The 128,761-nt window shown below is 42.8% G+C and overlaps 1 protein-coding gene and 1 non-coding gene across 2 annotated transcripts; one reads left to right on the forward strand and one right to left on the reverse strand.

Moving 5' to 3' along the window:
* Positions 1-11,573: 11,573 nt before the first annotated feature.
* Positions 11,574-85,006, forward strand: LOC126094882 (lipase 3-like). Its single transcript, XM_049909519.1, has 10 exons — positions 11,574-11,687; positions 11,766-11,864; positions 18,550-18,657; positions 32,087-32,282; positions 37,804-37,918; positions 44,037-44,283; positions 49,310-49,468; positions 63,738-63,822; positions 75,634-75,776; positions 84,659-85,006. Exons 1-10 carry the CDS (start codon positions 11,574-11,576, stop codon positions 84,809-84,811), a joined length of 1,419 nt encoding a protein of 472 aa, XP_049765476.1. The 3' UTR covers positions 84,812-85,006.
* A 17,205-nt stretch (positions 85,007-102,211) lies between these two features.
* On the reverse strand, positions 102,212-102,405 carry LOC126096053 (U2 spliceosomal RNA). The gene has a single exon (XR_007522013.1). It is a non-coding gene; the product is annotated as a U2 spliceosomal RNA (small nuclear RNA).
* Between the last annotated feature and the right edge of the window lie 26,356 nt (positions 102,406-128,761).

The following is a 128,761-nucleotide window of genomic DNA, read 5'->3' on the forward strand; positions in this document are numbered from 1 at the left end:
TAAATTTACCCACTTACTTCAAGACTCTTATGCTAATTACCTAGTCTGTTCCAGCATGTCACAGAGACGCAGCCACAGACGTGGTGTCTAGCACAGAAACAAGCAGGACGTAGTAACCTTATAGTGAACATAGCGGACGTCTACTTCAACAGCGTTGAGGTTACGTGGACTACACAGATGAGAGCTTGTACCATATTACATGGAAACTTAAGTTAAGTGGCTCTTTCTTTATGAATAAAGAACCCACCTATTAGAATAAGATTTTCACTCTGCAGCGGAGTGTGCGCTGATATGAAACTCAGACTCGAACTCGGGACCTTTGCCTTTTGCGGGCAAGTGCTCTACCATCTGAACTACCCAGTCACGACTCACGCCCAGTCCTCACAGCTTTATTTCTGCCAGTACCTCGTCTCCTACTTTCCAAACTTTACAGAAGCTCTCCTGCTCTCCTCTCTTGGTTCGCAGGAGAGCTTCTGTAAAGTTTGGAAAGTAGGAGTACTGGCAGAAGTAAAGCTGTAAGGACGGGGCGATGAGTCGTGCTTGGATAGTTCAGATGGTAGAGCACTTGCCCGCGATAGGAAAAGGTCCTGAGTTCGAGTCTCAGTCCGGCACACAATTTTAATCTGCCAGGAAGTTTCAATCCAGTTATTAATTGCGTGCAGTTTGTGTTATAGAACGAGTACACCAGTCACCAACCAACATCCTCTCCTTGCTTCCCATGGTGCAGCTCTACAGGGACAACGAAACGACATGAAAGCGGCTAAAGAGAATGCAACAAAGATCGTTACTCATTGCCCCTCATAGAAGATTTTTAGATGAACTACTTGATTCCTGCGTGCTTTGCACACTAGACCTCAAGAATGCTTTTCTTTCATGTTTATGTTGAAGATGAAAGCCAAAAATATACCTCGTTTAGCTCCCTTGTGACTACTCAGGGTAGTTTCAGAATTTAGGAAAGTTCTGTCTGGGTTATCAAATTCACCTTCAGTGTTCCAGCGTTTACTAAAGAGTGTTTTTTTGGATTTGGCTCGAGAGAACGTTATATTTATTACATGAACAATATTAAAATACCAACAAAGAGTGATGTTCAGCGGCTTGGTTTAGTGTTAGAAACAGCAGCAGAATATGGCTTGAAAATTAATTTTTTTAAATGCCATTTCTTGAAGATAACTGTTGAGTTTCTTGGTTATGCCATACGCTGTGAACAAGATAAGACAATGGCCATTCAAAACTTTCCAGAGCTAAATTTGACTGATGAGATGAAAAGATGAAAACAGTGATCTCTAAGTGTGCAAAATATTTAATTGTTAATAAAAAATCGGGAAGTAGGGAAACTTTGCTTTGTCCATTACTCAAAGAAAGCGAGCAGTTTTATACTTATCATAATGGATCACATTGGTCCACTTTGATCAACACACAAAGGATACAACCACATTCTAAGTATCACTGATGCATTTACCAAGTTTAACTGGATATATCCTGTGAAGATCACAGAGTCAACAGAAGCAGTTGTTGAGATGGCATTATAGAAAACTAATTTTGGAAACCTGGTCCAAGTAATTACTGGTAGAGGAACTTGCTTTACTTCTCACGAATTCAAGGAGTACTGCACTAAAGAAGGAATCGAAGACATTTTAATATCGGCACTACTCCCTAGAGGAGCGGTCAAGAGCTAAAATCAATGCTAAGCTTGGTTTTCCTAGCCCTAATGAAAGGTACAAGGTGGTACCAACATTTCAACGTGCTGTGAATTCAACATTCAAGAAAAGTATTGGGAAAACACTATTTGAACTCTTGGTAGGAGTTCAGATGCACATGCAGACTGAACTTCACGTCACTAAATTATTAGAAGAAGAAATTATTAATTCGTTTGAAGAAAGGTGCTGTAACTTGAAGGCAGAAGCTAGGCTACAGATCAGCAAGGTGCAAGAAGAAAACCGTGCTAGCTTGAATCAACGTTGGAAAAAACCTCCACGTACAAAGTTGGGGACCTGGTGGCAATAAAGCGAACACAAAATGGACGTACAGTAAAGCTGATGGTCATTTTTGACAGTTCAGTACTAAAGTTCTAACTAGGATATTAATAAAGATTATTTTCTGTCTCTCTCTCTTTCTCTCTCGCTCACTCGCTCTCTTTTGAACCACCCGCAAATATTGAGGAAATAAAGAGTGCTATTGATGTGCGGTATTCGCAGAATGGATTGTTAGTCAGGGCCTCGTATTGTTAAGCAATGCAAAGATCGTAATAATTCTTAGGAAATGTATTTTTGCCCAAATATGTACTTTTAAATGGAACAATTCCTGTTGACATTAACAACCTAACAGTAGGGTAAATTAGAGTGTCAGTGGTGTATGTTGAAGGAATCTAGTGCGAGTAGCTGATGATATATCGTACTGTGCAAAGTTTCTACAGCGACACTTGTTTGTGCCATTCAACCTGTGTAATTGCTAGATACGATGCTTTTATGTTTGCTTACAGTGTGCTGTGTGTTTCTTGAGTGCATTATGACTTGCTAGTCAGTGAGTAACAGTCCAGGAAGCAGGTCGCGAGTAGGCTAGGGTATTTACTACTGCAGGAAAAGCAGACACGCTCATGGTGTATGGAGAGTGTAGGAAGAATGCAGTCGGTTCTCATGCGGATAGATATCCCAACAGAATTATTTATCAAACTCCTCAGCTAGTTACGTGAAAGAGGTTGTGTAACACCAAGATACAGTAGCAGGAGGAAACAAGTGACTACAATAGGGGGGGGGAGGGCAAATTAAAGTTCTTGTTGATCCGTACGGTAGCTCCAACGCAGTCGCATGAGGAAGTGACATGACACAGACAAGTGTCCTATGCATATCCCATTAACATAGGTTCCATACCTGACACATCTCTCTCTATCAAGAGCTGCCTGGAAACTTCTGTACATTGGCATTACGACAGGATATTCGAGATGTATCACACATCTTCCGGTTTATTGATGAAGCCACATTTACCAATCATGCTCATGCCCAGAAACATGCACTATCGGTCTGTTGACAATCCCTGTTGGCTTCGTCAGGAGCGCACATGGAGTGTAAAAGTGTGGTGTGGGATACTGAACCATCAGCTCATAGGCTCGTTTTTCATAGACGGAGCAATGAACGCGCACAAGTTTCGTAGTCTCCTAACAGACCAACTTCCAAGGTTGCCAGAAGAAGTTCCTCTGAAGTCTAGGAGGAATCTATGGTACCAACATGATGGCTGTCCAGCTCATAGTGCACGAAATACTACAGAATGCCTTTACGAATTGTTTTCAAAACGTTGACTTGGACGCAAAGGACTTGTACTTTGGTCAGCCCATTCCCTGTATTTGACGACTGTCGACCGTTTTAAGTGGGGAAAGCTGAAAGATGCTGTCTACAAGGACATGCCAACAACACTCGATGATATTCAGTGACGTGTTGCTGCATCATGCTCATATATCTCCACTGAAATTCTAGGATGTGTGCAGCAGTCGTTCCATACCAGACCAGAAACGTGTATTGCTGCCGTTGGTAATTTTGAACATAAGCTGTGATACATTAAATTTATTAATATAGACAACCATCAGCTGTAAAATGGAATGGCGATAGTGAAAATTAGTGTGACCGGGATCGAATCCGGGTTTCCCGCTTATTGTCAGTGGGGTCGCCTTACTCTTAGGCTTTCCGTCGACGACTCACAGCCAGAACCAAACTTCCATTTGTCGTCAACCATGTGAAGATCCGTTGTCTCGTTAGAAGTCAGAATCGAAATAACTACAGTATATACTTGTGTCGTTATTTCGTGTGTGCTACGATGTGTCGGTGTGGGAACTTTTCAAAATACGATACCTCGTAAACGATTCGCACTAGTCTCCTGTAACAAACATTGCTGATACTCTGAGTTACCCTATGTTTAGTTTGTTAAGTCAGTAGATATTCTTCCATTTAAAAAGTGTATGTTAGCACAAAAATTAGCTTTCTAAGTACTATTACAATCTATTGGTCGGCTAATAATACGAGACCCTATCAACCTATTCTGTGAAAACTGCACTTCAATAGCATTTCTCATTTCTGCAATATTTGCAGTGCAAGTTTTAGGCGAATGGATTGTAAAATGAATACGCAACTGACTTCATTCTCTATATGTTTCCATATAATGTATGAGTTCCATAATTGTGTAGAAAGTTCTTGTTAATAAATTTGTACAGATTACACGCCCACACTGGTTTACACAGTCCCAATACGTACATAAATACAAATGCCATTGATAGTACATGCTTCAATTATAGTTCCCTCTGGATGCAACCCGGTTATTACATAATTACTTACAGACTGGGTCACAACAGGTCGTTTGGTCCATGAAATGGAGTATGAAGTACACCAATAAGTCTTGTGGGGAATGACAGCCACACACTACTCATAACTACAGATAGCACCAGGCTTTTCCTAAAATACTATTAAATATCTTAGTCACAAATTAACTAGATTGGACTGTGGTTCTGCTGTAAGGAACTTAGACCTAGATACCTCCTTTACAGTACACTCCTTAGTACAAGGGGTGTCGGTAATGTCACTTTCACTACTGATCTGTTTCACTTTTAAACCCTGTCAGTAGTTACCAGGGTATGGTTCGGTTTTCAGTAATTCTACAGCTTTTAGCACCCATTTCTATAAAATATCTTTTTTTATGGGTTTAAAATTATCATTTTTCGTTCTTACAATGTTCTAGAGGAGAGAATTCGGGGTTTTAACTTTGCTTTTTATCTCCGCCGTAACGGTATTGATATAGTTTTCGACATCTTCTCTGATGCATTACGGCGGAATCTCTGTAAAGAACGGAAAATTTTAAACTTCTGCAAAGGAGTGTCCATTAAATGCAAACATTCCACCAATTTTATACTCCACAAATGGTTGTTCTGTGTTAGGTGCACAACGGTAGGTCTGCCACGTTCAGGTAGAATATAAGAATTCGTTTCAAGCCGGTCCAAGCCAGAGTGAAGGTTTATAAAAGAAACGTTTGTGTACCTTTTAGGGTAGTAAATGTTCTCGATTCCATTCATTTTGGCCAGCATTCCAAGACATGACTAATTTCCATTGTTGTTTACTGTAAATACTGACAGTTTACATTCACCAGTTGTAGCCAGATTTATCCATACACTGTGTTTATAGCAACATTTGAATCCTGCCTGCACCCACGCTGAGTCCTGTTCGTTGGCGACGAAGGGTGGAATTTGCACGCTAGTACCGAAAATGAACGTCCATTGGGTGGTGACAGGTGACCTTGTCTGGTAAATAACTTTTCTGCTCCGTCAGACAGATGGCCATTGGTACGATGGCGTGAAAATTCTGAATCCAGACACCCTGCTACAGTCGTGGGAGCTTTCTGATGCATCTATTCTTGGGGATCATGCGCACGCAGACATGTAGTTTGTTTTTCCTTGGCACGATGGCATCTACCACCAGGGCTATACAACGTGTCACGCAGCTCGCAGTATCCGTGCGTTGTTCGAAGAGCGTCAGGATGAGTTAACCGTACTCCCCTGGTCAAAAAATTCCCTGGATTTAAACCCAACTTAGAGGTTCTGGGACCAATTCGATCAGTCTGTTCACGTCGCAGATCCCCAGTCGAGGAACCTAGCACAGGTAAACATGGCACTGGAGTCGATGTGGATCCACATCCGTGTCGGTACCCTCCAGAATCTCACTGACTCTCTTCCTGCACGTCTCGCGGTGTTCCATGCTGCAAAAGGTGGTTATTTATTTATTTATTCTTCCTGCCGCAGTTAACACCCATTTAGCCAGCTAAATAAGAGACATGTAGTGCAACCCATAAATTGATGGCATAACTGCATACAGTACACAGTTATAACAACATTAACGATTAACATTGTTGTAGTGGCACAAATGTCACTAAAGTTACACGTATACCTTTAATAGAGGTGTTGAACATGCTGTGATCAATTTTACACAGCACCACACGAAAATACATTAAAGGTAAAAATAGGAGTACTAGTAACAAACTGTTTAGAGCATAAATTAAAGCAATTATTCATATAAAATTCACACTGAGCCGTGCTGCGGCTAGCATTGGTGCGGTTTGTAGATTTCCGCCCTCTGTTACAGGCCAGACGGTATCGTTTAGTTGGCATATTTGCGGTTGTGTCTTCTTCTCGTGTTGACTGGCGCCACTCGGTTTCGTTAAGACTGTGGCATCAGTAGCGGTTATTGATATGTAGTAACTGTTGCCCTATCTTTGGGGCGACGTCGTTCTTTTTCTGGGTTGCGTGAGTGTGCGAGTTCGGTTGGGGACTGAGGAGGAGCCAGGTCCGCGCAGTGCTAGGACACGCCGGGACCGCTGGCGGCGCGCATGGACTGTCGGATGGAAGGGCTGTGGGGACGAAGGTGCACGACCTCGTCGTAAACCGGACCCTGCAGGCTTTAAGAAGAGTGCATTTCAATTCAATTGAGAATCCTCCACCATTGTGACATGTCTCGATTCTCCAGTGACTTGGATTTGTGTTGCCGAGGCGAAGAGCAGCGAGTGGAGTGCTTGGGGAAAGCGGATCTGATTAGCTTTCCTCCACTTCTTATTAATATTTACCGCGTTTAGCTTGTTACAATTTGTCAAGTTCAACCAGCAGTATTTTTCCTGCCTGCTGGCCGCTAACGTCCCAGTTACCTGCCCTGGGGGTCAGTGTATGTAACAGCAGTGTACGTTTCCTCGCCTTGCCGTTGCTGTCCGGTAAGGCGTGTAGTTTTGACAGCTTTCTTGATTGTAGACCGGGATTCTTCTACTCTGGTGGTAGTGATTTCTTTCTCGCTCCGGGCGCACTGAAAACACTATTAGTTACACAGTTGCTTATTCCTTCGTTAATAATGTGTGGTATTTTTATTTATTGTTGAGTCTGGAATTACTGTTTTAAAAATAAATGTGTGTAACTGTATAAGGCAACCAACAGTAGCTGATTACGGCCCCGTCCACAATCGTAACCGAGTCCTGCCTTCCCTTGACTATCAGGTCTCACACACAGTACCCAGCGCTGAGTTATTGTTGTACATGCCAACAGAAAGTGATTGTTATCACCTTCTGTAGTGTTATTACAGTCACAGTATTCTGGGGGCAAAGTGCAGTCCGCCAGTTCCGGCTTCAGCGTGTTGTTCCATTCTTGCATTTGGTCTATTGGACGTCAACAGCTTCAGCAAGATTATTATTAGTTATTCGTTAGACTTTCACTAGTCTGAGTTACCATCTTGTGAAATGAATGTAACTCTTGGCTGCCTATCTCATTGCTCGCGAAAGTGTTTGATGCCGGACCTTCTCAGAGCTCAATTCCTGGAGCACCATCTGTGGCTGGTCCTTGTATTTCATTATTGTATTATTTATTACCATACCTTGTAATGCCTACATTAAAGGTTATGTATGTCTAGTTACCAGTTCCGGTCGCCTTCTGGAATAAATCTACCAGTGTAAGGGTTGCATTTAAAGGTTACCATCATCTTATTTCACCCGTTTGGTGGCCAGTTGCTTGTTTCTTATAATTAACCTTTGCTTGTATTTGCTGTTTTACAGCAGGTTTCTAAATTTTTTTATATAATTGGCATTCCTGGTGTGTAAGGCCTTCGAATGTGATTGTGGTCATTTTCCTTGAAAAAAATATTTCGATATTTGTATTTTAGCAGTAAGACTTATAACCTCATTTACTGCCATTCCTGGCGTCTGATACCTTCTGCTGTGTTTATGGCCACTTACTTTTTAATATTTCAATACCTGTAACTTGTAATTGCAGCGAGTTCTTAAACATTCTTAATTTATTCCCATTCTTGTCGTGTAAGGCCGTCAGCCGTGATCACAGTGGATTGTTTTTCTTTTTTTAACATTGTTTGTATTTTATGGTGATTTGCTAAATTGTAAGGCACTGAAAACACTATTATATACACAGTTGCTTATTCCTTCGTTAATAATGTGTGGTATTTTTATTTATTGTTGAGTCTGGAATTACTGTTTTAAAAATAAATATGTGTAACTGTATAAGGCAACCAACAGTAGCTGATTACGGCCCCGTCCACAATCGTAACCGAGTCCTGCCTTCCCTTGACTATCAGGTCTCACACACAGTACCCAGCGCTGGGTTATTGTTGTACATGCCAACAGAAAGTGATTGTTATCACCTTCTGTAGTGTTATTACAGTCACAGAACGTGGTTGGAGAAATTCCACTGGGGTGAAGGCGCACCAGAAAGCTTCTGCGATTGAATCTTATATTATAGACAGTAAATATCAGTCACCTGGGTAATCAAATATCATGAAACCAAAGTCTACATGGGACAGGCTGAATGCTTGCTTAATATCTTCCCCTGGGTCGTTCAGATACGTTACAGTCCTCTTGCCACTGTTGAAAGGGCTACTGTATGGCCAGATGGAACAACTCAGAGGGCGAAAGTTTGAGGTCGGTAAAAGTTGCGGAGCTGGTGGATTCCTTAACAAGAATAAAGACCTCTTCGTTATGAATTATGCCGCAGTGGATGCTTTTCCAAGTGACTGCGAAGATAAGATTGCTGATTTTAGAATTCCACTTTTTATGGATTAGAGATTGTAAAACGGACAAAGAATCAGAAACAATGAGGGCCTTAGAATCATTAAGGGGCCTGACACATTTTAAGGCTTCTAGTATGGCTAAAGCTTCCGCAGAAACAATCCAAGTTCCCTTCGGCAGTTGAGGCATGTCTGAGATACGTCTTTGTGGACAGAGAAAACCACATACCACATTGCTTGTCTCTCCTAATTTGGAGTCATCAGTATCCAGGGTATCCGGAAATTCCCCTTACAGAGTGAGTACATAGTATTTAGAATAAGAATTAATGTCCGGAAACGCACTCTTTACGTGGTAAAGTCGTCTGTAAACATATATGCTAGGTGGATATGCAGCAGAATAGTCAGAGGGCAGGGGTGGTTACGTCGGATTGGCTATGCCATATGACGTCTATCCTGCCTTTCTGACCTGGTTAGAGTCTAATTCACGTGTGTGTGAATGGTTGAGCACATGTTTGCACAATACACCGACATGATCCTTGCGAATGTGAGCAAATGGAATACCACGGACTAACACAAGAACGCCTAAATGCATGTCATACCTTCCCACCGTGAAACAGACGCAGTTCCGAGGGAAGAAACGAGAACAGAAGCCGAGAGCAGAGTCGTGTAGGCTAGGAGGCCCTGCGATAAGGGACGAACACCCACATCGCTGGACGGTCACCAAGAGCAGCCCACAGCCCATGTTAAAAGATAAAGCCCTCCAGATGAACAGTATAGATCTTACGATAACACTAAAAGGGCCACACCAGCTTCAAGTTTTAGCGTGAGACTATACGCGTCTCTGTTACGTTGCAAACATTAAAAACATTGTCCCACCACGAAAAGTATAACGTTTCTCATTGGGTAGACAGAATTTTTGTAGGCGGAGCTTAAGGTTAACATTGAGACCCTGATTGGTCAGTTGAAAACACAGCCAGATACCTTTTGCTTAAACCCACGTTGTAGTAAAGAGAAGTTAGAGAGAGTTGCTACCGAGACGGCGTGGTGTGTGGAGCTGCGCCGCCCGCTGCCCATGACGGTGACTAACCACCGACAAGGTAATGAACACACGCATAGCCGAATAAGAGCACGTAAGGCTTCACTCAGAACTGCAGAAGTCTCATCTGTTACATCCCCTTTTTGCGTAATACTAGTGTCGATCGTCAATTAAAGCTCATGGTATACACATTTGCTACCTGAAGTTAAAATCTGAAACGCGATGATTTTTCTGTTATATAATTATTGAGAAGCCACATCAGCCACTGTAATTTACGACAAGTTAAATAAGTAATTAAAGATAATTAAGGGTCACTTTAGACCATCTGTGATAGTTTTCTCTTTTATGAAACTTGATTTAAACCTAGATTATAGATGTGATATGGCATAGCTCATCCTTCGATCCATTATAGAACTTGGAAACCCATTCAGGGAATATTCGTTCACATTTTTGTTGAACGCAGTTGGTTTTTATCATCCTGTATTAAAATATTTCCTTTTCTCAACAGTGCAATTTATAAACAATGTTTTGTGAGTAGAATAAAAATTCCAGTGGTAAACTTAACTGCTTTTTCGACTTTATTTTACCAGCTAACTAAAAATAGGAAAGCCTTGAATCCCTTCCACTAAATGTAGTTAGTATTAAGATTCTTTTACAAGGAGTGCAGTGGAGCTGACGCTGAAATCATTAAGTATTTGATTATATCATCGCTAGTCTCACTGAATTCTTCTGAACTCTACATGTCATGTGTGGTCTGGCGTCTCCTTACCAGCAATAGGTCCCAGGTTCAAACTAGACAATTCCCTAAAATACACGCTCAGAGCGTCGTTGCGCGAAACAGGTACGGAGACACGACTCAGAACAAATAGACACCACGAGGAATGTTAGACAGTTGCCTTGGTCGAGATCGTTCTCCACAAAATCCGACTGCACCGGATACCGTTTTCACCATAATTATGCAACGGCTTCGAGAACGGGAATCTTCACCGTCAGCAGGCGTGACTGTGGTGCTCCAAGGAGACGTTGCGTAACCCGGTTGGAAGAGATCGTGCTGCATAAAGTTGAAGAGAACCCGTCAATAACTACACGAGCGATTTATTTGGCTGTTAATGAGTGGAACTGTGAAACAAGTAGTGTGCTGGGTCCGCCTAAACAATTACTTGAAAAAATGGTCGGGTTGCCAACACATTTGGAAATATTTGTAGCACGGAAACGGTACGTTTTCGGACATGGGTTCCAATTCAAAATATCATGTACTCTCTCCCCTCTACCAGTTCTAGAAGTCTGTAACGGGAATGTCCCAATACCAAATGTTCAAATGTGTGTGAAATCTTATGGGACTTAACTGCTAAGGTCATCTGTCCCTAAGCTTACACAGTACTTAACCTAAAGTATCCTAAGGACAAACACACACACCCATGCCCGAGGGAGGACTCGAACCTCGGCCGGGACCAGCCGCTCAGTCCATGACTGCAGCGCCATAGACGCTCGGCTAATCCCGCGCGGCTGTCCCAACACCCATCGAAAGTACAAAAAGTTCGACCGTTTGTAGTATTCAAGGCAAATTATATCACGACAGATGAGCGGATTTTCCATCGGTAACTTGCCGCCTAAATGTGTACACAATTCATGGGAGAGAACAACGACTGAGAGGGAACTCGTTATTCAGGCTTTTGACAGGGGCTCACATTATTTTGTCACTGGACAGCGTATCTTACAATGTCCCTTGGAACTAGATTACCCAACATGACGCAGTGAAAACGAGAACAATAAAAGCACTCATCAGGTTGATATAATTAACCAACATACAGATGAGCGCCAAAGGTCTCCTCACTTTTCGATAATATTTTTTTCTGGTGAACATGGATTACTGGAGGGATTGCGACGCACGTCCCGCAGTGATACCGGTGCTCGAATGGCGGTGAGTGATGACCGCCGAGATAAGAGCGGCCGCCTTTAAAGAGCGCGGGCCGGCTGTGCGGGCGGCGGCTCTTCCCGCGTGACCCGCCGTCGCCATGGTGCGCATCCTGGTGCTCGTCGCCGCCCTGGCGTCGCTCGCCGCCGTCCAGGGGGCGGTGCCCCACCGCAGCCCAGCCGCGGCGGCTCAGCGGCACGTCGACCTGGACACGGTAGGCAGGCAACTCTCTGGCTGGTCCACCCGCACTCACCTCTGGGCCTGCCTCAACTGATCCAGCCTTTTACTGTAGCTTTTGCAGAGTCTCCGAGCGAAACTAGAGGCCGAACAGAGGGCGGTCTCGGATCGCAGCCCTCTTCCAGATTTCCACAAGCACATCGATGTGGACGCGGTAAGTACTAATCCGTTAGTCGGTACAAAAATCGCCGGCCGGGGTGGCCGAGCGGTTCTAGACGCTACAGTCTGGAACCGCGCGACCGCTACGGTGCGAATCCTGCCTCGGGCATGGGTGTGTGTGATGTCCTTCGGTTAGTTAGCTTTAAGTAGTTCTGAGTTCTAGGAGACTGGTGACCTCAGATGTTAAGTCCCATAGTGCTCAGAGCCGTTTGAACCGAAACTCCAACGATATTTGTTATTAAAATTTGCTTTGTACCTCGAGAAGAATTAGGACCACCTTTCCTCGAGAAGAGTGGGCGGACCTCAATGGCATAATATGTATAGAACAACCGCGTGCACAGACCTCCATGCGTCTAGGCATGAGCATCTATCTCAAACGAATGCCATGTCGAGCACTCTGCATCTTGCGGTAGCTTACCAGTAACTGACGTAGCAAATGACCAGGAGTCAGTAAACAAGGAAAAAGCACCAAATTTTTACGTGTATGTGCTGATGAAAACTTGAGCTGGAAGAAGTATATTACTGGGCTTTTCAAACAGCTAGTTTTGCTCTTCGTGTTACTGCTAGTCCTGGAAATCAACGAATCAGCCTCGTAACATATTTCGATATTTCCGCTCACTAGAGAAACGTCCGGTGGCATCCACGTCAGATTTAGTGGTAAGATGGTTCAGTGGATAACTCGTCGAAAACTGAACACGGATGAAGCAAGTAAACGGGAAGAAGGTTTACTAAACTGTGAAAAAGAAAGAAAAATTGAAACAGTGAACTGTCTAGTCTCAAGAAGTGCAACATCGAGCAAATGTTAATAGCTACGGCGGCGTGGTTATGTGGTCACGGTGCTGGAATAGGAGCAGGTAGATCCCCGCTCAAATCTCCCTCATGCCCCGCATTTTTTACTTCTCATAATCATGAACAAACTCGTTGGTTGTAGGGCATTGCCACCCCAAGGAAGTTGTATTCAAATTTGTATTCGTGTCGTGGTGTAGCGTCCGTTTGCAACAGCGAGGTGTAAGGAAGGGACCGCCAGACGTAACTAGCTCCTATTTGTTCCACGCAAGTACCTCATGTTATGCCTCTTCCGTTCCGTTTGAAGTAATGACTCTTGACAGCCTTTTTTTGTAACATAGTTCACATCCGATTATTTGTCGTCTCCGTTTCTTTGAGAAGTCTATGCGGCATCTCGCCTTCTGTCACTATTCATCATATTTACTTGCGACGGTAATATATTCGTAGCTCATGGCTCGCAATATATTACCAATATATAATATGACAACTGCCAAGATTACAGAAGGAGAAGAGACACATCAATGACTGGATGGAAAATTCAAAAATTCGTGAAAAAGGAAGAACGGAGCAGGAGGAAGATTTGGATACGGATGGTGTGCTTTGTAGGCTAAAACCGTTATCATACAACCACAACGCTATGAATCTCACATTCCGATCAATGTTTCACATCTTGAGCTTAGACCGTTCATTGCTTATGTTTTGCTTCTTCTTTCAGAGTTCTGTACACCTTCTTCCTGTTTTGACGCTGGATCTGTGTCCAGTTTTAGACGGGCTATCCAATATGCCATTTTACCACTAAATCTGAGGGGCTACGATGGGGAGTTTCCCTTGCCACTAACTTTTATGGCATAATTTTCTGGAGTGACGTATCACTTAGAAACAAAGTACTTACTGCACAAAAGAGCGCAGTAACAACAATTATTATTGATCGCTTTCCCAGTGACATGAAATGGCTGAAAGGTAGCAACATATGCCTTAAATCAATATTAAACTCATTTCTTCGGGAAAACTCTTTCTATCCCATAGACGAATTTGTATACAGAAACCGGTAGTCTATAAAAAATTAAAAAGTGTAGTAGTTGCATGTGTAGGCCTGAAAAATAAATTTTTTATTATTTATCCTGTAAACTGACTCGTTCCGGATCATTTTCCTAAAAAAGTCTTCAAAAGATGTATGGAACGTGTAACTAATATAAACAGTCGCCAAAATATGATGCTCAGATCAACAAGTAGAGTGGACGTCGTGGCCAAAATCATCAAACGCTGGCAAAGCAATCGAGACAGAGCAAGATAAATTAGATGATCTGTTATATGACTTCTTCCAGATCAATCCACGGGAAAACTTTATTGACTCGTACGGTGATGTGCTATCCGGAATATTTCAATCCCACCAGCAATCATAAAAGATCTGCTTCGTAAAATTAAAAACGATCTAGGTCTTCGAAAATAAAGTATATATATCCCCATTTTGTACCAGTGTAGCATGTTATATGTAGAAAAGCTCATTAGACAGACTTCAAGAACTGCAAGGAACATTACAACATGCATGAAACATCCATGCAACTAACTTGTAGTCGAAATGAAATACCGCACTAGCCTTAACGTGGTGTAGGTTCACATAGTAAAAAAAATTCCATAGAATTAAGACTTTTAGAAAATTTTATAAGCAGATGTTGAGGTTTCAATTGAACAGGGCATCCTATTTGGAACTCAACTGATCTGCATCTCACTGGCAACCTCGCTCTGACAGGGACAAACAATATCTAGGCACGAGGGCAGAGAAATAAATTTACATGTTGACCCTTAGTGCTGTTGTAAGTAACATCTTCCATTTAATAGTAATGATTTATTTACATCACTTACAAGCGTTGTGAGCCACAATTACAATTAAAAAGACGTTGTCTCACATCTTGTTTTGGTAGTAGGGCATCGCCACCCCAAGGAGTTTCGTCAGGCGACGAAACAAAACACGTAATGTAATGTAAAACGTGAACTATCCGTCTGAAGATGAAGCTATCGGTTCGAAACCGGTAACGGCGATATTTAAATAAATAAATAGCATTGTAAAAAGAGGCTGGTTGCTGTAATCTGTGTAAGAGACAACATATATTTTACTCACAGTCACGGGCTCAATAAGACAGTTTTTGACAAAACATAAATAAATTTCGCTACATTAAAGAGCGAGGCGAGTAACGCGAGAAGAACTCAGCTTCAACTGCGACCACTACGCCACGATCACCTCATACTCTGCTTGAAGTCCAGGCAGTGGACACATATAAGAGCACGGACAGCGGCCCTTGAATGAGATAATTTGTTCGGTAATATGGTACCGTCTCCTCGGATGAAAACATGAAAACATAATTACCCAAAAGGGAAAAAAGACCTAGGAGACTAGAAGAACGTTACAAGTAAGGAAGAAAAAGGATAGTAAGATGGATGATCAATAACTGGGAGTCATACGCTATGGTTTGAGGGGAACAGGCCCATACAGGCACACGAGTGAGGAAAGTACAGCAGACTGGTTGGTGAGTAACTTGGGTTAGGTCGTGAACATAAGGAACTAGGAAGAAAAGAGTGTTGCAGCTAGGTATTACTCACATGGTCGGTTTGTCTAATTTATCAGGTGACAAATATTGTCAGTGCAGCCACCAACCCTATTCCGGCAACAGATGCCATCGTGTAACGATAGTGGGAAATGGGTTGAGGTCATCGCAGAAGGTGGAGTATCTTGGCTAAACAAAGAAAATACAGGTGTCACTTCACTAGATTAAGAGCGTAAGTGATTATAAAGTTCTGCGATTTTGTAAACAATAAAGGACAAAGATCACTTGACGAATTTCCCTTGTAGTGAACCCTGTTTTAAATAAATTTAGGAAAAGAAAATGTCGAGAGACAATAACTGCCTCTTTATTCTACTTCTAATATTTTCTTTTATTCAGTCACATAAAAGTTTTATGCGTTATCTGCTATCGATTAGTATTCTGACAAAACATTAACAGGTACCATCCTGATGCCGTTTCAGATGTCCTGATATGACCAACGGTGGCCATTCTCGTTTTCCAGTACAATTTTTTTTGTGCTTGGGACACAATAGTGGAATTAACTTATTCAGTTCTGGTATGGGTAGATATCCTACAATACGAAAATCAGCTCTTGAGTTACTCTCAATAATAAACCGTGTGAGTATACAACTGTTGTAGAACGGCACAAAAACTACGAGGACAGCGACTGTTGGGTTACGGTCCACATTCGAATAGCACAAGCAGGAACAGATTACGTGAGCTCCTTGCCATCAGTACACCAGTCAAGTTCCCTGTGGCTACAGATATCAGAAAACCACCTTTAGACTTTAGATTGATGCAGGCAGGCGATATATATAATAGTCGCAACAGGAGAGCTGTAAGGAAAACACCCTTTTTTGTTTCGCATAGCAGCTAAGTTTTCTGAAAGGCAACAAATATAAATATAGTTTAAAAAATTTGAAACAAGCACTTTTGTAGATATCAGCACATAAACAATACATGCTTTCGAGCTGATGGTTATGAGTGGCTAATGATCCTACCTATATGATGGTCGTCTTTCTCAAAAACTTAGCTGCTTTGCCAAACAAAATAGCGTGTTTTCATTGCAGCTTTCCTGTCGCAGATATTCATGAATGATGGACGTAATTGGAATAGGGAGAGATTCACCTTACATAACCGGTAGTATGGCCGAAGAAATATTAGGATATTTTATATCCTTCATGAATCTTGTGTTATGACCTTCAACGTTAACCATACAAAAATTACAAGGATTTTGCGGCTCCCTCCAAACAACAGGAATTTCAAGATGCATTCATTTTCTCTTCCCATTTTTCCACAGTCTCAGTGTCTCAACACATGTATGGCATATCTTGTGCGGTGCCCAGCTTTTGTCTTGATCTCCAAGCCTTACACCAAAGTGGCTGGAAGACGTTTTTCACGAAACTGATAATTTCCTATCTTCTCTTAGCAATTGCGTAGTTGCCACAAATGAAACAGAATACGTTCCGGTTCTCTGAACACTTGTGGAAACTCATTTCTAAGAAACAGCAAAACTACTTTTAACAGCACAAATATAACCTCACAACACTATAGCATGATAATAATGAACTAAAATGTTCTTCATGACCCTAAATGTGGGTGACAAATATGGATAACTGCTCTATCTTACGACACAAAATTTCTTTCACTTGCAGTAAAACTTCTCATTATAATCAAGGTAGAAATGAAAAATGAGCTTACTTCGTTTGTGAAAAAATTATACGCGATGGAAAGAAACTAATCAGCTGCCTGAAATCACCTTAATAAAGTGTTTCAGAGTAGCGAAAATTACGTAAACGTCAAAAAGAATGTTGCATAGTAAAACCAACGTGTTGTCATGTAGCACTGACAGACGTCTAGGAGGATTAGTTTATCTCTTCAGAGAATAAATGGGATAAAATTTATAAAGAATAAATTGTCATTGTCGAATTTAATGTATTACAGGATAAGTGTGAGTGATCAATTACCCAAGAAAATAATTACGAACAATATGAGAAGCCACCTAAACAGTGTGTAAAATGCTGAACGAAAACGTGCTGCACATGGAATTGGGGAACTTACTCAAAGGTATTGATAAAAAAGTGGTGAAACATCTAGAAGTATGTATATTAAATCAGTCATTGGCAATTTACAGCTAGACCTCTGAAAGAAAATTTTTGAAAAAGTTATTCGGTAGCTCTCGCTTCGTTCTCATCCTGAGATGACGAGAATAATAAATCAATTGGGAACGTGGAAGTTCTTACGTAGTGATACTTCTAACACAGCTATTTTCACAATAAGAATCACATCACCAACCAAGTGAACGTTTCCAGGGAGATCAAAATAATGTGTTAGGATACTCCTTCATAAAAAGTTTGGTAAGGACAAATGTCACAAGTACAGGGGACAATATTTTTTTATAAGTTTATTGAAGCTTTTTACGGGATATATCTCATTGTTATGTAAAATTTTGGGATTTTGTGAAACTAATGGTGCACCTGACAAATGGTTAACATAGTATTTAATGAAAAATTTCTGAAACTGTATTACGTATTTACACAGTTGTAGGTGAAGACAATATTTCTCCTACGGCGAAGTAACAGAGTTCGACAACAGTCAATAATTGGTGTATGACTACGTCTCATGCAGTTAAATGACCTTCCATTTAATACACAGTGAATAGAATTGGTTGTTTTAGCAGATGTGAATATAATCAGTCCCTACAGATATACAGCAAAATAAGAAATTGTGAAAAAAGTCTTTAAAAATTATTCACTGGTGTTCTGCAGCTGGTCAATGTCTGAAGCTTTTTATGTTAAGCATACACAGTTCTGCAAATCAAAGGACAGAACACCAACTATTAATGTTATGCACGAGGAAGAACTTCTGCGTGCGTACACTTTTGTGCTATGTGTCTGTGTTATTCTAAAATGTGATTAACGGGTTTCACCTTGTAGCAAAACACTTATAGCTGTGTTATAAAAGAAGGCAAACCCAGTCTTCATTAAAACTAGCAATAGTCTGTAGAGGTATGAACAGTTTACATTCAAAATCTTTTACCTGAAACCTACTATATGAAATGCCCAACAGATAGAACTATATTCTGAAGTTATCTAAAGATGTTTCTTCTTGGTTGCTACGCCTATGCGACAAAAGTACTTCAGTTTTTAAATTTGTAGCTTCTGTAGTATAAAGGAATTGAAAAATATTTGTTTCAGTTGTGTACGGGCTTACATGAATCTAAGAACTAATTTAGTATCACATTTACTGATGTGGTTCCTGTCACTATCACATATATCGTCTAACTTACTCACAGAAAAATTACTTGTTTAGCTTAGTTGCCCTGTGTTGCAGTTTCTGCAGAAACTCAGGACAAGCCTGGAGCATAAAGAGGGGGCGGCCTCAGACCGCAGCCCTCATCCAGAGGTCCTTGAACGTCATCCGGACATCGACCTAGAGACGGTAAGAGCTGAAGTTCAGACACCATCCTTGACGCGTTCTGTGTCGGAATTAAGACTTGAGTAGCACTAAAAAGCTGCAATGTGTAATAGTTATGCTAAGTTAATTCACAGAATGTGCCAGATCGAGTCTCAGGCGCCGGCACATACTATCCTAATACGTTTCGCAGATAGGCTCGCACTTTCAACATGACAACAGTGGTTATTTTCCGCGTCATACTATGTAAAAATTTATAAATTTTTATTTGTGGGACATCCATAGCTTTTTGGAAACATGTTCATTGTAAAAAAAGCCGCCACAGTTGCAAAATATTTTTATTGACCCAACTCTCGTTCGACAGAAGTTTGCTACAAGTTACCACGGTTTCGGAACCTTAGCCCCACCATCAGGTGTATCTGAAATTTAGTGCTAGTAGGTGGCCATTTCCATTCCCGAACACCGAGCAAGGTGGCGCAGTGGCTAGCACACTGGACTCGCATTCGGGAGGACGATGGTTCAATCCCACGTCCGGCCATCCTCATTTAGGTTTTCCGTGATTTCCCTAAATCGCTCCAGGCAAATGCCGGGATGGTTCCTTTGAAAGGGCACGGTCGACTTCCTTCCCCGTCCTTTCCTAGTCCGATGAGACCGATGACCCAGCTGTCTGGTCTCCTGCCCCAAATAACCCAACCCAATCCCATTCCCGAACAAGTAGTAGGCAAACATTTACCGTAGATGGACCGTCAAATAACGTTCCAGAATGTGGCTAAGTGTGGCTCCAAAGATTCCTAACTTTGAAACGCGGCCTAGGAACATGTCTTTTGTCCCAAGATTGTCATCGGAATGCAAGGCTTTCGGGCGTATCTGAGAGAACAGACACCACCCATGTAACTGTTTAGATACGCCGCGATGTGTATTCGACTATTGGGTGCATACGGCTATTTCAGTGTGGGTGCATACCATCGTTTATCCCCTCGCAGGAATACAGCGAGGCTGCAAGCAACGGGGAAAATGAACGGGATCTCAACATCAGAAGTGAGCAGCACTTGGGAATATAGGTCGGATGCGAAGCACCTGGATGGCTGAGGCGGTTGAGGCAACCGTTCTAGAGAAGTGGAGCGTACGTCTTCGAGTCTCGGTCAGGCACAAATTTCCTAGAGCTTCTGTTGAATTATTTCAACGCCCAAAGCAGCTCCGTCGTACGAACTTGTGTATTTCGATCCTGTCTCGTGCTTGGTTTCACGCCAGTGTTAGTTGCACGTTAACAGCGATATACAGCAGTATGAATGTACTTACTGATGCAGAGTTGCTCGATATAAATCCCGTGCAAGAGTTCACTGAATGCAACGGGAGAGTGGCACGAAGACCTATGATGAAACGTTCCCTCACCTACAGCCACCACATCGCAGTACTTTTGTATCTGAGGTTCTTGCACTTCTCTGTGTTTTGTGTTTGGGGATGCATACTGTATTGTTGTGAAGGTATTTTCTAGGATGATCGCCGTAACAACCGAATACATGTTAATTATGTCATTACTTTGTAATGCGCCGCCGGAGAACGCGGGTCCCTTGTACCCAAATAGTCAGAAGGTATTCCTGTACAACCTCTGAAGGTTTGTCGGCATAGTTCTGGTTCATCCTGTATGTCCCTCCGTGTGCACTGTGAGCAACAAATAACTCTCTACTAATGTCTCTATTAATTCACACTGATTGCAATACCTTTCGGAAGTACGTTATGCTGGCTGGAACTTATTGAACGTTACTACCAAGTTATCGACCAATGCCTTACTGTTGCCACTCCAGAGCTTTGCATTTCAATTGTTGGACAGAAAGAAGGACCACCGCACTGTCACGATGGATGTCCGCGCGTTACTTTTTATAGATCAATGGTAGTCAAACTTCCTTGCTCAGGACCCAAGTATAACATTGTGGGGACATACCTCGGTCTCCATATGTACAAATCTTATTATTTGTTGGTAACCTACGTAAATTAGTACGTTACGAGCCTCCAATAGACTAAGTATAGTAGGAGCTTGATAAGTTGCCCGCCAGCCCGCAAGTAATGATCGTTGAAAGTCGGCACCATTCGGGACATTCAGAGTCGATCGTTCTCTGTTTCTGATTGGTGCCATCCTCAACGAAACCAAATATGTGACATTACAATTGCCTAACGAACTATTGTTGTGTTGTCTGTGTGAGCGAATGATTGTGTCATAACAGTAAATGTACTCATATTGAAATGAATTATGCAATATGAGACACGATCACAAATGTTTACTAAATGTTACAAATGTCATTTATCTTCTGCTCACTGCCTTGCACTGCAAACAACCTTAATTTAATTTCATATTCCTGCTACAATTTGATTAATTTTTCTCATTTTGAGAGAGCTGAAGGGTGATTTGTTTGTCAACCATTCAATAGCCAAGATCGCATAAAATATGAAGAATATGTTAAAATATTGCTGTCTCTATAAGTCTTCTTCTTTGTTCCTGAGCAGGAAAACTACTCTCTTAAGAAGGCATTAACGTTAGTTGACGTTCATGGAGTCTACTGTTAGTGGCTAGTAGTATATTACTACAAAATAGGGCCGAGAACCACAGGACGCAGAAACACTTTATCCGGGCCGCAAGCGGCCCACTGGCCGCAGTTAACGACCACTGTTGTAGATGCTTACTCTCTCCACGATAACGCCGCGTTGCCTCTTAAAACTTTAGTGCCACAGGCTTGCCACCTTCTCCGTACTTGGTTCGGAGCAGAGCTTTAGCGATTCAAAGACAGGTGACAGCAGTTTATTTCCATTTGAGTGATTGTGCGAGTGTGAATTCGTGTGGCTATAAACAGCAGAATTTAACATCTAGGGTACTTCCGAGACCGACCCGTCTCACTTGAAGCGTACTACTAGGTAAGAATGGTGCTCACCACGAAAAATGTCTAAGAGCGAACTGCAAATGTAAAAGAGAAAATAATCTTACATTCAAGTAATTTTTTAGAATGACTACTATTTTCTTAATAAAATCTTCAGAGCTGCCGGTAATACCATTTCTCATATTCATAGCTCAATGTTTCAAGTACAACACTTGTAATTTCCCTCAGAGCCGTCGCTCTTCATATGGCTGAAATGATAGGCACGAAGAGACCCTTCCACTCCGAAAATCGCATGGTCACCGATACGGCTGAAACCTTTAGTGTTGCACCTTTGATTATCACACTTGCCTAAGATGTTTGTAAATGGCTGTTACTTTCTTGAAGTCACATGGCCTAATCGCTCGGAGGAAAGAAGCAGAGCAGGATATTGAAGGCTGGTTCTCGGTTCCTAGTCCTCTACAACTTGTTACTAATGTCCTTCAAATTATCTTCAGATCCGAGAAAAAGTAGCAAGTATGTGATATAGCATTAGGCAGTGGGCCGTTGCTGGATTCAGCTGTTAGTGTAAAAACCGTCGGTAACGGCAAAAGACAGTGATTCAGCAGTAAAGTGGAAACTAAATTTGTCCAAACAAGTTCATAAAATAACTGCTGCACTGTGGTAAAAGGAAGAAAGCCAGGCACTTCGTAACTGCCGATTTGCATAGATTGTTACAGGAAGAGCTCTCTCTCTCTCTCTCTCTCTCTCTCTCTCTCTCTCTCTCTATCCCTCATCTTTAATATCGACCGAATGAATCTACCTGTCACGTTGCACTCTCTTTCGGCGTTTTCCTCTTTTTTTTTTCGTGGCACTTCCGGCCTCAAGGGCTGTCTTGGCACCATTGTTCTATGTTTTATATTAATCAGACATTTCTCCTTGTGGCGGATGATGAAAATGCATTCTGTTACTAAATAGCCAGGATTCAAACGTCTTGACTTATAACTTTTTGTTGCTCTTGTGAAACAGACCAAGATTTTCTGATATCTTCAAATCAGTTTTGCTCGTAGATGGCGTGACATGCAGGACTTACCGTGCAGTGCCTTGACAACGGTTGCTGAGGCTCACTGATTTACAGCAAGACCTTCCAGTATATAGCTTACAAATCATCGCTGATGTTCACCCGTAGGGTGTGAGAACATATTGGAAGACATCAGTTCTAACATTTGTTACCCGACGTGACAAAAGGAAATACGAAGTTATCATGCAGATTGTAGTTCTCGAGATTTATATAAACCTCTCAAGTTCATAAGCAGAACATTAGTGGGTGGATTACTACCCACAAAACGCTTCACCGCAGCAGAAGTACAAGTATATTAAAATTTTTATAATTTCTTAGGATCGATCGAAAGCGAAAAGAAAGGAACAGAAAAGTAGTCCACTGAAGCTTTAGTTAACTCTGTGGCAAACCGCGTTTGAGTTGATTCATAATGCCGCACAAGCAAAAGTCGATACCATTTTATTGTTCCTGTCGCTGCTGTATGTTTCCCCGGGACATTATTACTCTGTCCTGAAGGAAATTTCTGCACTAACAAGAGGCAGTTCCACATAGTAGAAATATGCAAATATCGCCATTGAGTGCTACGCGATGCAGAATCTGTTGCAGTTTATTGTGAAAAACAAGACAACAGAACACCACTGGCGACACCGCCAAGGTCATTCAGTTGCTCCGTCACATTGCTGACCAACAAGGAGTCAGATAACTGACGATAATGCAGCCGTTCATTCCGTTCGTAAAACAACGCCACGTAAAATGGCAGTATTCAGCAACATTCATTACTGTACAACGTCACCACATCCAATCAGGCTCCACAGTTAACAGAAGCCCCTTCTGTAGTAGAAGCCACAAGCAGGAACCAACAGTTACCGGTCTGACGAAGTTCAAACGTGTTGTCGATAAATTCAGTCAGGTAAATTTGATCTACCAAAGTTGGAGTGTCACGGGAGGAAAAAATAGTGACAACACACCATTGAATCAATGCATCTCGCACCAGCATTAGCGAAGGTGATCGTCGCAACTGTTTTCAGCACTGTAGATAAGTACGGGACGGTTCAACATGGAAACAACCAACAGGTATTATGATTACGTAGCAGTAGTAGCAGTAGTAGTAGTAATGTATCATTCTTATAATATTGTCGGTCATGTTATGGTATTACAGTTAAAGAAAAAACGATGTAATGAGTATATACAGGAATTTATATACTTACAGGATTTACATACTTAGAGATCTAGTTTGATAACGATAGGATAGGTAATCGGTCGCAGTCGGTCGTGTCCTTACAGCAAAAAGTATCCTTCACTTCTCCGAAGTAATTTATGGAAATTACGGAAAACCTAAATCACGGCTAATAGATGCAGATCAGAGCTTGTATCCTCAAGCACACAAGGCCAGTGGAATGTCTTTCGATTCAACCGTACTGTACAATATTGATCTGCCAAGAAGTTATTTATTTATGTAATAAGCTAGTGCTACACGATTCGTTCATTTCTTAATCTCTATCTCTGAACAAACAACACACACATTATTTCATAATGCAAAATATAGTCTCTCTCAACTGATATAGCGACTATGGCGACGATTTTTGGTATCCATTTTAAGTATCGCAACTCTCCAATTGCTTAGCTGCAAAATTGGGTCACCATCTCTCCATAATGAATGATATGTTGAGCTCAGAAAAAGGATAAAATATTGGCATTATGCATTACAAAGCTTTGGACTTTGGTTTCTCAGAAAATAAAAGAAACCATTTGCAGAGCGGAAATGTTGTAAAAAGACAGGTGTTTTATTATTTCGGGTCACATTTCTTTAATAACCTTCTTGGTCAATTTGTGGTACAATTTTGTTCCATTGGCGAAAATCTTGCTTTTAGTCTTATGTTTATTTTTTCTTGCTAAGTGTAAGCTTAATGTAGGGCTTGTTACGTTGTCATGGACAGAGTTTTTTGTGCTGTATTTGATCTAATTTACTGATCGACTGAGCGTAGACTGCCTTAACGATGCCTACCGAGTGTTAGTGTTATTTTTACATACCGTGCGATGTAGTCGAGACGCAAATGAAAGTGGTGAAATGTTGTCACTCAACAGCAAGTATCGAAGATGTGATGGTGGTACATAGTCAGCTCCAGAAAAACTACAGGAAAAACGCAGCGTCGCGACAAGAGTACTGATGTCTGCTGTCGCAGTTCATTGGCTTCTGATACAAACTGTGCCACTCACGGGCTTGTTCATGGTGCACTTAGCATTAAACCAATAATTCTCCCATAAACTATACGTATAGATTCTCATGACCATCGCCCACAAAATATTATTCTGTATTAATTTACGAAGCGTCATGAGCCTCATGACATAGTCAGTTACTATTGTAGTGGCCAATTTTTCCGAATTAGATACAGACTGACTTTCAAGGTGATACTGAAGTCTCCAGAGACACAATGGTACATTCCAAAGTAGCTCTTTTAAAAGAACTTTGAGATACAGTGCAATATACATAACAAACAGAATCTCTCGAGTGTAAATGATAAGATGAAGAGTTCATTCACGTTATCATATAGCTTCACCGCAACACACCCAACCTGATTCGCAGATAACATTGTTTGTGGTTGCTTGTGCAGATTTAACGTTGATGACTGACAAGATAAAGTCAAGATCGTATCTTTGAGTTAAGTATCACATATGAAACTGAGTCAACCCGTAGGTGTAACTGGTATGGTCAAGGTACATAGTTGACCAACTTCATTATCTTATATTGAAAGGCGCCTCGAAAAAAGCATAATCTGCATGAGAAACGATTATTGTGGTATAAATACAAATAAAAACTGTTCACGTATTAACACAAGTATCATGGTTTCAGCAACACTGTATCCCCGACTGTAATGAACCATTTTCCATAAGTCTCCTTACTTAGTGCGTCGCATTCGGGAGAACGACGGTTCAATTCCGGCCAACCTGATTTAGGTTTTCGGTGATTTCCCTAAATCTCTTCAGGAAAATGCCGGCCACGGCCGACTTCCTCCCCATCCTTCCTTAATCCGATGAGACCGATGACCTCGCAGTTTGGTCTCCTCCCCCCCAAATCAACCCCGACTCAGTGCATCCCGATGTATTCCCTGGTGTCTACAACATTAAATATAGGAATGCTATATGTACAAGTTTCAAGTGGAAAAAAATCTTCCATTAGATCTTCGTTACCTAGGTCGATATGTAGTCACGGAAAGTCTAAAAAAAAGTCCTTATCTTCCGCCAGTTCGTCTGGCTGTACGCACAGTACGTGTGGACTGCCATGGCTCATACACACTTGTTACACTTACCGTCAACTTAGTCTTAACACCACTTTCAGGAGACAATCTTCGACTAAAGGTCTTCATTGTAAGTCCTCTGAAAACAAAGATGTTAGTCTGAAATTATCGTTTACAAACATATTTTAGTATCAAATCTATAACAGCTGTAGGCGCCTCCGGAAGAACTGTGGATGAAATAGCTGCAGTTTTGTCACGTTTACGCCTTATGTCACACCGTGGAGGAGTGCAGCTTATTTCAACGTACAGTGATTAGTATCAGTAACTCTTTTTGCACGTTGTATCTTCTAAAGACAAGATGGGGATAGCACAATGAAGTGAGAACGTGTCTTGCACTATCATAAACGTACGATAATTCAGTGGATGTAGGAATACAAGTAGAAATACAGACTTTAACGGTTTTTGTGTATTGTAATTACGTACTTCCGCACAAAAGGCGGGAACTATAATGTGAATTTTCTCCCAGTGCCATTTTGTTGTAAAGGATCCACTATTTATCAGAGAGTTTTAGGAAAAATCTAAAATATACTCAAGTTTTATCTTGTGGTGCCAGAAGAATTCAGTCGTTTTATAAACTATCAATTTGAGGTTTCAGGTAGAGTACGCAATATTCTGTTAGTTGCCACTATTTTCAAATATGTGTCCCGTGCCACATAGGTGAGCTGCTGATCTTCATTTGTCACATTAGTTCAGCCTGAGTGCTGGCATGTCATTATATCTCAAGTCTTTATGCTATAGTTCTTCAAATTCAACGTATTTATTTTATAAATACAATGTCTGTCTACATTGTAATTGTAAATTGTCTTTACTTTTCAACATTTTTATTCCATTGTGTTTGAGCAGAGAACTATTCCGAGAAATTTGAGTTCTGAAGACTGAGGTAAATCTCCGAAACACGTGGCGACCGCTTCTGACATACACGTATACACACTGACGAAAAAAGGCGCAACATCAAGGAGTTGTGCGGCGTAAACGAAAGTTTATAGGCGTGTTTCTACATCTGAAAGGTGATGTCTATTCAGATTTCACACCAGTCGCGCTAGTAAAGCCTTTAAGAGGATGCAAATCAGATTTGCCTTAAATCCGAGCGGTAAAGGTCAAGAGCGTTAGTTACCTTTGAGATTGGACGTTGTGAGTTGACGTTAGTTAAGATTGCCTTTGAGGTGACAAACATGCCATTGTCAGCACCTCACAGTGTTTGAACGAGGTCGTGTAATAGAGCTACGATAATCTGGATATTCCTTCTGCGTTGCTGCAGAAAGACTTGGCAGGAATATAGCCACTGTACATGACTGCTGGTAACGGTGGTCATGAGACTGTTCGGTCCCTACACGACCGAGCTCTGGACTACCACGTGTAATTACCGAGAGGGAAGACCATCACGTTCGGCATATGGTACTGGCACGTCGTACTGCATCTGAAGTAGCAATTTCAGCAGCAGATGGCACTAGAGTGACCCAACGAATGGCAGCTCCGAGCCATACGCACTGGTGCGTGTATTCCACTGGCCCGAGATTACTGTCATTTGCGACTTCATATGTGTCAAGCGAGAGCTCACTGGAGGGCATGGTTTGGTCTGTTGTGTTTTCTGATGAAAGCTGGTTCTGCTCGGTGCCAATGGTGGCCGTGTTTTGCTAGAAGGAGGGAAGTTGAGGGCCTTAAACCAAACTTATGCGTGCTACACACGCTTAACCCACAACCCGGAGTTTTGGTCTGGGGCGCAATTTCGTACAACAGCTGGACCACTCTGGTAGTCATCCCACGCAACCTGACTGCAAACTTGTACGTCAATCTTTTGATTCGGCCTGTTGTGCTGCCATTCATGAACAGTATCCCAGGAGATGTTTTCTAACAGAATAATTCTCGCCCACATACCGCTGTTGTAATCCGACCTGCTCTATAAACTGTCAACATGTTGCCTTGGCTACTCGATCACCCAATCTGTTTCAAGCACATATGGGACGTCATAGGACGACAACTCCAGCGTCATCCACAACCAGCATTAACCTTCCTTCGCCGACCAAGTCAACAGGCTCTCCATCCCACAAAATAACATCTGGTACCTGTACAACACAATGCATGCAAGTTAGCATGCTAGTACTCAATATTCTGCCGACCACGCCTGTTATTAATGTGCCAGGATTTCACATTTCCACTGGCTGACCTCTTGCTTACGTGAACCTGTGATCTTGCAATGTTAAGCACTTAAATACACTCCTGGAAATTGAAATAAGAACACCGAGAATTCATTGTCCCAGGAAGGGGAAACTTTATTGACACATTCCTGGGGTCAGATACATCACATGATCACACTGACAGAACCACAGGCACATAGACACAGGCAACGGAGCATGCACAATGTCGGCACTAGTACAGTGTATATCCACCTTTCGCACCAATGCAGGCTGCTATTCTCCCATGGAGACGATCGTAGAGATGCTGGATGTAGTCCTGTGGAACGGCTTGCCATGCCATTTCCACCTGGCGCCTCAGTTGGACCAGCGTTCGTGCTGGACGTGCAGATCGCGTGAGACGACGCTTCATCCAGTCCCAAACATGCTCAATGGGGGACAGATCCGGAGATCTTGCTGGCCAGGGTAGTTGACTTTCGCCTTCTAGAGCACGTTGGGTGGCACGGGATACATGCGGAGGTGCATTGTCCTGTTGGAACAGCAAGTTCCCTTGCCGGTCTAGGAATGGTAGAACGATGGGTTCGATGACGGTTTGGATGTACCGTGCACTATTCAGTGTCCCCTCGACGATCACCAGTGGTGTACGGCCAGTGTAGGAGATCGCTCCCCACACCATGATGCCGGGTGTTGGCCCTGTGTGCCTCGGTCGTATGCAGTCCTGATTGTGGCGCTCACCTGCACGGCGCCAAACACGCATACGACCATCATTGGCACCAAGGCAGAAGCGACTCTCATCGCTGAAGACGACACGTCTCCATTCGTCCCTCCATTCACGCCTGTCGCGACACCACTGGAGGCGGGCTGCACGATGTTGGGGCGTGAGCGGAAGACGGCCTAACGGTGTGCGGGACCGTAGCCCAGCTTCATGGAGACGGTTGCGAATGGTCCTCGCCGATACCCCAGGAGCAACAGTGTCCCTAATTTGCTGGGAAGTGGCGGTGCGGTCCCCTACGGCACTGCGTAGGATCCTACGGTCTTGGCGTGCATCCGTGCGTCGCTGCGGTCCGGTCCCAGGTCGACGGGCACGTGCACCTTCCGCCGACCACTGGCGACAACATCGATGTACTGTGGAGACCTCACGCCCCACGTGTTGAGCAATTCGGCGGTACGTCCACCCGGCCTCCCGCATGCCCACTATACGCCCTCGCTCAAAGTCCGTCAACTGCACATACGGTTCACGTCCACGCTGTCGCGGCATGCTACCAGTGTTAAAGACTGCGATGGAGCTCCGTATGCCACGGCAAACTGGCTGACACTGACGGCGGCGGTGCACAAATGCTGCGCAGCTAGCGCCATTCGACGGCCAACACCGCGGTTCCTGGTGTGTCCGCTGTGCCGTGCGTGTGATCATTGCTTGTACAGCCCTCTCGCAGTGTCCGGAGCAAGTATGGTGGGTCTGACACACCGGTGTCAATGTGTTCTTTTTTCCATTTCCAGGAGTGTATGTTACCCAGATAAACGTATTCCCGAAATTTCATTACCCTACATTAATTATTTTTTTGTGATGGGATTTTTTCCGTCAGAGTCTTTTAGTTACAGAGCGTTTTCTGACTTCACCGGTTTATGGCATTGAATCTGCTGTGATGATGATGATGATGTTTGGTTTGTGGGGCGCTCAACTGCGTGGTTATCAGCGCCCGTACAATTACCCAATCTTTGCTCAGTCCAATTTCGCCACTTTCCTGGATGATGATGAAATGATGAGGACACCACAAACACCCAGTCATCTCGAGGCAGGTGAAAATTCCTGACCCCGCCGGGAATCGAACCCGGGACCCCGTGCTCGGGAAGCGAGAACGCTACCGCGAGACCACGAGCAGCGGACGAATCTGCTGTGTAATACGAAAATGATTATGTAGTTTTGAATAAAGATTGCACATTTAGTCTTCAAAGGCTTACATACTGCGTTGCGCTATTATGTGTCACTTAATTTCCGAGTTTTAAGGTTACACCATGCAAATCAGTGCAGTACATTGCAACAATTTTGAGCATGATTTGCCCACTAGATTGTATGCCTACCGATAATGTTATGTAATAACAGCGATTACTTCATTAATGACACTACAGCTACGAGGGTTGTCCAGAAAGTAAGTTCCGATCGGTCGCTAAAAGGGAACCACAGTGAAAATCAGAAATATTTTATCTGCAAGAGTTACCAACATTTCCCAGATACTGCTCTACATAGTTGCCGCTCCGACTTAGACATTTGTCGGTGCGTTATACCAAATTACCGACACCATCGTCATAGAAGCCAGCCGCCTCTGCTTTCCGATAATTCTCTACGCTGGTCTATAGCGCGTAGCCAGCGCCCAAATGTTGTCTTCGTATCCAGCGTTTCATGTGAACAGAGATGATACTCAGGACGCGCCAATTAGGGCTGTGTTGTGGGTGATCGACCACTTCCCATCGAAAAAGCTGCAGGAGTGTCTTCACTGCCCCTGCAGAGTGGGGCTATGAGTTACCATGAAGAAGGAAGTGCGTGGCAGTTGTGTTACGTGGGCTGCATTCATTAACGCGAAGCCTCTCAGCGGGCCCTCCTACTTGGCGGGAGACATCGTTGTTGTAGGCACCTTTACTCGCTCACAGTGCGCTCACAACTGAAAAGAGCGTCTTGATGCGATCGACTACTAGAGACACTACCCAACAAATCTGTGCAAAGCTTCATCGGGTTTTCACTGTGGTGTCCATTTCGCGACCGATCGGAACTTATTTTCTGGATAACTCTCGTATTAGGGGAGAGAGGGGGGGGGGAGTGTGTGTGTGTGTGTGTGTGTGTGTGTGTGTGTGTGAGAGAGAGAGAGAGAGAGAGAGAGAGAGAGAGAGAGAGAGAGACGTCCTGTGAAGCGCGAGAAAGTGGTGACCAGTGGTATAAACTGTTGTTTTTATGATACAGGTTTCAGCACTGCATCTCGTTGCTTATGAAAATTCACAACGTATTTTGTGTGGTGTGCATAAAGGCATTTTGATGCCATTTACTAAAGGCACTAGAATCGAGTAACACACTCGCAACTGTCGGGTGTTTCACTTGCTTTGCAACACTAAAATACGCCACCGAGCAACTAGCCGCTGAATTTGAAGAATTTCCCTGTATAACAAGAATTTTATTTGTAGAATTGCATCTTCACAAACATAACACGACATGGTTTTAATGTAGTTTGCGGCAGGATGTCGATTATAGTATTTATCGGCCTCGATATGTGCGATAAAAACAACCCAGTCACTTGGTTATCTGGAAGTATCCATTGTGTTAAAGTAGGAGAGATGCATTTAAGCTTTCACAGCCTGTTATTTCATGAACAATGTTATCTCTGTCCATTGTATAATTCTTTTAAGTTTTTCGACTCTGTGCAGACATTGGTAGGTTGTCTTCGTTCTGCTGCTGCTGATCTGTTGCATTTCTCTAGCATCTAGCAAGATATGTATTCCTTAAGTCGAGTGCTCAAACTTATTTTACATTTAATTTGCAGCACTGGGTAAAGGTGATGTTATGGAAGCCATATTTGTCCAGGTTTGTGCTTGTGAATTTTATACTGCCTCAGACCATCTTTTTAGGCCATTGGTGGTGTTAAACGGGACTGAACATCTGTGTTTCGGATTAGCCAAACCAATTTATTAGACATTACACCAAGATATGACATTTTCACACATTTAACTACTACACATATTTTATTATTGTTCATTCAATTTATTTGTTATCTGTTGCTACGTTGTATTAACCAGTCAAAAGACGTATGCATTATTTATTGCAAAATTTATGAACTGTATGTCATGTTCGAGGATTCTATGTTTTGGAGCAAACCTGTGGAATCTGTATAGCAGCAAACTGTATACTGCTTTCTTGCTGGGACGGGGAACGAGTTTGAGATAGCACTGACTCTACCAGTAGGTTTCCTGTAAACGTCAAGAAGCAAGATACTGGTTATCTTTATTTGTATCCATGTCAAGATAAGTACAGAGATAGTCTCTTCATGTTCAAGAGTGAATTGAATATTTCAGATTAGTTTCTACCCCTATTAGTCTTTTGGGTCTGCAGAAATAATAGATGTTTTGGATCTGTTGTAGCCTGAGCTCATCCAGAAGTATGGCTACCCAGTGGAGGAGCACTTCGTTACAACAGCAGACGGTTACATCTTGCGCATGTACCGAATTCCTTCGAGCCCCAAGGCGACGTACCCTTCCAAGTATCCAATCCTGGTGATGCACGGCTTGGAGTCCAGCGCCGCCGACTGGGTGGTCATGGGCCCCGACAAGGCCTTCGGTAAGTTCGATGGGCGTGTCTCGTCTATTTTGGACAGTTATTAGAAACATATTTTGCTATTTGTTTGTAATTGTCAAAATTCCTAGAGGACGAAGTTTAGAGATCCAAAATGGCGTTTACATAGCCCATTTTCTTGATGTGCTGTTAACGACATTTACGATTCACATTTATAAGTCGACAAAAGCATACACGATTCACATTCAGTAGTCCATATAACATTTTACAAGACATTTATCCCATTAATCTCCGGTGCAAGTCAAAGTAGAAGTTATTAGATTCTAATCTTCACATTCCAGTTACATTAGTGTGCCCACACCATATGTTCTGCGTCAACGTGCAATAACTACTCAATGGCAGGTATTAGAATAAGTCGTGATGGGGGACATGGGAAACAGTGCAGTCGTTGTCATAATGCGGAAATGAACCGATTTATCTGACATCAAGAGGGTAAAGAGTAGAAACATTTCCGAAACGGTTAAGTTTGTAAACTCTTTGCATACCGTGATGGTTAAAGTAAATGGTGCGCGACAAAAGGGCACTATCCAAAATAGATGCCGAAGAAACTGCAATGTACCATAGACTATAGATGACACAGGTGAACGAAGGCTGTGGAGATGTGCAATTGCAAATAAACGTGCAGCTGTTCTGAAACTGACAAACCAGATGAATCAAGGGGCTACCAACAGTGTCTTCTCAACGACCGTTCAGGGAACATTGCTGCGAATGGGCCTCTGTTGCAGGTGCCTGGTCCATGCTCTTCATCAGTGATTCAGGGTGGAATTTGTACGCCAGTACTCTCACTGGACACCCAATGACTGGCGACAAGCGGCCTTGTGACATGGATCACGTTTTATGCTCCATTTGCATAAGAGATCTGAAATCAAACACCCTGCAACGATCGTGTGAAGGGGAAAGCCGGAATAGGGAACGTTATGGTCTAGGGAATGCTTTGTGACAATACCTGGGCAGCATCGTCAATCTGAAAGGCACAATGGATCGACAGAAGCATGCATCTTTCCTTGGGGACCATGTCCATCCTACATGCAGTTTGTTTTTCCTCGGTACAATGGCATCTACTACCAGGACAGTGGTAAATGTCAGACAGCTCTCAGAGTATGTGCGCGTTTCAAAGAGCCTCAGGATGAGTTTACCGTATTCGCCTGGCCATCAAACTCCTCTCATTTAATCCCAGTCGAGAATCTGTGGGACCACTTAGATCACACTTCGCGCCATGGATCCTCAACCGAAAACGCTAGTGTAACTGGGAGCACAGTACAGTGTTCGGCATAGCTCCACATCCGTGTCGGTACATTCCAGAACGTCACTGACTCTCTTCCTGCACGTCTCGCCGTGCTCTGTGCTGCGAAAGGTAGTTGTTGAGATTTTTGACAGATGGTCACATTAATGTGACTGGACAGGCTATTATTAGAACGTTCCTGTACGTCATGGAAATGATCACACAAAGCCCAGTCACCAAATACCAGGACACAAGAGTGTTCCCAGATAGCTTAGCTCAGCAAGCAGCAGCAGAAGGCGGCCTGTGAACAGAATCGCCGAGCGAGACCATCAGCTCTCGGGTAGACTCCCTGAAAATGGCTGAGGTCAACCAGTAGACGGCGCCCAGCTGCAAGGCACCATTCAGCTGCTGACAGCAATGTGACTAGGAGCAGTCCATAAACCCATAGCTGGTAGAGACAGCGTCTTTCATACTAGGGCTATTCAGAAAGTAGGGAACGTTTTGGCATTAAAAAAAACTAAGCACAAGAAATACATTTTATTATATACATCTGAAAGAGCGACTGACATACTACTTTTCCACGTTGTCACTAAACACATTGAGGCACTTATCATAGCGGTGGACAAGCTTTGAAAGATCTTCGCCGTAAAATTCTGCCGCCTGAGACTTCAGCCAGTGAGTCACGGCCGCCTGGAGTTCCGCGTCGTCATCAAAGCGCTGCCTCTCAAGCCAGATCTTCATCTTGAGGAAACAAGTGGGAGTCGCTTGGTGCAAGATCAGGGCAGTAGGGTGGACGAGGGAAAATTTCCCATTTGAATGAATTAAGGAGGTCTTTAGTATGGTTTGCCGTGTGAGGTCGGGCACTGTCGTGCAGAAACAAAATTTTGGACGTCAGCTTTCCTCGGCGTTTCTTTTGCTCTTCTAAGGCTGTGCAAAGTTTGACGGTGCCCGGCAATATATTTATGGTTGCTTCACGTTCGATAATATCAATAAGAAGCACACCTTGTCTATCCCAAAACACTGTCGCTATCAACTTTCTTGCTGACAAGTTTTGCAAACATTTCCTTGGTTTTTGAGGGGACCTTGTGCGTCCCCACTTCATGGACTGTAATTCTGTCTCGCAATTGACGTATTTCACCCAAGTCTCGTCACCGGTTACGATTCGATCCACTAATGAATCACCATTTTTGTGGTAGGCCTCCAGAAATGTCAACGTTGCCCCCATTTGCTGTTCTTTATGGTGTTCTGTAAGCACTTTGAGCACCCATCGTGCACAAAATTTGTGGTAGCCTAGCTTTTGAGTGACATTTTCAAACAACAAAGTCCGTGAAACTTGTGGAAAAGAAAGCGAAAGCTCCGTTATCGTGAGGCGAGGTTTTTCACGAATCGTTTCATCAACTTTAGCGACAAGAATGTCAAGTCACAATGCTGGAGCGACTACTCTTCTCTTCATCATGAACATTGGTTAGGCCATTTTTAAATCTAAGTATTTCTGGACGGAACATTCACTCATTACGTTGTTTCCGTACACTTTGCACAGTTCACTATAAATTTCTATGGGTTTCAGGTTTTTTGCCAACAAAACCCATATCACAGACCACACCTCACAAGCGGCGGGATTTTCGATTGCAGCGCACATTTCAAATTAGAAATATCGGAAAAACTAGACGCGCAGAGACGCTCCCGCTGTCACAAATGGATGCCGACTGAGCTGCCGAGCACGCACACATCAAAATATGCGAGATCGGCGCGCTCCTAGCGGCGTCAGACGGAAACGTTCCCTACTTTCTGAATAGCCCTCGTCTTTGGGCAGAATGACATACCAGGTCGACGACTGGCGTAGATTACTTCTCGCAGCTGGTTGCGGATGACAGACGCTGCATAGTTGGAATGGGTGGTATATATATGGTCACTGTGACAAGGACATCACTTTCAACCACGCATTCTACGGTAGCGGTTCAGTGCCAGGCTCGGACGTGGTCCAATCCGACTCAACATTGCGACATTCTGGCCCTCGTACTGCTCTACATCGTCAATATTCCAGTCTTGGCAGCAAGAAGTTGGGCTAGTCGTTTGGCAACCAGAGCCGCCTTAGTGTCAAGGCGGAGACTTTCGTCGTGGTAGGTTCGACATTTGCAGATTCTGCTCGAGAAACGTGGTGACAACTTCCTGGTCGTTTGTGTAGCAGGTTTCAGATGCCAATTTGAAAAGCAGTGGCGCAATAGAGAACTTTGGAAGGAAAATCAAATTTCAGAAGTAAGCAATAAAAACTGCATGCTTTGCCATTAACATAGTAATTATGTCAGAGATGACGAAGACTTGGTAGATAATCTGAGTGGAACGGACTGAACTGAGTTCTAAGCTGAATATAAGCAAAAGTAAAAGATCAATTCAATATTGTAAAATTAAATCAGACGATGCTGAAGAAATTGTATAAGGAAATGAGACACTAAAAGTAGGCAATTAATCCTGTTATTCAGGCAATAAAATAAGTCACGATGGGGAAAGTAGAGAGGATATACAATACTGACGATAGGAAAGCATTCTTGAAAAAGAGAACGTCGAATATATGCATGAATATTAGGAAGTCTTTTCCGAAGATGTTTAGCAAACTTGTAAGGAAATGCTGAAAGAATTTGATGAAAAATTATGTAAAACTTTTTGAAACATTTTTCATGGAAACAGCAGCGCTCGAAAACTGCCAGCAGTTACTCATCATACCTACCTAGAGTGGTTCCTGCTCCGAGGCACCGTCTCCAACAGTCCATATTATATTTTTCTGCTCACAAGAAGAATTAAAGTTTTACCAGCTGGTAATATTAAACTCGTTGTTACTGAACTAGTGTGTGTAGCGTCTCTGGTTGAATGTCTGTGAAGAACACTATCTCTATCGGCGTCGACGATCCCCACAGCCTACGTAATTTTGTACACGAAGACAAGTTACTCTCGTGGTGGAGAAGCAGCTGCCGAGTCCGACGGTTGCCTGTAAAATTCTTGAAATATAAGAGAAAGAAAACTTCTATAGGATCTTCTCGAATTGGAACACTGCCATTCGCATTTGGTCATTTGATGATTTTCTGCGAGTGAAATGAGTTCTGTTTATCAGAGAAAACTTTCTCTATGCTTCGACCGTGTGATAGAAGCGGGTTATTCCGCAAACATGGACCACCCGATGTTCCAAGTCCTATACAAGCTTGTAGTGCATAGTAGTTCCTCACAGAATCCTTTGGAAAAAAAATTAAATACGAGCAATTACCTTTAAAATGCAACAGACAGTATTCTGGCTGTTAGCAAACTCCACATTAACATTAAATACTGCTTATGAATCTCAAAAACACAAATTATCCAATATGGTGGATAACAATGACTGTTTCATTCTACACACTTCCTACACATCCTCTCGTTATCGTGTCTCGTAACAAAGTCCAGTCACATTCCGATTTTCTTACTTTCTCCGCTCGCCACGGAGCAACGCAGTGTCAAGAGGTAAATATTTTGCTCACTATATATATTCACTTTAAGCCGAAAACAAGTGCAGCTCGAATCAATGCGGTCAAGATTTTTCTTTTATTAAATTTTTTTGTAAATGATGAGCATGGCACAGCCGGCCGCGGTGGCCGTGCGGTTCTAGGCGCTCCAGACCGGAGCAGGTTCGAATCCTGCCTCGGGCATGGGTGTGTGTGAAGTCCTTAGGTTAGTTAGGTTTAAGTAGTTCTAAGTTCTAGGGGACTAATGACCACAGCAGTAGAGTCCCATAGTGCTCAGAGAGAGAGCATGGCACAACTTCACTAACAGAAGGAATCGTTTTAGGACATGTCCTGATGGTTCAAGGAATAGTCAATTTATTAATAGAGGTAATAATTGTAGACTATAGTAACCAGATTTAAAATTATGTAGGTTACAGCTGTTGTGTATGGGTAAAGAGGCTTGCACGAGCTACACTAACGTGGAGACCTGTGTCCAACGTGTCTTCGGATTAAAGACCACAACAACAACAACGACAAACAACACGACACACCTTTCCTTGGCGAACGAGAGTGTTATAATCTTATGTGTGCCCAATTTTGGTAGTTTTCTGCGATGAGTGTATAGTGTAGTGTCGTTTCTGGATTGTTGTTGACGGTGATAAATGAGTAGAGAGGAGGTGCGGACCAGTGCCGGCGCTTGGCCTGCAGTTATTGAACGGTACACTTGGTTAGCATAGCTGTGCGTTGATACAAAATTTATTGTAGCGTAGGTTAGTAATAAGTGCAGTGAATATGATCATGTGTTTTTATTTCACAGCATACATTCTGGCGGACGCTGGTTACGACGTGTGGCTCGGAAACGCTCGTGGCAACAAATACTCAAGGAATCACACTACCTTAAACCCGGATAAGAGCGATTTCTGGCAGTTTAGGTGAGTGACAAGCTTTCTGGATATATTAGAGAGTGAACACATCATGACCAGCTACTTAATAGAGTGTTGGCCCATCTGTAAAACCTGGCATAGCAGCGATTCTGCGTGATATGAGATGGGCAAGTCCTTGGTATGTTTCTAGAGATGTCTGACAGCACATGTCTATGCACATATCACGCTGTTCACGTAAATTACGGGCCAAAGGTTTGCTGGCCCAGAGCTGCCTATTGCTAGCTTCCGTACGTATTTCATGCTCCATTGGATTCAGATCAATGGCCGAGTGCACTAACCTCAATTAAAAGTTAGTTTTTCTTAAGCGGCATTTAACCTTGTTCGGCGCAAATTTCCGGTGCACCATCCTCGATGAAACTCAAACGAGGGAACTAATCCTGGTTGAATTTGAAAGTGGCTCACGGCCGATTAAATCTAGATGATGATGAGTTTATAAGCGTACAGTTTGAAGATGGTGGCGCGTTCCGCTGTAATGATGGACTCAAGCTATTGTATCCATATTAGATACTTAAAACGAACCCAGATAGTTCATTATGAATCAAACTTAATAGGAGTAGAATTAAATTGTGCCTCCAAGTGTGGCCACATTGCCTGTTTTTCTCTGAAAGGGGCACATAACAATCAGATTTACGCAATTTTTTGTATTTGTGCTGGTCGGAGTGGCCGAGCGATTCTAGGCGCTACAGTCTCGAACCGCGCGACCGCTACGGTCGCAGGTTCGAATCCTGCCTCGGGCATGGATGTGCGTGATGTCCTTAGGTTGATTAGGTTTAAGTAGTTCTAAGTTCTAGGGGACTGATGACCAAAGTAGTTAAGTCCCATAGTGCTCAGAGCCATTTTAACCATTTTTTTATATTTGTGGAACTGAAGTTCAGAACTAAAATGTACCTTTCCCAAAGCAGTCCGATGTAACCCTCAAAAATTCTCAAGTTCTGAGTTTTACAATCATAGTTAATACGCTAAAAAAACACTTTTTTCTGGCAAGTAGTGTGACTATGTTAGCTTGACTGCTCACTATGTTGGGGGCCTGGGGTAGATTCCAGGTAGATTCAAATTTTACAAAGTCAAATTTTAAGAAAGTTGTATGATCTGTATGTACTGGAAGTCTAAAATAGAAAAGGATAGAAAAAATTTAATTTGTAGTTTTTAGCTATACAACCTTGAGTAATAATCTTTTATAAACGATCCATAACTAAGAATTTTTGTTCCCCACGAAAACTAGATTGTTGTGGGCAGTATATACTTACACTACTGGCCATTAAAATTGCTACACCAAGAAGAAATGCAGATGATAAACGGGTATTCATCGGACAAATATATTATACTAGAACTGACATGTGATTACATTTTCACGCAATTTGCGTGCATAGATCCTGAGAAATCATTACCCAGAACAACCACCTCTGGCTGTAATAACGGCCTTGATACGCCTGGGCATTGAGTCAAACACAGCCTGGATACCCATCCAGCTTCAACACGATTCCACAGTTCATCAAGAGTAGTGACTAGCGTATTGTGACGAGCCAGTTGCTCGGCCACCATTGACCAGACGTTTTCAATTGGTGAGAGATCTGGAGAATGTGCTGGCGAGGACAGCAGTCGAACATTTTCTGTATCCAGAAAGGCCTGTACAGGACCTGCAACATGCGGTCGTGCATTATCCTGCTCAAATGTAGTGTTTCGCAGGGGTCGAATGAAGGGTAGAGCCACGGGTGGTAGCACATCTAAAATGTAACTTCCACTGTTCAAAGCGCCGTCACTGCCAAGAAGAGGTGACCGAGACGCGTAACCAATGGCACCCCATACCGTCAAGCCGGGTGGTACGCCAGTGTGGCAATGACGAATACACGCTTCCAATGTACGTTCACCGCGATGTCGCGATACGATAAACCGCAATCGCGATAGGGTACAATCCGACGTTTATCAAAGTTGGAAACGTGATGGTACGCATTTCTCCTCCTTACACGAGGCATCACAACGTTTCACCAGGCAACGCCGTTCAACTGCTGTTTGTGTATGAGAAATCGGTTGGAAACTTTCGTCATGTCAGCACGTTGTAGGTGTCGCTAATCTTGTGTAAATGCTCTGAAAAGTTAATCATTTGCATATCACAGCATCTTCTCCCTGTCGGTTAAATTTCGCATCTGTAGCACATCATCTTCGTGGTGTAGCAATTTTAATTGCCAGTAGTGTACCTTACATGATACTATTTGACATATATTTTGGTAGCCATTCTGCTACACAATCTACAACTTCTTATCTGCAAACAGCAAAACGTAATTTTTATTTTTTTATTTATTAGGCATTTACAAACGGAAATTAGTAGATATAACGCTTTTCGTGTGCAACTTACGGTTTTGAAATTGTGGTCTTTCACATATGTTGTTGGCTAAGTGAACAGGCAGATTTCGTGACCTATGGCCGCTTGACACTACACTTTCTCTGATTTTTCAAAACATAGGCAGAGTTTTCGCCGCCATTACGTGTTGTTGTGGCTGTGTAGTATGCATTTGTTTCGTTGCCTTTTGGCTGGGTGAGGCGCGCGAATTTGAAGTGTGTTTGGCATCTGTGGTGTTTGGTTGTTGGAGTGTGCGTGTGTGTGTTTTTCAACTTTGAAAATAAAAAACATCCGCAGGGGCCAAATCTGAAGAATACGGAGGATGAGGCAGCACAGTGATTCCGTTTTTTGTGCAGTAGTCACGCACCAACAGGGATGAATGTGCGATCTCGTTATCGTGATACAAAAGCCATGAATTGTGTCGCCACACTACGGACCGTTTCCTCCTCACATTTTCCCGCAGGTATTGTAACGCGTCCAGATAGTACTATCGATTTACAGTTTGTCCCTGCGGCATGAATTCATGATGAACTAATCCTTCAGTCAAAGAAAACTATCAGCATGGCTTTTCACATTTTGCTTGACCTGAAGAGTTTTTTTTTTTTTTTTTTTTTTTTTTGTCTTGAAGAAGCTTTTTCGGTCCATTGTGAAGACCCATTGGTCTCAACATCATACCCATAGGCCCACGTCTCATCACCAGTTATGATGCTCTTAAGGAATATCTCGTTCTCATTTGCGCAAACGTCATCGGTAGTCTTTGAAGGGTGTCCTGAACGAGGGCCATCCTTAACTTCTGTCAAGCCATTTTTAAATCGTATGAACCAATCGTAGCACCGAGTACGACTTAAAATCCGTAGGCTTCCTGTGTGTCTCTGAAAAAGGTTTTCTTGAGTTTCATACAAAATATAATTCAGACTCGTTGCTCTTCTATCTCTGCCATCCCGAAATTAGCAAACATTGCTACACAACGCTCTACTCAATACAGCACTGAACAATAACTAACAGACATACAGCAATTACCCTTCCCGCAGTTACAGGTTAAACGCAGGCGTGAGCAGGGATGCCAACCATAATTCGCTCCAACACATCGTTGACGCGAAATTACGAATGTTCCGGAATTTTGTAACATACCTCGTATAACACATATTTCAGTTCAAATCCATTGTCGAATAAAATGTGCAGTGTCCTGAAGAATAAGATCATTTTATTGGAAAATGAGATAAAAGTAATTCATCATTGTGGGAATATATGACAACAAATTCAGACAAAATAGTCACATCAACACAAAGAATACCCCTCCCCAGCGGGAAAGCAGGCGTGTATTGTCGCATGCAAACCATCATAAAGCTCCAGTATGGTATGCTGTGGTACATTGTGCCATGCGTCTTGCGCCTTTTGTTGCAATTTGGCAGTGGTTCTTGCAGGCCTTGAAGAATGAGTAAGTTCCTGCCTCATCACGCCCCGTAAGTGTTCAGTTTGTGAGAGCTCCGGTGATATTGCTGGCCAGGGTAGCTGTTGTACATCACAAAAAGCTCTGCAGGTGTGGGAATGTTCCGCTAACCACTGCTGAATGCAACGACAAACTACTGACACACTGAGCCCAACATGTTCAGCAGACGATCGAAAGAGCCATCCAGCTTCCTACAGGCTCACAATGCGGCCCAATTCAAATGGCTGAAGCTGTTCAACAAGAGTATTCGTTGGTGGGCGATGGTTGTACCCTAAAATGGACGTCGCAGACACTGTTCACAGTAACTGCTAAGTTAGCGTTCGTGGAGTCGTAGCGCCTGCACTGTTCACAGCCACCATCTAGGATCTTGGTGTGAGATGTGAAGACGGTCTAAAACATACCCAAACCGGAAATAACATTATTATTTTAGATGCATCAACAAGTAGATTAAGATTGTACAGTTTCACCATTTTATGGCATGCACCTTGTTGGGGAATCATAATATTTCTGTCAACTGCGGTAGCTTTCCCTGTTCGTAGATGCTATACACCAGATTAGCTTTCCTCTTTATTTAAAAAGTTCAACTGGATTGTGGTCTATACCAGGATTTTCGTTGATTTTCGGTTTCTTCAGAGCTATTTCATACAAATCTTTGAAGATAGGTTCTCCTAGGCTATTTGCATCTTCTTCTGTTTCCCCTTGATAATGTTGTTAGACATTTATTCTCCGTTGTACAGTTTTCTGAAATACTATTTCCATCTTCTTGCAAACTCTAAAAGCAGCAACCGACAACGCATGACGGTGCACAAATGAAGCCCTTCGTAGGAAATGCACACATTAGATTGAAATTCATCAAGCGGATCATAAGCAAGTGAAGCTTCATCAACACAGCGTTGCTTACAAACTTATCGCTCTATCAACAATTGAGTCTTGTTAGTCAATCTTTAACACTGCTGGAAATAACTAACAAAAGAGACAGTGTTTTGAAGATAGCCTTCGCCGTTCCTAAACGGCTTGTTAAGCGGGAGAAAAAGTGTTGAAGACCTGATCAACAATCTCCAGTGCGATATGTATTAAACTTTTCAATCTTCTTCTATGTGTATTCTGTCGTCTATCTATCTTCTGTAGATATACCGTAGAAACTGAAGTCTCATATTGCTATTTTGTCTTTATGTTCGGACTAAACGCAGGAGATACTGTAACGGTTTTGACAAGATTTTCACCAACAGGCAGACTGATTTATGAGAAAGGTATGTTTGTATAATTTATAGACATTTCGTGCAAATTGGCTGAACAGTGATTAATTGCGCTCCCTAGCCTCTGAAAAAACGATACCATTACCATCTAGTGGTGAGTGGCAGAACTTGAATCGCAGTAGCTCGTGCGGTCTGGAGCTGTTGCGTAGCAAAGGGTGTTTTATACCAATTTTGCGTAGCTGATGATGCTTGCTTCATACCAATGTTGTGTGATAGAATTTGGTTCACACACAAGTGGTGTGGAGAGGTGCTTCGTACGAATGTTACGAGGCAAAGGGTGCTTTGTATCAATATTACGTGGCAGAGGCTGCTTCACCCCAGTGCTGCACAGCAGAGGGTGCTTTGTACTGGTGGTGTGCTGCAGAGGACACTTCATACCAAAGTTGCGTGGCAAGGGTGCCCCCTAACGAAGTTTTCTGCAGAGGGTAATTCATGCCAGTTTTATTGGCAGAGGGTGCTTCGTACCTACGTTATTTTGGGAATTATTGGAAAACTTGACGTGTTACTAGTGTAACATGTGAAGTCGTAGTCACTCACTCGGTGTAGTCACTTGATTAACTAACTGCACTGAATATTTTATTAGGACTTACTGTGTTACTTTTCCAATGAGACACAAGACTTTTAGTTATGATGATGACGCTCCGGAGCTGAAACCGCTTAACAGTAATTTTCTGTCGAATGCGATCAAGGCATTTGCGAATAAAAGAGTGAATTGCAAATACACTGCGTGCTCCAGACGACAATGTCAAATTTCATCGAGGACTGCATTACTTGCACTCACTGTTAGCGTACATAGATCATCCCAAGATGTCAGCCAACAAATGTCTTCTCCCCCGTGATTTATTGAGTAATGCTTGTGACAGTAATATTAAAGTTATTAAAACTTAACAATCTTAAATCTTCTCGTGCTCCAGCACAGAATGAAGCAAGAAAGAGGCAAACGTGGTGAGGTTGCACTGGATGCGCATTGCCACACACCGTAAGATGACTTCCAGAGTACCGCTGTTGCGTTAGAAGCAGATTCAGCTGGAGGGTTGTTGATATTTCCTCTTTCTTGAACAGTTGGCACGAGATCGGCTACTTCGACCTGCCCGCCATGATCGATTACATTCTCGATCAGACTCGGCGAACTGATCTGTTCTACGCCGGCCACTCCCAGGGCACCACATCCTTCTACGTCATGGCCTCTACGCGCTCCGACTACAACGCCAAGATTCGCGTCATGTTCAGCCTGGCCCCTGTCGCCTTCATGGATAACATGGCCAGCCCTCTTTTCCAAATCCTGGCACAGTTCGTTGAAATCTTGTCGGTAAGTACGTGTGTGTGTGTGTGTGTGTGTGTGTGTGTGTGTATGTGTGTGTGTGTGTGTGTGTGTGTGTGTGCGTATGTGTGCGTGCGTGTGTGTGCGTGAATTCCTAAGGGACCAAACTGCTGATGTCATCAGTCCCTAGACTTACACACTGTTTAAACTAACTTGTGCTAAGAACAACACACACACACACACCCATGCCTGAGGGAGGACTGATGACTGGAATCTCCGTCGTGGGGGGCGGGAGGGGGGGCGCGCAATCCGTAACACGGCGCCTCTAACCACGCGGCCACTCCGCGCAGCGGTAAGTATGGGCTTATTTGCGATATTTAACATAGTTTTGGTCTTTTTTTCTTCTTTAGGGCCCGCAACAGAAACGTCACTAGGCAGCTGAATGACACGTTTTTAAAATTTGTCGCAACTATTGCAGATCATTTCCATGCAATTTTTACGTAAGCAAATTATGTCCTGCACCGATTTTAAACCAGTAACATCTACGCCAAGTTTCATCTACATCTACATCTACATGGATACTCTGCAAATCACATTTAAGTGCCTGGTAGAGGGTTCATCGAACCACCTTCACAATTCTCTATTACTCCAATCTCGTACAGCGCGCGGCAAGAATGAACACCTATATTTTTCCGTGCGAGCTCTGATTTCCCTTATTTTATCGTGGTGATCGTTCCGCCCTATGTAGGTCGGTGTCAACAATTTTTTTCACAAGTTTGATTTTATTTATTTATTTACTTATTTATTTTCGAGATTCTGATTTTCACCGATGCCTTCGTACTTAACAGATACAGCTTAATGTTGTCGATCGTATTTTAATTGTTGTAACTGGCCCTTCAACTGCTCAAGAACACCCTCGCTGGCCTGCGTTGTCAGTAACAACGCTTGTTAAATTAACGTCACGTCACTCGCTCAACTGTGCTTTCCAATGCGTGTAGATATCAGGCCATGTCAGTAACCGCAACCAAGGAAACAGACAGCAAATGAAAAGCAAATTTAGCGACACTGATTTAAGCTCAGGTGAAACATGCGAGACGGTGTGAAAAACAAGTCCCCAGACAGAAAACACTTTACAGAGATATACGGATGTTGTGCGTAAAAAATATTTTCTGAAAGAAGTGTCCCTGTTCAGGCTAAATCACACGATAAAATTCGTCACATTTAATGCATAAAGAAAGTAGATAATCTTAAGAAGGTGCTTGAAGATTAAGAAGAGGCTGCCCTGTGTCTTAGGCGTCTCAACCCATTTTGTCACAGCAATCCAGGTGATGAATGGATTCAATGTGCAATTTGTTGCCAGTGGACACTTCTGTCACTTGTTAAAACTGGAATAAAAGTTGAATTTTTTATGAATGTTTGAACTGTGAATATTCTATCCGACACTCAGACGAAGACTGACAAAAATTCTGGACATACTTTTCTGTCACACTGTTATTGCGACAATGGGAACAAGATTTATGATTGTAGTTTTTGTCATAAAAGTGTTGGAATTAATATTAAAATAGACTTCGAGTATTAAAATCGATATATTTTCAATCAAACAACTAACGTCGTCAGTAAATTAAATGATGAAATCATATAGACCAACTTGCCCTAACTGCTGGGCCAACTTGCCTCGTGAGTGGGGTAGGTTGTCCCACGTAGTATTATTGTGCTAAATATTTTTTATGATTAGACAAACAGTGAGGAGTCTTAATTATTAAGTTATAAAATGCCGGAATAATGTACCACATAAAAAAATCTAAGGAAACATTTGAATTACAAGTTGGAAAATACCAAGAAGAAAAAGTGGGCCACCATGTCCCGGTCTTCCCTACTATTTCTTCCTTTATAGGCATAGTACTGAAGACAGTTTTAAAAAACGATCAGTTTCTTCATATACGGCACTACTGCCGTATGTTTATGCTGATCCACGGTGGATTTTTTTACAGAAGCCAAAATAGGCGGACTTTATAGAGTTCGATGCGTCTAACACGAATATGACGATTAAAATTATCTCCTAGCTCAGGGTAATAAGTAAGCTGGGACTCAATTGAGCTTACTTAGTATATTGCCGCCGTTTCTTTGCCTTCATGTTGTGGGTGGTGTCTGGCGCTTCTCTATGTGGCATCCAGCAGAAATCACCCGTCATGTCACTAATCCACGGTACTATGTACCGCTGTTCCATGCGAGAAATATCCTGGTCGAATTGCTCTCTGTGTTCAACACTCCCTGGGAAGACATCGAGGTGAGTGTAAAGGAAGCGCATCCGCACGGTTATATTGCCACCGGTGACATAAGCACGAATACTTTCGTCCACTAGTCCCTGTAAATTTCGGCTCTCCGGTTTCCCAAGAACAACGTCGTCATACTACGACAGCAGTGCCCCGCTTGCAGCTGATCAGGTGTTAGAGCAGACTCAAGTGTATGTCTCCCAACAACCGGCGCATCTGAGGCCGAATCCTTCGTGATCACCTCTGTGCTGAGCTGTGAAACTTCTTACACAGTTACCGAAATGCTGCTACATTCCTGTGCACAGCCTTAACAAATGCTGTCATAAGTCCAAACGCAATGTGCGATGATTGGAGGACAATTTTTTTCGGATGCACTAGAGATTCGGCAACATTTATTTTCTCTTGAGCGACTGTCTCATTTACACAGGTAGCAGCAAATACTTAGTTTAAGCATCCTGAAAATCCAACAGCATTGAAATGACGTTGAAGTCTCCAAATACCAGCCATTCATGTTCCGAATAACAACAGATTCGACACGGTATAACTTTATTTAGCTAATTCAGCATATGCATCAGGGATGGATGGCCTTTGATTACCACTATCTAATAGTGCTGCCTTTCACCTTGCTTTTCAGCTATCTACATAAACACTCCACTTTTCTGGCTTGTATGTAATGTTCAGGTCTTCCAAGAAATTGTCAATGTCAGTTCAGCAATTTACATTGCCCTCGATACTGAAACTAAACTGAAGTCTTCTCTGATGCTTCCGAAACACAAACAGACGTACTGTGTCAGCGATCCACAGGTGCAGTCATGAGACCAAGAGTTGGGCTTTGCGCATTGGAAGATCTACATCCGTGATCATATCACTGAGTTCACACTGTGTGATTTTATGTGATTATCTGGATGACCATGTTGGTGTAAATGTAACAGCAGAGTCACTGACATTTTTTCGGCTTTATGTGTCCGTTCAGCATAGTCGTTCGACGGTGGGATACGTGGGGGAATAGGAACTGGTAGTTCTTCGTCATAAGCCACCGACCAAATGACAAGTGGGATGTCAGGGTACTAAATACAGTTTTCTTCGAGGTCTTGACTTCTTCCCTCAAGCAAAGTACCTTACAAAAGTAGGAATCTGACGCAAGATTTGTCATTTCACGCCAAATAACAGAACTCCATGGAGACGTTTTTACCGTGCATCCAAATATTCAGTGTAGACGAATACGAGATGCAATACATGAGCGGAGCCCACGATTTATCTTGATCTGCCACTCTACACCCGAAATACAAGTCGTATGTATGTCTCGCTGCTTTCGGCAATGGTCGCCTTCTTGAACCACAATTAACGTATGCACAAAAGTAACAAAATTTTTCAGGTTTGTTACTGCAGGTGCGGGGCATTTTTGTGAAAACTTAACACAGTTATTCAGTTCCCACATTTCACATCACATACTCGTACATTCACTGTCAACCGTGGCGACTTTCGTTCAAGTAACAAATGAACCAACGCAGCACAAGAGCACTAAGCCGTGGAAAATGACAATTGAAATCCTGTCTTGCTTCTACATTCAACACTGCCCATCTGACTGAATTGAAAGCACCTGAGTTATGGTGCAAAGCAGTGTTTGCCAAATTGTATTTTGAGTATCCACCTCACTTCGTCACGGTGCGTCTGCATGTAGCCCTTATGATGTCCCATAATAGTGACCACGAAACGTGAAAACCTCATTTACTTGTGACCCTGACCTAAGAGATAATTTTAACCGTGATATTCGTGGTCTATGCATCTATATCTATAGTACAGCTACTTTCGTTCTGTAAAAAATAAAAAGTTAAAATCTGGATCAGTGTTACTGAAAGACATTTTGAAGTTTTCTACATCGGCTATTCTTCACAAGTATTCAATTTGTTCTGTCTTGCACTATTGGCCAATTGTGCTAGATAAAATAAACTGAATACTTGTGACAAACAGCCGAGGTGATAAATTTCAAAATGTAATTTAAATAAAATTTTTCTATCCTTCCTGTTGTTAAACACAGCATCTGAGAAAAACAGCTTTTTTCTATGACGTTTATATCTGTCTACGGTCAGAAACTACTTACTGGATATACTGATTTCCATTGTAAAACCATTATCCATACTCAATAAATATGAGGTTATTAAAAAATAACTCCAGACTCCTAGAAAACAACTGCACGAAAACTACAAGACATACAGGAAATAGACAAAAATCAGTGGTCTCCCCCCGTCTGTAACCTATATTACAGGTGCTCAATAGAACACCGTTTTTGGCGAAGCAAATGTCAGTACGACAGTCAAACTCTTGCCAAACACATCTCAAAGCATCATGGAAGATTTCAGCAAGCGCATTAGTTACCCTTCCTTGCAACTCTTCCAAATGAAGTGGCAAATGGAACCAGGAACACGCAGGTTTTTAAATAACCCCATGGAAAGAAATTTTATGTACTTAAGTCTGCTGTGTGTGGGGGCCAATGGAGATCTGAAGCGGTGATGTGAAGCACGTCTGGTCGAGTACTGTGACAGTCTGGCATTGAGATAATAACGAACATGGCATAAACCACTGCCGCAGTATGTACAGGTACACAAACAAGGGATTAATTGGAAATAACTTTTTCATATTTTTAATTGGAATTTAGCGCATGAAAGGTATAATAATCGCAGTCTCTAAACCGAAACTACACTTTTCTTATATAAAGAAGAGGGTACAGCTCCTTTCATTTTTGACCTTGAGGCATATTATCATGGTGTATCTCTGTAGCCATAAGTGTTTTGCCTTCGCAGGTGCTGACCCAACTGATTGGCCTGAATGAGTTCAACCCGAACAACGAATTCATGCAGTTGGTGACGGAGCTGATGTGCAGCGATGGGGCGTTCACGCAGGACATATGCAGCAATCTCATGTTCATGATTGGTGGGTTCAACGAAGCTGAGATGAACAAGGTAAGTGAGTCAGTTCATCGTGTGTGTGTGTGTGTGTGTGTGTGTGTGTTACCTGTTCTGTCCGATAAATATGTAAAGGGTGAATTTTAACAAAACCGATAAACTACAAGGGCATTTTCCTAATTGGAAATGGAGGAAAAAGGGTCCTATGAACATGCGTCCGAAAATGGACAGTGCGCATGCAACAACAACAGATCACTCTCAAACACAGTACAGAGCTGCATCGCATCCACGTCACAACCGATTTTGGCTTCGTGGGATACAATGCACGTATTCGCACACACCTGTCATGCATGATACACAAAATCTTACTTTGGCTTACACCATGTTGGAGTGCAACTTGCCTGGAGTTTGTAGTAGGATTCATCTCAGTATTCTGTAGAACCTAGTCCTCCAGATTTGGTGTACGAACAGAGCGCCGCCTCCCTGCAAGTGCGTCTGTCTGAAAGGAGCTATGATCACATAAAACGCTCAAAGAGGGCTTCAAATGTTGTGTGACGTGTTTGGTGTGTCTGAGGGTACTTGTTTTGGTACAGCCATGCTGCCTGTCAACTATTTCCGTCTGCTTGGCCGTACACAAACTTTATCTTGGCTTGTTCTCGACATGAATACCACACCATGTTGCTGCTTACAGCACGCTGCGTCAATCATACAGCCTGCAACACAGAAGGAACACACGGCACGTACTCAGAGGAACTGTCATTCGTCAGCGCCATACGTCTTGGCAAAGATGCGTTTCCTGACACATGTTCACTGGACCTTTTCCCTCAATTTCCAGTCAGGAATCCATCCCTGCAGTTTTAGTTTTCATTAATATTCATTCTGTATACAAACAGTTTATCGGTACTCGTGATTGTCTTGGTAACTTCAGTGTAGACCCACAAAAGGCCCTAAGACTCTTGTGTAAATACAGAAATCGCTGCGAGCAGCATGCAGGTGAATCGAATGTACAGTGTATGCTACTTGCATATGAAGAGTTGAGAATTTGTGTCAGCTGGGGAGCCTGACCGGATGACCAAGGCAGTTAAGGCAACCGCTCGCGTTAAGCAGGAGATTGTGTGCCGAGACTCAGCCCGGCATAAATTTACAACTTTCTCCATCGAATTATTTCGAACCTGATTGCAATTGGCGCCGGTCTTTCTTCGAAATTATAAAAACTTAGGCACACATTCGGTACAAATTTTGGTTTTGTTAGGCGTCAGTCCCTGAATTTCAAAACTACACCCTGTACTAAACAGTTTTGATGTGTGCTGTTTGTGTGGTGGAGTGGAATTCTAAGGCATACTGATGAGATTTTTTCAAAATTTCTGTGCAGTTAATGCTTATCTCTCTCTCCTTGCAACAAAAAAGTATTACCAAACAGTTCTGGAAAAAACATCGGCAACATAAGATAACTACAAAACAGTACGAAACTGGCACTCAAAAATTAAACTACTTTTCTGTATCATAACAACAAGGGATTGACAACCAACGTATCTGCAGTCCTGTTCATTCAGCGTATATACATAATTCAGGTGATTTAGATGTATCCGTCTGAAAAGAGTTTACTGTTGTAGATTGAGAAATATAAACCATTTTATGTATACTATAGCTCCTTTTACATATATATTCTGCAGTGGGGGTAAGTTAATCATATACTTACTTACTGAATGACTGCGGCAGTTTTCCTACTAAGGCTATTATTTATTGAAACGTCTCCCTCGTTTCAAAACCAGTTTAGGTTTTTCTAACCAATTATCGACTGATTACTTCTATGGAAAACACCTTTACGAAATAGAAATACAACGGTGTGAAAATAAATTAGTCCAAGAACAGTGACATATGTGTAAGAATGGCAGCGAATCCACACACTATATTGCTGTTCGTTCGATTTACAGAAGTTTACTGTTTTCAAGAGATGAAATTTCTGCACATATGGCAGGAAACGTGCAAAGATACAACGTTGACCAAAGAATAAAAGTAAGATCCATCTAAAAATTTCAGAGATTTATTTATGTACATGTAAGTGTATAGTAGAGGAAAAAGATAACTAACGAAAATAAAATTATTAAAAAATGTAACAAAATGAGAAATTTCATCATCATCATCATCATTTAAGACTGATTATGCCTTTCAGCGTTCAGTCTGGAGCATAGTCCCCCTTATAAAATTTCTCCATCATCCCCTATTCAGTGCTAACATTGGTGCCTCTTCTGATGTTAATCCTATTACTTCAAAATCATTCTTAACCGAATCCAGGTACCTTCTCCTTGGTCTACCCCGACTCTTCCTACCCTCTACTGCTGAACCCATGAGTCTCTTTGGTAACCTTGCTTCTCCCATGCGTGTAACATGACCCCACCATCTACGCCTGTTCGCCCTGACTGCTACATCTATAGAGTTCATTCCCAGTTTTTCTTTGATTTCCTCATTGTGCACACCCTCCTGCCATTGTTCCCATCTACTAGTACCTGCAATCATCCTAGCTACTTTCATATCCGTAACCTCAACCTTATTGATAAGGTAACCTAAATCCACCCAGCTTTCGCTCCCATACAACAAAGTTGGTCGAAAGATTGAACGGTGCACAGATAACTTAGTCTTGGTACTGACTTCCTTCTTGCAGAGGAGAGTAGATCGTAGCTGAGCGCTCACAGCATTAGCTTTGCTACACCTCGCTTCCAGTTCTTTCACTACGTTGCCATCCTGTGAGAATATGCATCCTAAGTACTTGAAACCGTCCACCTGTTCTAACTTTGTTCCTCCTATTTGACACTCAATCCGTTTATATCTCTTTCCCATTGACATTACTTTTGTTTTGGAGATGCTAATCTACATACCATAGTCCTTGCATTTCTGATCTAGCTCTGAAATATTACTTTGCAAACTTTCAATAGAATCTGCCATCACAACTAAGTCATCCGCATATGTGAGACTGCTTATTTTATGTTCACCTATCTTAATCTCACCCAGCCAGTCTATTGTTTTCAACATATGATCCATAAATAATATGAACAACGGCGGAGACAGGTTGCAGCCTTCTCTTACCACTGAAACTACTCTGAACCATGCACTCAATTTACCGTCAACTCTAACTGCTGCCTGACTATCTATGTAAAGACCTTTAATTGCTTGCAAAATTTTGCCTCCTATTCCATAATCACGTAGAACAGACAATAACTTCCTCCCTAGGAACCTGGTCATATGCCTTTTCTAGATCTATAAAACATAGATACAGCTCCCTATTCCACTCGTGACACTTCTCCATTATTTGCCGTAAGCTAAAGATCTGGTCCTGACAACCTCTAAGAGGCCTAAACCCACACTGATTTTCACCCAATTTGTACTCAATTAATACTCGCACTTTCCTTTCAACAATACCTGAGAAGATTTTACCCACAACACTGATCAAAGAGATACCTCTGTAGTTGTTACAATGTTTTCTGTTTCCAAGTTTAAAGATTGGTGTAATTACTGCTTTTGTCCAGTCTGATGGAACCTGTCCCGACTCCCACGCCATTTCAATTAACCTGTGTAGCCATTTAAGACCTGACATTCCACTGTATTTGATGAGTTCCGACTTAATTTCATCCACTCCAGCCGCATTATTGCACTGCAATCTATTGACCATTTTCTCCACTTCCTCAAATGTGATCCTATTTCCATCATCATTCCTGTCCCATTGTACATCGAAATCTGAAACATTACTGATCGTATTTTCACCTACATTGAGCAACTCTTCAAAATATTCCCTCCATCTGCCCAAGGCATCAACAGGATTCACGAGCAGTTTTCCTGACTTGTCCAAAATACTTGTCATTTCCTTCTTACCTCCCTTTCGAAGACTGCTAATTACACTCCAGAATGATTTTCCAGCAGCTTGACCCAAGGTCTCCAACCTGTTCCCAAAGTCTTCCCAAGATTTCTTCTTGGATGCTGTAATTATCTGTTTGGCTTTGTTTCTTTCTTCAACATAACTTTCTCTGTCTACCTGAGTTCTAGTATGTAGCCATTTTTGATATGCCTTCTTTTTCCTTTTACAGGCTGCCTTGACTGTGTCATTCCACCAAGCTGTTTGCTTCATCCTACCTTTACACACTACTGTTCCAAGACATTCTTTGGCCACTTCTAGTACTGTGTCCCTGTACCTTGTCCATTCCTTTTCCAGTGACTGCAATTGACTATATTCAACTAACTGGTACCTTTCTGAGATCACTGTTATGCACTTGTGTCTGATTTCCTTATCCTGAAGTTTCTCCACTCTTATCCTCCTACACATGGACCTGGCCTCCTGCACTTTCGGCCTCACAATACCAATTTCATTGTAGATTAAATAGTGATCAGTGTCATCAAAGAATCCCCTGAATACACGTGTGTCCCTCACAGCCTTCCTGAATTCCTGATCTTTTATGATATAGTCAATGACAGATCTGGTTCCCCTGCCTTCCCAAGTATACCGGTGTTCAAAAAAGGAGTTTGTAATTACTAAGCCCATACTGGCACAGAAATCCAAGAGTTGTTTCCCGTTCCTGTTGGCCTCCATATCCTCTCCAAATTTACCCATACCCGTTTCATACCCTCCTGTTCGATTTCCAACCCTGGCATTAAAATCACCCATGAGCAGAACACTGTCCTTGTCCTTTACCCTAACAACTACATCACTGAGTCCGTCATAAAAACTATCTATCTTATTTAGATCTGTCCCTTCGCAATGCGAATACACTGACACAATCCTAATTTTCTTGCTAGACACTGTCAAATCTATCCACATCAGTCGTTCGTTTACATACCTTATTGCAACTACGCTGGGTTCCATTTCTTTCCTGATGAAAAGCCCTACACCCCATTGTGCTATTCCTGCTTTGACTCCTGACAGGTAGACCTTGTATTCTCCCACTTCCTCTTCTTTCTCACCCCTTACCCGAATGTCACTAACAGCTAAAACGTCCAACCCCATCTTACTTGCAGCCTCTTCCAGCTCTGCCTCCTTCCCAGAGTAGCCCCCATTCATATTAATAGCTCCCCATCTCGTTACCATTCGTTTACCGAGTCGTATCTTAGGAGACCCTGTTTTGACAGTTAGAGGTGGGACTCCGTCATCTCCAAAGGTCCGAGGCATTTTGCTCTGATTGTTGCCAGCATCATATTTATAGTACCAGGGAAGTAGGCTTCTAGCCTTACTTGCCCCGGGTCCCATTGAGTTTTACCCCTAACGGTTGAGGGACTAACCGGTGGATTTGGTAGTCTTTGCCGTCTGAGCACAAAGGTGGCCACGACTCGGAATATGTCCGAGATGCCCAACCTTATTCCAAAGTAACTGGTACCCCGACTGTCAGGACCACTTACTTGGCCACTCATAAGTTGCCCGTGGTTCATGAACTAGGACATGTTACCAGAAACCCACACCATGAACCACAAATGAGAAATTTGAAAACTTAAAATTTATACTGGTTTATATACATTCCTGATTTATTAAATGTTTCATTTCTGCAGGTGGTACCCCATGTAATACTTCCAACATTGTTTCCGGTACGATATGTACGACTAATTCTGATTTTGATAAAGTCTGACTGTTTTATTGGAAATGCTGCCGAAATAAGGGAGACCTCAAAGCAAAAAATACAAAACATCCAACGGAAATAATCCTTGTGCATTCACGATGCAGCTCTTACATGAGAAACACATGTCCAAATACATTTAGGGTGGATTCTGAATACTTCATCATCCAAAGAAACGGAAGAAAATTAATATACTATAAAAATCAACATTTTTAGTCATTTTAAGAAACAACCATTTACATCTACCAACGAATGAACTCAACTACGAATATAGAACTTACCTCAATACTTTTACTGACATTCTGTTTATAGCTAACTAGACAAAAATAGCAATTCCATTCGCAGTTTGTACACTAACAGATAAGAATTTTCATTCGTAGATCATGAACTGCCTGTACACTAAGTGAAATTTTATATTTTCGAACGTACCATTTCGGTAGAACATCTTACAATTTTATTGTTTCGTGTTTGTTAGCTTCTCTTCTTTGCATATGCACGTATATGTAGCTAGATAGCCGGCCGGGGTGGCCTAGCGGCTCTAGGCGCTACAGTCCGGAACCGCGCGACCGCTACGGTCGCAGATTCGAATCCTGCCTCGGGCATGGTTGTGTGTGATGTCCTTAGGTTAGTTAGGTTTAAGTAGTTCTAAGTTCTAGGGGACTGATGACCTCAGGAGTTAAGTCCCATAGTGCTCAGAGCCATTTGAACCATTTGTAGCTAGATAGATCTTTCAGATTGTTAGACGAACCTCACCTTTATTGTAATTCTTCATGCTTTCCCGGCGATCTGTTGACATCTTGGATATTCGGGAATCCAGCCGAATGTTCGCGTCGTTCTCGCACGATATTTCAACAGCGTGCCTCGCTGTCTTCTTCAGGTGCTACCTGAGACTGATCCTTGATCAGTCTCAGGTAGCACCTGAAGAAAACAGCGAGGCACGCTGTTGAAATATCGTGCGAGAACGACGCGAACATCCGGCTGGATTCCCGAATATCCAAGATCTCACCTTTATTCTTTGCTCATAGTTATACACTCCTGGAAATCGAAAAAAGAACACATTGACACCGGTGTGTCAGACCCACCATACTTGCTCCGGACACTGCGAGAGGGCTGTACAAGCAATGATCACACGCACGGCACAGCGGACACACCAGGAACCGCGGTGCTGGCCGTCGAATGGCGCTAGCTGCGCAGCATTTGTGCACCGCCGCCGTCAGTGTCAGCCAGTTTGCCGTGGCATACGGAGCTCCATCGCGGTCTTTAACACTGGTAGCATGCCGCGACAGCGTGGACGTGAACCGTATGTGCAGTTGACGGACTTTGAGCGAGGGCGTTTAGTGGGCATGCGGGAGGCCGGGTGGACGTACCGCCGAATTGCTCAACACGTGGGGCGTGAGGTCTCCACAGTACATCGATGTTGTCGCCAGTGGTCGGCGGAAGGTGCACGTGCCCGTCGACCTGGGACCGGACCGCAGCGACGCACGGATGCACGCCAAGACCGTAGGATCCTACGCAGTGCCGTAGGGGACCGCACCGCCACTTCCCAGCAAATTAGGGACACTGTTGCTCCTGGGGTATCGGCGAGGACCATTCGCAACCATCTCCATGAAGCTGGGCTACGGTCCCGCACACCGTTAGGCCGTCTTCCGCTCACGCCCCAACATCGTGCAGCCCGCCTCCAGTGGTGTCGCGACAGGCGTGAATGGAGGAACGAATGGAGACGTGTCGTCTTCAGCGATGAGAGTCACTTCTGCTTTGGTGCCAATGATGGTCGTATTCGTGTTTGGCGCCGTGCAGGTGAGCGCCACAATCAGGACTGCATACGACCGAGGCACACAGGGCCAACACGCGGCATCATGGTGTGGGGAGCGATCTCCTACACTGGCCGTACATCACTGGTGATCGTCGAGGGGACACTGAATAGTGCACGGTACATCCAAACCGTCATCGAACCCATCGTTCTATCATTCCTAGACCGGCAAGGGAACTTGCTGTTCCAACAGGACAATGCACGTCCGCATGTATCCCGCGCCACACAACGTGCTCTAGAAGGTGTAAGTCAACTACCCTGGCCAGCAAGATCTCCGGATCTGTCCCCCATTGAGCATGTTTGGGACTGGATGAAGCGTCGTCTCACGCGGTCTGCACGTCCAGCACGAACGCTGGTCCAACGGAGGCGCCAGGTGGAAATGGCATGGCAAGCCGTTCCACAGGACTACATCCAGCATCTCTACGATCGTCTCCATGGGAGAATAGCAGCCTGCATTGCTGCGAAAGGTGGATATACACTGTACTAGTGCCGACATTGTGCATGCTCTGTTGCCTGTGTCTATGTGCCTGTGGTTCTGTCAGTGTGATCATGTGATGTATCTGACCCCAGGAATGTGTCAATAAAGTTTCCCCTTCCTGGGACAATGAATTCACGGTGTTCTTATTTCAATTTCCAGGAGTGTATTTCTGCACATTTCTCACCTTATGTACACAAACTGTCAAAATACAAAGAGCAGTTAATATTTTCTTAATGCAAACACAAATGTAAATATGCTGCTATTTTTATACATATGGTAACTTTTCTAGTTAACTATCCTTCCGTTAAGGTATTTTCACACCATGGTGTTTCCATTTCGTAGCGGTAATGTAAAGTGGTTTTCTGAACAGATAACTTGTGGGCAACGGCTTAAAGAATCGAAACCTAATGCGAAATGAAGAAAAAGTTTAACTAAATAAACTCAGCGAAAAATATTTCGCTATCATATCTGTATATAACATGAATATGCTAAAAAGACAAGTTCCCACGTAAATAATAGAAGATACGCGTGTAAAAAAGTTTATGGCTGCACAAATCAACGACAAGATGTATATGACTCGCGAGCGTCCGAGGGCTTCTCCGCGGTCATTTCCGGTGCGGTTCTCCTCTTCCTACCTGCGACGGTCGTTCACTGCAGTACGGGAAGCCAGGATCCGTTTACCTTAAGGCTTTCCTCTTGCTTGTTTAAACTGTTCGCGTGTTTTTGTATTTCTACAGCTTCTCTGAACAAGTGCGTGTGATAGTGCTTCTCTACAGCCAGAACTTCCGTGTCGGCGAATCTTATTACGTGGTCGGTCTCAGTCAGTGCGTGCTCTGCCACGGCCGATTTTTCCACCTGCCCCAACCTGCAATGTCGCTTATGCTCTTTGATTCTGGTGTTAATTGATCGTCCAGTCATTCCGATATAAACTTTTCCGCATGTGCATGGTATACAGTATATTCCTGACATTGCAAGTGGGTCTCTTTTCTCCTTCGCCGATCTAAGACACTCTTTGATCCTCCTTGTCGGTTTGAAAATAGTCTTTAAGCCATGTTTGCGCAATATACGGCCGATTCTGTCCGTCACTCTGGGAATGTATGGCAGAAAGGCAGTACCCGACATTTCTTTTTCTGGTTCCTTACTTCGCCGAGTGTTTGGCTCTGTTACACTTCTAATATAATTTGTGGAGTACCCATTGCTCCTCAGGACAGTTTCCAAGTGTTGCAGTTCTCGTTTGAGGTGTTGCGGCTCACATATTCGTCCTGCTCTCGTTACGAGCGTACTAATCATGCCTCTTTTCTGGCTCGGGTGGTGGTTTGACAGTTTGAGCCGACTGTGTGGTCCAAGGTCTTGGTTGTCGTGTAGGACACGACCTAGTTACCCGCCATGGATTGACCAAGACTGCAAGGGCTGTGTGAACATGCCATGCATTTATGCATACTATCTGTTATGTGGTACGGATATCATTTGACTCATATTGTACACTTCTTGCCAACCACATTCTGACAAACATCGTTATATTAATATGGAACTTCACCCAAATAAGGTCCAAAGCGTCAAGAAGGTGGGCTATAGCCATTTATTTGAGGAGATTTTAGGAACCCGGAGGAAGGAAAAAGCAAGGATTAATAATAATATGAGAATCTATGGAAAAAAAATTCACAGGCGTTAGAAGGCCCACATAATCTAACTTCAACATAGCTGCCTGACAAAGAAACTTAAGAAAACAGAAGACATAGTCGGAGATGGATGTCAATATAATTCTGTAAACATAGACACCACTAGAGGGTATGTAAATAATTAGAGTTTCCTTATCCTTGTTCTTATGAGACTTAGTAGTGTATACAAAGGGCTCGAACAGCGTTAGATGTTGAGTAATCACTGTGGAGGACATGGAGAAACCACATACTCGTGCGTAACTGTGTTATCAGCACTTGGCAGAATTTGACAGGTCCTCAGTATGGGACTCCATTAGGACAGCTTGTCGACTCATGCAATGTCCAGATCTGTGGGGCATTCGCATGTGACAGTTGCCCGATGTTTGACTACATGGGAATGTGATGGTATGCACGCTCATCGTCAATCTTCTGGGTGATGACACCTGACCACCACAAGGGAGCACGGTCGTATGGTGATACAAAGTCTTCGTAACCCATTCACATCTTCGCTTGCCATCCCAGAGAACTATTGGACTCCTTGCAATATTCTGTGTGATCCCACAAATCTGGTCGGAGACTAGCAGTAGCCAGACTTGTGAAATGTCGTCCTACGCCTAGGCTGCAGTTCAGACAACACATGAAATGGTGCCATGATCGGGAAGTGTGGTCTGGATGAATGGCGACGCATCGGGTTCAACAATTTATCGCTGTTCTCCATTATCCCGGCTGCCGGCCGTCAGCGACTTTGGTGGTCGCAATTTTCTAGTGTTTAAGTTAGGCACAGTGGCGTCACCTCAAACCTTATGTGTTGTACCATTTAGATGTCAACTTCATCCCAGTTTCACTATTCAGGATATCAAGGACTAGTTACAACAATTGTGGGTCTGGTACCGAGCGCCGCGGGTTTCGAAACCGCGCCAGACGGCATGGAACTCGATGACCACTATATGTCTCTTCAGCAGTCGCACTGTAAGTCGTGGCTGCGCGCACTCCTGGCCCTTAGTCTAACGTGAGGGCGCCACTGTGGAGCACATGGTCCCAGCGGCCAATAGCGACATACCCTGTCGTGTATTTAGGCAGCTGCCTCTCACTCAGTGAGCCCCACGCGGATCCTGTACGACCTTATCCCGTTCCCCCACCTCCTCCTTTTCCTCGAACGGATACGGATCCTCTACAAATCCTGTAAACTTGATCCCCCTCACCCACTTATCTCTCCCATCCTCTCCCACTCCTGTCTGCTGCCGCGCCTGTATTTCCACGTCCCACCTGCTCTCCATCTCTCCATTCTCCTTACCCTCTCCCAAAGTGGCTTCGCCAGCTCCCCCTCCGTGATGATGCCCTCCTCCCCTCCATTTACCCCTCCTATCAACTTTGATACTCCCCTCCCACTTCCTGTGTTTTTTCCTATGGACACCCTCTCACCCTTCTCTCTTCCTTCCCTCCTTCCTCCCTTCCTCCCTCCTCCTCCCCCGGGCTTCCCCTACCCCCATAACTTCATTCCTCCCACCATCTCCTCTGCCATTGGCATCTCTGCTGTCCCCTCTCCCTCCCCCACCACCCTCTTCCCCTCTTGGCAGGTCCCAGGACTCGCACGCGTTAAGTGGACATTCGCGCGCCGGAGATCATCGCCATCAGTTTTTCGTGTGTGTGCCGTCGTGTTTGTGATTCAGTGTTTTTCGCCGCCCACGCTCCTTCGTTCACGTGTATTGTCTAAATCATCAGTGTTTGTGCACAGTGCCGACAGTTTTTCTTGTTTTTCGCCGAGTGTGAACGGCTTCATGTTTTTTAATTATTGTATCTACTGTTTTTTAACCGCCATTGTGTTACTTTTCTATCTTCATTGGTTTTCTCTTTTATTGTACTGCTTGTGGCTGAAGAGCGGAGTAACATTTTCCGCTGCCAGTCCACCTTGTATGAGGTGCAAAATAACAATAAAGGAAAAAAAACTCAGTGAGGCAGCCTGGTATCCGCGTTGATTGGTTGATATCTCGCTTACAGACATCGTGTTTACGTTGCGTGTGCTTACTTCCCGTTTATGAGTGGACATTGTTTTGAGTTCATGAGGTTACCTCTTGTGACCCCATTGCTTAATACTTTGTTGTTGATCTTGGTGTCTTACTCGGTTGTCTGTCGTGGTGCTTGTCGTTCCATTCCCATTCGTCCGTCTTGTTTGTTCACGGGCCGCTCCCGTTTGGTCCCGCCGCGTTTTCGTTAGCGGCAACCCTGCGACCGTTCCTGTCCCGGTTACAACAGTGGGCTTATTTCTCTCAGGAGAGGAAAGAACGACTTTATGGCACCCTTACCGTCCGATTCATTGCATTCATCCAGGCCAGGGAAAAGCCACGACATAGGGCTCATAACGATATGTGATTTGTAAAACTGACTCGGTCTTCTAAGCAATGAAATAATATAACAAGCCTCTCGACCCATGATGTTTCGTTTCGTCTTAGCCTCGCCTTCCTGATGCTTCACTTCTTTTGTGAGGCAGTGAATTTATGGATGGATAGCAATGAGACTGACACTGAGTTCTCGTAATTCGATATACTTCTACAATAGTTGATAATTTTCAACATCACATTCTCCAAAAGAGCAGGAATAGCGGAGAGTGTTGAATCTTAGGCACTTTTCAGACTTCCTCCTCTAGCCTGCTCTGCTATAGAAATTTAGCATATTTTGTGCTGCAGGCTTCTTCTGAAATTACCAAAATTACTCCTGAAGCTTAAGGCTTTTCCAAATGTGAGAAAATTTTTCAAGGTACAACGTGATCATATACCTAGAAACAATATTCTATTGAAACTTAAAGGTGTTTTAGTCAACAAAATCTTGTCAGTGGTGTATATAGTAATTATCCGTTCCATTATTACTCTACTACATATCGACAATCAGTAAGTGAACTCAAATTAAGCTGTTGTATCATCAAAAACCAGTAAAAAGAAAATAGTTTGTAATTGAAGCTATTTCAGCCTAATGCAAATTTCCATTTTCAAGATAGGTAAATTCATTAAATTGAATGACTCAGGTAAAATAAAGAGCTTCAAAAATTGATGAAGTCAGTAACGCCCAGGTCCACCGATGACCCTTATTCAGCTTGGCATTGATTGATAGTTGTCGGATGACCTCCTGACGAATATCGTAGCTAATTACGTCCAGTTGGCGGGTTAGATTGTCAAAATCACGAGCTCCTTCGAGGGCCTTGCCTGTAATGCTGCAAAATTTCTCAGTTGGGGAAAGATATGGTGACCTTACTGGCCAAGACAGGGTTTGGCAAGCACAAACACAAGTGATGATGATGATGATGTTTGGTTTGTGGGGCGCTCAACAGCGCGGTTATCAGCGCCCGTACAATTTCCCAACCTTTGCGCAGTCCAATTTCGCCACTTTCCTGGATGATGATGAAATGATGAGGACAACACAAACACCCAGTCATCTCGAGGGATCCCCGCCGGGAATCGAACCCGGGACCCCGTGCTCGGGAAGCGAGAACGCTACCGCGAGACCACAAGCGGCGGACAACACAAACACAAGTGACAGAAACTCTTGCCGTATGGGTTGCCATTATCTTGCTGAAATGTAAACCTATGACGGCTTGCCATGAAGGGCAACAAAAGTAGGATATCGTCGACGTACCGCTATGCTCTAAATTCTCCAAAGATGACAGCCAAAGGAGTCCTGATATCAAAATAAACCCAAAGCATCAGTCCTGGTTGTCGGGCCTTATCACGGCGACAGTCAGGATGATATCCCACTGTTGTCCAGGGAGTCTCTAGACACGTCTACGCTGGTCATCTGGGCTCAGTTCGAAGTGGTACTCATCCCTGGAGACAATTCTGCTCCAGTAATGAGATCCCAGGACCAAGACGCGTCTGGAAACGCCTGGGAAACCAGCGGGACAACAGTACGACTGTCGCCCGCCGTAAGTCCCGACAGCCAGGAGTGATGGTCTGGGGTACCATTTCTTTTCATAGCAGGAACCCCTTTGGTTGTCATCCGTGGCGTCCTTCTGGCAATCCATGCTGGGCTTTCATTTCAGAAAGATAAGGTCAGCCCGCACACGGCGACAGTTTCTACTGCTTGTCTCTGCACTTCGCAAAGCCTACCTTGGTCAGCAAGTCGTTGGATGTCTCTCTAATTTAGAAAGTTTGGAGCATTATGGGCAAGGCACTCCAACCGGCTCGAGATTTTGATAATCTTACGCGCCAAATGGCTGAATGTTGCACGATATCCTTCGGGATGACATTCTATAACTTCTTTCATAAGGTTTCAGAAGAGCAGCAATGCGTTTATTGACTTGCTCAATTTGTGAAGCTCTTTCTCTTGAATAAATCACAAAAAATTTTCTGAAATTTTAATCATTTGTTTGTCTCTTCAGGTCTTAAAGTTTATAAAGCACTTAAAGGCGTAGACTCGAAAAAATTGTAAGTGCAGCACAAATCACAATCTCATGTCTAGCAACAACAACAAACTGCATAAAATGGTGGAAACTGCTCATGGCGCTATCTAGTGCACTTTCCTTGACTCTAAAATCGGTAGCTAGACTGAAGCGCTGGTTGAAAATCGACATGTTTTCGTAGCTACACAATCCACTATTTACGACACATATCCTTATTCTTATTGGGCATGTCATAGTTCTTGGTGCAGGAAAACGTTCCAGGGTAATGTCTGTCTGAGTAACATGCCGGTAACGAAAATGTGGAACAGTTGAATCTACGAAGTGCATTAAACAGGAAACAACCGAAACCTGAAACAATGACGACTGAAGTAAAGACGTATTTTTCTACTGTTGCAGACTATGCTCCCAGTAATCCTGTCACACACACCCGGTGGTGCCTCCAGCAAACAGTTCATCCACTACGGTCAAGAAATCAAAAGCGGTGAGTACCTTGTGCTCTTCATCAGAGATAAGTCACTAAACAAGTTGTAAAGTGGAAAGTGGACGGCGATAATCTAGCAGTAATTCTGAAAGCTTTATTTTGACCAGCCACGTCTGGGAATGATTTGTGTTGCTTATTTCTCATATTTGAACCATAAAGATTGCGATACGGATCACACTGATGTAAGTGACAATCTAACAAATAGAAGTTACGTTGATTTATTACTACGAAGGACGAGACAAAACAATGAATTCACTTATATGAGTAACTAATTCCTCGAAATTAAACTTCACAAAACAATATTGTGAATTATCGTGCATGTGACTAAAAACTGGTTGCGGATCGAATACTATTAAACGCGAAATATCTTTGCGTTCGCTACAAGAAGCGAAAGATACAGAAGACTTTCTATTAATGGTAGCCACTGCCTGGATGTATCATTTTGAAGACGAAACCGTTTCAACTGTAAGTACTTTATTTATAAGAACGACCAGTATCGCAGCGTTATAGCCGCATCATCAGGTGCAATAAAATCAAGTCATGTTCTGATCAAAAAAGAGAACTGGATGACCCAGTGTTCATAGTCAGGAACTTTTCGCTATGTAGCGGACGTCAATTATAAAACAGTATCAAACAACACAGAACCCTCTCGTGTTGCGCTCTCATGATAACAGGAGTTCTCAGTACCTGGTGGGCTAACGGATCCCCGTATACCGAGAAAGTGATCACAAACCTGCCGTATATGATCATCTGCGAAATTACGTAAAATTAATCTACACCGGTCCCTTATTTACTACCGCAAGCGCTCGCACTGGCTGTGTAATAACAGGCTGCATGACTTCCTCGGTATACTGAGGCCCGTTAGTTTACCAGGCACTGGTAGTCCTGGTATCACGGAAGCGTATCATGGGACGTTCTGTGTTGTTTTATGCCATTTTATAAATGTCCGCTACACAGCGAAAAATTGCTGGCTATGAACATTGAATTACCCCACGCTTCTTTTAATCAGAACATGACTTGATTTTATTGCATCTGATGAAGTAGATATAATGATGCGTAACCGGTTTGCTTCAAATAAAGTACTTACAGTAGAAGCGGTTTTGTCTTCTATGCACAAATCCATTGCCAGAGATGCAGTTCAACGTACATGTGTAGATGAACTATGAAAATAATTCGCTTTCCGGAATGAAAAGCAACAGCTTATATTTATATAATGTTTTTATTTAAAGTTACTATTCTGACTTTTCATGCGTACTGTCAGATTTTCATGATGATGAACTTATCCGCAGATGAAACCGGTCACTAAAAATGTCAAAAGCCATACAAGATGATCAACATTAATATAAAAGAGTAACACGGGATGCTCATTTCGAGAAACTGCGTGTCAAATACTGCAAAGCTCCCAGTGGGGAAGACATCTTGCCGTGTGATACATGTGAAATTCATAAAACGTAGTCATCTACGTTTCCCAGCGACCGACGACTACGAGGCTGCTTGGTTTAGTAAGCATTCATCCTTCACAACAGTAAGGGCTGTTCAGTGGTATGGCGCGAACCTACGTCGGGTTCTTGGAGAACTCTTATCCTTGACGGAAAAGATGCAATAGAGAATTGTCTTGATGAGCGGGGCAGATCTAACGCTGGATGCCGCAGACGGATAAATCGAGCACACATGATATGTTAGCGTATCCCTCTATGGTATGCCTGTGACAGAAAAATGAAGGCTGGTGTTTCTATGGGAATCCACGTAAACCTTTTATTAAGATAACAAAGTAAGCCTTAACCGTTCTCTTCGAGGTACTCACGCTCTGATATCTATATATGTCAATATACAATGAAGTGACAAAAGTCATGGGAAAGAAATATGAACATATACAGATGGCGGTAGCATCACGTACCCAAGGTATATAAGAGCAGGGTATTGGTGGAGCTGTCGTTTCTTCTCAGGTGATTCGTGTGAAAAGGTTTTCTCCGTGATTACGGCCGCACGACAGGACTTAACAGACTTTGAACGATGAATGGTAGTTGGAGATAGACTCACGGAACATTCCCTTTCGTAAATCATTAGGGAATCCAATATTCCGAGATCAACAGTGCCAAGAGTGTGCCGAGAATACCAAATTTCAGGCGTTACCTCTCACCAAGGTCAACACAGCGGCCGACGGCTTTCGTTTAACGACCGAGAGCAGCTGCGTTTGCGTAGAGTTGTCAGTGCTAAGATACAGACAACACTGTGTGAGATAACCGAGGAAATCAATGTGGGGTGTACGACGAACGTATCCGTCAGGACAGTGCGGCGAAATTTGACGTTAATGGGCTATGGCAGCAGATGGCTGAAGTGAGTACCTTTGCTGACAGTACAAAATCACCTGCAACGCCCCTCCTGACCATATGGATTGGATCCTAGACGACTGGAAAACTACATCCTGGTCAGATCAGTCCCGATTTCAGTTGGTAAGAGCTGACGGTAAGGTTAGTGTGTGGTGCAGGCCACACGAAGCCATGGACCAAGTTGTCAACAAGGGACTGTACAAGCTGATGGTGGGTCCATAATAGCGTTTGCTGTGTTTACGTAGGATGGGCTGGGAGCTGAACCGATCATTGCCTGGAAATTGTTATGCCTGGCTGGTTGGAGACCATTTGAAGCCATTCATGGACTGCGCGTTCCCAAACAACGATGCCATGTCATCAGGCCACAGCTGTTCGTGGTTGGTTTGAAGAACATTCTGCACAATTCGAATGAACGATTTGGCAACCAAGATCTCCCGAATTGACTCCCATCGTACGTTTATGGGAAATATCCGAGAGGTTAATTCGTGCACAACATCCTGCAACTGCAACACTTTCGCAAATATCAACGCTTCTGCAGAGGACTTCCAACGACCTCTTGCGTCCATGACACGTCGAGTTGTTGCACTACGTCGAGCAAAAGGAGGTCCGACACTATATTAGGAATTATCCCATGACTCTTGTCACCTCAGTGTAAATTTATAACTTTTAACGTCACAAAATCCATATCTAGTAAAATTAATATACAAACCCATTCAATTGGAGGGATGAGCCTGTTGCTTTACTGGCAGATTATCAGTATTTGACTCCAGTTTATTTAGGTTCAAGCTTAAATCCGCTCTCTCAGTAATTTCCAGTTTGTTGATTTTTTATTTTTTATTTTTTTATTTTCCCTCCGAAGATTTGCCCAATGACTGGATTCGACGGAGTCTAGCTGTTATCTTCGGTTCCTCTGGAAATAATATTATGTGCATTAGTCGCATAAACATAACGAGAGCACTCTCCAATTATAAAACAAAAGTGCCGTAATTGGAGTGTGTTCTCGTTGTGTTTGTGCGAACCATGCACAATATTATTGTTTGCAGATGATCCGAAGATGACATCTAGACTCTGTCGAAACTGGTCATTGAGGAAGCAAAATAAAAAATATAAAAACATCTTAGCTGCTAAATATTCTTATTTACCAAATATCAGGTCGCCCACGCCAACATATCAGGACATTTAAATGTTGAACGTCGGTGGGAACGTCATCATTCTGGCACTCTGTGACAAACTGGGAAACTGTAAAAATTCCCCCCCATCCAATGTCTTGCTTCATTACTTTAATTCTGGTAAGAGATACCTGAAATGATTCGCAAATTTACACTGCTCCTTGGTACTACAAGTTAACGGCGTCACATTTAATAAACATAGCTATTAGATAAGAAATATATGGTATCCACTTGATTGAATTTTCTTCTAAAATTATATCTTAATCACCCAAAAACTCTCAAACAATCGAAAAAAGTGAGAGAAATCTTGTCAGTCGTAAGCGTTTTGACAGCCAGCGTACTTCAATGTAAAGAAGTACTCGATCTTAGTTCTCGTCATTTTTTACACGTAACTACAGAAGTAACCTAAAGTTCAACGCGTTGCTTCGAATTTTGTTTACTGCAATAATGAGAAACTAAAGAGATTGATGCGAGCTGCCGCTCAGATTTTTAGCAACGAAACGTTATCTATGGCTGACTCAACTTATTGTGAACACACAGGGTACTTTTTGTTATAAATGGCTCACAAATCCACGATAGCGCCCAAATATGGCATATGTTGTATCCTCGACAAGAATCACTTTTCCCCTGAAATAATCCTTCGAAACATTATGTATTGTTATTTTATCCACGTTGCTCTTGTCAGCAGCCTTAATGATAGTTGGTGAAGGACGCAACCAGGCACAAATACTTTTCAAATGTTTTATTTTAGTGCCTTAAACGGTTTCCGGCAACCATGTCCATTTTCAGATTGCTAACGTTTTTAGTTACACAAATGTTTTGACCAACAGCATGTCATCTGCTCCCACAAAGTAGATGATTTGTTTTGTTGTGGTCCATGTGGTTTTCCAGGTCGATGTATATATTGTTGAATTCCACACAGCACACATACTGTAAATAACATGCTATAGCAGACTTCATAATTTTCTTAATGTTAGTGTTGAGCGTAACACATATGCTACACAATTGGTGTTTTTGTTTGCATTTTAAATCATCAAACAAACGTCGGACGAAGTACCCGAGACAGAAGTCAAGAGGAATTTTGTCAACAATTTTGTACTACGCCTCTACAGGGAGGAGATCTGTAGAGTGTACCGACGCCTTGATCAACGACGGAAGAAGAAAGCGCGATTGATGTCCTCTCTCGCCTTTCTGTCGCGGTGCCGGGATGAAGGAACCACTTTGAAGTTTTCAAAATGTAAGCGTCTATTCACTACAGTCCAAGCACATCGTATCTACGACAGAATGGAACGAGCTTTACTTCGTGAGTGAATTCATGTAACACAGAGATATTTGGCATGAACGCATGAGGAATTTTTGCACATTTTCTGTCAGCTAAGTAGCAGAATGCATCGAAACGACTGGGACAAGATCGACAGCATCACTCACAGTCGCATCCGGAACGAAAACGAGCGCTACACTAAAACCACAGAAGAAAAAGTTTGCAAGACGCCGGAAGCAGACTGACAAGGTGATGTCACGGACAGTAGCCAACCTCACTGAACAACTAACCAAAGAGAAACAGCCTGTCGTTCAAACCGGTGGGAATTTCGCTATCATCCCCAGAACTATACCTATGGAGGACATCTTTGCTAGTAACGAAGCGATCATTCGGACCCTTTCTAATGACCGAGCGAGGTGGCGCAGTGGTTAGCACATTGGACTCGCATTCGGGAGGACGACGGTTCAATCCCGCGTCCGGTCGTCCTAATATAGGTTTTCCGTGATTTCCCTAAATCGCTTCAGGCAAATGCCGGGAAGGTTCCTTAGAAAGGGCACGGCCGATTTCCTTCCGCATCCTTCCCTAATCCGAGCTTGCGCTCCGTCTCTGACGACCTCGTCGTCGACGGGACGTTAAACAGTAACCTCCTCCTCCTCCTCTTTCTAATGAAAGAGCAGAGGAAATACGGTTGAAACAGCTAGGATACTACGCCGAACAAAAGCACCACCTTGCCGTCTGAAAAAAGAAGAGGTACAAGCTATCAACAGTGTTAACGCCGACAAGAGTATATTGGTAATGCCTGCCTATAAGGGAAATGCGACCATCGTAATGAAGACCGAAGATTATGAGCAGAAGATCCGAGACCTATTAGATCCGACGACGTACCGAAAACTAAGCGTAAATCCGATGAAGCGGATCACACGGAACACGAATCGGTTAATCAAGGAGTCTTAATCAAGGCGTCTCATGCAGAGGAACCTGCGCAACACAGAAGCCCTACCATCTCGGCTGTATGGATTACCAAAGATTCACAGAAGAATGTCCCATAAGACCTATTGTTATCGCTCTTGGTTCACCGACGTATAAATTGGCAAACTCTTGACCTTTCTGCTCCAGCAGCACGTGGGGAAGACTGACACATACATAAAGGACTCAGGATGTTTCACTGAGAAGCTGTAGAAAATAAAACTTGGACCAAATGACATCCTGGTCAGCTTATATGTTATTTGTTTACCAAGGTGACACTCAGTGACACTCAGGACCATTTCAGTTGCATTTTCCCGCAAGACGTCAACTTTCACGCACGTCTCACCATGAGCTATTTCACGTGGAATGGCAACTTCTACGAACATCTGGAAGGCGTCGCCATGGGTAATCTCTTAGCCCAGTTATGTCCAACTTCTGCACGGAGCATTTCGAAGCACAGACACTGGATTTGGCACCTTGTAAACCAAAGATGCGGTACACATACGTCGATGATACCTTTGCTGTGTGGAACCATGGATAGGATCAGTTCAGTGACATCCGAAGACACTTGAACAGCCTCCATGCCAACATAAAACTTCCGTGGAAGTAGAAAAACTACCCTTTCTAGATGTGCTAATCACAAGGGATGGTGAAGGGACACAGCGTGCATCGAAAACCGTCGCACACGAACCGATACCTTCACAAACTGTAAATCACCACTAGAGCAAGAAAAGAGGCATCATTATTACGTTCGTAACGCGAGCAACACGAATATGTGAGCCGCAGCACCTCAGACGTGAGATGCAACAACTGGAAACCGTTCTGAGGAGCAATGGGTACTTCACTAGTTATATCATAAGTGTAACTCGCCGAAGTGACACATCGGAAAAAGAATTGTCGTGTACAGCCTTTCTGTCATACATTGCCAGAGTGACGGACAGAATCGTCCGAATATTGTTCACACACGGAGTAAACACTATTTATAAACCGACAAAGAAGATCAAAAAGTGTCTCAGATCGGGAAAGGATAAAAGGGACCCACTTGCAATGTCGTTAAATACCGCATAAGATTCGCATGCGGAAAAGGTTTTGTTGGAATGAGTGGATGATCAATCAACACCAAACTCACAGAACATAAATGACATTGCAAGTTTTGGCAGTGGAGAAATCGGCCGTTGGAGAGCACGCGCTATGTGAAGCCGACCACATAGTAAAATTGACCGACGCGGAGGTTCTGGTTGGAGATAAAAGCTACAACATCCGCTTGTTCAGAGAAGCTATAGAAATACACAAACATGATAACAGCTTGAAGAAGAAAGAAGAAAGCCTCAAGGCGAACGGATCCGGCATTCCCATGCTGGAGCGAACGACCGTTGCAGATAGCAAGAGGAGAACCGCGCCGGAAATGACCACGGAAAAGCCATTGGAAACTGGCGCGCCAGGTATATACAGTCTGCTGCCGCGAGCTCGACAGCAATGGAGGTTGAAGCATTGACAATGCAGCCACTCTAGCTGATGAAGCGTCAGAAAAACCATCAGACGAACGTTGGTCAAAGAATCCGAGGCAGAAGCCAAAAGCAGTTTGTCAACAAGAGGTCAAGAAAGCCTTTCGCGCACTAAAAGTCCACTATTTGATCGAAAATATCCGGACACCTATTAGTGGGCATTAATATCAGAAGTCTCCACCATTCACCTTTATGACGCTTAAACTCTGCTCGGGACAATTTACAAATGTGGAGGAAAGGCAGCCCAATCTTCTTCAACAGCCTAAACCAGAAAGGGCGTTGACGTTGGATGCAGCGGTCCGAGAGAAGTCGGAGCTCTAACTGATCACAAGGTTGTTCCACTGGGTTCATATCGGGACTCTGGGCAAGCCAGTGCATGTTGTTATTCACAAACCATGGCCTCATTGACGTTGCTTTTAGACTAGGTGCTTTTTTCTGCTGATGCAATCATTGTCTACAAACGGTTCCTCCACAGTACACAGTACATAATACTGTAAAATGTTCTTATTCTTCTGTATTTGGCGTTTTGAAGTACAGTCTGTGGAACACACCATAACCACAATAAAAAGAAACGTACTCTAATACCACCTCCTCCATACTTCAGTGCTGGCAGCACACATTAAGGTAAGTAAAGTTGTTCAGAAATTCGCCAATCCTAGGCCATTCCACCACACTGCTACAGGGCAAAGCGCAATTCATCACCCAAAATCACTCGTTTCCTGTCATCGAATGTCCAGTAGTGTCGCTCTTTACACCCACCTAAAGCATCGCTTAGCATTGGCTACAGAAACTTTTAGTTTGCAGTCAGCTCCTCGACCATTGTATCCCATTATTTTTAATCCTCTATCGACAGGCACTGTGCAAACACGAGCGATGGCAGTAGTGTGGAAGTCACGACTGATACTTTTCACTGATTTCATGAGAGTTTCTTACAACTATCCTCTGCAGTGCTTGATCGTAAGGAGGTTTGCCTGGTCTCGTTTTTGCCGTGGTAGATCCTTCATGATGTCTCTTCACAGCCGCATAACCAACCGTCGAGCTGATCAGCTTTAGAAGGGTTAAAACGACCCTCTTTGTTACTCAGGACACATCAAATAATTATTCCAATTTCGAAATCATTGAGCTCACCTGACATTCTTCTGTTACTGCTTCTCGATTGTCAACACAAAACTCCCGCCTCATTTTATACCTGCGGGATCGAACCTTATGATCTCTAGTGGTCAGTTCCGTAACACATAATGCTGTCCGGATACTTTTCGTGCCGGCTTGTGTGGCCGAGCGGTTCTAGGCGCTTCAGTCTGGAACCGCGCGACCACTACGGTCGCACGTTCGAATGCTGCCTCGGGCATGGATGTGTGTGAGGTCCGTAGGTTAATAAGGTTTAAGTAGTTCTAAGTTCTAGGGGACTGACGACCTCAGATGTTAAGTCCCATAGTGCTCAGATCCATTTGAATCTTTTCGTGAGAAAGTGTAAGTTCTCCACGGATTACGCCTTCCTGATGGGCCTGCGGCCCATGGTCAAAGCGAATTGAAGAGCGGGTGAGTGTAACTGAACCCCACAGGCAACGTGTCTCCTTGTTACGACAAGCTTCCAGCTGTCCCCGACTCGTTCAGCTAGTCATGACTGACATTAGTCGGATTTTCACTTCTCTCTCATGTCAAAAACAGTAGGTCATCGTTAATACGGTTAATGGCATAATACGAGGGGCTTTCCATAAATAATGGAACACATTTTTCCTGAAAGTAGGTTGATTTTATTCGGGATTCCAGTACGCCACGTTATTCCCCCATTCTCTCTGCTACAATATCCTATTTTTCAGCTTTATCTCCGTTCATTGCGACGGCCTTAAATCACTTTAGTTTGTTGGGTTGGGTTGTTTTGGGGAGGAGACCAAACAGCAAGGTCATCGGTCTCATCGTATTAAGGAAAGATGGGGAAGGAAGTCGGCCCTGCCCTTTCAAAGGAAGCATCCCGGCATTTACCTGCAGCGATTTAGAGAAATCGTGGAAAACCAAAATTAGAATGGCCGGACGCGAGTCCAGTGTGCTAACCACTGCACCACATCGCTCTGTCGCCTGAGCCCGACTGCCTCTACGTACACATGGTACAACTCTACTGGTCGAAGTCGGAGCCAAAGTCTTTCTGCATGAATAACCTCCTCATCATCCACGTACTGCTTCCCGTGTGGTGCGTCCTTCATTGGGCCAAACAGATGAAAGGAAGGTGCGAGAACCTGGCTGTATAGTGGATAAGAAAGAACAGTCCTATGACGTTTTGTGAGCTCCTCTAGGGTCCGCAGACATGCGCCATGGAGAAGAAAAAGATCGTTTGCATTCTCGTGGTGACGAATACTCTGCAGGAGTCACAGCTGTGTGCTGTCGTCCGCGATTTTGTTGCGATGATGACCGACGTCTTGGCCAACGACTCACCGTGCTTTTGCCCACTGCCAGGTCTCTGTAAAGATTCTGCAAGCGCCTAGGAATATCTGCGATGTCTTGGTTTTCCGTCAAAGAAACTCAGTGACAGCTCTCTGCTTGAAACGCATCTCCGTTACTGACGCCACTTTGAATGTTATGTGCAATAACGCCACCTATCGCAACTTCATGAAACTATAGGAACTGAACTGGGAGTGTTCCACGATGTTCAAAATGGTTCAAATGGCTCTGAGCACTATGGGACTTAACATCTCAGGTCATCAGTCCCATAGAACTTAGAAATACTTAAACCTAACTAGCCTAAGGACATCACACACATCCATGCCCGAGGCAGGATTCGAACCTGCGACCGTATCGGTTGCGCGATTCCAGACTGTAGCGCCTAGAACCGCTCGGCCACCCCGGCCGGCCTGTATTAAGTATCTCGTCCACTGTAATTGGGCAAAGAATGGTTCTGTCAATTGTTTTCTATATACTTTTGGTTTCAATTTCTTCATGCGATTACGTGAATATTATAAAAATGGATTCAGGGATGCATGTATGTATGTATGTTCCACATATCCTCCTAAACCAATGGACCGATTTGAACTAAACTTGGCATACATATCATTTATTGTCTGTAAAGAATTGCTGTGGGAGTAAGAACCACCTACCTATCAAACGGTTGAGGGGGGGGGGGGGGTGAGATGGGATAAAGACTGTAGCCCACTACCCGCAAATACACATATTTCATTTATACAACATTTCAAAACAAGAGCACTTAGTGACTTGCAACAAACTACGCATAATCTCAAACCCTTAAGAAACCCTTTTTCTCGCCGGCAACCCCCGCAAAATGATGAAAGGAAAAGTTTATCGCTTACTACATATTCGCTGCTCATGCAGGAAAACTTCCGCCAGAGGTATGACTTTTTAATTTATTACTTTATTTACTATTCGCAACATATTTTATGAACAGTATTCGCATATACCACTGAATTCACCAGCAAAATTATATCATTATACAACACATGGCTCAGGTGATATGAACTCGTAAACACTAAGATGTGTGAAAACTGCAACATTAGGCATGATATTTTATTTATTATTTCTTTACTATTAACACTATTCGCAAGAGATTTCGCAGGCATCATCCACAAATGCCACTGAATATACCTACAACAATACATCACTGTGCGACACATATTTCGGGTGATATGACGTCCTAAACGTTGAGCTTCCTGAAAATGAAACTGCAAGTCGGAATTCGCTACATATACATCTGAGATATATGTATAAAGACGTTACACATACAGTGTGTTAAATATATGTGACATGTCCGTAAGCGGGCAAAGTGATGGGTGAAACACTGCTTCTAAACCCTGATTGATTTCAGTCAGATTTAGCACATATACTAATTACTAAGAAAGGAAACAGTTGTGGTGGTAAGAACCAGCAGCCTCCTGTTGGGGTGGAGGTGATAACTGGGATGGAGGAAGAGGTGCACAGACAGAGAGGGGGAGGAGGAGATGGACAAATACAGGGAAAGGAGGACATGAACAAAGGTTGGTGGAGGAGCAGATGGGCAGAGTGAGGAGGAAGGAAGAGGTTTACAGAGGAAGGAAAGAGGAGGCGATGTACAGAAACAAGGGGGAAAGGGAGAGGTGGGTGGAGAGAGGAGGAGTAGAAGACGGACAGCAAAGGGGTAGGATAGAATATGCAGGGAAAATAAGAGGAGAAGGGAGAAGGTCAGAGGAATGAACAGCAAGAAGGGTGAGGAGCAAATGGACACAGAGGAAGGGGGGGGGGAGATGGACAGAGAGAGGGGAAATAGGAGATGGGCGAACAGGAGGTAGGAAGAAATGGGCAGACGAGAATTTACCAAGTGGACACGGGATGAGAAAATGGAGCGAGAGAGGAGGGCGGAATAGATGCACAGAGACAGGGCAGGAGAGGATGGACAGAGAGTTGCGGTGGAGGAGGTGGACAGAAAGGTGGTTGGAGGAGATGAGTGGCTAGAGAGGGAGGAGAAGAGGAGATTGGAAGAAAGAGGGGAAAGAAGGAGATGGACTAATAGGATATTCGAATACATACATACCCGTTCACTGCCAGGCGATCAGCTAGTGCCATTACAATAATGTTGTTTCAAACACGCTTTGTTACAGGCCATTTCCGGCAGTACGACTTCGGTGCATTCGGCAACCTGCAGAAGTACGGCAGCTTCTGGCCGCCAGACTACGACCTGACCAAGATCACTGCCAAAGTGGTTCTCCTGTACAGCAGCAACGACTGGCTAGCGGCTGTGAAGGTAAACACTAACTATAGCCCAATGAAACCGCTGATGACCTCTTATACATTATTCCATTTATCCTTACTGATTGTTTGATGCTACTGAAAAGTGAAATGATGCTTTATTGAATATTTTAGTTAGTTTTTAGAAATGCCTATAACAAATCTTCGAGAATACCTAAGAATTTATCTTTTAGTTGATTGTCGATCACCGCAACCACACTTTGGTGCTGTGGCGAGCGTTCATAGCTTGTTACGGTTAAAAGGGCTTTTAAATAAATGATGTCATTTCGTTTGACCCATTTACACTCCTGGAAATTGAAATAAGAACACCGTGAATTCATTGTCGCAGGAAGGGGAAACTTTATTGACAAATTCCTGGGGTCAGATACATCACATGAACACACTGACAGAACCACAGGCACATAGACACAGGCAACAGAGCATGCACAATGTCGGCACTAGTACAGTGTATATCCACCTTTCGCAGCAATGCAGGCTGCTATTCTCCCATGGAGACGATCGTAGAGATACTGGATGTAGTCCTGTGGAACGGCTTGCCATGCCATTTCCACCTGGCGCCTCAGTTGGACCAGCGTTCGTACTGGACGTGCAGACCGCGTGAGACGACGCTTCATCCAGTCCCAAACATGCTCAATGGAGGACAGATCCGGAGATCTTGCTGGCCAGGGTAGTTGACTTACACCTTCTAGAGCACGTTGGGTGGCACGGGATACATGCGGACGTGCATTGTCCTGTTGGAACAGCAAGTTCCCTTGCCGGTCTAGGAATGGTAGAACGATGGGTTCGATGACGGTTTGGATGTACCGTGCACTATTCAGTGTCCCCTCGACGATCACCAGTGGTGTACGGCCAGTGTAGGAGATCGCTCCCCACACCATGATGCCGGGTGTTGGCCCTGTGTGCCTCGGTCGTATGCAGTCCTGATTGTGGCGCTCACCTGCACGGCGCCAAACATGCATACGACCATCATTGGCACCAAGGCAGAAGCGACTCTCATCGCTGAAGACGACACGTCTCCATTCGTCCCTCCATTCACGCCTGTCGCGACACCACTGGAGGCGGGCTGCACGATGTTGGGGCGTGAGCGGAAGACGGCCTAACGGTGTGCGGGACCATAGCCCAGCTTCATGGAGACGGTTGCGAATGGTCCTCGCCGATACCCCAGGAGCAACAGTGTCCCTAATTTGCTGGGAAGTGGCGGTGCGTTCCCCTACGGCACTGCGTAGGATCTACGGTCTTGGCGTGCATCCGTGCGTCGCTGCGGTCCGGTCCCAGGTCGACGGGCACGTGCACCTTCCGCCGACCACTGGCGACAACATCGATGTACTGTGGAGACCCCACGCCCCACGTGTTGAGCAATTCGGCGGTACGTCCACCCGGCCTCCCGCATGCCCACTATACGCCCTCGCTCAAAGTCCGTCAACTGCACATACGGTTCACGTCCACGCTGTCGCGGCATGCTACCAGTGTTAAAGACTACGATGGAGCTCCGTATGCCACGGCAAACTGGCTGACACTGACGGCGGCGGTGCACAAATGCTGCGCAGCTAGCGCCATTCGACGGCCAACACCGCGGTTCCTGTTGTGTCCGCTGTGCCGTGCGTGTGATCATTGCTTGTACAGCCCTCTCGCAGTGTCCGGAGCAAGTATGGTGGGTCTGACACACCGGTGTCAATGTGTTCTTTTTTCCATTTCCAGGAGTGTATATCGTACACCTCTTTATGTGAAATTTAAGAACACAGATTTTCAAGGGAAATAATCTTTTATGCAAGCCAGTCGATTCATTTGCTAACAACAATTTCACTTAAACATTACACCTTGTAATCTTTCAGGTTAACTGAAACAATTTTCAACCTTCAACTAATTATCTCTCCACTAGCTCGATCGTGTGAAAGAGCCCGTCTCTGAAACAAATCATCTCGGATGGAAGTCTGTCAAAAACCTCTTTGGAAGGAAGATTCTAGCGCGGAAAGTATCAGTGCCAGTGCTCAGCAGTTCTAGAGCTTGCGTGGCTAGAATACGGTTGCATCCGTTTTGGTTTCTTCTTTTGATTCCTTGTAATTAGTAATTTCAGTATCGAGACCTTGTTTTATCTTCATTCTTTCAGTTGTGTAGTTACTTCTAATAGTAATCTCACTCTAATTTTATGTTTCTCTCTGAGTACTTTGGTCTGAAGTATATATTCTGATATTAGGCAAACCTATTTAGTGGAGAGCAAATGAAGCATGTGGTTGTTATGAGTATAGAGGCAATTGGTTGGTGTCCACTGTAGAAGCTGTGCTGGGTACAGCTGATGGCTTATTGGCTGTTAACATGGAGTGGATCTGTGTTGAGACATCTCCGATAGAACGTGCCTCTGCCGTGTCTTTGCTTTTGGGTGCACATTAGAGCACTGCATTTGCATGGCGAAACCGAGAAAGCAGCGTTCGTTACCACGCGACATGACTCACATTCACGTGGATGAGCACTCGCCAGGCGTAACCGGACAATCGTGCGTCACAAGGCAGTGCGAGGTGTAGGGAAAGAGCACAGAGCCTGCGTACAGTGCGGGCTATATGGGTATCCGAGTGGGCGCGAAGAATAGTCACCACGACCACGCCTCCTCTGCCAAATATCAGCAGCGAAAGTTTTCTATCACCAGGATTCGACCCTGTCTACCTCTAAGTCGAGTGCCACCGCACAGCTATGCGTCTGCAACCTCGGCCATGGAGGTGTGTAGATAGTTTGTCCTAACTCTCGAAGAGACCTCACATCCTCACAGATGTTAGGAGTTTTAGACGTAAAATTTCGAAGACAACACTTGGGGAGCGATTTCAAGTGCCATGACCATATAAAATGAAGTTTTCAAAGGGAGGAAATGTTATTCACTTTCTGCCAGTTCAATCTGTTTAGTCTAGGATTGTTACATCGTAGAATTAATAGAAGTTATAAGAAAGATCCAGAAGATCGACAGAGAAGAGAAGCACGTCTAGTTACTGATTCACTTTTGTTTCACGGGGATATTAATACCAAGTCAATGGCAAACGTTGCAAGACAAGCGATATACGTTACACAGAGAGGTTTTTCCTGTTCAAAGTCAGAAGTCCGATATTGCACGCCTTATGAAAGAGTTAATCAGTGGGTAAATTCTCCAACATTATGTCCAAATATTGTACTGACGGTAAACTTAGATAAATTCAAGATCACACGCCTTGCCGGCATCCGTTACTTCCACTCACGTATTAGGGGACGGAATAGAAAACGATTGTAGTATTTTAGCGCTGGGGAAAGAAATCGTCCGTGCCCTTTCAAAGGAACCATCCTGAAATTGAGCTGGAGTGATTTACGGAAATCACTGACAAGCAACCCCTTGAGTGCGAGGCAGCATGTTCAGTCTTTAGTAAGGCTCATTTGAAAATGTTATGTTAACATTTATGACAGGAAAACTATTACCTGCTAATGACTCACAATGTGCATCTGGAGGGCGACAGAAAATGAGTGTCGAGGAGGTGCTCAGATCAATTTCTGTGAAACGTATGTATTACACTTCACAAAATGGACACCGTCGACACACAAGAAATGTTCAAAACAAACCATTAACTTGCACCATAAATACCGAATGAAAATTGCCGCGCCACAATTTTCACAAAGGTTTGCATCAATATCTAAGGCGACGAGAACTGATGAAATGCGATGATATGCAACCAAAAGTTAAACAGTCTGCGTGGAGCTTATCGTGAAACTGACTTTAGTTTAAGGCTTACCTGCAGATGGTGCGCTAATATGTTTTGTAGGCACGGAAAAACAAATATCCAGAGGCTGAATTTGTCCAGTGGTTCCAGGTGGTATGAAATGCGATGTCACACACTTTTCAGGGGGCACAGTTTGTTCTAAAGCAGTATGACTTTTATACACAGCCCAGGAATGAAGCAAAAGCAAGTTATTTTGACCACCTATTGGCCAAAGCTGTGCTCATGCCATAGGTGTAGTTCTCTTAGGCCCATTTTCCGGCTCTTGCGTGTTTTGACGTAACTATTCCATACTGTCCTTGGAAGAACACGTATAGGAGAAAGAATCGTAGGGGACAGAGCACCTCCAACTTCTCGGAGCACAAGAAATAACTTTCCAATTCATAATCCTGATTAACATTCGGCGTAATTGTACACTACTGCCCATTAAAATTGGTACACCACGAAGATGACGTGCTAAAGACGCGAAATTTAACCGACATTAGCATATCACATTATCTTCTTCCTGTGATATGCAAATGATTAGCTTTTCAGAGCATTCACACAAGGTTGGCGCCAGTGGCGACACCTACAACATGCTCACATGAGGAAAGTTTCCAACCGATTTCTCATACACGAACAGCAGTTGACCAGCGTTGCCTGGTGAAACGTTGTTGTGATTCCTCGTGTAAGGAGGAGAAATGCGTACTATCGCGTTTCCGACTTTGATAAAGGTCGTATCGCGACATTGCTGCTCGCGTTGGTCGAGATCCAATGACTGTTGGCAGAATATAGAATCGGTGGGTTCAGGAGGGTAATACGGAACGCCGTGCTGGATCCCAACGGCCTTGTATCACTAGCAGTCGAGATAACAGGCATCTTATTCGCATGGCTGTAACAGATCGTGCAGCCACGTCTCGATCCCGGAGTCAACAGATCGGGACGTTTACAAGACAACAACCATCTGCACGAACAGTTCGACGACGTTTGCAGCAGCATGGACTACCAGCTCGGAGACCATGGCTGCGGTTGCCCTTGACGCTGCATCACAGACAGGACTGCCTGCGATCGTGTACTCAACGACGAACCTGGGTGCACGAATGGCAAAAGGTCATTTTTTCGGATGAAACCAGGTTCTGTTTACAGCATCATGATGGTCGCATCTGTGTTTGGCGACATCGCGGGGAACGCACATTGGAAGCGTGTATTCGTCATCGCCATACTGGCTTATCACCCAGCATGATGGTATGGGGTGCTATTGGTTACACGTGTCGGTCACCTCTTGTTCACAATGACGGCACTTTGGACAGTGGACGTTACATTTCAGATGTGTTACGACCTGTGGCTCTACCCTTCATTCGATCCCTGCGAAACCCTACATTTCAGCAGGATAATGCACGACCGCATGTTGTAGGTCCAGTACGGGCCTTTCTGGATACAGAAAATGTTCGACTGTTGTCCTGGCCAGCACATTCTCCAGATCTCTCACCAATTGAAAAAGTCTGGTCAATGGTGGCCGAGCAACTGGCTCGTCACTATACTCCAGTCACTCCTCTTGATGAGCCGTGGTATCGTGTTGAAGCTGCATGGGCAGCAACACGCCTTCCAAGCTCTGTTTGACTCAATGCCCAGGCGTATCAAGGCCGTTATTATGGCCAGAGGTGGCTTTTCTGGGTACTGATTTCTCAGGATCTATGCACCCAAACTGCGTAAAAATGTAATCACATGTCAGTTGTAGTATAATATACACTCCTGGAAATGGAAAAAAGAACACATTGACACCGGTGTGTCAGACCCACCATACTTGCTCCGGACACTGCGAGAGGGCTGTACAAGCAATGATCACACGCACGGCACAGCGGACACACCAGGAACCGCGGTGTTGGCCGTCGAATGGCGCTAGCTGCGCAGCATTTGTGCACCGCCGCCGTCAGTGTCAGCCAGTTTGCCGTGGCATACGGAGCTCCATCGCAGTCTTTAACATTGGTAGCATGCCGCGACAGCGTGGACGTGAACCGTATGTGCAGTTGACGGACTTTGAGCGAGGGCGTATAGTGGGCATGCGGGACGCCGGGTGGACGTACCGCCGAATTGCTCAACACGTGGGGCGTGAGGTCTCCACAGTACATCGATGTTGTCGCCAGTGGTCGGCGGAAGGTGCACGTGCCCGTCGACCTGGGACCGGACCGCAGCGACGCACGGATGCACGCCAAGACCGTAGGATCCTACGCAGTGCCGTAGGGGACTGCACTGCCACTTCCCAGCAAATTAGGGACACTGTTGCTCCTGGGGTATCGCCGAGGACCATTCGCAACCGTCTCTATGAAGCTGGGCTACGGTCCCGCACACCGTTAGGCCGTCTTCCGCTCACGCCCCAACATCGTGCACCCCGCCTCCAGTGGTGTCGCGACAGGCGTGAATGGAGGGACGAATGGAGACGTGTCGTCTTCAGCGATGAGAGTCGCTTCTGCCTTGGTGCCAGTGATGGTCGTATGCGTGTTTGGCGCCGTGCAGGTGAGCGCCACAATCAGGACTGCATACGACCGAGGCACACAGGGCCAACACCCGGCATCATGGTGTGGGGAGCGATCTCCTACACTGGCCGTACACCACTGGTGATCGTCGAGGGGACACTGAATAGTGCACGGTACATCCAAACCGTCATCGAACCCATCGTTCTACCATTCCTAGACCGGCAAGGGAACTTGCTGTTCCAACAGGACAATGCACGTCCGCATGTATCCCGTGCCACCCAACGTGCTCTAGAAGGTGTAAGTCAACTACCCTGGCCAGCAAGATCTCCGGATCTGTCCCCCATTGAGCATGTTTGGGACTGGATGAAGCGTCGTCTCACGCGGTCTGCACGTCCAGCACGAACGCTGGTCCAACTGAGGCGCCAGGTGGAAATGGCATGGCAAGCCGTTCCACAGGACTACATCCAGCATCTCTACGATCGTCTCCATGGGAGAATAGCAGCCTGCATTGCTGCGAAAGGTGGATATACACTGTACTAGTGCCGACATTGTGCATGCTCTGTTGCCTGTGTCTATGTGCCTGTGGTTCTGTCAGTGTGATCATGTGATGTATCTGACCCCAGGAATGTGTCAATAAAGTTTCCCCTTCCTGGGACAATGAATTCACGGTGTTCTTATTTCAATTTCCAGGAGTGTATTTGTCCAATGAATACCGGTTTATCATCTGCATTTCTTCTTGGTGTAGCAATTTTAATGGCCAGTCGTGTATACGATTGCGTTACGGCATTGGTGTCAGATGATCCTCATACAACTGTCTTCGTGCCTCTAATTTCCAGGTTCCTTTCATATGCATTTCCACTTCAAATTCTGATAGCACGGAGATGAAAACAATTTTCTTACTGAACGGTGGGATAAGTTTATCTCATCTACATTTTGGCCGACTCTGCAATATACTGTGCATGCTCAAGTTGACGGTTTATTTGAAATTTCGTTATCCTGGGTCTTACATCTCTGTAGCAGCCAACCACTGCTTCCCCTGAAATCACTGTAATCTATGTCGCGCATTTTGACGGGCGTAACATAGGTAGCTATCATGCACATACTGTAAATTGTATTGAGTATCCTTGAAACAAGCAAACACCAGTTTTTGCAACAAGTGCGACTTTTAAACACCAGTTTTCGTAAAAAAAATCCCCTGTCCTCCCATGAATAGGCGTAGTTCTTCTTACGCTCTATACGGCCATATTGCTGCGTACTTGTTCAAAATATTTTTATCATTGTTGTTTTACTATGCTGCGGGTGGTCTTCCATGCACGGAATTATGTTTAGTTCCAACTCCTTGTACAACGATTGTTCTTTACTACGTTTCACTGGAGACGAGATCTGTGGCTCCCTGTCTGACAAGGATGACGAACAAGAGGGCTCAACACTTATTTCGGTATCACTTTCACTTTTTAAGCACGTATCTTCGTCATTGTTCTCCTCGTGTACACTGTCCGCACAGTTGAGCGTATACGACACGACGCATCCCACTGACTCATCTTGCAGAAACGCTAATATTTCATCTGCCACTTCTTTCTCATTCCGCAGAATTTCTTCTTTCCTTTCTACGTAATGCCGACTTCGGCAACTGTTGAAGACATAATGCAACGTTTGGCTTGTTTATCGTTGCCATTGCTCTGCTTTGTTTCAACACCACTAGCACTGTGGCATTGTTGTGAGTTACTAAATAGTTTAAGTGCGCTCCGAAACTTCATGCCGTGCTCACCATTAGATATTTCCAGTTCCTTCTCCTGTTGCCACTAGCAGTCGATACTGTGGTTGCAAGGTAGACAATGTGTGGGACGTCGAGTGCCGTAACATCACTGGCGTTTTGTGACCTCGCATTCAACGGGTTCCTTGTGAGGTCATAATCTGGATGGCTCGACGCGAATTTCAACCGTCGTCTTCTTGAATGCGAGACCAGTGTCGGTAACAATCGAAGGATCAAGGCGATGGTAGTGGTACTGGTACATAAAGAACTAATAGAACCCCCTGCAACGACATGGAATTTTTTGTGCAGGCTTACGGCCCAAATGCTTTAATCTACTTTACGATGCTTTTGCAAGCACTCGCAGTTCTTTGTTATTATTATATCACTAACGTCTGATCTCGCATTTAACTGGATTTGCCACAATATGAAGGATTGTCTTAGTAAAGATGCTGCCAGTTTTGAACCTAAGATCGTGCACGTCTATTTCCTAGTGTTTAACTGAAGGCTCATACTTATTTCCTGCAGCAACGAAAATTTCCCCTTTGAGACAAACAATAAAGAATTAAACTGAATAGACCGATGACCTTGCTGTCTGGTCTCCTTCCCCACCCCCCCACCCAAAAAAAAAAAAATTAAACTGAATATAAAGACAAGGACAGTAGAATAGTAATATACTACAGCGTATGATAAATATGTAGTGCATGTGATACATTACACTTGAAGGTGTTTTCTGAAAGGCAACGCTCTAAACATTCCAAGGCTGAAGCTCTGATCTACCCTCAAGTAATGCTTAGTTGACGAGGTGTCTCTTCGAGCTGTTCGTTTCGTACCCTGTTCACAGTCTCTTAAGTCAAGTGTTCAGATTTCCTTTCCAGTTAATCTAGAATAATTATTTTCATATATTTCGAAGACGATATTTAATTTGTGGTTTATCTTGTTGCAGGACGTTAACAGATTATACGAGAAGTTACCCAACTGCATCTTTAAATTCCTCGTGGAGCAAGAAACCTTCAATCATCTCGACTTTCTTTGGGCAATCCATGCCAAAGAGTTGGTCTACGATTATGTCCTTCATATCATGGCCTTAAATGTGTAAATTGTGATAAAAATTTGAGAACATAGTATCTGTTTTGTTATTGTTTGTAGGCCTCAAAAACTGTAAGCAGTCTTCTTAATTTCTGTCTTCTATTCGACTTTTATGATTTCTGAAAAATACTGTGCGCACTTTCGTTCGACATATTCAAATTACCAGTATTTAGGTCTTTTTTCCGGTCCATTGTAATGAATCATCCAGTTTGTTTTTCGAAATTTTCAGTCCAGCAAAAAAAAATGGCAACTGTGTGAAGCATTGTTACTTTCACGTATAAACTAAGACCTGAGCGTTGTTATCCATTTCAAAATGTAATATTCCTTGGTGCCAATAATTAAAAAATAACTCTGCTAAATCTTTGTTTCAATTTGCTTTTTCTTGCGCATTTAAAAAAGTAAAAGTTATCTGTTTTGACAATGTAAGCATGGAAGGTGTATTACAGTGCGTGATTTGGAATGGAATATTTCTAGAAGTACAGAGGACAGTAAGGTTTCAGGACAGATAATGTGATTTGCAATTTGTATGAAAACAAACCACAAATCACTTGCTCCAACACTCTCAGGTAACAATACTTTGCACGACTGATGATTGTGAATTGCTCTGAGAACCTTGCTAGAAAAGTTTGTGTGTAGGTAACATAGATAGCAATGCTACAGTATCTCAAGTAGTAGTGTCTTCATCCTTGAATGTGCTTTTATTGAACTACATACCAACAGTTGATTTCTATATTCGAGAATAATTATAACCTTTACAAAAGTCACAATAATGTGTACAAGGTGCAATGGGTATAAGTGCAGATATTTCTGTCGGTGACTGAGGACGATGTACTGAACAAGAATACATCAGTATTTACTTCATTTGCAGATTAATAATTATAGCCATTAAAAGTTGTGTGTTTTTAGGCTGGTTAATACCTTCAGCTACATGTCGCAAAAGCAAGTCATTAATGCTTGTTTTCCTCTGGGCAGCAGGTCATGTGTTGAAGTGTCGACTCACGGACACACGTCTGTTTGTCTATACTGACAGGAAAATTTGGAAATTTGTGGTAAGTTCCTATGGGGTGAAACTGCTTAGATCATCGGTCCCTAGGCTTACGCACTACTTAAGCTAACTTAAACGGAATTAAGATAAGGAGAACACACACACACACACACACACACACACACACACACATCCACACATCCATGCCCGATGGAGGACGAACCTCCGAGAGGAGGGGGGAGGGGAGCCGCGCGAACCGTGGCAAAGCGCCTCAGACAGCCGCGCGGCCTATATTGACAGGTGTAGTCCATGTAGTGGTGCAGAACTACCGTGCAGAAAATATCAGGTTATAAAGTTGGTGACGTGTTTGTGGGAAGACAGTAAGTTGTGTAGATATTACGCACCACATACAAAAAAAGCACTTGTACCTGTTCTATCCTTGGTACGCAGTACCCGTGTCGGACTGTCTATGGAACGAAGGACAGGGTCAAAGGGAGTGAAACTTCACTCATGTTGTGAACTTTCTCTTTATTTTAGCAAAACACACGAAGTTAGATTTATTAAACACATATTGGGAAAAGACATTCAGTGGTACTGACTACTGAGGAACAGAAAATTTACAAGCATAAAACTGTGTCAGACTGATTAACAGCAAACAAATTAAACACAATAACAAAAGCTGTGGAAGTATACTTCGCAAATAAGCACCAAATCAGAAAATTGCTATACAGCTGGATAGCGGTGGTGCGCAAGGCACACAAGAAAAATGACCAAACAAAGCTGTTTTAAGTATGGTGTCCTGAATGGTTCAATTAGTCAGTGAGAGCCTTCATGATTTAACAGATCCTAAACCAACAACACAGACAAGGAGCAAATTAACAACCATTCAGTTCAACGAATTCACATGAACTAGAAATAAAGAAAAATAAAATAATTAAATGGAGAGCTGCAGTAGGAGCGCAATGATTAAGACACAAATAGATACATCGACGTGCTATACAACCCTGTATTGGCAAGGCATAGTCGCCTCGGAGGGCAGACTTGGCTCCGCTTTTGGGCGCTGCGCCTGCTCTATAAAACAGTCAGATTTCGGTCAAGTTACACCAAAAGAAACAAAGACCGTAGCCTAATTCACAGAAGAATAAAGAAATTAATACAGGAATTGGGCCAGGCCTCTGCTATAGTCCGGAAGCCGCCGCACGACAGTCAAAATTACAGCAACCAGAAAAACAAGTAAATAATTTTCCAGTGAATTAACGGAATCGAATCAAAGAAAAAAGTTCCAAATAAAGTTATCGAGCAGGACGTTCGACTGCCAACTACAAATTGTACCAAACTCGCACAACGTGGGCGAGGGGTAAATAAATAACAGCCATGCGGAGCAGGGCACTTAATCCCATGCAAACACGTTTGGTTGGGTAACGAACTGCTGACTAACAGCAGATACAATACAGTCTTTTGAATACCATTACAACCACGTATAAAATAGTAGTAAAAATGCAAAATAAAGTCCTCACTGAGAATTACTTAATAATTAAGATAAAGACGCCGCCTCTTACAAACAACAACAAAAAAGCAGCCGAACTTGGTTGTATAAACACCCAATAAGATAATAAATGAAACTGAACGCTCAGTAATAGTGCATGCAGAAAGTGGCACATAAAATGAACCCATTTAATATATGAACGCGCGCCGCCACAAATCCAATATCTTACAGGCAGCCAACTGCTGAAATCGAGCTTCGCGATCAACACTCAAACTGGATCATTAAATAAAGAGACAAATTCAGTAGTTTACAGGAGTGCACATGCAACTTCCTCCATGAAGGCAGTAGTGCGATCAATAACCAGATCTCTTATATGGAACCGGACGTGAACCTTGAAAACAACACGAAAACTACTGACCAAAGAGTCACAGTATTGGTACAGGAAATGGCAGTTACAGCTATGGTTACTTCCGATGCTCGGCTCATTCGCATCTGATAAACCAAATCGGTAGCTCACCAGATACATCCTTAAAACGATCCAGGAATGACAGCGGGGAGCAGACACACAAATTCAACAAAGCGACGGTCCACCTCCGTTCTCCGGGTCGTCGGTCGCTAAAGCACATAACACGTTCCCTCTCCAGGAACGTGTCCCACGCGTTCAAAGGATTCCAGCCGGCTGTAACACATTTAATATTGGTTCACAATCCAGGAACCCGCCTGAGGGTCTCCTCGTGGTGTCGCTAACACGCTCAGAGCCAGTGGCTATTAACTGCCGAACTTGCACCAACCACCAACAGCCGGCACACTCCTCGGATCGCCGCCGGATTCAAACTCGGCCGCATCACCTCGAGCGAAACTGTTTTCACCTTCCCGGCCTCATTCACACTGCAGTCGCCACCGATATCCGCGCGAACCACGTCCTTCTAAGGCAAATATGTTCTACTAGAGACCATGGGGCGACCTACCGATCGCGCAAAAATCGTTTAAGGCATTACTAGCAGTAACCAAAATTTGCAGTGAGACACTTATTTCATTCGTCATAATTTTTTACCTTTTCTTAGGTTACAACATTTATCAGTCTTGTAATACAGTCTTTGTATGAGATACACTGAAGAGCCAAAGAAACTGGTACGTCTACCTAGTATTGCGTAGGGCCCCTGCGAGCACGCAAAAATGCCGCAACACGACGGGCATGTACTCGACTAATATCTGAAGTAGTGCTGGGGGGAACTGAAGCCATGAATCCTGCAGGACTGTCCACAAATCCATAAGAGTACGAGGGGTTGGAGATCTCTTCTGAACAGCACGTTGCAAGACATCCCAGATATAATCAATAATGTTCATGTCTGGGGAGTTTGTTGGCCAGCGGAAGTGTTTAAACTCAGAAGAGTGTTCGTCAAGCAATTCTGTAGCAATTCTGGACGTGTGGGGTGTCGCATTGTGCTGCTGGAATTGCCCAAGTCCTTCGGGAAGCCCAATGGACATGAATGAATACAAGTGACCAGACAGGCTGCTTATGTACATATCAGCTATCAGAGCCGTTTCGTATCAGGGGTCCCGTGTCACTCCAACTGCACACGCCCCACACCATTACAGAGCGTCCACCAGCTTGAACAGTCTCCATACGAGTACACGTCCGTCCTTTCGATACAATTTGAAACGAAACTCGGCCGACCACGCAACATGTTTCCAGTCATCAACAGTCCAATGTTGGTGTTGACGGACCTTGGCGAGGCGTAAGGCTTTACATCGTCCAGTCATCAAGGATACACGAGTGGGCCTTTGGTTCCGAAAGCCCATATCGATGATGTTTCGTTGAATGGTTCACACGCTGACACTTGTTGATGGCCCTTCATTGAAATTTGTGGCAATTTGCGAAAGGGAAGCGCTTCTGTCACCTTGAATGATTCTCTTCAATGGTCGTTGGTTCCATTCTTGCAACATTTTTTCCCGGTGTAACGATGTCGCAGATTTGATGTTTTACCGGATTCCTCATATTCAGGGTACACTAGTGAATTGGTCGTACTTCATCGCCGCCTCGGAGATGCTGTGTCCCATCGCCCTAACACCACGTTCAAATTCGCTTAAATCTTGATAACTTGCCATTGTAGCAGCAGTAACCGATCTAACAACTGCGCCGAATACTTGCTGTCTTATATAGGCGTAGCCAACCGCACTGCCGTATTCTGCCTGTTTACATATCCCTGTTTTTGAATACGCTTGCCTACACCAGTTTCTTTCGCGCTTCAGTGTAGGCTTTGGTGGGAAACGATTGTACATAAAGCGATTTGCTAATGAAATTATTTTATGTTATATTGATTGATTTTATGTTGAGACTTGGATAATAATCTTAGGTGCATGTCTGCTCCGCATCACGACAGTGAATTAGGAAAATACACTGAGGTGACTAAAGTCATAGGACACTTCCTAATATCGTGATTTCCCTAGATCACTTCAGGCAAATGCCGGGATGGTTCCTTTGAAAGGGCACGGCCGCTTTCCTTCCACCGGGGTATTGCAGCATCTTGACGTGGTATGGACGCAACGAGTCGTTGGAAGCCTCCTACAGAAATATTGAACCTGCCGCCACTACAGCCGTCCATAATAAGTGCTGCCAGTGCAGGATTTTGTGCACAAACTGACCTCTCGATTATGCCCCATAAATTTTCGATGGGATTCTTGTAGGGCGATCTGGGTGGCCATATCATTCGCTCGAATTGTTCGCAATGTTCTTCAAACCAGTCGCGAACAACTGTGGTCCAGGGACATGGTGCATTGTCATCCAAGAAAAAAATTCCATCGTTGTTTGGGAACACGAAGTCCATGAACGACTGCAGTCAGTCAATGATAGGTTCAGTTGGACCAAAGGACCCAGCCCCTTCCATGTAAACACAGCCCACACCATTGTGGAGCCACCACCAGCTTTCACGGTGCCTTGTTGACAACTTGAGTCCCCGAATGCACAGAGTCTGCGTCACACTCGAATTCTGCCTTCAGCTCTTACCAATTGAAATCGGGACTGGTCTGACCCGATCAGGGTTTTTGAGTTGTCTAGGTACTTTGGTAGCATGAACCCACTTACCACTCTGACGTTGTTCCCCTTCTGATGTGGATGCAGTCGGAAATGGTATTCTAGAGGCGTTATATCCTCTCCAGAGGCAATCTGGCCCTTAAGTGTTGTAACTGTTCCTCGACGTACTGAGTACTGGCACTAGGGGACGTCCAAGCTAGTGCTACACACTTTCTAGCGGGGAGAGATGTCGGTATGCTGTTGGCACGAGAGCACCTTAACAGCACGCAGATAACTCGTTATAGAGACAAGCGTCAGGTGTGAACGAGCATTATCCTCTTGAAAAATAGCACCGCGACGTTGGTGTACAAACGATAACTCACAAGGATGCAGGGTATCCTCGACATAAAGTTGTGCCGTCAAAGTTAAAATAATAAGCGCCACCTGTGACCTAAAGTCGTACCCAATAGCTCGCCACACCATGACATCATGAGCCTCTCCAAAATATTGGAAGAACGGAACATCCCTACGCAGGTCAGTGCGACGCTCTCAGACGGCAGTCACCCAAGGTAGTACAAAACTGCGATTCATCACGGACTGCATTCAACCAGCAGTCCATGCTTCCCGATCATGGCACCACTCCAAAGGCTGCCGTCTGTGTTGTAACGTCAACGGCATCCTACGCCTTCTCCAGTCTGGCTGCGACTACTCGCTGACCAACGGTGTCAGAATGTCAAACAAGACAGAATGTTGGAGGTAGTCCATTACTTTTCGTCAGATGGCGCCTGCAGACAAGAATGGGCTACAAACTGCTTGGCGTAAGGTACAGCAACCGCCTCTTATAGTGGTCAAACGGTCTGTGTGCTTTCCCTCATCTTCTCACATCAGTCCAGTGTCACATCTCAATGCTCCACAGGTCTGTACTCTCTATGTTTCGACCAGGGGGCCGAATGGGTACCCATAATGAAGCCCCATATCTAAATGTCTAATACTGATAACGCAGTCTCACACAAGTTCGCGGCGGCACCATATCATTTACAGTGATTACTCAACATCTGACATTTCTCACGCTCCTCATATACCAAATCACGCCTCTTAAAAGTACTAAACATAAACAAACTAGTGCACTCTGGTGATCATTGTGCCTTACACAGATAACTGCAACTTAAATCGTTTACATACCAGCCGACAGGGCTGCCCATTAGTGTAGCAAACCTGACAAATATTAGGATCCGGAATCTTTTTTTTTTTTTTTTGCGGGGGGGGGGGGGGGGGGGGCACGAGAAGAATTATATCTCTACATTTACTTTTATTCTTTATCCAACTGCGATTTTTATAGGACTGAAATCTTCGCCAAACTGTCTGTGCTGGATGATCGTACAAGCAAGTATGGTCAGTGTTGCTGATGACGATTTTGTTAGCTTACGAGTCTGAAATAACAGAAAATAAATCGACGCAACTCAAAAACATTATAACTTGTTCAACTTCTCTTGGAGCTATTACCCCACTACTGCTTGGCATCGTCGACAGGATTCGTAAGCTAACACCGAGTGGTGCTGCAGTAGCTATTACACAACACTATGGTTATTGTTTGACCGTGCGATGTGGCATTAATTGAGTTTTATATCACTTTCATTATTACAAATAAGTTCCACGTGTGAAAATGTACGTTACTGTACTGCGATTTCACGAAATTTTCTTACTTCCGTGCATCATTTCCTTTACAGTAAGTGGTAAGTATGCAAAGTAAGCTGCAAACGTTGTAGCACTGCTGGAGATGTTCCATGCGCAACAATCCTCGACCAACGGCCACCATAAGCTTACCCCTCCGTTCCCTGAGCTAGTCTCTAACAAGACTCGAGAAAAGTTGCACAAGCCTTCTAACTACCGAAATTTATCTTGCAACACATAATGATAATGGACTGCGGCATAAACTGAACACCATTATCGTCAAACTAAGCGATAAATCACCACCTCCAGAGCCTGCCACGTTTATCAGTGACAATCATGACGTTTCTAGAGATTAAATATATTTAAATATGGGTTTACCGAGTTTCTAAGGCCCCTTTTGTGACAAGAATAGCGTTTATTCCAATGACAACAAGCTTATAACAATTTAGAGAGTCCGGTGTTGTCATTTTTCAGTTTTCATAAAAACTGCATTGGTAACAATACTGATGACCAAATATTCACACATGGTGCTTTACATACAGTGTGTTTCAGCATTAAGTACAGCGCTCGGTTCCATTTATTAAGTTATTATCAGGAGTGACAGCAGTGTGCATGTTGTTGTTTTCGTCAAAATTGGGCTTTTTACTTGTCCAAGTACTACAGAGATCTGTGAATTTATTAGGCAATTCTCTTTATATTGTTTTTAATCTGAGATATGTTACAACATTTAAAAACTAATTTAGTGCTGTTACTTTCACAGTTATTTAAAGCTTTCCTTATTCATTTAAACATATTCTAGTAGCTATTTTAAATATTTGTTTCTGGATACTGACGGGTTATGCACATAAGCCTAGCGCACAGAAGCGCTCATAAAAACGTAAACACGATGAAAACTTCATGTAAGACCTGTAGAAAATAAAAACGAATTGAGTAGCTACATTACGCTAAAAGCTAATCTGGTGTTGAAAGGACGTAACACTTTAACTTCAGCAGTAGCAGAAATTTGTTCTGCGAAAAAACGTAAACTAACTGCACTTGATGCAAGTATTTTGTCGCTTGATGAAGGAGAGGAAAGAAACCAAACGCCTGAGTCTGATGGACGTATAGGCTGTGACTGGAATTCAAGTGATCCTGGGCAACTCCCATATCCATTTTGTAATAGTAAAGAGACAGAAGCGTTAGAAAGGGCGTTTCAAGTATAGACCCTCCAACAGTTAAACAGTTTAAAGACAAAGTAGAAAATTTCCCAAGCATCACTTGTATTCCAAATATTTTAACAACAAATTGAAATAGAAATAGATGGAGGGACAGCCAGAGGAAACTCCTCTCTTGGCTATCCTTATTACTTCAGAATTACAGCAAAAAGCCTGTTACATCTAGGTTAGCTAAACTAGATAAGGGATTTGACTAAACGAAAACAACTTGGAAAGAATTCTACTCTCTTCTTCCTAGTCACGAGAACAGTTTTGTGTATAAAAACAATTATTTAGCTTGGAGATGTTATGTACAAACTCTAATAGGTAGCAGTCTATATTCCGCATTCGAGAAACTATTGCTGAAAGAAAAGACCTTTTAGCTGTTTAGACGTTATTATCTTATGGTCTCACGAAATCTGCCTTTTAGGGGAAGCAGTCACCAGTTAGGAAAGCCATATGATAACTACTTTGAGTTAATTTTAATATAATATTCAATTTATGTTGAAAGCTGTCATGAGAAACAAACTATTTACCTTGGTGAACACAGAATGAGCTTTTGTCATTGTGTGGGGATAGTATTTTAAATAAAATCTTGGAAGAAAGGCAGGAACCTCTGGTTTTTCATTTATTTACGATGCTATTTCAGTTGTGTCTAAGACCAAGCCGAAAAGCCTGATTTTAAGGTTTTTATTGACAAAGAGGAATACAGATTGGAAATTCATAAATCGATTCATAAATGGATTTTCAGAAATCGTAGATGCATTTAACAAGCATGAAACTGATTTGCATCACTGTCGTGGTCAGTGCTTTGATAATGGATCAGGCATGGCTGGGCCAAAAGAAGTTGTATAAGCGAAAATTTTATCCGCTGGCAACATTTGCTACCTGTGTAGCTTGTACTCTGAACTTAGTAAGATTACATGCTACAAATAGTAATGAAGTACGTTATTCAGTTAGTTTACAGGCAGATGTAAGGCAAAACTGCGAAAAAAGTTCGATTTTTTACTATGTAATTTATTATATAGAATCTTTAAGAGTAACGTTCCAAAGTTTGATAATCGAATTCTGGCTATAAATATGTTTAAATAAATGTTGTTTGGGAGTCTGTGTATACCACGTCCCCTCTTTATATGCTGTGATCCACGCAGTCTCTATGCTAGAAATTTTTTCTGCGTTAATTTTTCGTTCACACAATCGAAGCGAACTGCAGATGAGTCTAGAAGGCTGTGAGAAAGATTATCTTTGCTTCTTCCTTTGTTTACAACCTGTGTTTTTGAATATTGTGTACTACAAACTTGTTTAAGTTTTTAGTTTTGTGTATCTCAAACAGTTTTGCTCGAAATGGGTCATAACAATGGAGACATATTCAAAAAAGTGAGGATATGTCGAATTTTACTTGTAAAAGGTAAAGGAAATTTAAATAAAATAGTGTTACAGATGCTACTCCTTAGTGTAAAGAACAGTTATCGACAAACTCACTGAGTTCATCGAAGAATAAAATTAGTGAAAGAATTGATGATGCTGTGTACATTGCGAAAGACGAGTTTTCCAGTGGATTTAGGTTAACTGACTTAGAAATACTTGCCCAGATAATTAACATTTCATGTTCATGTGGTAACTGTGGGTCAAAGACATTGTAAGTAAGATACATGATTTGTGTAAAGTTTGCAAATATTATGTTCAGTTCAAGATTTCTACTCTCAGTAGGAAGGCGTACGAGGCGAATACAAGATTGTGTTGCGCCATGAGATGCTTAGCTGTAGGCAGAGAAGGCACAAATTTATTTTGTGGCTTGACGAATATGCCAGCACCTTTGACTAGATTCAGTGATTGCAACAGAACACTCCCCAGTGTTCTTGAAGTTGAATGCAAGGAGGACATGGAGAAAGCTGTTGCGGAAGCTGTAGATATTAACAGTGAAGGTAAATAATGACACTGTTTGGCGAAGATAGATCTGTGTGTCTCTTGTGATGGAATCTGGATGGAGAGGGAACATGGTGGATCATCTGTCATTAGTGTGGAACAGGGAAAATCTTCCAGGTAAGGGGCTAATATTCCTCTTAGTCTGACACAATAAAGAATAATGATGACAGTGAAGAAGAAAGGTGGCAACAGGAACACAAGAAAATGTGCAGAAAGAATTACCAAGGGCCAAGTGGTGGGATGGAAGCAGCTGGAATGAAACTAACATTCTAAAGAGGAGTCGAACAATAGGGTGTTAGGTATGTGAAGTATCTAGGTGATAAAGATTCCAGTGCTTTTAAGACTGTTTTAGATAGCAAAATTTATGACCCTCAAACTAAAATTGAAAAACTGGAATGCATGGGGCATGTTCAAAACCGAATAGGACGTAGACTCCTCAGATTGTAGAAAGAAATGAAAGGAAAGAAATTAGAAGGTGGAAAGCCACTGGCAGCTGTTAACAGACACACAGACAAGGAAATTCACATTTTACTAATACATTATGGAGAAGCTGTAAAGGACAACTTACATAGTATGAAAACAATACAGCAAGACTTGTGGGCAATATTCTTTCACAAAATTGCCACAGATCTTCAATGTTTGTCACTTATCGTGGTGCAAGACAGAAGTCAGGGAAAAGCCATACACCCACAAACATGGTTTGCCACTTTCTGTTTTAGATGTAATAAAACCAACTTTCAGGGGCCTAGCCAATCCTTAACTGCTGAAAATATGTGTACATGGGAAAACACAGAATAAAATTGAGGGCTACATTCACCTTATATGAATGCATTGTCCAAAAATAGTATTTGTGTCCTCAATTGTTGTGATGACAGCTGTACAACTTTGGATAGTAGTGAAACGATTAAGAAATTAATTCGACCTTTTCCTGATGATATGAAAATCTTATCAAAGAAGTACAAATGTTTGAGTCAGTGAGTGCAGCTATATTTTTCCGGAATTGACAGAGACAACATTTAACAAATGGCTTGCATTTCTTGTTCTAAATGAGATTTATACTTTTAGCTTACATTATGTTTTCCTGAATGTTGCATTGCAGTGATTGTCACTTCAAATGAGAGAGGATTTAGTAAAATAGCACTAATCAAAAGACATTTAAGATCTACACATTAGGCCAAGAGACATTTAATCATGTAGCACTGTTATCAATAGAGCATGAACGTGTTTCTAAAATTAGATTAGGTATTGTAGTGGATAATTTCATCAGCTGCAAGAACAGAACATTCCACATTCCATCTCCAGTCGTTCGAAATTGCTTAGCTGACACTGACAGTTTCTACCACAGACTTTTAAAATCAGGATAGCTATTGTTGTTATTATTATTATTATTATTAGTATCTTCTTTCCTTTCTCAGACCTTAGGTCTGGTTAAAAATGGGAAATGACGTGGACCTTGATCAAGCGTGACTTCCTTTTAACTGTACGATATATGTTACATTGCATTTAGGAACTTTCGGGTAATTGAACATGTATCAATAATTACAGATTTCTGTAGTTGTATATATACGTTTGGATGTAGCTGTATTGCGTTGATGTACTGGTGGATATTGTGTGGTATGACTCCTGTAGTTGATAGTATAATTGGTATGATGTCAACTTTATCCTGATGCCACATGTCTTTGACTTTCTCAGCCAGTTGGATGTATTTTTCAATGTTTTCTCCTGTTTTCTTTTGTATATTTGTTGTATTGTGTATGGATATTTCGATTAGTTGTGTTAATTTCTTCTTTTTATTGGTGAGTATGATGTCAGGTTTGTTATGTGGTGTTGTTTTATCTGTTATAATGGTTCTGTTCCAGTATAATTTGTATTCATCATTCTCCAGTACATTTTGTGGTGCATACTTGTATGTGGGAACGTGTTGTTTTATTAGTTTATGTTACATGGCAAGTTGCTGATGTATTATTTTTGCTACATTGTCATGTCTTCTTGGGTATTCTGTATTTAATAGTATTATACATCCACTTGTGATGTGATCTACTGTTTCTATTTGTTGTTTGTAAAGTCTGCATTTATCTGTTGTGGTATTGGGATCTTTAATTATATGCTTGCTGTAATATCTGGTGTTTATTGTTTGATCCTGTATTGCAATCATGAATCCTTCTGTCTCACTGTATGTATTGCCTTTTCTTAGCCACCTGTTGGATGCGTCTTGATCAATGTGTGGCTGTGTTAGATGATACGGGTGCTTGCCATGTAGTGTTTTCTTTTTCCAATTTACTTACTTCGTATCTGTTGATGTTATGTGACCTAAAGGGTTGTAGAAGTGGGTATGCAATTGCATTGGTGTAGCTGATGTATTTATATGAGTGATTGCTTTGTGTATTTTGCTAGTTTCTGCTCGTTCTATAAAGAATTTTCTTAAATTGTCTACCTGTCCATATGTAGGTTTTTTATGCCGATAAATCCTCTTCCTCCTTCCTTTCTGCTTAATGTGAATCTTTCTGTTGCTGAATGTATGTGATGTATTCTATATTTGTGGCATTGTGATCATGTAACTGTATTAAGTGCTACTAGGTCTGTGTTACTCCATTTCACTACTCCAAATGAGTAGGTCAATATTGGTATAGCACAGGTATTTATAGCTTTTGTCTTGTTTCTTGCTGTCAATTCTGTTTTCAGTATTTTTGTTAGTCTTTGTCTATATTTTTCTTTTAGTTCTTCTTTACTATCTGCATTATCTATTCCTATTTTTTGTCTGTATCCTAGATATTTATAGGCATCTGTTTTTTCCATCGCTTCTATGCAGTTATTGTGGTTATCCAATAAGTAATCTTCTTGTTTAGTGTGTTTTCCCTTGACTATGCTATTTTTCTTACATTTGTCTGTTCCAAAAGCCATATTTATATCATTGCTGAATACTTCTGTTATCTTTAGTAATTGGTTGAGTTGTTGATTTGTTGCTGCCAGTAGTTTCAGATCATCCATGTATAGCAAATGTGTGATGTTGTGTTGGCATGTTCCAGTAATGATGTATCCATAATTTGTATCATTTAGCATGTTGGATAGTGGGTTCAGAGCAAGGCAGAACCAGAAAGGACTTACTGAGCCTCCTTGGTATATTCCACTCTTAATCTGTATCGGCTGTGATGTGATATTATTTAAATTTGTTTGGATATTAAGTGTGGTTTTCCAGTTTTTAATTACTATGTTTAGGAACTGTATCAATTTAGGATCTACTTTGGAAATTTCCAATATGTGTAGTAACCATGAGTGGGGTACACTATCAAAAGCTTTTTGGTAATCAGTGTATGCATAGTGTAGTGATCTTCGTTTAGTTTTAGCTTGATATATCACCTCTGCATATATTATCAGTTTCTCTATACATCCTAGTGCTCCTTTGCAACAGCCTTTTTGTTCTTCATTTATAATTTTGTTCTGTGTTGTATGTGTCATTAATTTCTGTGTAATGACTGTAGTTAATATTTTGTATATTGTTGTTAGGCATGTTATGGGGCGATATTTTGCTGGGTTTGCTGTGTCTGCTTGATCTTTAGGTTTGAGATAAGTTATTCTATGTGTAAGTGTATCAGGGAATGTGTATGGGTCTGCAGTGTAATTGTTAAATAATTTAGTTAGATGTGAATATGTTGAGTGAACTTCTTTAGGCAGAAATTTGCTATTTTATCTTTTCCAGGGGCTTTCCAATTGTGTGTAGAATTGATTGCTCAGGTGACTTCAGACATTTGTGGTATCATCTTGTATGTGTCTGTTTCTGCTTGTATCCACCGTGCATGCCTGTTATGTTGTACCAGGTTTGACCATTGCTCCAGAAGTGTTCCATGTCTGTTTTGTTTGGTGGGTTGTCTATTTTAATGTGTGTGGTATCCATTGTCTGATAATTTTTTTTGTTTGTGTTGAATGTTTTGTTTTGTTTCCTTCTATTTTCACTTTTTTTATATCTTCTAAGTCGTTTGGCCAATGCTTGTAATTTCTGCTTCTTTTCATGTAATTGCTCTATCACTTCTTGTTGTAAGATTTTACCTAACCTTTTTCGTTTTTTGTCTGATATTACATTTCTTATAAATTGTGTTAGCTGTCCAATGTCTATTATTATTATTATTATATTACTATTGTTATTATTATTATGTGGGCTAATTTATTCCAATGAGGTACATTCAATTAATAAATTAATCATTGTGTAGACAACATTTAGTTACTGATCACATGTAAAACAACATACTGAAGTATTTGTGATAGTACATACTGAAGAATTTGCGATAATTACCTTCTATGGCACTGAGAAGGCTTGGAGGCTCTCAAAAACGTTTCGGAGTCAACGAAATCTATGGGCAGCCCTGCAGTTAAGGTGTGGATGTGTATGAAAGTAGATTGACATGCAATCAGGTTCAAGCAGCTGCCCTTTTTTACTGGGCAGTGGGAAAAGCAATCCACGTTTCCACAAGAACTGATCAAATCACTTTATTTCAATGAAAGCAGCAATGGAGTTAAAAATCTAAATGCCTAACATTAGTGCAGCAGTCATAACTGACAAAATAATTTCTTTTGTGTAATGTGTTGACTTCAGTGGCCATAGTTTTGAAAATAAATATCACCAATATATTGGTTGTTCTGTCCCAAATTTCCACATGAATAATATTACAATAGCCATCATAGTGGAACACTTGTTGATGGCTCACACAAGAGAGTACAACAACTGCTTATTGTATAAAGATAATTTTGATGTTGCAATCACCCCAGCTAACATAATGTATTGTTGGTTTTCGACAATTAAAAAGAAAAGGCGTTGGACAATTTTAAAAAAAGATGTTGGAAAAAGTAACTTTCTAAATATTGTGAATGTGTTCACAGGTACCGTTACAACAAGAATTTAGGAATGGAAAATGAATTTCAAATTAATAATATTGACTGTACCACATTTTATTATATATATTTCATTTCATTGCAATATATGAAACATAAAGCAATATTTCCCACTGTATCTATAATGTACATCCTTTCCATTGTCTCTTACAACAATACATGCCTTGCGTAGCAGTTGTGGCACCTTTGTATATGCTTCTGAGGTGAGCAATTGAAACACATAATACTCTAGCACAGTGAGTAAGGTAACAAAAGAAATAGACTCACTACTAAACTGGTTAAGCTACAGTCGCTGTGCATCTTCATAAACTTTAAAAGACACATTTGAATGAGGGATAAAAATGTTTTTGTGGTGAAATAATATTTCAGTACAGATTAATAATCATCCATTGGGCACAATAGATCATCTTTCACTGATTCTTTTTTTTACTTCATCAACAGCTGTACAGTATTTTCCAAATAATTGTTTCTTATACCCCATAAATTTCTCCTGTATGACATTGAGACTTATAGGAGCAAGAAAAATCTTTGGTATTCCATCTCTAAATTCAGCATCTATGAAGTTAATACATTTATGGCTAATAGTATCTGACTTCACTACTATACATATGCATGAACTCAAACATCCCCATATGTCTCTATGACAGGGAACCCCAAACCAAAGCAGTGGCTGCTCATTCCAATCTGACTAAACTGGACTTGAACACTATGTTTGGCATTCTCGATTTCAAGCTTTGCATTCACTATCTGCTTTTATGCCTATATACATATGCTGTGATCTGTAGGTAGTCAACCACTTGACTACAGCTCAATGAATCGTTGTGTTTCCAGATGAAACGTATCTGGTAGCCCATATATGTGTAGCACATTTATGTGTGAATTGTTGAGTAGATGCTTGAACAGATGTGTGTCCTGCTCCAACAAGGCAGCTAGTGCTGAATCAGGAGGCTGCTTCTGTGCAGCTGCAAAAAAGTAAAAACTGTAAGTACTTAGACACAAAAAACAGTGGGAGAAAACGGTTAATAATAATAATAATAAAATACTTACACTTAAATATGACAGGTTCTTCCTCTTATCCTGTCTGGCTGATCTCTGCAGACACTTCACGCTCTTTCCACTGCAGTGAACAGAACGCAAGTGACTCAGTTAATGAGTTCCTGCAGCATTACCAACTATCTGACATCATAGCCTTCCATCTTGGCAGCCATCTTGTGATTTCATAACCTGTCACAGTCAGCCATCAGTCTGCCATTAGTCTGCTATCTGCTATCACTGTGGCACTAGTGGGCCATTGCATGTCATTTTTTCTGACAGCATTCTGTGTTGTCATAGAATGTCATATTGGGAGCCATCTTGTGACAGTACAGCCCAATGTCTTGTATCCGCCATCTTGTGTGACATAACCTTGACTTCGGAGGGGGAGAGGGGACCTTCACCTTTGTAAAAAAAAATTTCAGTATTGCAAAACTGCACCAATATAAACTTTAGTCCACTCGTTATGACACTAAACTAATCCAGAAACATTTTCTATGTGTTGCACAATTTTTTAAATTGTTTTGAATCAGTGTAACAAACTACCTTTGCAACATTTAAAATGAAGGTCTTTGAAATATAACAGATTAACTTCATTTTTAAAACAACTGGTTTCTTTTCCGTATGAAACACCTTAAGAGCTGAATTTGCTCGTCATATGAGTAACCTCTCCGATTTATAACTGAAGTTTATACGCTACATCATAGGATAATTATCCTGAAGCATCGATACAATCAGACCTGAGCCTAGTAATTTTAAAAATGAAATCCGTTGATCAAAAAAGCAGAGACACTATGTCATTTTCTGCAAGGCATTTGAATTTTCAACATTTATCGTTATAAGGGCAGTGTTTGCGCACATTATCATTCACAGAACCCTCTGAATAAATATCATGACTTGTAATTAATGCTGGTTTGCTGATAATGAGTGTATCAAGAAGCTCAGATTAAATAAGCTTGGAATTTTCACAATTACAGTGTTATTAAACAGTTATCCTTATGGAAAAACCTAATTCACCAGCGCTCAAGTTGCTCACTTTTTCCACAGCAATTCCACTGTTCTTAATACATGCAGCAACATTGTACTTTGGAGAGTATTCTTGAAGTTGAAACTTAATGGTTTTGGACATTATTTAATGAAGTGGACAAACATACTACAATCTCTCACGTATGTCTCACGAAGTGACTGCAATAAGAAAATTCGGGGTACAATCAACAGCAGAAGTTTTGTCTTTTGTTTTCTCGATAAATAAGAGAAAACAGTCTTTCGTGAGTTTTTAAGCCGTGAGCACTCCGTCGTGAGTCAAAAATAAGTTAAATACTGTAGTCCTGCAGTGCAGCACGTATCACTTATTAAGTTGATAGGAGCGGATACTACACTTTGATCTTAGCCAAAAGGGTCCCTACAAATGGATGGACTGACGTCTTAGAGGTAGACTAAAATTACATCTACATCTGTATGCATACTTCTCAAGTCATCGTACGGTGTGTGGGGGAGGGTATCTGTACTACTACCAGTACTCTACATATGAACCACACTTTCCTAAAATTCGTCCAATAAACCGATGTCAATGTTTCGCCTTCACCGATACCGTCCTTACGTGTTCGTCCCAATTCTTCTTTCAATTGATGTGACTGTACAGGCAACACACTGCTAATGGTGCGTTCGTACATTACGGGATTGTATTTCCTAACACATCTTACATTTTTCTGCATTTAGAGCAAGGCGCCATTTATCAATCATCTTGTAACCTCCTACAGTTCCCACCTTCACGTACACCACAGCATCATCAAAGTCCCCTGGGTCACTCCTGACGATATCCTGGTCTCTGAAACACTCGCCGTAGAGGAAAACATACCGGGTTGTATTGTTTAAGTCTTCGAGACACTCACATATGTTCGAACATATTGTGTATCCTCACGCCTTCAGTGCCTGAAAACGCCATCTTCATTCAACAGTCCAAGAGTCTGAAGGCTTTTTTCGGATTACACAGGACATTCTATACAGCATATTACGTATATTTGTTTAAAATTACAGACCGATTGGCATGGACCAACTTCACTACGCCTTCTGATTGGCAGTGTTACGTTTATATACCGTACGAAATCATTGAACAGCATATAAATATGGTGAATTGTTGTTACTGAGCAGAAAATGTTGAAGGAGTGATCGTGGTACCTTACCAGCGACAGAAAAAAGTGGCCTTGACGCAATATTGCTATTATCTGTTCTCACAATTGACTGGCAGGCTTCCGATACAAATTGTGCTCCCGCACTGAAAAGTTCAGGGTTCATTTAACGTTAACCCAATAATATTTCCGGATGCCATGCCGACTGATCTCAAAACGTTTTTCTGGACTAATTCACAAATTATCATGAGCTTTGTGACACTATCAGTTGTGAATGCAATCAACATTCCGAATGAATTTGAGTTAGATATAAACTAAATTCCAAAGAACTTAAGGGTCCAGAGACACAGTGCTAGATTCCAAAGGAGTTAACAAAGCCAAGTCGTATTAAATGCAGTTAGAATTTTGAGATAAATTCTACCACGTACATAACAAACAGAATCTCTCGAGTGTACATGATAACATGGAGAGTTGATTTACGTCGTTGTATCGCTCCGCTATCACAGACTCAGCACGATATGCAGATAAACCTGTTTTGGATTGTTGGCGTAATTTTAACGGTGATCACTGATAAGATAATAAGTAGAACATACCCTTCAGTTAAGTATCATTTATGAAACTGTTTTTAACCCACAGGCGTACTGAAATCATTAAAGTACTCAGTTGAACAAGTTCATTATCTCGTTATAAAAGCCTCGTTGCAGAAATCATTACCGCTATCAGAAAAAGTACTGTGGAAAAAATCCAGATAAAAGCGTTTACATATCAGTACAACCACTGTAGTTTCAACTGTTCGGAATTGCCTCCTGAAATGAAGTCTTTCTCGTAAATCTCCGTGTTAAGCATGTCAAACTATACTCACAGTAGTCCAGAACATCAATTGTACTAAAAGCTGTGGGAAAAAGTGTGCAACTGATAAAAGTCTTCCATTAGATTGTTGTTACCGAGATCATTTGTAATCGCGAGAAATCTACCAACAAAAAGTTTTCGACTTTCACCAATTCGTCCGGTTGAATACTGTATTGTAACTACTACGTTTAAATCACCATACAGGTACTTTTTCTGTTAACTTTCGCTTAACTCCAAATTCAGGAGACAATCTTCTACTAAATGTCTTCATCATTAACCCTACGTACACAAAGTCATTAGATTCAGTTTCGTTGACGTTAAAACTATGATAGCATACGCTTATTCTCAACTACTGCTGAAATAGCTTTAGTTTTGTCTGATTTGTGCTTTATGCTATATGCGGGAGTGCTGCAGTATTGTCAACATACAGCGATCAGTGCCAAAAACTCTTTCGTGCAACTTTTATCTTCTAAGGCTAACATCTATACAGGACAATGACGTGACAATAGATCTTGCGCTATCTTTATACTTCGATGATTCAATGGCGTTATAACAGCTGAGGAAGAATACATTGTTTCAACCAAATGATTGAAAGAATGCCTTGCCGTGGAAGATGAGTCAGTAACTAAGAAACAGTCTGACTAACTGTAATAATCTTTTGTCCATTTTTTTAATACGTACCGTCTCACAAGAATATGAGGTGTATCATGCAGCTTTTCTCACAGTTCTGTTTGTTTGTGTATGAGAGTTTTAGGAAAAAGGCACGAATATACTCAGGCTTTATCTTGTGATGCTGAAAGAGATCAGACGCATCCTAAACAATGGATTTGAGGCTTCAATGTAGAATAAGCAGTAGGGCAAGTGTGCTGCAAGTGATTTCAGTTATATGTCCAGTATTGCAGAGGTGAGCTGTTAATTCTGAATTGTTGTATTAAGACCAGTGCTGGCATGTCCTCAATAAATATCACGTCTTTATGCTGCAGCTCTTCAAATAAGTCTACTTCTGTTAAAAATTCAATGTCCATTTATGTTTTTAATTGTAAGTTCTGTTACCTTGGAACATTTCATGGCAGTTTTTTTGAACTAAGAAATAATGTAAGTAAACTGAAGTCTTCAAGATGGATGTAAATCTCCGAAACACGTGGTGATACACTCTCAAGCACGCATGTACAATATGTGATCAAAAGTATCCGCACAACTGGCTGAAAATGACTTACAAGCTCTTGGCGCCATTCATCGGTAATGCTAGAATTCAGTATGCCCACCTTTAACATTGATGACATCTTCCACTCTCGCAGGCATACACGTTCAATCAGGTGCTAGAAGGTTTCTTGGGGAATAGCAGCCCCATTCTTCACGGAGTGCTGCACTGAGGAGAGGTATCGGTGTCGGTCGGTGAGGCCTGGCACGAAGTCGGCGTTCCAAAACATCCCAAAGGTGTTCTATAGCATTCAGCTCAGGACTGTCCATTACAGGGACGTTACTGTGGTGTAACCACTATGCCACAGGCCGTGCATTACGAACAGGTGCTCGATCGTGTTAAAGATGCAGACGCCATCGCCGAATTGCTCTTCAACAGTGGAAAGCAAGAAGGTGCTGAAAACATCAATGTAGCCCTGTGCTGTGATAGTGCCACGCTAAACAACAGGGGGTGCAAGCCTCCTCCACGAAAAAAAACGACCACACCGTAATACCACCGCCTCCGGATTTTCCTGTTGGCACTACACACGCTGACAGGTGACGGTCACCGGACATTCGCCCTACCCACACCCTGCTATCGGATCGCCACATTGTTTGCCGTAATTCGTCACTGCACACAACGTTTTACCACTGTTCAATCGCCCAATATTTACGCTTCTTACACCACGCGAGTCGTCGTTTGGCATTTATGGGCGTGATGTGTGGATCAGGAGCAGCCGCTCGACCTTGAAATCCTAGTTTTCTCACCTCCCGCCTAACTGTCATAGTGCTTGCAGTGGATCCTGACGCAGTTTGGAATTCCTGTGTGATGGTCTGGATAGATGTCTGCCTATTACACATTACGAACCTCTGCCGGTGGTCTGTGTCAGTCAACAGACGAGGTCGGCCTGTACGATTTTGTGCTGCACGTGTCCCTTGTCCTTTGTACTACACTGTCACTTTGGAAACAATGTAACTAGGGATGTTTAGGAGTGTAGACATCTCGCGTACAGACCTATGACGCAAGTGACAGCCAGTCGAAGTCCGTGAGTTCCGCGGAGCGTCCCATTCTGCTCTCTCACAACGTCTAATGTCTACTGAGGTCGCTTACATGCAGTGCCTGGCAGTAGGTGGCAGCACAATACACCTAATATGAGGAACGTATATTTTTGGGGGTTCCGGATACTTTTGATCACATAGTGTATGTTCACAGACGGAAAAAAACCAGCAACACCAAAAAACAATTAATGTGGTGTAATGAAATTCTGAGAATATGTTTCTCTGGGTAACATGTTTAAGTGATTAACATTGCAAGGTCAGAAACTGAAGTGAGCATGAGAGAAGTCATTGGAAATGTGAAATGATGGTGCATTGAAACCGCTGTAGCCACCAGAATGTAGAATGAAAGCATGCCGACGTGCATCCATTGTGTGGATGTCAGTTTGTGGGATGGATTTCCAAGGCTGTTGCACTTGGTCGCTCAGTACAGGGACGGTTAATGACGTTTGTGGATGACGCTGGCGTTGTCATCCGATGATGTGGACCGATCTGGTGACGAGCACTCCAAGGCAACATGTCGACACCCCGTAGAGCATGTTTGGTTACGACAGCGATATGTGGGCGAGCGTTATCCTGTTGGAAAACAATCCCTGGAATGCTGTTCATGAATCGCAGCACAACTGTTCGAATCGCCAGATTGAAGTTCAGATTTACAGTCAGGGTGCTTGGGATAGCCACAAGAGTACTCCTGCTGTCATACGAGATCGCTCCCCGGACCATAACCGCAGGTGTAGATCGGGTGAGGCTAGCAAGCAGACAGGTTCGTTGATGGCTCTCAAATGCCATTCTCATAGCTAACGTACGGCCATCACCGGCACCTAAGCAGGACCATCTATCATCAGAAAACACAAAAGACCTTCACCCTGCACTCACTTGACACCACTAACGTCACAAATGGCGGCTGTTTAGGGTCAGTGGAATGCACGCTGTGGGCGCCAAGCTCGGAGCTGTCGTTGAAGTAATCGATTTTGAACAATCCGGTGTGTCACAGTAGTGCCAACTGCTGCTCAAATTGCTGCTACATATGCCGTGCGATGCTCCAGAGCCACACTCCGAACACTACGGTCTTCCCTCTCGGCAGTCCACGCGGCCGTCCGCATACCGGTCATCTTCCGACCGTACATTCCCGTGACCACCGCGGCCAGCAGTCGTGTACAGTGGCTACATTTCTGCGAAGTCTTTCTGCAGTATCACAGATGGAACATTCAGCTTCTCGTAGCCCTTTTACACGACCTCGTTCAAGCACAGTGAGGCGCTGATCATGGCATAATTATCCTCTTAACAGTTTTCTAGACTAACATCAGCTCACCACGTCCAATCTCAAAAGTAACTGACGCTCACGACCGTTACAGCGTGTATTTATAGGAAACCTGATTTGCACTCTAATGCGACTTGCGCGAAATTTGACTTACGTCATGTTTCAGATGCAGAAACATGCATACCAACTTTCGCTTAGGTTGTACATCTCCTTCTTGGGGTTCCGATTTTTTTTTCCGTCATTATATTCGTTATTCCTTGATGTTCTCTCGATTTGAGCTACTTGCAAAGCTGCCGACGGCTTCAATTAAATTATCTTCTAAAATATCGTGAATTCTACAAAGAAGTACTATGTGAGATTCGGCAATAAACAGCAATATTGCAGCAAATATTTATACTTCTTCTGACAGCTCCACTGAAACAAAAGTTAGAAGACAATAGACCTTCATACACTATTGCCTTATACTCATGATCTTAACGTGACTCCATTGTTATTATTTTTTATATTGTTATAATTTTTTATTTTTGTACATAACTTAAGTTACTCATTCTCTCGGCAGATCATCATTATTCATTTACATTTCCGGTACTTCTATTCCATATTACACCGCCGAATTCCTCCTCTATGTTGTGAGCTTTATAAATTTTCATATCACCACGAAGCAGAGAGTCACAACAGCTTTTCACTTTTTTAGGTTGTTACGATGCCGAAATGATTTTCCGTAAACAGTCATCTTTTTTTACTCTTCAACATATTGCTAGTCTCTGCTGTTTAGGGAAATGATTTCTCACGCCGCTTCCAACAGTTTTTACAAATGAAGGGTGTCCCAGGAGGAATGTTCAGTATACAGTAATATAACAGGAAAGCTCATTCAAGGTAAAAGAGTCCAGTAAGCATGAGTTCTAATATCCATATCTTAAGAGCTGTGAACACTTCATCAGTAACATGAAAAAACTCGCATCTACTTTAAGCTCTTTGGTTTCCATATTTGGAGTGGGGGAGGGGGCATAGTATGGACCAAAAGAAGAAAAAAAAATTTATTAAATGCTCTCAAATGCAAACCTTACGAGCTATGAAAGAAAATGGCTCTGAGCACTATGGGACTTAACTTCTAAGGTCATCAGTCCCCTAGAACTTAGAACTACTTAAACCTAACTAACCTAAGGACATCACACACATCCATGCCCGAGGCAGGATTCGAACCTGCGACCGTAGCGGCCGCGCGGTTCCAGACTGTAGCGCCTAGAACCGCTCGGCCCCCCGGGGCCGGCTTACGAGCTATGAGCCCTTATTCAGTAGAAGAGATGTGGTTCACAGTATCGAAGATGAACAGGTGCTCTTAAGGTATTCATTCTTCAGCCCTGTTTTGTTTCGAATGATCATTCCTGTCATATCCCTGAATACTGGCCATTCGTAATGGAGTGCCCTAAATAGTTTTAGTCAGTGCAGTAAGTATGCTACTACGGAAATCCTACGTGACGTGTCTTATTCTACAAATGCTGGCAGCCGTATTAGTTACTACCTATATCAAACACGATCATTCTAGTTTGTGATTCTGATGGTTCTTCGTTACTTCTGTTCCGGTCAGAACTGTGACCACAACTGCGGATGATTTACCTTTTCACGTTGATCGTTCTTCGTACCACGGTGCCATATATTCCTACCCTTTGATATACATTTCTATTTTATCTTTTCTTATTTCTGTACTTTTAGTTCGATATTTATTGGGTTTGCCCTTTGTTCGTTTGGCATTAGCATCTTTCCTTTGCCAGTCTTCCTAACCGATCATATGTTTACCTGGATTCACAATTAAATTTTAAAACTAAATTTTTTTGTATTTTTACAAAATTTCCCTTTATTTTTTGCGTGTAAAGATAACAATTATGACTCGAGTCGATTGTATCGCAATTTGAATCATAGGGTGAATAAAGTTTCATTTTTTTCCCATAATATTTTCGTTTCAATTTTTTGATCGTGTCTTTAAACGCCAATGGGTTACTCGCGTGTGACAAGTTCCCGGAACTGACGCTTGCCTTAATCTCGAATAAATTCAAAATCCGTTGTACTACGTATAATACCCACATCAGTAACCTCAGATCAACTGTGTCGTATCTTACCCAGGTTATGACCACATTATTTAAATGCGGGTTCAGGGCTTGGTGTTGGAGCTACAAAAATTGCCCTAGCTACAATGGCAGGGGCTTACGCGACGACTCTGCAAAAATAAGCGATAAGGAACTTCCTCCGTCGTAAACACCGTGCAGGAGTCGATTTCTTCACTCCTCATCTTGGACCTCTGCAGAAGGGAGGCTTCTTCGCTGATCTTTGCCTTTACGAGCGCCAGAGCCACGGCTTACATTATTGTAACTGGTGGTCTAGTTTCCGCGTCGATTCTCGGTTGAATGCAGATGTATTCAAGTGGAAACAAAGCACTGACAAACAAAGAGATGAAACATGTTAGTGTAGTGGACACGGTGCATTTCACAGTTACAGAATCCTTCTGCGAATTACAGAGACAAGACATTATTCACATTATGCTGTTAGCGATATAAGAATGAAACTTCGATACAGCGTATGATGTCTGAAACACTAATGCGCGAGAAAGTAACACCGATACAAAACAAATACGAAACTTCTCATCTTGAACGAAGACCATCTGTCATCTGTTGCAACACGTGTACGGAAAATATAGACACTGCATATAAATAGTGCAACAAAGAATCCATCACTGCCATCACAACTGAGGTCGCTAACTACATGTTTTTGCGCTAGTACCCAAATCCTGGTTCTGGAAGAAATTTTCATCATCATTGCTTGCTTACTACGCGAAAACGAGGCGTTTGTTTTATAACATCCATAGCTGATGTCATATCCTAGATTAAATTACAAACTTTACTGCAGTTTATCACTGAACCATACATTCATGTTCTTCCTGTTCCAGAAGGACAGGCTGTGTGGTGGCATAAGACTTCACCATTTTCATTTATTTAATTACGCTAATTACGTACAACACTAAAAAGAGGAAGCTTCAATGCACATAACACAGATACACGTTTGGCGTCCTGAAGTGAGGAAAGAAGAGACTGCAGAAGTAGCAGAGACTCTTGCACTCTCGGTTCAAGCAAGAACGCGCAAATGACGATAGGCAGGAGGTAGCTGAAATTCGCGCGACTGTAAAAAGATCAGTGTGAGAAGCACACAACTACCACCGTCATATCTTAACAAAAAATCTTGCCGTGAATCAGAGAAAATTCTGGTACTACATAAAATCGCTAAGCGAGTCGAAGGCTGCTATCCAGTCACTTTTCAACAAGTCTGGTGTGGCAATAATTTCGCGTTTCAGAAATCATTCATACAGGAGGATCGCCCAAACATGCCGGCGTCTGGCCTTCGTAGAGACTCCAAAACGGCCCTTTCTGGCGCATAGAAACTACTGAAATAGCTGGAAACAAATAAGCCGCCACGTTCAGACGGAATCCCTTTTCGGCTGTATAGAGGGTGCGCTTTGGTCCTTAATTAGCTTCACATTGTAGCAAATTTCTCGCCCACTGCATAGCCTCAAGCGACCAGAAAAAAGGGCAGGTAACTCCAGCATATAAAAAGGGCAAAAGAACGGACCCGCATAATTACAGACCAATATCCTTAATATCGGCTTGTTGCAGAGTTCCTGAACGTTTTCACAGTTCGAATATAATAAATTTCCTTGAGATGGGAAGGCTGCAGCCCATAAATCAGCACGGACTTAGAAAGCATCTCACTGGGCTCTCTTCTCGCAGTATACCTTATGAACTTTGGATCAAAGATAGCAGACAGATTCCATATTTCTAGATTTTCAGAAAGCTTTTGATACGGTGCACCACTGCACGTTATTAACGAAGGTACGAGCATACAGAATAGGTTCCCAGATATGTGAGTGGCTCGAAGACCTCTTAAATAATACACCCCAACCCGTTGTCCTCGATGACAAGACTACATCGCAGACCAGTATATCGTCATGACTGCTCCAGAGAAGTGTGAGAGTACCATTCGTATTCCCTATGTGCGTAAATTATCTGACAGGTAGGGTGAGCAGCATTCTTAGGTTGTTTGGCGATGGCTCTCTGGTGTAGGGGAAGGCGTCGTCCTTGAGTAACTCTTACAGCATACAAGGTGACTTAGAGAAATTTCTAATAGGTGAGGTGAGTGGCAGCCTGCTCTAAATGTATGAAAATGTAAGTTAATGCAGATGAGTATGAAAACTAATCCCATAATGTTCGAATACAGCATTAGTAGTGTACTTCTTGGCATAGTCACATTGATACAATATCAACGCAAAACATTGCAAAGCGAAATGAAATGGAATGGAATGAGCACGTAAGGGGTAGTAAAGGGTAGCTAGCGAAGGCGAATGGTCGACTTAGGTTTAGTGGGAAAAGTTCAGGGATGTGTAGCTCATCTGTAAAGGAGATCGCCTATGTGACACTAGTGGGACCCATTCTTGAGTACTGCTCGAGTGTCTGGGATTCTCTTCAGGTCGGATTGAAGGAAGACATCGAATCAAATTAGAGACGCACTTCTAGATTTGTTAGTGGTAGGTTAGATCAATACACAAGTACGAGGGTTGCTCAGAATGTAATGCGCCGCATTTTTTTCCTTCACCAATTCTTTATTGAACACAATGAGAATTAGACACATGAAAGAATGGTATTTTGCCTACACACCCTATTTTTCCACGTAATCTCCATCCCATTCTATGGCCTTCCTCCAACGTGAAACAAGGGTGTGTATGCCCTGTCGGCACCAATCCTTGATCTGGTGGTGGAGCCAGTTCTTCGCTGAGTGAACCACCTCCTCATTGTCCTCAAATGTCTTCCAACTGCCGAGAGTCGTAACGCGTCTGTTCCCGCGAATGGCAACTTCAGCCCGCTGCAACATGTCGGTAGTGACAACCGTGGATGGTCTCCTCGACCGTTGCAAGTCTTGGAGCTCCACCGAACGGCCTTCTGATGACCTCACCCTCCGTGCCAGCGACTAACTGTACTTCTGTTGACAGCAGATGCTCCATAGACATTGCACAAGCGTTTGTGAGTATTCCACACAGTTTCTTTCTCTGCAGTGAGAAATTCAACGACGGCGCGTTGCTTGTAACGTACATCACCTACAGACGGCATTTTGAATCTGTCCTGCAGCTACGCTATCAGTCGGAAGTGACAGAAACTTGGCGCGCTCCCTCAGGACTTCAAATAATACACACGTAATGGGCAACCCTCGTGTTATGGAGATGCTTCGTAAAATCAAACAGGAATCCCTGAAGAGAAGACGGCGTTCTTTTAGCGAAACACTATCGAGAAAATTTTGAGAGTCGGCAGTTGATGTTGACTGTATAACTGCTCTACTGTCAGCAACGTACATTTAGCGTAACAACCACGAAGATAAGAGAAATTACGAGATATAGACGTTTTCTCCCTTGCGTCTATTTGCGAGTGTAACAGGAAAACGAGTAACGAGTAGTGGTAGAAGGAACCCTCTGACATGCACCATACGTAGACGTAGATTCCCGTATGTCGCGTGGAAATGGGTTGCAGGTTCGAGGTTCGAAGTAATAGCTACGTACATAGTCAATAAACATATCTGACAGTTTAAACTCAGTACGAGACCTGGCCTCAGTCTATCCGCGCACTGACAGTTGGCCAATAAAATTGAAAGTTTCCTATCTCATGTAAGTTATTTACCATTACCCACAAATGTTTGAGTTTCCTGTAGGATTAGTTTCCCATTTGATCCATAGTCGGAGAGAATGTCCTACCTACCTCTAAAAAGTATTTCAGTAAGTACTGACTTTGCTCGAGACTTGGTATAACTGGCGTCTCTATTAGTGTCTTGGTTTGGTACGGCTGCACTATCTCCGTTCCAAGAACACAGAGTTCAATCATAGATGCAAAATTCGAACGTTCTGGTAAAATTATCCATCAAGATGGCTAGTGCTTCATACTGGGGTGACTCAGTTCATGTTCCCTCCCAAACACCTCAACTTAGATTTAATTTATGCCTCACTAAACAAGATCACTTCCGATTTTCTTCATTATTCGTTTACACCATTCTAAACCCTTTTACATAGTCTCTCTTTGTAGTTAATCCTCAGTATTCAGCGTCTCCCTCTCACTGCCACTGCCTATGTGTGTGTCTCACTATAACATCCACGATATATAGATATTTTTTCATTACGAGTGGAATATGAACGTGTGGATAATATTCATTCAATTATGTAATTATTTCTTAAAAAGATCATAATTATGTAAAACAGAGACAATATTTGTCTCACATTCTTTGTTAATCTATGTCATTCTTTTCTTTTATTTTGTACCCTTTTGTCGTCTTCCTCTGATGTACATCGCCGACGCAAGATGCGCATCGATTTGAGGTCTGTTAAATGAAAAACATTTAATGTAAAATTATTGTACTTTTATGTTCATTTGCTGGTAAAAACAAATAGAGCCAAATGCGATAAAACTATTTATGATTAATTATTGAAAATTCACTTCCTCCTTTAATTATAATTTTGTATTAACTGTTTTATCATAGCTGCAAGAAGCGCAGCCATTGTTAGTTGCGATTATATAGCAACTTCGTCTGTGCTTCTGGTTGAAAATAGCATGGGTTTGTGTTAAACTAATTTGAAAAACAATTTAATTATTTTTTATTGGTAGCATCAATTTAAATTATTTAAATGATTTATTGGGAAAAGGAAAATCTTAATTAAAAAACAAATCCTCTTTCTTTTGTTGGTCGCCATCTTAACTTTTATCACAGCGGCAAATTTAAATTACTAGAAACTGCAAACTTTCAGTATTCCGATGTGTAAGAAATAAATGTGCACCAGTGGTACTGAACTCTATTTATAAAAGAAAAAATTAATCGAATCACACTGCATTTTCTAAGAACAGTGCTGATGGTATTTATTGTTGCACAAGATTTCATTGCTGATGTATGTGGCCAAAATTAAACTACGCACGAATCACGGAGAAAATATTTCTGGTAGCATACGTCAGTGTTGTGTGCGGGTGGTATTCTGTGGTTCCTTTTCATGATCAATTTGCTAAGAATAATTAAATCCATCGAAGACAAAAATTATAAAAGCTCTGATGTACGATCTGTAATTTTAGTGATATGAACACAGCTTACAGTCAATATTATTACACTACCTCAGGTGGAATTCTTGTGCAATTTGAACGAAATAATTATCCGGGAGAAGTTGTAGTTTGAATAATGCATTATACATGTGTATAATATTGTCAGTATCATTTACAAAATCAAATCAATGCAACAGCTAAATAACAGAGTGAATTCAAACCGCAGAATACCATAGAGTATCGTATCATCCATATTCATTGCACTTGTCCATGTTGATGATACACAAAGACCGCCACATCACCCTCTGCCTTTTTTCTCCCACTGATATGTAGTATATCCCACCGCCACTGTCCCTTCTCTCACTTACACTATCTCCTTTTGTCTTTCTTTCCCACTTTCACTGCCTGTACAATACCTCAGCAGCTCAAAAATTCTGAGAGGTTCAACTTTTTCCCCTACACCAGGGTGTTAAAAACTTTTCGGTACAAAACGCGCCCTCCCCTGTATCTACATGTTAAAGTTCATCTGTCTCGTAGGATCCGGAACACCGAAGTCTATGTATGGTCTCCACTCATCTACATTTTCTATTTCCACTCTCTCCTCTGTCTTGCTCCCACTGCTTCTGTCTCCACCCTCTCTCTTTCTCTTTTACAGTCATTGTCTCCCTAAAACTCTAAAACTCCGTCCGAATAGGTCTCGGAAGACCCTAACATTACTGACCGACCTCAGCCTATAGGCGTCACTCGATGTGGATATGTAGGAGCTTGTGGTTAGCACACTGCTCTCCCAGCAGTGGAGTCGCTACTTCTCAGTCAAGTAGCTCCTCAATTCGCCTCGCCACTGCTTGGCAACAGGGATCGGTAGACTGGACGGTCATCCATCCAAGTGCTAGCAGCGCTTAACTTCAGTGATCTAACGGGAACCGGTGTTACCACTGCGGAAAGGCTTCTGGCGCCAATGTCTCCCACTGACCATTAATACAGTACCTCCTCTCTCTTTAGCTCCCACTGCTACTGTCTTCATTAATTTCCCTAACACTTTCGCCCACCGTCACTGCTCCCTCTTTCCTTCTCTCCCACCGCCATTACCTCCTCTCACTTCCGACAACTCTCTACTCTCTTGCAGCACAAAAAGCGCTAATACTTTCGCATGCCAAAATTTTTATTGAGGTATGAGGACTGATGCAGCTGGTTCCCCTATTTTCTGTCAGAGTCTTTTAGAGAGGAACTTAATAGCCTTTTTTATACTCAGATAGGGGTATTTTCCCGCTTGTTCTCTTCTTTTCCCTGCTGCAGTAGGTTGTGCTGCTTATATTAATGTAAAACGAATTCTATAGGTCAGTAAAATCTTGACATTATATATATTTCGACACGTTTATGCACTTTGACACGTATAAACAAAAAATAAGTATGCATAATATAAGGTAAACACACAATCGTCGGCTTTACAGTATTTTTGGATACTTTGCTCATCGATCGCAATTCATAGAAAACGCCTGGCTTATGTTTCGTATCTTAAAAGTGTTTTCTGAATCTGCGTTATTTCCTGTTTCCCGTATATCAACGGTTAAAAACTTTTCGGTATAAAGTGCACCCTACCCTGTATCTACGTGTTATAGTTCGCCGGTCTGGTAGGTCCAGAACACCGACGTCTATGTATGGGCTCCAATCATCTATATTTTTCATTTCCACTCTCCCTTCTCTCTTTTTTCCCACTGATTCTGTCTCCTCTTTAAGATTATCCGAAAAAACACCTTAAGTACTTCTGGTAAAAATTTCGACGATTCTCCATGAACAGAAGTGATATAAGTGGACATCCCCAAAGTTGGTACTTTGGATACCTTACCTATTTGTCTTGATAATGGATACAAATTTTCGAAAAATGGAAAATGGTGTTTCTAGATGAACGTCCAAGAAATTAACAGTTAAACTTTGAACTATTGGCTATTGTTAGTTATTCAGATAATTGAGGCTAGTGGTGTGAATACGGCTAAAATCTGGTTTTTGCTGTTTTGTGCATAAGTACGCTAAATTTGGAATCTATGGATCTGGATAATGGATAACGGTATCAAAAAAATCTCATCCAGAATATTTTCTCCTAGAATATCGCTTTAAGAACACATGGAAAAAATTTCGACCATCTGCCGTAAATAGAAATTATACAAGTGGCTGTCCCTATAGTTGGTGCTTTTTGTGCCCAAAAATCATGGTTTTTCGGGATTTTTTTTTAATTTTCCCAGAAACTGCCCACGAACAAATGGTGCTTCTATAGGCCGTCTGAGATCCGTAGACCATACCTAATGCAAAAGAACCAACCGATTTTCGCGATTTGCGTGGACTGGAGGATATGTGTACTGTTTACATTTTGACGCTGTACTGTAGGATACCTGCAGTATGCCCGTTTTTACCATAGGTGTACAAAGGGTCGCTAGACCATAGATTATCAAAAACATTTGACCCCTTATCCACACCAGTGCAAAAGAACCAACCGGTCTACTCAGTTCGCCTGAGCTGGAGGGATTGTGAAATGTTTAAATTTTGACCCTGTAACGTAGGTTCGCTGCAGTTAGCTGTTCCTTCGATAATACACAAAAGACTGCTAGGCCATGAGCTACCCAAAAGACTTGGCCCTTCATCTCAGTGATCAACAGAGCTGGAGATATGACTCTCTGAAAAATCACATTGTTGCGCGTGGCGTTTTGGAACATATCGGTCCCGTGGACTGTCGTGAACAGACCGATATAGACTCGAAAAAATATGTAGTTTAATGACAGAAGTAAGTTTTCAGTTCTTTTATACTGCAGAAGCTACAAATTTCTGAACTGAAATACTTCTATGCAACAAACGTAATAGTTTAGAAGAAAGAGTTTCAGATATCTTTAAAATCTATCTCGGTTATCTGTTGAGCTTTTAATATCATTAGATCAATGAACAAGTAGTTTGATTGCAGTATTGTACACGCTTTTACTAGCTAACAGCAGTTGCAGGCAGGACTGAATTAACAGAGTGTGCTTTCTGTCACAACACAATCATACATTTATCATCACCCAAACATATAAATGTTTTGTTAGAAAGTAGACCCTGTTAGCTACATTTTAGACAAGCATGAGAACGTAGCACAAGAATGGTGGGAGATGGTCGCTTTAAACAATACTCTGTATAATTATCGTAAGCAAAACATCTTATTCTGTGATGTGAAATATTTTGTTCTTAAACGCTATAATGTCGTTGGCCATTATTGAAGGACAATGATTTGCATTGACACGAAATGTAATAGCGCCTGTGAAGTGTTGCTTAATACTCCAAAGATTTAGTTTCTCAATTAAAATTCTCAAGTATATGTATTCAAGCCAATGGCCTTGCCGCAGTGGTAACACCGGTTCCCGTCAGACCACCTAAGTTGGCGAGCGGGAAGCACTCAGCCCTTGTGAGGCAAACTGAGGAGCTACTTGATTGAAAAGTAGCGGCTCCGGTCTCGTAAACGGACGTACGGCCGGGAGAACGGTTTGCTGACCACGTGCCCCTCCATATCCGCATCCAGTAACGCGTGCGGGCTGAGGATGACACGGCGGCCGGTCGGTACCGTTGGGCCTTCCTGGCCTGAGCGGGCGGAGTTTAGTTCTTTTCTTTTTTGTATGTACTCAAACGTTCTCAGTGTCCTCCACTGTGCGTTAATTGTCACTCATGTTTTCTAACTATATTGGTGTTGTAACTGTTGGTTTGTAGAACTGAGTACGCTAAACTTTCAAAACAATCGAGATACAGGCCATGGTGCAAAACATCTGTGAATATTTTTTTAAAAGCCATATTTGTGGTTCCTGTTTATCTGTTGAGATTGGTTATGCAGCTCATATCCTGTACTAAAAGAACCGAGAATTTTTACTGTGTATTTAATGGAAAGCTATTTAGATTTATGAGACATAATTATTGTTGAATTCCGTTAATTAGTTCTCCTCAGTCATAAAAATATACTGCAACTATAGTTGTGTAAATATGTAAAGCAATTTTCGCATTCTTTTTGTTGGGCATTATGGTAAGCACTTTTCAGATACACCATTAATGGCAAAAATCTTAGTTTTTATAACAAAATACACTCCTGGAAATTGAAATAAGAACACCGTGAATTCATTGTCCCAGGAAGGGGAAACTTTATTGACACATTCCTGGGGTCAGATACATCACATGATCACACTGACAGAACCACAGGCACATAGACACAGGCAACAGAGCATGCACAATGTCGGCACTAGTACAGTGTATATCCACCTTTCGCAGCAATGCAGGCTGCTATTCTCCCATGGAGACGATCGTAGAGATGCTGGATGTAGTCCTGTGGAACGGCTTGCCATGCCATTTCCACCTGGCGCCTCAGTTGGACCAGCGTTCGTGCTGGACGTGCAGACCGCGTGAGACGACGCTTCATCCAGTCCCAAACATGCTCAATGGGGGACAGATCCGGAGATCTTGCTGGCCAGGGTAGTTGACTTACACCTTCTAGAGCAAGTTGGGTGGCACGGGATACATGCGGACGTGCATTGTCCTGTTGGAACAGCAAGTTCCCTTGCCGGTCTAGGAATGGTAGAACGATGGGTTCGATGACGGTTTGGATGTACCGTGCACTATTCAGTGTCCCCTCGACGATCACCAGTGGTGTACGGCCAGTGTAGGAGATCGCTCCCCACACCATGATGCCGGGTGTTGGCCCTGTGTGCCTCGGTCGTATGCAGTCCTGATTGTGGCGCTCACCTGCACGGCGCCAAACACGCATACGACCATCATTGGCACCAAGGCAGAAGCGACTCTCATCGCTGAAGACGACACGTCTCCATTCGTCCCTCCATTCACGCCTGTCGCGACACCACTGGAGGCGGGCTGCACGATGTTGGGGCGTGAGCGGAAGACGGCCTAACGGTGTGCGGGACCGTAGCCCAGCTTCATGGAGACGGTTGCGAATGGTCCTCGCCGATACCCCAGGAGCAACAGTGTCCCTAATTTGCTGGGAAGTGGCGGTGCGGTCCCCTACGGCACTGCGTAGGATCCTACGGTCTTGGCGTGCATCCGTGCGTCGCTGCGGTCCGGTCCCAGGTCGACGGGCACGTGCACCTTCCGCCGACCACTGGCGACAACATCGATGTACTGTGGAGACCTCACGCCCCACGTGTTGAGCAATTCGGCGGTACGTCCACCCGGCCTCCCGCATGCCCACTATACGCCCTCGCTCAAAGTCCGTCAACTGCACATACGGTTCACGTCCACGCTGTCGCGGCATGCTACCAGTGTTAAAGACTGCGATGGAGCTCCGTACGCCACGGCAAACTGACTGACACTGACGGCGGCGGTGCACAAATGCTGCGCAGCTAGCGCCATTCGACGGCCAACACCGCGGTTCCTGGTGTGTCCGCTGTGCCGTGCGTGTGATCATTGCTTGTACAGCCCTCTCGCAGTGTCCGGAGCAAGTATGGTGGGTCTGACACACCGGTGTCAATGTGTTCTTTTTTCCATTTCCAGGAGTGTAGTATGGTCTACAATGTAAAATGATTTGATAAGCTGTTTCGTGCTATTTTATTTCTACTTGTAAAATTTGAAATGTCGTTTGTCTGTCAACAGTGCATTCGGAAATCAGTACTGTGGTTGCCACTGTTTTAGTGTTCATCATCATCATCTTCTTTTCAGCGATCACAGGCCCTGTAGACCACGCGCTACATCAACGATCCATCTTCTGCTGTTTTTCGCTGTCTCTCTCCGCCCTGTGTTGATTCCTAATGCTGCGACGTCCTTCTCTTTGTCATCTTCCCACGCCTGCGACGTGGTCACAATGGTCTTGGAGCGTGCCCTCAAATGCCTTCTTAGGAAATCTGTTGGTTTCCATTCTAGTCACACGCTCAACCCATTGCAGTCTCCTACTTCATAATTTCTGAACGATAGTGGGTTGCTTCATTAATTGATACGTTTCAGTGTTCTTTCGAGCTCTTCCGATGTCATTCTCCACCACAGGTCTCCAGAATTTTCTAGTCACTTCTCTTTCGAAAACATTCAGTTTTTCTCTTTCTTTCTTGGTAAGCGTCCAGCTTTTCGAACCATACAGTACTAATGGGCAGATGATGGTATCATATATCTTCATCTTTGTGGTGACTGACAAAGCTTTACTTCTGAGTAGTCTACTGAGAGGATACAGCCATCTTGATCCTGAGGCTATTCTCTCATTTATATCCAATGTTGTGATACTTCCACTCCTAAAGCGCGCTCCAGGATATTTAAACTGATGAAATTTTCTTAATCTAGAATGGTGGACAGTGTCAAAGTGTGGATTTCGTTTTATAACTCAACCTATATCCATATACTCTGTTTTCTCTTAGTTTGTCAACAGTCCCATTTTGCTGGCACTGTGGCTAAGAGATCTGTACGTGTCCTTCAGCTCTTTTTCTGCTTCAATGAGTGAGACTCTGTCATCTGCGTATGCCACGAGTTTTACTTCACTGTGTTCGAATCGGAGACCTTTGTAAAGTTGTAAATTACTCTCTCGAACCAATTCAAGGCTGAAGAGAACCTAGTATTCATGCCTCAGAAAATAAAAAAAATGTTTTTTTTGCAATGAAAAGGATAATAATAATGACATATGTCTATACCAAATCTTTTATAAATGAGTGTTCATATGTCATATTTTAACTTTCCTGAAAAGTTTCACTTGAATGCTGATGTTGATATTTACAGCCAAAATGACTACGTTAAAAGTACCACTACCGTACAGGAACTCTCATGTTTTTGTTTTATAATTTTCGTCACCTGTGGATGGGAAGCAGTGAGAGCTACAGACGACTACTTTTTAATATAATTTTCTTTGGAGACTACTATTCTCAGTTCTCTGCCGAAAATTTTATTCAGTTGTGCTTCATACATAGGAAGTATTTATGACCCTTAATTCAGAACAATAAGCTTACAATCAAATAATTCGGTTACGAATAATTAACGACATTTAATGTAAATACTTCTTCACTTTTCAGAGTTTTTGTTGATAAATTTGAGTAAGTTTCTTTTCTCTCTTTAAGTGATGCTCTCATTCATGGTTATTTACGCGGCTTTTCATGTTGTTTTAAACTGATTTATGGGCAACTGATCATATATATATATATATATATATATATATATATTCCCATGAGCCATGGACCTTGCAGTTGGTGCAGAGGCTTGCGTGCCTCAACGATACAGATAGCCGTACCGTAGGTGCAACCACAACGGAGGGGTATCTGTTGAGAGGCCAGACAAACGTGTGGTTCTTGAAGAGGGGCAGCAGCCTTTTCAGTAGTTGCAGGGGCAACAGTCTGCATGATTGGCTGATCTGGCGAGGTAACACTAACCAAAACGGCCTTGCTGTTTTGGTACTGCGAACGGCTGAAAGCAAGGGGAAACTACAGCCGTAATTTTTCCCAAGGGCATGCAGCTTTACTGTATGATTAAATGATGATGGCGTCCTCTTGGGTAAAATATTCCGGAGGTAAATTAGTCCCCCATTCGGATCTGCGGGCGGGGATTACTCAAGAGGACATCGTTATAAGGAGAAAGAAAACTGGCCTTCTACGAATCGGAGCGTGGAATGTCAGATCCCTTAATCGGGCAGGTAGGTTAGAAAATCTAAAAAGAGAAATTGATAGGTTAAAGTTAGATATAGTGATAATTAGTGAAGTTCGGTGGCAGGAGGAACAAGACTTTTGGTCAGATGAATACAGGGTTATAAATACAAAATCAAACAGGGATAATGCACGAGTAGGTTTAATAATGAATAAAAAAAAATAGGAGTGCGGGTAAGCTACTACAAACAGCATAGTGAACGCATTATTGTGGCCAAGATAGACACGAAGCCCACGCGTACTACAGTAGTACAAGTTTATATGCCAACTAGCTCTGCAGATGATGAAGAAATTGATGACATGCATGATAAGTTAAAAGAAATTATTCAGGTAGTGAAGGGAGATGAAAATTTAATAGTCATGGGTGGCGAATTCGACAGTAGGAAAAGGAAGACAAGGAAACGTAATAGGTGAATATCGATTAGGACTAAGAAATGAAAGAGGAAGCCGCCTGGTAGAATTTTGCACAGAGCATAACTTAATTATAGCTAACACTTGGTTCAAGAATCATGAAAGAAGGTTGTATACATGGATGAGCCATGGAGATACTAAAAGGTTTAAGATAAATTATATAATGGTAAGACTGAGATTTAGGAACCAGATTTTAAATTGTAAGACATTTCCAGGGGCATATGTGGACTCTGACCATGATCTATTGGTTATGAACTGTAGATTAAAACTGATGAAACTGCAAAAAGGTGGGAATTTAAGGAGATGGGACCTGGATAAACTGACAAAACCAGAGGTTGTACAGAGTTTCAGGGTGAGCATAAGGGAACAATTGACAGGAATGGGGAAAAGAAATACAGTAGAAGAAGCATGGGTAGCTTTGAGGAATGAAATAATGAAGGCAGCAGAGGATCAAGTAGGTAAAAAGACGAGGGCTAGTAGAAATCCTTGGGTGACAGAAGAGATACTGAATTTAATTGATGAAAGGAGAAAATACAAAAATGCAGCAAGTGAAGCACGCAAAAAGGAAAACAAACGACACAAAATGAGATCGACAGGAAGTGCAAAATGGCTAAGCAGGGATGGCTAGAAGATAAATGTAAGGATGTAGAGGCTTATCTCACTAGGGGTAAGATAGATACTGTCTACAGGAAAATTAAAGAGACCTTTGGAGAAAAGAGAACCACTTGCATGACTATCAAGAGCTCAGATGGAAAACCAGTTCTAAGCAAAGAAGGGAAAGCAGAAAGGTGTAAGGAGTATATAGAGAGTCTATACAAGGGCGATGTCCTTGAGGACAATATTATGGAAGAGGATGTAGATGAAGATGAAATGGGAGATATGATTCTGCGTGAAGAGTTTGACAGAGCACTGAAAGACCTGAGTCGAAACAAGGCTCTGGGAGTAGAAAACATTCCCTTAGAACTACTGACTGCCTTGGGAGAGCGAGTCCTGACAAAGCTTTACCATCTGGTGAGCAGTATGTATGAGTCAGGTTTAATACCCTCAGACTTCAAGAAGAATGTAATAATTCCAATCCCAAAGAAAGCAGGTGTTGACAGATGTGAAAATTACCGAACTATCAGTTTAATAATTCACTGCTGCAAAATACTAACGTGAATTCTTTACAGGCGAATGGAAAAACTAGTAGAATCCGACCTCGGGGAAGATCAGTTTGGATTCCGTAAAAATATTGGAACACGTGAGGCAATACTGACCCTACGACTTACCTTAGAACTAGATTAAGGAAAGGCAAACCTACGTTTCTAGCATTTGTAGACTTAAAGAAAGCTTTTGACAATGTTGACTGGAATACTATCTTTCAAATTCTGAAGGTGGCAGGGGTTAAATACAGGGAGCGAAAGACTATTTACAATTTGTACAGAAAGCAGATGGCAGTTATAAGAGTCGAGGGACATGAAAGGGAAGCAGTGGTTAGGAAGGGAGTGAGACAGGGTTGTAGCCTCTCCCCGATGCTATTCAATGTGTATACTGAGCAAGCAGTAAAGGAAACAAAAGAAAAGTTCGGAGTAGGTATTAAAATCCATGGAGAAGAAATAAAAACTTTAAGGTTCGCCGATGACATTGTAATTCTGTCAGAGACAGTAATGGAATTGAAAGAGCAGTTGAAGGCAATGGATAGTGTCTTGAAAGGAAGCTATAAGATGAACATGAACAAAAGCGAAAAAAGGATAATGAAATGTAGTCGAATTAAGTCGGGTGATGCTGCGGGAATTAGATTAGGAAATGAGACACTTAAAGTAGTAAAGGAGTTTTGCTATTTGGGGAGCAAAATAACTGATGATGGTCGAAGTAGAGAGTATATAAAATGTAGTCTGGCAATGGCTAGGAAAGCGTTTCTGAAGAAGAGAAATTTGTTAACATCGAGTATTGATTTAAGTGTCAGGAAGTCGTTTCTGAAAGTATTTGTATGGAGTGTAGCCATGTATGGAAGTGAAATATGGACGATAAATAGTTTAGACAAGAAGAGAACAGAAGGGAGACCAAGAGATGAATACACTAAGCAGATTCAGAAGGATGTAGGTTGCAGTAGTTACTGGGAGGTGAAGAAGCTTGCACAGGATAGAGTAGCATGAAGAGCTGCATCAAACCAGTCTCAGGACAGAAGACCACAACAATATATATATATATATATATATATATATATATATATATATATATATATATATATATATACCATCTTGTCTTAGTTACCTGTGGATCTTGATCTGCCGCGATCGTAGCGGTCGCGCGGCTCCAAACCGAAGCGCCCACAACCGCTCGGCCACTGCGGCTCGCGTCGTGCCAACAGTCCGTCGCACTTTATCCAGGGGTCTTTGCATCACGAAACGCCACACCGAAATGATCCCGCACCTATATGCTGGGGGCAGATCTTCAACATCCACGTGTGGGCAAGCATTGTCCTATTGAAAATTATACCCGCGTTCTATCGCACGAGAGGTAACACATGAAGACCCCAGATGTTCGTGACATACCGTTGTGTCGCCACTGTTCCCTCAGTCATCACCAGCAGTTACTTGAAGTCATAGTCTATGGTTCCCTACAGTGTGGCACCAGGAGTAACATAGCTGTGTTTTGCCAAAACTTTCGAATTAAAACTCTCCTCAGGTCGTCTCCAGACTCGTCAACGACGGTCATCTTGGGTCGTGCAAAATCGCGAATCATTGCTAAACACATTGAGACAGCAGTCGATGCTCCCACTCTATACACAGCCGTTTGCGTTGTGGCGTCAACGGCATCCCGAGCATGTGACGTTAGTTTCCGAGGCTCGCTGCTGCTAGTCTCCGAGCAATGGTACGAGGTAAGGCACAATGTCGCAGGGAGTCCATCATTTATTCTCAAATGGCAGGCGCAGATGTGAGTGGGCTACGATGTACTTCGTGCACTGCACGCCGCTCCTCCTTTCTGGTCGCCATACGCCGTAGACTGGAAGCTTACAGACGGGCATTCCTGCCCTCAAGGTCCCAAGCAGTGCAGCATTGGGTCACTACGGTATCATAATACTCCACATATTTGCGTAGTACACGATCCGGTCAGCCGTCAAAGTACAGACGCACAGATTGTCAGGTACTGACCTGTCTCACACAATTACGTGGTATCTCTATGTCCTTCGCAGTGACTGCTTGACATCTGTCACTGTTTATGCCCCTTACAAACGCTACCATGCTTGGTAAAAAATTGATCACCAACAACACTAATTCGTTCTGGAGCCCCCTCTACGTGTCACGGGGAATTAAAAGTCTAAACATTTATAAATACGCCGTTGGTGTGGAAGAGTAAGAACTCAAATTGACATCAAGCATGTCTTCCGTGTGCTTCCTAGTTTACATGATCAGTTAAACTGAACCTGTAGGGAAATAAACGGATGATATCGGTGCAAGTGCGGATTCCCGACGTGGAAGTGTGTGTTTGCTAGCTTGGTTGAGCGTTGTGTCAACACTCGATGAGTTGCACTGGAAATTGGTACCACGTAATTCCATGAGGAACTGTAGCTACACCTCTACTATTCACTTAAACTTTATCTTGAGGCCTTTTAACCTTCCATCGAAATGGTGCTATTGGATTAAATGCACTTACGCATTTCTTGGATGAAGCCTGTTTCATGGAAGGACGTTAGTGTTCAGTAGTTGCGGTAGCCATGTATGGGCGGTCCTCAAACTTCTATTCTGAAGAGCCATAAATGCAAATTTTCTATAGGATTTGTGGACAGGTATTACTAATGATCGCGTGATTATGGACTGCGTTTCTGAGGAACATCTTTCTCACGTTATTGGAAGGTATTCCGGTTGATCTACGTGCACATATACGATTCCAGATTGATGATTCAAATGGCTATGAGCACTATGGGACTTAACGTCTCAGGTCATCAGTCCCATATAACTTAGAACTACTTAAACCTAACTAACCTAAGGACATCACACACATCCATGCCCGAGGCAGGATTTTACTGCGGAATTGATGGCAATTTCCCAGGCCCTTACCTCTATTAAACAGTCCCAACACAACCGCGTTTTGTTATGTACGGACTCAATGAGTGGCCTTCTGGCTATTGACCGGTGTTTTTCCCGCCATGCCTTGGTCTCTGCCATCCATGACCATCTCGCTGATCTTCACCGTGCTGCTCGTTCCGATGACTTCCTTTGGGTCCCTGGCCATGTGGGTATCACAGGTAATGAGCTTGCTGATCGTATAGCTGGGTGAGCAGTCACTTACCCCCCGTTCTCTGTAACTCCTCCTGCAGCGGATTTACGGCTTCACATCAAATCCCACTTCGCACAATCATGGGCCAACTCTTGGGAGGCTATCTCCCTGTCTAACAACCTTCGTGCGATTAAAGTGACAGCAGTCCCGTGGCGTTCTTCCTTCCGCCTCTCCCGAAAGGCCTCAACCACATTGTGTCGTCTTCGCATCGCCCATACCAGGCTGACCCATGGTTTTCTTTTGCGTAATGAGCCACCCCCACTTTGTGGTTGTGGAGCCTTCCAGTCAGTAGCCCACATTTTCGTTCAAGGAGGCTCACCGTACTTTGCAGTAAGGTTTTGCAGCTGAACATCTAGAGTTAAATTAAGTCCACCTACAACTGCTATCTGAACAATTTGAGAAGCTTTTCCTCCCCTCGCAGAACCATTGTGTATCATTCAGTACCCCTGGTACTGATTATATCATATCCCGAATTGTCCCCTGTTCTGTGATAATGACAGAAACATGACGGTCTTCACCAGAAATCGCTGACATAATGATGTTATAGCAACAGCAAAATGAGGCCTTCCTTCTGCATATCTTTCAAAGTTATTAATGATTCCATGAAATGTAACTGAAAATTTTGGTAATTCTATTTTCGTATATACTATTTAATAACTACGATGTTGTTATAAATCCTACGGTGGGAAGCAAGACATGACCTGGCAGCTTCTCTTCAGTTGATCAACGAAGGAATGTTCAACACATGGCGTGAGTGCGTCGATTGTGCTTAGCTATTGTCTCACAAAACATTTTCTTCCATCATGTACTACGCAATTGCAACACCTTTTGTGTTGGTTTTGTTTCAGTCTTTTTCTCTTCTATTGCACCAGATACCAAACTGAAAGTCTCTTACAGCAGAAGAAATGTTCTTGTGCGGTAAGAAACTCCGTTATGTCATTAATGGTGAATGGTTCCTCCGAAACGAAGTTTGCGAAGGCAATATTTTCACAACACTCCAAATCAGAACTTGTCAGTCACCAGGTACTTACCGCTCGTGGTACTGCAAGCACGTAAAATGTTGGCTGACGATTCCCGGATGGTCGAAATGGGTCTCAGTTTCCTCCGTGAAAGTGGTTTTTATTCTCAGTTTCAAGGTTTTTAATTTCATTCTGGTGTTGGGGTAAAGCGGTGAGGGTTGGCGTGTCTCCCACTTAAGCTGTGTTTGGAGATTCCCGACTCCCCTCCCTGGCCAGGATCCTCTTTTCTTTCCCTTTTACTCTGTTTTATCACTTTTTGGAATTAGTTAGTCTCCTTTTCCCATACGCACTTCTACATTCTCGCGGTTGGACGCTTTTAAGTAGTAGGTGATCTTGCCTCTACTGCTTCAGAGATGGGATATTTCCTGCCTCTAGCATAGCCTTGGGGTTGCTCTCTTGCTGACTTCCCTCATTTTGTTTTTACCATTGACGACACGACTGCCCTTTTACGTTTCTTATCCTTTTCCCTTTTATCGGTCTGGCTTTTCTGAGATGTCAAACTGCCTAAACAGACCACATTCAAAACAAGGGCCTGATGACATTGCTGTTTGGTCCCTTCAACCCCAATCAACCGACCAACCAACCGAGGCATGATTGGAACCAGCGACCGTAACAGTCGCGTGGTTCCGGACTGAATCGCCTAGAACCGCTCGGCCACCGCGGCCGGCTCCAGGTTGATAAAAGGCTCAGCCCATTCTGCAGGTATTACTGGCAAAAACGTGCATCAGATGTTCTCTGAAAGATGATTAGAAAGTGGATGTACGGTTTCGTGAACGGTCCCTTCAAACGATCTGTTAATAATTTTCGCTACTTATGAAGTTCCTCGAACAACGCCAGGTACTTCGAAATGGTACGACGGAGCTCTGTGACGC

The sequence above is a fragment of the Schistocerca cancellata genome, chromosome 8 (genome assembly GCF_023864275.1).
Source record: "Schistocerca cancellata isolate TAMUIC-IGC-003103 chromosome 8, iqSchCanc2.1, whole genome shotgun sequence".
NCBI classification, from domain to species: Eukaryota; Metazoa; Arthropoda; class Insecta; order Orthoptera; family Acrididae; genus Schistocerca; species Schistocerca cancellata.

Excerpts from the sequence above, each read along its gene's own strand:
- LOC126094882 (XM_049909519.1), top strand. The coding sequence starts at position 11,574 with ATGGTGCGCATCCTGGTGCTCGTCGCCGCCCTGGCGTCGCTCGCCGCC. Across the intron at positions 11,688-11,765 it reads GGCACGTCGACCTGGACACG|CTTTTGCAGAGTCTCCGAGC; the intron begins GTAGGCAGGCAA and ends CTTTTACTGTAG. Across the intron at positions 75,777-84,658 it reads ACTGGCTAGCGGCTGTGAAG|GACGTTAACAGATTATACGA; the intron begins GTAAACACTAAC and ends ATCTTGTTGCAG.